The sequence below is a fragment of the Mytilus galloprovincialis genome, chromosome 12, assembly GCF_965363235.1.
Source record: "Mytilus galloprovincialis chromosome 12, xbMytGall1.hap1.1, whole genome shotgun sequence".
Classification (NCBI taxonomy): domain Eukaryota; kingdom Metazoa; phylum Mollusca; class Bivalvia; order Mytilida; family Mytilidae; genus Mytilus; species Mytilus galloprovincialis.
In genome coordinates, this window is record NC_134849.1 from 23,318,420 (window position 1) to 23,462,598 (window position 144,179).

Below are 144,179 nucleotides of genomic sequence, written 5' to 3' on the forward strand. Positions count from 1 at the left end.
GTTACTTTATGAAAATAGAAAAAAAAAATTATGAAACATGTGAAAATACAGTTTTCTCAAATTTTCTAGAGAAATTTCAAAAAATAACGAGACATAGCTGGAAATAGTATCATTTAAAATTGGGATGAATTAATCCTCGAATACTTGTAGACATATATGACCAAAAGCGACCTTAAGATATATCAAAATCATCTTTAGTCCAATTTTGCATGCAAGGGTAGTAACCATATTTTTTTTAATAATTTCTAAATTTATCAATGAATCTAAATTCAGAAAAGTTTGTTATAAATCATGACGATGATGAAGCAAAGGGACATTCAAACTCACAAGTCGAAAATAAACTGACATCGCCATGGCCAAAATAGAAAAAGACAAACAGACAAACAAATGTACACAAAACACAATATAGAAAACTAAAGACTGAGCAACACGAACCCCACCAAAAACTGTGGGTGATCTTAGGTACCTCGAAAGGGTAAGCAGATCCTGCTACACATGTGGCACCCGTCGTGTTGCTTATGTTAGTACAAACCCGTTAAATAATCTAATTCGGTAGATCACATTCGGGGAGAACGGGACGGGATTGTAGTTACAACATTTGGAAAATATCCGCTATCATCTGTGAAACGGATATTCCATAACGGTCAACCAACTCGTGGTGGCGTCCGTAAAATTTACGAAGGGATGATTTCAACTTCACCACTTGGAACTCTTTGTTTAATAGCTTTCTTGTGAGCAGCAACCCTGTATCAAGAAAATCATGAAAGGAAATACAAGCCCTACAATATCGTATCAACTCTTTTGCACTAGCAGTTCATTAACAGCGGTATATGTCCAGTGCTACACTATAAACATATTACTTCTTACATTCGGTGAGTTCGAAGCATACTTTTCTTGATTAATAATAATTTGAAATGCTCAACCCGAGACAATATACTAACTGCATTATATCACTTAACTATAATAAAAAAAAGAAGATGTGGTATGATTGCCAATGAGACAACTGTCCACAAGAGACCAAAATGACCCCGAAATTAACAACTATAGGTCACCGTACGGCCTTCAACAATGAGCAAAGCCCATACCGCATAGTCAGCTATAAAAGGCCCCGAAATGACAATGTAAAACAATTCAAACGAGAAAACTAACGGCCTTATTTATATAAAAAAAAAATGAACGAAAAACAAATATGTAACACATAAACAAACGACAACTACTGCATTACAGGCTCATGGCTTGAAACAGGCTCATACATACATAATGTGGCGGGGTTAAACATGTTAGCCTTTGTTTTAACAAAGCATGACAGATGTGAAACAAATAGAAATGACTGTTGAATGTGAACTTTTATCACATCAAAAACCTATGTTCGGACAAAACACAAATCAGTTATTGTAAAAGAGGGACCAAAGATACCAGAAGGAGAGTCAAACTCATCGATAGAAAATAAACTGACAACGCCTGGCTAAAAATAAAAAGACAAACAGACATTAAATAGTACAGAAGACACAATATAGAAAACGAAAGACTAAGCAACACGAACCCCACCAAACACTGGGCGTGATCTCAGGTGCTCCGGAAGGGTAAGCAGTAATTTGGGCATAAGCTCGTCATCATGCTTCTGAAAAATTAGGTTTTTCCCTAAAGATAAAAATGTAGTAAAATAAACGAACATTTAAACATTTAAGAAAGTCTTGTATAGAAAATAAAATTGTAGACACATAGATGATGCTAACTAGTCTAATTTTGTAGGTCACATTTATGAAAGGGAAGGGGATTGTAGTTACGACGTAAGGAACATATCCGATATCATTTGTGAACCGGTTATTCCATAACGGTAATCAACTCGTGATGGTGTCCGTAAAATTTACGAAGAGATGATTTCAACTTCACCATTTTGAACTCTTGATTTAATAGTTTCCTTGTGAGCAATAACCCTCTATCAAGAAAATCATGATAGGAAATGCAAGCACAGGAATATCGTATCTTTTGGGAGATATATACACCGTATCAGGTGCTGCTGGAATGTTGCTACTTAGAAATGGAAAGTTCGCAATAGGAAGGCTGAAATCAATTAAACCCAGAAAGATGACATTCGAAAGGTCAATTTACAGTGATGGTATTTTTTCAAATGGATTGTAGCCGAGAAATTACATCTTTAAATAAAACTTCGAACATCTATTAATTTTAACAATTTCATTGCAACAACGAATATTGATATACTAAACCGAACATGTGAAGTATTGCATTATTTTTTTCTCGTAATATAGCATTTATTGTGACAAAAATTTCTATACTTACAATTAAAGTGTCCCAAAACGGTTGCGGAGACAACCCAAGGAAATGCTATCAATTTGCTACACTTTCGATTATATATACTTTTGACAAGAAGAACACGTAGGCGCATAATATATTAAAAACATTTTTTTTTAAATCAATAGAAATATGTAAGCAACATATGCAACCAACACGGAAAAGAAAATATATGTTTGTAAAAAAGCACTTTTAGTTACAATAAATTAAACAAATTAACATGTCGAGTAACATTGATCAAGATTGTAAAATTAGTAAGTTAAAAATTGTATTCGTGATTGTATTGTGTAATGAAAGAAAAAAAGTGTCAAACAAATATAACTAAACAGTTATCTAGAATGCATATTGCAACGTGCAATTTACCAACCGGTAAAATTAAAGGTTACTTTATGCCGTTATAAGTATATTATCTTTATATTTTATTCACTAACATGTAAACAGTTACCAAAAGTCAAAGTTAAACTGACAACTTTAACTAAATTATTTCAAAGATACAAAGATTTGAGTAGTAAATCGGCTGTACCTGTAGAAAACTTATTAAAAACGGTATTTCACATTCTTAATTTCACGATAATACTGTACTAAAAGCGCGGAAACCACTATGCGATCATGTAATTTCACTCATCAAACCTTTAAACAAACTTATAAATAAAGGTTATCTTACCAATGTTGTAATTACATCTTTGACTATAACTAACATTGGCACTAATATCGATTTGATCATCAGCAAATTATAACTATTGAAAATTTGTATTCTTTTCAAAGGGGGTGTAAAAAGACACACCCACGTTTATTTTTATATATAAGAGGTTAACTATCCTACAGCCTGTCGAAACATTTATTTTTGGCATTGCACAAGTCATATCTTTTTTGACTGTCCATGACGTTAAAATACTAAATCCCTTTGTTTTAGTTGATTGAGTCACTGATGCATGATTTTTTATTATTTATTGTTTTGGCTTTTAACTAGCTGTCATTAACTACAAGCACTCTCAATCGTACCTTCTTGTTAATTTAACCTGTAGATACTACTTGTAATGGGTTTTTTATTTAATGTTTACTTTTTCTTAAATTGTTTAACATTTCACAGCGGTATAATACTGTACCTTTAATAATCCATCCCTTATTTTATTGATTTTGTATTTACATTGTATCATAGATCAAGTCTATTCGTTCATTGTATGTTCACTTGTGTAAATATGTGTTTTGATTGAGTTAAGCCATTTCAATTGATATTTTATTGTGTGTCTTTCTTTGTTGTGATGTTACACTATTGTTTCAGATAAAGGGTGAAGATTTGGTACCATTAAAATGTTTAAAATGCCGCTATAATTTGCACCTGTCTTAAGTCCGGAACCTGATTGTCAGTAGTGTTCGTTTGTATATTTGGTTCATAAGTGTTTCTCGTTTCTGTTTTTTTTTTCTATAAGACCGTTTTCTATAAGATCGTTGGTTTTCCCATTTGAATGGTTTATCGCAAGTAATTTTACGGTTCCTTTATTACTTGCTGTTAGCTCCGTGTTTAAGACCGTATTTAGACCTATTATGGTTTACTTTTATAAATTGTGACTTGAATGGAGAGCTGTCTAATTGGCACTCATACCACATCTTTTATATTTTTAAATCGTCATCATGCTTCTGAAAAATTAGGTTTTTCCTTAAAGATAAAAATGTAGTAAAATAAACGAACATTTAAACATTTAAGAAAGTCTTGTATAGAAAATAAAATTGTAGACACATAGATGATGCTAACACAGGTATGAAGCATTGCAGAATAATTTGAAAATAACTTGAAATATGTTCCTTGTTACTTATAGCCACTGTTTTGATTTGTTGTTTTGACATGACTGGGTCAATCCCATCGCATACCCTGTTGACGAACCCAACCTCGGTTTCTTTTATTGTTCATTGTTTTACATTGATTTGCAGCTTGTATTTGAATTTTTATATTATGAAAATTGGTAAGCTACTTAATCCACAAATAAGACTTACTAAAGCAACCTGGACGGTCTATAACGACAGTAGGGACAAACTGTAAAGAGAATACATCTATTATGAAAAGAAGGACTAATATTTGATAATAAATTCTAAAATAAAACCAAATGCGTGTGCATTTACAAAGACATGTAACAAACATATGAACGTATGCCTTATAAATGAGTATTTTTTTTATATCATCAATCACAATATTAACTTTGAACAAAACATATAATGTGAAAGGAAAATATGAAGGATGTGCTTAATAAAAAATAATAACGTAACAATAAGGGAAAATTTATTTTGACAATTTCAAATTTGAATTGTTTGAACCTTTATCTAAATATTTTGAAAGAAAACTACCTGTAGTAAAACGTTACAGAGAGGCAGAACATGAGGGGGATAGAACCTTTATCGGGAATCCGGGATCAGGTGTTTTTAAGCTCGGGATTTCGGGTTGGACCCTTTCGGGATCCGGGAATTCTTTTTTCGAATTTCGGGATGTCGGGATTTAAATTTATTTAAATTCGGGACCTCGGGATTTCGTGTTTTTAAGCCCGGGATTTCGAGATCAGGACTCCTCCTACCTCACCCCAACCTCACCCCATCGAACATGTCACAGGGATCTTCCAACTCATAAATTAAAAATCAAACTGACAACGCCATGGCAACAAAAAACGAATTACGACAAAAAGAACAGTCTACCAAACCCAAAATAGGAATATAAAGACTGAGAAACACGTACCCCATAGCAAAAAATGTGATCTCTGGTTTTCTGGAAGAAACTTCATTGTAAAATTATTTTCGGCTTAACTGCATTGCTTAATTTGTGTCATAAAACTAAATAGCTTATCATTAGATGCAATTGATGAAACTAAATGCTGAAAACCAATTCAAAGGAAATACCTGTTTAGTAATAATTCAATTAAATAATACCAGCTAATTCAACATGTTGTTACGTGTTAGTACTAACATACAAGACAAAGCTCTTCAGTTTTTAAAACTGGTTTGCCTTATAACCTTTTTAGACATTCATAGACCTCTTTGTGAATATATTTCATCTGTATTATACTGTCATAATGGTGATGTTACGATGGGTCAAAATAAATGAAAGAACTAGGAAGTTTGAAAGTTGATCGTATCCTTGGTAATACTAAGACTTTTGATAGTAAGACACCAATCTCATCTTTTACTTAAAAAACAAACTATTATGATTGCCTCTTAGGAAAGGTAAAAATACCAAAACAAGTCTATAATGAATTTGCTTTATAAATTGAGACACAATAAGAAAAAAAATACGTGTTTCAGATTCATAACGAAATATCGATTGACGTAAGTAATGCTAAATTTAAGAACCGTGTTGACCATAAAGTGCATTATTTAAACATACGTACCTGCTGCTTTTGAGAAACCAATATAATGTTCATAGTTTGATGTACAAATATTGGCGCGAAGAATGCAATCTAACTCTTTGTATTTCATAATTGAAAGATAAATGTATATTTGCTGTTATAACAAAACTATCCGACAAGCAAATGCAAACAATTCAAGAACAATATCGAAAAAACCATGCGAGGTCAACACCTTTGACGCACGAAAGAAGCAAACTACCATTACAGACAAGACACAAATATTCGGCATGTTCAGAGTTATAGAAATGAAAATAATCACAAAACAGTTCTAATGTGACCTGACAAATAAAAATTTACCAAGCAATAACAAATTGAAATAGAATTAATTTATTATAACACAACGAAAATCTTGTCTTTACTTACATTCAAATCGGTTCCCAACGTGGCTGATTCAAACAATTTGATCTGGTTCATGTAGATACAGATACTTGCAATGCTATACATGTATACATATATACCCTGACAATAATGGAGTTTTTTTTTGTCATATTTGCGTATGAGGAAGAAGGAAGATTTAATTCAAATAATGTCATTGGTTTGCTAAGAAACTTTTTTTCAATCAAGGATGAACGTTAAACAAATAACAAGATAAAAAAATTAGAAATTCTTGAGCAACAGATGGCAAATCCCAATAATCAAGAGAAAAATGTTGTATGTTATATTGTTAGTTGATAAAAGAGGGACGAAAGATACCAGAGGGACAGTCACACTCATAAATCGCAAATAAACTGACAACGCCATAGCTAAAAATGAAAAGGACAAACAGACAAACAATAGGACACATGACACAACATAGAAAACTAAAGAATAAACAACACGAACCCCACCAAAAACTAGGGGTGATCTCAGGAGCTCCGGAAGGGTAATCAGATTCTGCTCCACATGTGGCACCCGTCGTGTTGCTTATGAGATAACAAATCCGGTAAATAGTCTAATTCTGTAGGTCACATTTATGAAAGGGAAGGGGATTGTAGTTACGACGTAAGGAACATATCCGATATCATTTGTGAACCGGTTATTCCATAACGGTAATCAACTCGTGATGGCGTCCGTAAAATTTACGAAGAGATGATTTCAACTTCACCATTTTGAACTCTTGATTTAATAGTTTCCTTGTGAGCAATAACCCTCTATCAAGAAAATCATGATAGGAAATGCAAGCACGGGAATATCGTATCTTTTGGGAGATATATACACCGTATCAGGTGCTGCTGGAATGTTGCTACTTAGAAATGGAAAGTTCACAATAGGAAGGCTGAAATCATCTCTTTTGTTGATAATAAATGATAGATATAATGAATCATTCGCAAAAAATGAGATTGCTGCATCCCATTTATTTCAATTGTGCAGTAATTTCAACTCTTTTGATATGTTATGCTTCACCCTACTATGTCTCATGTACAATTCAAAGTACAACGGTCATGCTCTACTCATAAAAAGTCAGGAGCATTTTTTCACTGGGAAGCACTGTATATGCATTGCGGTCATTATCACTAATTGGTTGAACGATACAATATTTTGTGTCACGATTTCCTGGTGACCAATGTTACAATAAACAAGAGCAGCAGTTTATCGATGTTCAAATCTCAGAAAACAAATGAGGCCCCTCATGGGGGGTCCTAGTAATCACATAGTCACCATCTTTTTGCCAATATAATCACATAATCATTAAATATTTGCTTATCTTTAGTAATCAAATAATCATAAACTAAAAATACAGTCCTAGGTAATCAAATAATCATGAAATATTTGGCTTAATAATCAAATAATCATTAAAAAAACGGCCAAGTAATCACATAATCAAAAACCCCATGAGGGCCCTCACAAATACAGAAGACACAAATAAAGTAAGAAAACAAGAGGGAAACTCATTAAGGTAACTTCCGACACTAAGGGAGACAACAACGTTTTACTGGTATTAGACTGGTTTACGATTTACGTCATTGTATATATCGCCTATATTCCGATGTCACGGTAACAGCTTTGTTGTCGTCTGGTAACGAATAAACAATACTAGTTAGTCAATATAATACTTTTTTTCGTCATGGGTCGCATACGTAGGGGAGGACAGTTCATCAAAAAGGATAAATTAAAGCGCTCTTTGAGAATGAATAATTTAAATAGCCTCAGTCGAGAAGACCACACTTATAGTACTCGCGCTAATAATTCGCAAGATGTAAGTTTTTGTGAGTTGGACGTTGGACAATCGGTGTCCGTTCACAGTGACCCTTCTTTTGACGAAACATGGAAAGAAGGTCGTCGGGTAGTGGAACTGTTCCACCTCGCACAGAATCTCTTCTGCAAAATGTGTAACTGTCCCTTGCAGTTAATTGACACTGTCGGCGAACGGAAGTACGGCCTTGGTAGCATTTTGTTCATACCCTGTAGTAGCTGCAGTGCTTGTAACAGTGTGGAAACGGGAAAAAGAAGTGAGACTGGTGCATTTGTAGTGAATTCAAAAGTTGCATTAGGTAAGAATTTACAAGATTCTCTCTAGATTCTGTATGCTATTTTTTCTGGGTGGAGAAGGTGTATGGTTTCATGTCTTGTATAAATGAACCTGCCCCACACCTCTCCTTTTCTTTCTTGAATTCCCCTCTATTCTGGTCTGGGGTTTGGGATGAAAAAGTGTAATTTTTAGGGGAAGTGCTGCCCAATTTTTTTATGAATCTGGACTTAGTCATTTTTATGCATTTATTTTTCAATTTTTACCCCCTCCCCCTTCTAGTTCAAATTACAGGAAGTAATTCCCATTTGTTGGGTTATAAGCCTAACCGGTTTCAAAAGGTTGTCTTCGTACACATGCAGTTTATGGATATAACATATTTATGTACTATGTATACTTTTATTTAGTGACCATTTTGGTGAACTTTATTTAAAATTTTAACTGCACAATTAAGGTGGATGAATAAAGAAAAATGACATGTTGGTATATAATTTTCTTTAGGGTATACAGTATTATTAGTGAATCATTAGTCATTATAAGAAATTTATATGAGTCTTTGATCTATAAGTATAAATGTAGATATGGATTTACAATCATATAAATAAATTAAATATAAAAAAATATTATATTCCAAAGAAGTCAGAACTTGAAATATTTTATTGTAATATTTAGATTTAGTATTATCTAAATTACCAATATGCAGACTGTTGTTTCACATTAAGCACAATATCAATGTTTTTAGATTAAAAATACTTGATTTTTTAGGAATGATACATGCAGGAATTGGGGCCACACATGTCAACAATTTTCTTGGTGCATTGAATGTTCCTCCTGTGAATTCCTCTATGAGTTCTATTCACTGTTGAAGGACATACAGTGAACTATAGTTGCTAAATTCTACGTCAATATGTGTCACGATGGCAATCATACAACATCTTCTAATTTATTCATTTTGAATGAATATCATGTGTGTAAATAAATACAGTGCTTAAATTATGACTGTGTATGCAACGTGTATTTAGATAGATCTGTTCGGGTTTTGGATTATGTGATCATTACTTGGCCTTTTTTATCGTGATTATTTGATTATCTAACCAAATATTTCATCATTATTTGATTATTTGATTATCTTGTTAAAAAAAGAAAATTAATGATTATGTGACTCTATTGGCAAGCAATTTGTGATTATTGGATAAGATGGACACCCCCAAGAGGGACCTCGTTTAAGACCTCCAACAGGAGCTAACATGAACACACAGATGAAGGCCGTGGATTTCTTTGGTCTGTTTTATAATAATTTTAGATAATATCAAAGATAGAACTAAATTGCCTTATACCATACGCTTATTCCGGTTACTGTTCTATGAAACTAGTAACATGTTTATATCAGCAGCTAAAATAATTTTCTAATAGTCAAACAAAGATTATACATTTTTTTTTGTGTCTGCGATATTCCCGGGCTTGTATTTCCTATCATGATTTTCTTGATAGAGGATTGCTGTTCACAAGGAAGCTATTAAACCAAGAGTTCCAAAATGTGAAGTTGAAATAATCCCTTCGTAAACTTTACGGACGCCATCACGAGTTGGTTGACCGTTATGGATGATATCGGATATGTTCATTATGTCATAACTACAATACCCTTCCCTTTTCACGAATGTGGCCTACCGAATTATACGTCTATTTACCGGATTTGTAATAACATACGCAACACGACGGGTGCTACATGTGGCGCAGGATCTGCTTACCCTTCCGGAACACCTGAGATCATCCCCAGTTTTTGGTGGGGTACGTGTTGCTAAGTCTTTAGTTTTCTATGCTGTGTCTTCTGTACTTTTATTTATCTGTTCGTCTTTTTATTTTTAGCCATGACGTTGTCAGTTTATTTTCAATCTATGAGTTCGATTGTCCCTCTGGTATCATTCGTCCCTCTTTGTTTGCTAACAAAAGTGTGCTTATCATATGCTCAGCGAACTTGGATTTTCTTTTTTTAATGGGTAAAATCTAGTTACTTTCGATCTTCCATTTTTTTATTTATTTGGCATTCCAACTGTTTATGAGTCTTGCGTAGACGATACATGTGTCTGGGGTACAACATTTTACACCTGGTTTATATGATTAGTCTTTCTGTTTTATTTTATTTGCTTTTAAATATTCGTTAGCTTTTTAAAGTTTAAATAAAATGTGTATGTTTCAGGAATTACTGTAGAGTAATATGTTGTGTGTTTATGAAGAAGCAACCTAAAGAATTCGGTGCACACTAATTAACCCACGTGTCGAGTTATTTCAAAGTGTGCACCAAATAGTTTATGTTATTTTGAACGGACATAAACACTATTACAGTCCTTCCTTGTAATTTTACTCCAAATTCCATTTATAAAGTGTAACTCATCATAAAAAAAAAACGTTGGTGACGTCATGGTCGCATGACAAAATGATGTCTATGAGCTGATAGACAAAACACTTTCAGCCAATCAAAAAAAGTAAAAACACAAAAATATTGAATTCCGAGGACAACAACTGTCATATTCCTGACTTGATGCAGGCATTTTCAAATGTAGAAATGTAGGATTGAACCTGGTTTTTTAGCGCTAAACCTCTCACTTGTATGACAGTCGCATCAAATTCCATTGTATTTACAACGATGCGTGAACAAAACAGACATAATATGTTATACTGATAAAATAGGGATACAGCAGTCATCACTGTATCACAATCTCAATTAGAACAAATACAAACAAAAATTTAACAAAGAAGCACTAAAATCATCTATCAAATTTAACAGCCACATTCATTGCGTACTTATATATGTATTTTAAAAAAGACTAGTTACATTAGAGTTTAAATCTTTACACAATATTGGAGGCCGTACTGTGATCCCCACTCTGGTTCTGGTTCATTGCAACCATACAACCAACCTTATTGTTATACTCAACAACAGATATGATTTTTTAAGGCAAGTATTTCCCAACAATTTCATCAGGGTCGGTGTTGGGTTTACAGTAATTAGAATACGCAACAAGTGGAGAATGAAATGCACAAAACAAACCGAAGACAAATAGGCAAAAAAAAGAGAATGATGAGATGCTTAATATAAAGAACAGAGAATAACAGGCACATTTTTTATTTTATGGAAAAAAAAAAGGAAAATACGGCTTAAACAATTAGAGATGACAGATTTGAATGGCCTCAATGACGATCCTATTTCATTAGAATTATTATTCTTCGCGTCCTGATTTGACTATTCAACAAAAATTTATAATTTTTTTTTTTTAGAAGTGAACAAGCTTGAGTAGTCTATATGGTCATTAATAATACAATTAAACCTGACTAAACCGAATCCTGCATAAACCGAATACTTGTCTAAAACAAACATGTTCCTGAGCACTGTCATATCAAATTATGTGCGTTGTGAACCTGACAAAACCGAAAATCAGCCACAACAAAATCTGAACTCCCAAAGAGGTTCGGTTCAAACAGGTTTCACTGTATATCGATATTTTGTTTTCATCTTGAAGTTACCAGGCAAAAAGAGTAGTCTGTACGGTCAATACTAATAAATCAATATTTTGTTTTCATCATGACGTTACCAGGCGTAAAGAGTAGTCTGTATGGTCAATAATAGTATATCAATATTTTGTTTCCATCTTGAAGTTACCAGGCGTAAAGAGTAGTCTGTATTGTCAATACTAATAAATCAATATTTTGTTTTCATCATGAAGTTACCAGGCGTAAAGAGTAGTCTGTATGGTCAATAAAAATCGATCGATTTTTTGTTTCCATCTTGAAGTTACTAGGCGTAAAGAGTAGTCTGTATGGTCAATAATAATATATCGATATTTTGTTTCCATCTTGAAGTTACCAGGCGCAAAGAGTAGTCTGTATGGTCAATAAAAATCGATCGATATTTTTGTTTCCATCATGAAGTTACCAGGCGTAAAGAGTAGTCTGCATGGTCAATAATAGTATATCGATATTTTGTTTTCATCATGAAGTTACCAGGCGCAAAGAGTAGTCTGTATGGTCAATAACAATAAATCGATATTTTGTTTCAATCATGACATTACAAGGCGTAAAGAGTAGTCTGCATGATCAATAATAATATATCGATATTTTTGTTTCCATCATGAAGTTACCAGGCGTAAAGAGTAGTCTGCATGGTCAATAATAGTATATCGATATTTTGTTTCCATCAACAAGTTACCAGGCGTAAAGAGTAGTCTGTATGGTCAATAATAATATATCGATATTTTGTTTCCATCATGAAGTTACCAGGCGTAAAGAGTAGTCTGTATGATCAATAATAATATATCGATATTTTGTTTCAATCATGACATTACAAGGCGTAAAGAGTAGTCTGCTTGGTCAATAATAATATATCGATATTTTTGTTTCCATCATGAAGTTACCAGGAGTAAAGAGTAGTCTGTATGGTCAATAATGATATATCGATATTTTGTTTCCATCATGAAGTTACCAGGCGTAAAGAGTAGTCTGTATGGTCAATAATAATATCAGATTATTACATGGCATTTTTCATATCGCATGTATTATCAGCCCTAGGTTCAATATCAGCCCAAGAGCCGCATGGCTCGAGGGCTGATATTGACCGAGGGCTGATAATACATGCGATATGAAAAATGACATGTTATGATCTTTTTATCATATGCTTCAACAGTAGAGAAAAATAACAGATTCATATATTGATCCTTTTACGTGGTTCCCGAAGTTTAAAGAGTAAAAACATGAGTTCACGGCCGTCGGACCCAAAATTTGATACATTCAATCTGAAATCTTTCTATTATATGCCTCAACAGAGAGAGAAAGAAAAAAAACCATATTAATATGGACGAATCGACAAAAAAATAAGTCAACAATATACATAATGATCATTGTTTGGAAAAGTCAACTTTTTAAAGAAACTTTCTAAATTATGTTTCAGAAAAACTTAAAAAATGCATTTGTTAAATAATTTGTTTGGTTTTTTTTTTTTTTTTTTTTTTTTTTTTTATTATTTTAAACAATATACTTTCCAGTATTCAAGAAATTATTTTGTACACTACTTTGTAATGTTTTTCACTGAAAACGTAACATTAAGGTGTATTTTCCGGAATTGGCCGAGTATTACCGGAATGCCATGTGATAACGTTACGGAAAGGCATGTGATAACAATTGAAGCATGTGATAAACTTTTCATATCAGCCCGCTAAGCACCAATTCGAAAAATATGGAATTTACGTCAATTTAATGCTATTATCATACGGTAAAAATTATATGTTATTTAGTCTAAGTATATGATAATATATCGATATTTTGTTTCCATCAACAAGTTACCAGGCGTAAAGAGTAGTCTGTATGGTCAATAACAATATATCGATATTTTGTTTCCATCATGAAGTTACCAGGCGTAAAGAGTAGTCTGTATGATCAATAATAATATATCGATATTTTGTTTCCAACATGAAGTTATCAGGCGTAAAGAGTAGACTGTATGGTTGATATTTTTGTTGTTGTCATATTTGCGTACGAGGAAGAAGGAAGCTCTTGTCAATTTATTTTCATTGGTTTGTTAAGAAACTGTTTTTTTCCAATCATGGAAGAACGTTTTTAGACAATTTAACACGTTTATCAAACAAAAAATAGATATACTTTAGCAACAGATGGCAAACCCCAATAATCAAGAGAAAAACGTAGTATGTGCTATTGAGAGTTAATAAATGATAGAAATAATCAATCATTCGCAAAACAGGGATTGCTGCTATCAAAGTTAATCATTGACAATTGGATTAAAAATTGATTTGTGTGTCTTACATTGTAATGTTGTGTTTCTGTTGTGTTGTATTTCTCCTCTTATATTTGATACGTTTCCCTTAGTTTGGATTTGTAACCCGCACTTGGGTTTTTTTCTCGATTGATATAAATACCATGCAATAATGCAATGGCTATTTTGATGAACGTTTGTACGTCCATATTAATTTTCGAAGGTTTAGTGTTTACCAAATATTTATCATCACTTACATACAATAAAAGGTTTCGTCCTGCGGAATGAAGCTAGAATGCAAGTGTGTACTTCATTTCTGCAACTTAAGGTTTCAACTCCCTCGGGCAATGTTGGCTTTAGATAATTTTTGCTATTTATTTTAGGTGTTTTTGACATATAGCTCTTCATATAGTTCGGTACTTCTGATTTCAAATGTTTGGCTTTGAGCGGTCCTGATGATGGTAAATCCAGAAAAGCGCGTCGGACGCAAGAAATTATTAAACGTGTTGTTTTCAATATTGTATCAATATTGTACCTGTCTATCAAATCCTTGAGAGGGATCATTATGATTAATGCATAGGTCACTGGTTCACAAAGCTTATTTTGCAATTAAGGAATGACTGTAATATTTTTTCTGTCTATGAAGAAATAACATAAAAAATTTGGTGCACACTGAATAACGCGCGTAGCGGGTTATTTAACAGTGTGCACCAAATTTTTTCTGTTATTTCGAATAGACAGAAAAAATATATCAGTCATTTCTTATAATTTAATTCTAAATTCCATTTTAAACCGTACAAAATCATGAAAAAAACGTTGATGACGTCACGGTCACATGACAAAATTATGTCTATGGGCCCATAACAAAATAACGTCAGCCAATCAGAAAACGCGTTACATCCAAAATTAAATTATTAACTACTTGAACGTTAGATTACTTCAAACTATAAAAATAAAATACCTGAAGATATAACAAGCCTGACAGACATGTACACCATATACATAAGCAACACGACGGGTGCCACATGTGGAGCAGGATCTACTTACACTTCCGGAGCACCTGAGATCACCCCCAGTTTAAGTGAGGTTCGTGTTGCTTAGTCTTTAGTTTTCTATGTGGTGTCTTTTGTACTATTATTTGTCTGTTTGTCTTTTTATTTTTAGCCACGAAGTTGTCAGTTTATTATCTATCTATGAGTTTGACTCTCCCTCTGGTATCTTTCGTCCCTCTTTTGAAAAAATTATAATTAATAAATAAAGTTGACCTATTACTTATAGTAACTAAGAAATGAAAAGGGAGAACTTAACATTGGCTAATTAACCATGAAAATGAAGTCAGGTTCTGATGTTACATGTTGGCAGACATACGTGTACACATTACAGTCCTTCCATACACCAATATAGTTGACCTATTGTTATATTTGAAATACAGACCTAATTTAAAACACAAAAACTTTACATTTAACAATTAACAATATTTATGAAGATGACTTACCCTTCCGGAGCACCTGAGATTCCACTAAGTTTTTGGTGGGGATCATGTTGCTTAGTCTTTAGTTTTCTATGTTGTGTTTTGTGCACTATAATTTGTCTGTTTGTCTCTTTCCTTTTTAGCCATGGCGTTGTCAATTTATTTTCGATTTATGAGTTTGACTGTCCCCTTGGTATCTTTCGCCCCTCTTCAACCCAGTTCTATTGATATACTTCATAGTTTCTATTTCTGAAACAAGTACAAATTGAATATATCTATTGCTACGGATAACAAATAATTTTAACCAAAGGGTGTGACGAGCAGGGTTTCTTGAAAACCAATCTTTTACATACTAGAAAAACAGTCCATTGTTATTCAACACAATGGAATTAATTATTCAATTTGTATATTATTATGTTAAGTGAGCCCGGTCGAGTGGGTGTCTAATACAAACACACTACACCCTCAGTATGTCGGAACATGAATTTTTATTCATTCTCGAGAAAAGGAGGGGACTTTTTGTATATAAAACTGTGACACATAAAATACATGTATGATTTCTTATATTAAATTGATACATGTAAGTACTTTGGGTTCTGATATTGCCTTTATCTTAAGTCTCTTCTACCAAATCCAACACTTGACTCAAAATATCGTCAGTTTTATATATAACCTTCCATATAGACCCTGCATACAAGGAGCATGGTCTTTTGTTTTTGTAATAAGAACACTTCAACCAATCAAACTTGCTTGACCTTCTGATTCATATTAGCATATGGATTCATCAGGAATCTGCAGACATTTGTAAAATCTACACACTAAAATGTGAAAGTTTGAACGAAGATAGCCAAAGTAAGGTTACTAGTTGGGTTTGATGTAAACTAAAATCTTATTAAGGTGGTACCTAACACTACAGGGAGATAACTCTGTAAAGTCAGCTTAACGTTTTGATTATGTTGTGTTGTAAAGGAAACATTAAGCTTCTCAATGATCAAAATTGGTGTTTGTCAAACTGCTATATAACCAGTGTAATTTTTCTGACAAAACGGTTGGTTCAAAATTTTTGAAATTTTATATTTTTGTTAAAGGATCAAAGTAAATACTTGGACAAAATTTTATTAAAATTAAACGAGCCAAATTAAGTGTTGGGTACCACCTTAATCATGGTTTGATTTTGTTAATAAATATCCTATCAGTTATTTTTCATTTAATAATCAATTTTTAAAATATATCGGGTGTAAGTTAGTTATACAACTCAAGATATGGCGCTTCTGGATGAGAAACCTCTCCGACCTCAGGGGTTAATTATCCAGATACATATATCCCTCGGTGTATAACTATTACGTAAAGGTAAGATAAAGCCTGCCAGACTGACGTGAACACATTCCATGCACACATCACATATAATTGAACTACTGTTGATATTACCTGAGAAACAGACACAACTTAAACCTTAAATTACTGATTCATGAAATGAGATTGAGGTCATTTTAATCCTGTCTGACTGTCATCTTTACATTTTAAAGAACCTATAAACCACCTATATACCAAAGTTTAGTTATCCTTAAAAAGATAAGTGAGAAATTCACATAAAAAGATGTTTTGACGCAATCCATGAACTACGCAAATGAGGTAAATTACACTAGACATATGATAGACAGAAATTCAAAAAAGTATGAGGCATAAGGGTATGTTACACTCTGCTGATAACAATTAGTTTATACCTATACCGCCAAAAAAAGATAGTTATCATTGTCTTGTTTTGTTTCTTTTTTTCTTTTATTGCAAGCGAGACATTAAAAACTGTTAAGGAATAGACCAAAAAGAATTTCATTAAAAAAAGACATTATTTTGTAAACATTCTAAAATATCACAAACATTTCTGAAATCACATTGCAAGTTGAAATTATGAATCAGAATTGATAATTACAAACAGAGGAAGAACAAGAATGTGTCCCAAGTACACGGATGCCCCACTCGCACTATCATTTTCTAAGTTAAGTGGACTGTGAAATTGGGGCATTAGAATTAGAAAGATCATATCATAGGGAACATGTGTACTAAGTTTCAAGTTGATTGGACTTCAACATCATCAAAAACTACCTTGACCAAAAACTTTTAACCTGAAGCGGGACGAACAGACTGACGAACAAACGAACGAACAGACCCACAGACCAGAAAACATAATGCCTCTCTACTATCGTAGGTGGGGCATAACAATTACCTGAGAGGTGAGTTTTAGGTGTCAGCTAAATAAATAATTTACTTTGATATGGTCATGTACTCCTATCTCCATATAAAGGAAGGTTAAAATAGTCATCAATCCTTCCATGATATTGCCAAGAATGGTTGTCTCTGATGCATAAGTTTTTAATTACTGTTTTTTGGCTTTTAACTGGCTTTCAGAACATGAGTACTCTCAAATCATACTGTCATGTTAATTTGACATGTTGATAGAATTTGTAATATATTTTTGTCATATGTTTATTTATTTGGTTTTATTTCTCATCCGACTATTTTTAACATAAAACACCTTTGAAAGGTGTTTGGTTTGACGATAAATTCTCATTTCTGTTCTTATACTAGGAACAACAAAATTATTTATTCTTTCTGATATTATGTTACATCTTACCCCCATTTGTTATTAATTTTGTATTTACAGTGTGTCATAGATAAAATTTAATTCATTCAATGTTTGTTAATATGTCATTTGATTGAGTGAAGCCATTTCAATTGATATTTATAGTGTGTCTTTCTATGTTTTGATGTTACACTATTGCCTTTTTTATAATTGTGACTTGGATGTAGAGTTGTCTCATTGGCACTTATACCACATCTTCTAATATCTATTAAATACCAAAAATCTTTCTTTACTCAAAGTGACACACTACAAATACACTACTGAGGTTGGTAAAAGTTTGGCATAATGAAATAAAGTACACAAATGTATTTTATTTATTAAAAATTTCATTAAAATGCTTCCATACAGAAGATAAATATTATGTACACAATATCACAGCCACTTTTTAAATCCTATATCTGTACAACGATTGGAATGTCTATCTCATACTTTTTAAATCGTATAATTGTACAACGATTGGAATGTCTATCTCAATGGATTGGAATGTCTATCTCATTGGATTCATTTCTAACTGTAACACTCTTGTGGGTGGAATCTCCAATTCAGCATTCACCTGCAAATATAAGATTCAAATAATTATTCTAATGCATTTATTTTGTATCAATGGTTTTGAATGGATGTAAAACACAGAATCTCCAACTCATGATCAGCAATCAACTGCAAATATAAGATGTATTTATTTTGTATCAATTGTTTTGATTGGATGAAAAACACAGAATCTCCAACTCTGCATTTGCCTGCAAATATAAGATTCAAATAATTTTTCTAATTTATTTATTTTGTATCAATGGTTCTGATTGGATGACAAACAGCATACAGTTCTTCATCTAACTGTATTTAACGAAGGGAACCCAACATCTTGAATCATGTTGTGTACGAGAAACCAATTCACCATGTGAGATTGATAGGGATATTCCTGAGCTTCATAGTTAGTATGAGGCTTTGTTGTGATTTTGCACAGTCATATGAGTATGACTCTATATAAATACATCAAACTCTGTGAAAACAGCTGCAGGGACTTATTCTTATCATATTTACCTTAGAATTAACATATTGATGTAACAACATCCTGAGTTCTGCATTCTGTTGTTTCAAAGCCTCGGTCTCGTTTATCAAGCTTGATCTGGATGTCAGTGTTTCACTGTAAAAATGAATAACAAGTAAAATTAAAATTAATTTGGTGTACCTGTTTTACATATGTTGTACATTAAATGTTATTTCTGTCTATTTCTAATGCAGAGTTATAATTTCTTCATGATTTTACTACTACTGAACTGTATGCCATAAGATAAGTTTATGTCTTCGATTCTTATTTCTAATAAATGTTGATTGAAACCAGAAAATGTAGTGCTGTCACCTCCCAATAACGAGATTTTCCCTGGGTTATGCAAGGTAAATCATATTCAGGTGATTTTCAATAAATGTATTTCAAGTCTATGAAAAAAAAAAGAAAAAAAATCTTAATGAAAATGTTTTGACCATGAATGCAAAACAAAATAACCAATACCTCATTTGTAACAACACAAAAAACAATAAGAATTAAAAACACAATTTCAATTGTAAATGAATACCAAACAGGTCACTTTTAACTTCTTTACAAATTTGAACCTCTTGTCATTGTTAAATATCTACCAGCAACCCTTAAGATGAATAACAAAATTAAAAGCACTGATTTGTTCTCTCGTATAAATAAATGAAAAAATATGCAAGGTATATTCAATGAGATGGTAAAAACACAGCAATAAAAACAAAAACAAATTCTTACAAAAGACATATTTATGTTTGAATACATTTAAATTTGATTTGAAGTCCATTTTAAAGATTATTGTTTCAATTACAGTATGTGGACATATTAAGTCAATCTTTTTTAATTTCTCCTATGTATTTAAAAATCAATTAATTTTCAAACAAATATTTTGACCTTATTTCTTATCTGATTTTTATGAATTTTTACTTATAATCTCAGAAATATTTGCAGTTTCTAACAAAATTTTAAATTACGAAATCAAGTGTTCATGATTTTATAACAACCTTAAGTTTGGATGTCACAATATTACTGCATATACATTGTGTCTACTGATAACCATACAACCACACTTCTATTTCCCAATCTTTTCCAAATTAAGTTATAATCATTGTTAGTTGTGGAATTACAAACCTATATTTCTCTAGGCCTTCTATCAATGCATCCCATAGTCTTTCTTTTGGTGTATCTATCAGTTTAGCATATTTGGACCAATATTCTGAGTCTTGTGAACTGTCTCTTTCTTCTAAAGCTTGGATCTTGAAATGAGATTGTTTTCCTTTCTCTCTACAAATACAAAATTCATTCACTTGAATTAAATTCCATTTCAAATGTACAGTAAGTCCAAGTCTTAAAGCTTCTTTTGTTCACTGTGAAAGTACTATTATACCAAATAAGTTTCTGTAACATTAGCAATTAATGTGTTAATCAAGGAAAAACAAGAATGTGTCCCAAGTACATGGATGCCCAATCAGCACTATCTTTTTCTATGTTCATTGTACCTTGAAAATGGGATAAAAACTCTAATTTGGCATTAAAATTAGAAAGATCATATCATAGGGAACATTTGTACTAAGGCTATTCCAGAAAAAAATATATGGGGGGGGGGGGGGGGGGTTGGAAGGCACATTATATTAATAATACATGGGTGATGGGAATCAGAGCAACTTTTCACACTATAATGCACTATGATACTCATTTACAATTGTCTGGGTGGTGGGTGCTGACAAAAACTGCCTTCCAACCCCCCCATACATTTTTTTCTGGAATAGCCCTAAGTTTCAAGTTGTTCAGACTTCAACTTTATCAAAAACTACCTCAAACAAAACTTTAACCTGAAGCGGGACAGATGGATGAACGAATGAAAGAACAGACGCACAGACCAGAAAACATAATGCCCATAAATGGGGCATAAAATAGTACTGGACCATCAAAATTCAAGTATTTTTTGAAATTCATATAAAAAAATTAACTGTTATAAATTAACACACAGAATAAGCATTTATGAACTTACTTTGGAGGTTGTTTATTTTCCTCTACAAATGCCCTCAGACCTTTAAGCACCTCGTTTGGATGAATCAATTCTATAGATTCACTATTTGTGGATACATTGTCACCTTCTTTGCCGGTAAGTTTACGAATCTCTTCATCAATATCCTCCATCTGTAAAGATAATCAAGACATTACTGGCACTGATTACACAAATTAAACACCAGTTATTTCCCTTTGCAAAGATAATCAAGACATAACAAACATTGACTTGATTAATCAAGGCATAACAAACATTGACTTGATTAATCAAGACATAACAAAAGAAATAACAATCATTAATTTGATTAATCAAGACATAACAAACATTGATTTCATTAATCTAGACATAACAAACATTGATTTTATTAATTTAGAAGCATTTATACAGAATTGTTTACAAGTGGTAATGTCGCTTTATGTTGTTTCCCTAAAATAGCCTATAACTTGAACAATTGCTTTTCAAAAATTGTGAACAGTGATAAAACAGTTAAAAGGTCAGAATGTTGTGGCATTAAAACTACTTTTAATATATTGATGTGTTTATTTATCAAGTACATAAAAATCAAATTAACAAAAATTATAAAAAGATGATTACCTCCCCTGTCATATCGGTTTGGGTATCAAATTCATCAGTCTCTTTCTGAAAAAAAAATAATTCAGTAATCATCAATGTTTTAATAAGTGTGGGGAATCACTCACAAACTGAATAAAGATAAGAATTTGTCAAAGATTTGGGCATTTTCTTAAACATTATAATGGCTGTTCCATTAAAACAAACATACATTGTGCTCAGGGTCTTCAACAATTTGTAGGCAATTTTAAAGTTTCTCTTACATTTTCATTGTAAAAAATAGTGTTCAATACCAATCCATAGCTAGGATTCGGGAGTGCATGCCTTCCCTGGGTCTCATGTATGTTTTTATGAAACAGCCCTTTTTGAAAATTTTGAACAATTTCAACTATTTTCATGCATTTCTTTCTTCCTCTCTTTTCCCTATAAGTTCTTCATCTATATTGTGATCCAAATGACCCATGAACTCCCCCATTTAAACAAATTTTTTTTCAATATTTCATTATTCCCCCGTCATAATAAATCAATAAGGCCTTTAGTTTTTCTTGTTTGAATTGTTTTACATTGTCATTTTAGAGCTGACTATGCGGTATGGGCTTTGCTCATTGTTGAAGGCCTTACGGTGACCTATAGTTGTTAATAATTTCTGTGTCATTTAGGTCTCTTGTGGAGAGGTGTCTCATTGGAACCATACCACATCTTCTTTATGATATAAATACAAAGTAATTACCTCTTCTGTCTGTTGTGGTTTTCCTCCCTTCACATGCATGAAGTAACTGGACAATAAATGTATGTCTTCTTCTGTTTCTATTCCTAAAGCCTGTAAAAAATTAATATATACGTAAAAAAAACTGTATAATTAATATTTTATGTATATGCTCGGAATAGACTCTTTCATTGGATTCAATATATATATATATTCTAATTTTTATTCATCAAGCACATCAAACGAATGGAATACAACGGTTATATTCCTGACGGTACAGGCTGTTCCTCATGCAGAACATGGTAGAATTATTACTAGCTTACCCTCTCACTTGTATGACTTGGTACAGGCTGTTCCCCATGCAGAAAATGGTAGAATAAACCTGGTTTTATTACTAGCTTAACCTCTCACTTGTATGAAAGTAGCATAAAATTCATAAAATAAATCACAAAGTCATTTTTAATGTTCGGATTGTTTTACATCTTGACATGCTTTCTATAAAGTGTGAGTTTTGTCCATTGTTGTAGGCCTAATGGTAAAAAGTGTCTGGATAAGCATGTTTTCTTAGATAATCCTTTTTAACAATATTAGCTATCCATCTCTGTTAAGATAATTCTAATAACTTAAGGATGTACTTATTGTCAGATGTTCAGACTTCTTGGTTTTTTTCGTATGATTTTCAATTTAGACTTCAATAGCTGATAAAAGGTCTATTACCAAATTTCCAGGAAATTAACAACTTCTTTTTTTTTTTTTTTATTTGAGACCCAAATAATAGCAATGCAAATTTTAGGTAAAAGTCGGAGTCCCCATCATTTTTTTAAACTCAATTATCCCAGAAAGGAGCTTCTTAACCTATTAATATTTTAAGCTTATTCTGTTCCCTAAGATTCTTCTGACTAAGAGTATCAATTTGGAATTCTTGATTTTATAAATTTCACATAAGTACATGTCTAAAGGCACAATTCAAGTAAAACTACTTACCGTAAATATAGCATCTAGTTTCATCAGTGATCGTTCATCTTTTTCTAGAGGTGTTAATAATTTGTTTAATTTCTGTTCCACTAGATATCCCTGTAAAACAGGACAGATGATTAAAAAGTGATTAGATACAAGATAGACAATCAACTGAGAGGGCTACGACAAGTATATCATGCAAAATATGAGGACAATGATCAATCAAATTTTAAATTTCAGATGAATACACTTTTGTACTATATCATATCAATATGGATCTATTCAGATGGTACAATGTGCTTACTACCCAAAACAATACATGAAACCATACTCAAATTAACCATTCTTAAGCAAAGCCATTGGGCTTGTTAGTCAGATTATTACAAAAACTGGTACTTATTATAAATAAATAAAATTAAGACGGGAAATGGGGAATGTTTCAAAGAGACAACAACCCGACCATAGAAAAAACAACAGCAGAAGGTCACCAACAGGTTTTCAATGTAGCGAGACATTCCCGCACCCGGAGGCGTCCCACAGCTGGCCCCATAACAAATATATACTAGTTCAGTGATAATGTTTATTTATAGGTTATTGTTGGTCTTACTTGTTGTGGATCTATGTACCGGTACAATTAATTTTTTGTGGTGTTCCGAGAACTTCCAACATTTTTGGACAATTGTCATGCTTTTAAAAAAGTAAGACCAAAATATAATTGAATTATTTTTTATCTTTGTTGTCTATTAAATTACCCTGAATAAAAATTACGTAATAACTTATCAACAATCTTACTGATTCATCACATAACAGTTCCAGTATTGATTTTATGACATTGGCATTAATTTTGGACAAGAGGGTACTTTTGACTGGTTTCCTGTCTGCTGGTATACTATCAGCATCATCCTCTTCTTTTGCTTCTTCAACCTGACTTCCAGCTGAAATTAAAAAAAAACACTGTAACTATGTGTTATCAGGTTAAACTAATGAATGGTAGGTTTATTTACTAGCAGTAATGAGCTGTGCATGTTCACTAACACAATCTACCAATATATTTATAGTAAGATAGTTTTCTATTGATGTAATTTGCGTATTAGAGTTATTTTCATGTGGGAGGTCAATATGCACAAATTCCTTCTTAAATAAACCAAATCCATTAAGTTATATATGAAATTGGATTCACAGAGAGAACCACAACCTTTGACAGGAAAATTGACAATTAAAGTCATGAAAAGTAATTTAAAAATAATTATAAGTCAGAACATTCATAGATAGCTTTCAATAAATATCATAATTCTAAGTTCTTTCAATTTCATTCTTTTTTTTTCTTTTTTTTCAGGGAGGGGGAGGGAGGGGGAGAGGGCTGCATACTTTCTATAGATCCCTAAATTCCTACCTGTTTGTGACATGATTTCCTGAACAAGCTGATGAGCTGACAGACCACCCTTTTTACTCTCATCAATGTTAAGGGGTCCTACATTTTCCAAGAATGCTCTAAAATAGGGAAAAATATTATCAGACATTGTCAAATATGAAAATCAAGCTAATATATAGTAAAGAAAATTTTATTTACCTCCATTAGTTAAAACTACATTTTTGGTTGATATTGTTATTTTGCTACCATCACTGACAGGACATGGGGCTCTAGATGGTCTAACATGGACAAGAACTTTAGTGGATAGTTGTCTCATTGGCAATCATACCACATCTTCTTATTTTTATATAGACATGATATTTCAGTTCTATCATTATAAGAATTGCAGATACAATACCATCAAATTAGGTTCAGCTTTTGCAATCAAATCAATAGTAAAACAAACTGCCAAGCTTTAATTAAATATAAGGCAAGATTGGGAGGCATATCTAAGACACTTGAAAATGTTAAAACCATCATGTTTAATCCTGCTTCATTTTGTATGTGTCTGTCCCAGTAATTCAATGGTTTTCATTGGTTGCTATTCAAAATATTTGTTATTTGCTTTGTCATTGATCAGTATGTTTGTTTTCTCATCAATAATTGGTTCACATTTGTTATGTCAGTGTCTTTTATAGCTTACTATAAGGTGTTTATTTTGCTCATTGTTAAAGGCTGTAAATTGACCTATAATAGCTGCTTATATCTTATCATTTAGAATCAGAAATTATTGCGATGTTTTAATTATTGCCAAAAATGCAACAGGGTAATAATTGCAATAATCTAAACTCAAATTTTTTTGAATTTTATATATATGAATTGAACAGGGTTTTTTCTGCAAAAATTGAATTAACATTTTATTCTTTAATCACAAAATTGCAATCATAAAAACACGCAATAATTTCTATATTTACAGTGCTTGACTTACACATCAGGAGTCTGGTATTTGAGTCCTAGTTGATGCTCGAATACAATTCTGTCAGCCTCCAACACGCCTTGGGCTAACTCTTTACACTCCTCCTCGTTCATACACCATACATCGTGAAACTTCTTTGCATCAGCTTGCATGAAGTGTCTGGAAAATAAAACAAATCAAGGTGTGAAATAACACGTAAAAAAAACCCAAATAATTAATAGAATATTTTTTTTAAATTTTGAATTTGGATTATTTGATTGGTGATTGTTTTACACAACAGCCCGTGTGGATTTTGCTTTTTCCACCTGCCCACCCATGCCCACTCTAGCTATAATATCTTTTTTTGTAAAAATAATGATTAAAAATGCTTATCTGCTTTTTTCAAGTGATTGTACTTGCAAGTCTTTAGATTAAACAAAAGAAATTACATGCCCACTCCTATGGGTGGGAAAGAGTGGACAAGGTAGAAATTTTGCCCACCCAGTGCCCACTCCCATGGTGGGCCGGTGGACAAAGCAAAATCCACCTGAGCTGTAGTGTATGCTGCAAAAAGGCTATGTAGAATATGGAAAATTGTTACAGACACTGGTATGTATCTTTATTAAATATAAAACAAGAATGTGTTCTTAGTACACAGATGCCCCACCATGCCTACTCTTATTTTCTATGTTCAGGGGACAGTGAAATTGGGGTCAAACTCTAATTTGGCATTAAAGTTTGAAATATCATATCAAAGGGAATATGTGTACTAACTTTCAAATTGATTGGACTACAACTTCATCAAAAACTACTTAGACCAAAAACTTTAACCTGAAGTGTTACAGACAATAACCAAACAAACAAACAGATGCACAGACTGAAAAATCATAATGCTTAAAGTGGGACACAAAAAATGCATATAAAACTGGTTCTTATTTTGAACATTCAAACAGGATGTGCTTAACCAGGCAAAGATATCAACAATCATAATCCATATTAGCAAGGAAAAATACAAGTTGTAGTATCAGAGACAGAAAATTTAGGTTTTAATGCCATTTGAATTTTAACTTTTGTGATATTGAACATAGTAACCTATATATTTGGAGTCACAAAAAATTTAATATAATTCCAAAAATATGCGCTTGACATTGACAATCTAAATGGACTGATTGCTTGTCTCCCTACTGAAAGTCGGTGGTTCTCTGTAGGCACTATGATTGCTTGTCTCCCTACTGAAAGTCGGTGGTTCTCTCTAGGCACTATGATTGCTTGTCTCCCTACTGAAAGTCGGTGGTTCTCTCTAGGCACTATGATTGCTTGTCTCCCTACTGAAAGTCGGTGGTTCTCTCTAGGCACTATGATTGCTTGTCTCCCTACTGAAAGTCGGTGGTTCTCTCTAGGCACTATGATTGCTTGTCTCCCTACTGAAAGTCGGTGGTTCTCTGTAGGCACTATGATTGCTTGTCTCCCTACTGAAAGTCGGTGGTTCTCTGTAGGCACTATGATTGCTTGTCTCCCTACTGAAAGTCGGTGGTTCTCTCTAGGCACTATGATTGCTTGTCTCCCTACTGAAAGTCGGTGGTTCTCTCTAGGCACTATGATTGCTTGTCTCCCTACTGAAAGTCGGTGGTTCTCTCTAGGCACTATGATTGCTTGTCTCCCTACTGAAAGTCGGTGGTTCTCTCTAGGCACTATGATTGCTTGTCTCCCTACTGAAAGTCGGTGGTTCTCTCTAGGCACTATGATTGCTTGTCTCCCTACTGAAAGTCGGTGGTTCTCTCTAGGCACTATGATTGCTTGTCTCCCTACTGAAAGTCGGTGGTTCTCTCTAGGCACTATGATTGCTTGTCTCCCTACTGAAAGTCGGTGGTTCTCTCTAGGCACTATGATTGCTTGTCTCCCTACTGAAAGTCGGTGGTTCTCTCTAGGCACTATGATTGCTTGTCTCCCTACTGAAAGTCGGTGGTTCTCTCTAGGCACTATGATTGCTTGTCTCCCTACTGAAAGTCGGTGGTTCTCTCTAGGCACTATGATTGCTTGTCTCCCTACTGAAAGTCGGTGGTTCTCTCTAGGCACTATGATTGCTTGTCTCCCTACTGAAAGTCGGTGGTTCTCTGTAGGCACTATGATTGCTTGTCTCCCTACTGAAAGTCGGTGGTTCTCTGTAGGCACTATGATTGCTTGTCTCCCTACTGAAAGTCGGTGGTTCTCTGTAGGCACTATGATTGCTTGTCTCCCTACTGAAAGTCGGTGGTTCTCTGTAGGCACTATGATTGCTTGTCTCCCTACTGAAAGTCAGTGGTTCTCTCTAGGCACTATGATTGCTTGTCTCCCTACTGAAAGTCAGTGGTTCTCTCTATGCACTAAGACTCCCTCCATCAATAAGAAACTGACCACCACAAAATAACACAAGATCCTCCATTAATAAGAAACTGACCACCACAAAATAACACAAGATCCTCCATTAATAAGAAACTGACCACCACAAAATAACACAAGATCCTCCATTAATAAGAAACTGACCACCATAAAATAACACAAGATCCTGTTGAACACTAGTCAATCAATCAAAAATAAAATATGTGGTTATCAATTGTCTTATTCCTTCTTTTTTATGGGAATATCATTTACCTTGACTTTCTTTGTAAATCTCTGAATTGTTCTGTAATTCTTTTATAGTCATCACTCAGCTGTGTATTCTCATCTCTGTAAACAGAAGAAATTATTCATGTTAAGATGTTAATTACAAGGAGATATGGCAGTTGATCCACTATAAATTCCATACCTTAACTAAGTCTACTTTCATGTACAAACAAATAAATATATTCTAACCTTCTAATAAAATTGAGAATGGAAATGGGGAATGTGTCAAAGAGACAACAACCCGACCATAGAAAAAATAACAGCAGAAGGTCACTGACAGGTCTTCAATGTAGCGAGAAATTCCCGCACCCGGAGGCCTTGCCAACACTTAAATAAAAGGATAACCATAGAAAGATGCATAACACTTTGTAAATTTCTAATTCAAAAAAGAATAAGAGGCATTAAAACTTCTCAATTGGTATAAAGATTTAGAAAAAAAACTATAAGGCCACTATTTGGTCTTTTAAATTTTAAATCTAAGTCATAGATCACATTTGACAAAATTATTTATTTTAATCTTTTTTTATATAGATATTAAAAATACAATTTTACAAGGAAAAAAGAAATAATACATTCTTTTCAAGCACTCACTTTTATAGAAATGAAAAGCTATACAATATATGAAACAAAATATATACAAAGAAAAGGACAAAACCCAACATGACAAACAGAAAAGAAATAAAACTACTAAAAACAAGTCAAATAAAAATTATTTCACAGAAATCTACTTTTGTGTAACATCAAAAATATAATATATCAGCTGTGTTGGACAGAATTTGACAATATACATATAGATTCTACCACTGCACCGAGTGTAATACGATATTTATCCACTCGAGACAGTTAAATTTTCAAATCTAAAACGCGAGGCTTGCTAACATTATGCAGGAAACTTATTCCGTCTTTTTTCGAATGATCTGTAAAAAGATGTGTTCTTTCTATGTGACATAATCAGGCATGGTCGCCTTTTTTCATGCCGTCACAATAGGAAATTCAGAGGAAAACAAGAAAATTTGATGTCATAATCGGAATTTAACCAATGAAGAACTGAGATCAAATGAACCACATGTTGATTAATTTTTTTTATACCATGGGTGCAGAAAGGGATAAATTAACGAAGAATTAGAGAAAAATGAATATCAATACATCTGTTAACTTATTTCAATTTGAAAAATCCCCATAAAAAGTCTGCAATTGTTTGAAAATTTAGGTGAAATAAGAACCCAACAAAACAGACCAAAATTTGTCTTTTATTTTGTTATTTGAATATTCCAAAAATAATCAAAGTCTTATACATGTACATCTACATGTGTATGTGCACTTGCATAAGGTGGATTTCAATCGGACACATCTCAAATGTTACATTAAATGTATGTAATATTTAGCTTTATAACTTACTTGTACTGTTTTTCCTGTTTTGCTAGTTTTATTTTCAGTCCACTCAATACATCTGAGAGTCTAGTGATCTTTCTCTTTTGTTGTGATCTTGTTATATTATTTTCGTCTTCACGTTTCCTTAAGACTTGATAATTATACTCTAATTTTTCCTGATTGAGTTGGTATGTGGCTTTCATCTGTTGTAGCTGTTGTTCAAGTATCTGGAGAATTAAATAGATTATTGTATTTCAGCAAAGAAAATAGGAAAAAGATTCCAAAATGTACATTTGTTATTGCTTTTTATTAAAAATGGAAAATAGGGGGGAAATCTGAAATTAAATATACTGCAAATTAAGAAATTATTGCGAAGTTTTTATTATTTAGAAAAATGCGACAGGGTTATAATAGCAATAATCTAAATTCAAATTTTGAATTTTTTTTATATGAATTAAAGGATTTTCCTCAATATGGCAAAAATTAAAATTGCATTTTGGTCCGAAATAACAAAATTACAATAATAAATGCACACAATAATTTTTGAACTCACAGTACTCAGAACTTTCATAACTATACTTCAAAAAGCTGTAAGTGACCTTTCAAATTATCCAATTTTCTTAATGTAAAAAAGTAATACACTGTTCTTTGTTAACAGTAAGAAAACCTACAACAAATTACACTAGGAATCAACAAGAATCAATGTGTGCATAGTACACAGATGCCCCACTCGCACTATCATTTTCTATGTTCTGTGGACTGTAAAATTGGGGTCAACACTCTAATTTGGCATTAAAACTAGAAAGACCATATCATAGGGAACATGTGCACTAAGTTTCAAATTGATTGGATTTCAACATCATCAAAGTCTACCTTGACCAAAAACTTTAACCTGAAGCGGGACAGATGGACTAACCAACTGACAGACCAATGGATGAACAAAGAACGGACTCACACTCTGAAAAACATAATGCCTCTAAGTGGGGCATAAAAAATCTCTATCAGAATAGTGATTTATTTTAAGGAGGTATGATTTCACGATTTCCACTGAAAAACAGATTTGTGAGGTTACATTTCATGTTTTTTTAAGACAAATCAGTATTGAAGTAAACTGCAGATTACCAACATAATTAATTTTAAAAGAATAAAATGGACAAAACGTAGTCAAGACATTTTACCGCATCATTAAACCTTGTCTATTAATTCAAAGTTATTTGTAGTTGTGGATTTAAAAGTTAGAAGATTGTATATATACCTGAATATTTGTTTCCAGGCTTATTTTAATATCATTATATTCTTCTGAATCTTTAATTCTGGTTTCATGAATTGAATTTTCAAAATCCTCGACACGTTTTTCACGACCCTTCATGTATTCTATTTCCTTCTGTCTCCTTCCTTCCATCTTATCTTCCCACTTCTTCTTTTGAAGTTCTAACAATTCATTTCTTTCTGCCGTAAACGCGTTCTAAAATATACAAAAATTCAGTTAACTACGAAAAATGGAGAATAAAAATTTAATTCTGTCAGAACTTGAAGACATAATCTTTCAATCAGTTTAATTGAAGTCTGGAGCTGGCATGTCAGTTAACTGCTAGTAGTCTGTTGTTATTTATGTATTATTGTCATTTTGTTTATTTTCTTTGGTTACATCTTCTGACATCAGACTATGACTTCTCTTGAACTGAATTTTAATGGGCGTATTGTTATGTGTTTACTTTTCTGCATTGGCTAGAGGGTTGAGATCTCATAAACATGTTTAACCCCTCCACATTTTTGCGCCTGTCCCAAGTCAGAAGCCTCTGGCCTCTGTCAGCCTTGTATTATTTCTATTTATAGTTTCTTGTGTACAATTTGGAGTTTAGTATGGCGTTCATTATCACTGAACTAGTATATATATTTGTTTAGGGGCCAGCTAAAGGACGCCTCCAGGTGCGGGAATTTCTCGCTGCATTGAAGACCTGTTGGTGACCTTCTGCTGTTTTCTGCTCTATGGTCGGGTTGTTGTCTCTTTGACACATTCCCTATTTCCATTCTCAATTTTATTGATCATAAAAAAGCTCCTGTTCAGGTATTGTTAAATTAAATAAAGGATTGTTATTGATGTCAAAACTAACCTTTAAACACAGGCTGAACCTAAATATTGGAGAAGCTGACGACAGAATGGAGAAAGCAGCTTCTACCACAAAATGTTTAGTTTGACAAAAATGAATATCAATATTAGATTTCAGTACATTCAGACAAAATAAAAACTGAAATTATCTCCCCTTTGAGCTGAAATTATCAGAAATTATTTTTTTCTAATAACATTTTATCATTTGCTTGTAATCTTTACGTGTAATTTAAAAATTTTACAAAGTCTTAAACTTAAATGTAGCAACCCATTCTATTGACTATGCTTTGAAAATGATATAACTGAACAAAATGGAATGAATCAACCTAAAAAAACAGCTATTTCATTTTCAATCAAGCGATTTCAAAAAAATGCTGTCTTGTATATTAAAATCATAAATGAATAACCAAAATATGTTTCTATTTGCAGTGTTATAAAAATTACTGAAATACACTGCATAAAATAATTTGCTTCTGAAAAATAGTCTGACATAACTAGTTTATCTACAAAACTGTCAACAAATAATGGGAGACAACTCTACCTCAATTTCTCTCAACTCTTCTTTATAAGCCTTAGTCAGTGAGGCTATCTGTTCATCCATTCTGGCCGTCATCAGTTCTATATCTTCTGCTTGTTTCTTCAGATCTTTCACATGAGAATCATCTTTTTCTTTAAGGACCTGAAAAATCCAGAGTGTGTTTAAAATGGAAAATCAGAAATTGCTGAGACTGTAATTTTTATTTGGAATGTGTTTATATACATGTATATTCAAAATTAGTTAGTTTTAAAAAAAGAAGACAAATGACACCAAGGAGCTTATAATATATTAGGTCTATATGAAAAACACAGCTAAATAGAAAAATTACGAAAAGACAATTAATGTCCTAAGTCAGGAACAGGTAGCTCAGTGGTTTTGATTTGCTGATGAGATTTTACAAGTGTATACAAGTATAAATTAAACCATTTGTTTTCCTGTTTCAATTGTTTTACACTAGTCATTTGGGACCCTTCATAGCTTGTTGTTTGGTATGAGCCTAAGTCTGTGTTGAAGGCTGTACTTTGATCTATAATTGTTTAATTTCTACAAATTGTGACTTGGATAGAGAGTTGTATCATTGGCATTCATACCCTTTTCTTATTATTTCTAAAAAGTCATCGAAATGCTATAGGGAAAACTTAAGCCTGAGCAACACCAAACCCAGAAAAAACTGTGGGAGTACGTAGATGCTCCAGAAAGGTACTACTGGAACACTTTGTGTTGAATTTGATTTACAGTTGATAACCCTTGTTCTATATTACCTTCTGGTAATCATTGATGATTTTATTTTTGTCTGATACCAATTGGTCACAGGAATCTTTCTGTTGCTTTAATTCCTGAAAAAAATAAGCAGCACATCAATTTTATATGTACCAATTCTCAAACAAATATATTACAATAAAATTTTCCCAACTAAAGCCAAGATTAACAACTCCAAACAATTTTCTTATCTAGACTTTGTTTTGATTTTTTTAGTTTTATAAAATACTTCTTAAAATTCATTGTTATTCACATTTTATCTTTTTTTTTTTTAGTATCCTAAATATATATATATCATTTCATTATGGCCGTTGTATTATAAGTTGAATTTAGCTTTATCATCCATATGTATAACTGTTTGTTTAAAGGATGTTTATATGATGTGATTTATGTTGATCACAATATATAATATCATTTCACATATTCTTTTATTTATATTACATACACACAAAAAAAAGAACGATTTGCCACAAAATAGTTGATAAATGTTTTTTTTGTTATAGACTTACAGCTCTCAATGATTGTGGAATTTCTTTTTGTAGTGCTGATTCCCACTTCTTTGTAATCTGAAAAACAAATAAAACCATATAGTTTAATGTAAATAGGGTGTTTTTCTTACAATATTTATAGATTATCGTTGATCATCTCAACAAGATTGATTTTCTTGCTTCAGCCGGTGTGAAAGTGAGAAAAGCAAATCAAGTTGAAATGACCAATGCAACTGCAATATCTCTGTGTTTAAAGCCGACTACCACAATTTAAAGGTTATAAAAGACTGAAATGTATGTAGAAAGTTTTACTTAATTACTAAAACATACTATAATTGTTAATTTCTGTGTCATTTGGTCTCTCGTGAAGAGTTGTCTCAGTCATTGGTATTCGTACCAAATTTTCTTATTTTTTTTATTTACTATCTAATATATATTAAAATACATAAATAATCATGTTTTCAAGTAATCTAAGATAACTGTTTTTCAAAAAATTGATGAATTTTATTTCACAAAATTTGTTTTAATTGACTGTTATAATCTAACCCGAATAATTCAGTCGTTATATTCCGCTTACTACATTAACGCCTGAATGCATAGACAATGAAAAATCTTCAATCAACCATTCAGAATTAGCTCGGGATTTACCTATCTCGATAAAATTGAGCTAATTGCTGATTGGTCACCTCTTCTACAGGGCACCAATCAAAATCCAGGATTCGTGAAGAGTTTTTATCATGTAAGGAATTCAGGCCCTCACAAGTAGGAGAGATCGATTACGGGGAGGGACTGAATTATTCGGGTTAGTTATAATCTGAAAAATATTCTTGCAGTAAATAAAAATCTTACATTTTCAAATTTTTCAGCCATTGTCTTCCCTTCATGCTTAAGTTTACCATTTCTGAAATTAAAATGTTTCATTATTTTTGACACAATAGAAAATAAATTAAACATAAAATGTGTGAACGTTTTCCTTCCTCTGGTTACAAATCCTATTAACAGAAAATATGAAGATCACTTATTTTTTCTATTAAAGTAATTTTACAAAAATTAATGTATATCATTACTTACATTTTTGTAGGTGATAAATGGGATCATGTCAGTGACATTAACATTTAAAAGGGGCCAGCTGGGGGAATTACTAACTTCCTATTTATAACAAGGTTTGAATGCAAGATGGGTTTTCTAAGCACTCATCTTTTATTTTCACAAGTTATTTAATTTATTCCAGAAAACCTTTAATTAATATCTTCTATGTATGGAGAAAATAAACAATTGGGAATCATGAAGTAACTTTTGATTATTATACAAAATGAGATTTGAACCTGCAAGCACATGCAGTTTATTATTTCTGATTGTTTTTACCTGTCCTGTTTTTTAACCTCCTCGTCTGTTCTCCTGGCTGCCTCCCTGGCATCACAACCAACACGTATATTGGTGACCAGTTCAACACCATCCTCAATTAACTTAGTTAAACGAAGTCGACTAGCTTCAATTTGTTTTCTGCTCTTACTGAGTTCCTCTTTGGCTTCTTTTGCATCATCTAAATCTTCTCCTCTTTCAGCCCTAAAATATAAACAAAAACAATGGAAACTTGTCATACATGTCATAACTTGGTTCTCAGTCAAACATCAATCCCTGACTACAATGGACTAAGCCAAAAAGACGCAATCATTAAAATTATGCACTATTCCCAATCAAACAGAGCTCTAGAATATTTAGTCGTTTTAAAATATTTTGAAATTTTGTATCTGTTTTGAATTTCATGAGAAAAATCCTTTAACAGAAGAGTTTGTTTACATATACTTATTCCAATTCAGTATAAACTTATTCTTTTTATGTGCATTAATATTTAATTTCTATTTTTCTATCATGTTTTCTCTTACAGGGACTGTACATTTTTCTCATAGTGTACATCTAATGTGCAATATTTATTACATATTCTTAACTAATAAATTGTATACAAATTAGAAAATGTTGTTTGCCATACACCTAAATTGTGACCTTATGGTTATTTGGAAATCTGAGAATATCTTCTGCTTGAACTTTTGATGTCATAAATCATACAACAATCACTTTTCTATTGTTGCATCAGATATTTTCTATTAACTTTAAGATGTCAAAATTTTACAGGAACTTTTGTGATGTCCAGTAATGGCGGACAAATAACCATCTTGATCTTAGTTTAAACAATATTTATTAATAAACAATTTCAAGACAAATATTACAATGTTACATAAAGTACAAATATGGGATTCGGAAACAAGTTTGGAAAAACTTTTATAAATCCGTCTTCCTATCTTGATCTTGATAGGTTTACGGTGAATAATCTGTCGGCGATACATCCAAGGATATTAATACACTGTGCGTATGTCAAGTAATTTACTTAAGTGGGCCCTTTAGTGGCCCCTTTACAATTTCACTAAATGTTTTAGCTGGTTCTTTTGCTGTCTGAATTTTGAAGAAGATATCTGGTGGTAGTAGGTTCCAGTCTTTGATGGTAACTTCGAAAATAGTGGAATAAATTACTTTTGGAGTGTCAAGAACTCGTTGGAAGTACTTGATAAATTGCATGCTTATATTGGTGATTTTGAATCTGTTCAGAGTTTTGATTTTTCTACCCTGTATACCACATTGCCTCACATTCTCATTAAGAAAAAATTCACACACCTAATTAAATGGGCATTCAAAAAATCAGAATGTGAATATATATGTTCAAACTCTTTTAGGTCATTTTTTAGTAGCAATAAACAAAAAAACTATGTTAATTGGACATGCTTTGATACTATATATGCCCTTGAATTTTTACTAGATAACATTTTTGTTCGCTTTGGGGATTCCGTATATCGTCAGATTATCGGAATTCCAATGGGGACTAACTGTGCACCACTTATTGCGGACCTGTTTTTCTATTGTTATGAGTTACAATTTATGACAAAAATAAGCAAAGACCCATCGAAACAACATCTGATAAACAAATTTAATAATACTTTTAGATATTTGGATGATATTTTGGCTCTCAATAATGACGACTTCAGTATGTATATTAATGAAATTTATCCTGTTGAACTTACTTTAAATAAAGCTAATACTAACAATGACCACTGCCCTTTTCTCGATCTTGATATCTATATCACTAATGGAAAGCTGAACACTAAAATTTATGATAAAAGGGATGATTTTTCATTTCCTATCGTTAATTATCCGTTTTTAGATGGTGACGTTCCCTTGTCACCATCTTACGGTGTTTATATATCTCAACTTGTACGATTCGCTCGTGTATGTAACAATGTTTTAGATTTTAACGAGAGAAATTTATGTACATGTATTACTGAAAAATTATTACACCAGGGTTTTCGATATAACAAACTAGTCAAAACATTTACTAAATTTTATCATCGGTATAAAGACATCATTCGTAAATATAGCTCAACATGCAGACTTCTAATACGTTCAGGTATTTCACATCCAATTTTTTATGGTAATATTCTTTATAAAGCACAAAGGTGTCAGTATTCACCTCAGAAACTTACAAAACCTTTGAATAGACTTATTAAGAAGGGATATAATTACGATACTGTTGTCAAGTCATTAAAGATTGCATATTTTGGCGTTAATATTGAGTCACTGATAAGGTCTTTGCATCAGAACTAAACACATTTATTCTAAAAACACTTGTTGGCATGACACGGGTTATGTTCTTCTCATATATGTTATGATGGTATGATACTAAACCCCTAACGGGAAGGATTGTGCCTGATGTTCATATGATGAAATCATAATCTTTCAGTCAGTTTAGTTGAAGTCTGGAGCTGGCATGTCAGTTAACTGCTAGTAGTCTGTTGTTATTTATGTATTATTGTCATTTTGTTTATTTTCTTTGGTTACATCTTCTGACATCAGACTCGGATTTACTTGAACTGAATTTTAATGTGCGTATTGTTATGCGTTTACTTTACTACATTGGTAAGAGGTATAGGGGAGGGTTGAGATCTCACAAACATGTTTAACCCCGCCGCATTTTTGCGCCTGTCCCAAGTCAGGAGCCTCTGGCCTTTGTTAGTCTTGTATTATTTTAATTTTAGTTTCTTGTGTACAATTTGTATTAGTATGGCGTTCATTATCACTGGACTAGTATATATTTGTTTAGGGGCCAGCTGAAGGACTCCTCCGGGTGCGGGAATTTCTCGCTACATTGAAGACCTGTTGGTGACCCTCTGCTGTTGTTTTTTATTTGGGCGGGTTGTTGTCTCTTTGACACATTCCCCATTTCCATTCTCAATTTTATTTGATGGTATTTGGAATGAAACTGTGTTTCTGTTTTCGTTTTAAGTCTGAGGAAATGTTGGCTGTGCATGTTCTTGGTTGTCAGGGATGGTTTTTTCAGTTGGTCAGATGGTAAGTTTGCTTGACCGTGTATGCTTTTGCAGAAAAGGATCAATCTGTTTTGTGTACGGCAGTCTTTGATTGATGGTAATTGCAGTTCGTATCAGTCTTTTATATGCCTGGAGTTTAACTTCAAGTGGACATGCGGATAGATTTCTTTTTAGTAAACCTTAAATGTCCTGTAAGATTTATTGCATATCTCCTCTATGTGCTTTCCCAAGTGTAGATCATTTGTGATGTTTACTCGTAGATATTTTATAGATGTTGTAAATTGGAGTTCCATATTTTTTAGGGTATACTTAAATGGCAGATGTAATTTTCTTCTTGCCACTCAATGTCATCAGATCAGTTTGCATTTAAGGGGGTCTCATTGGGAGTTCTGATCCCAGATCCCGCTTACTGTCTTGTCAGTTAGCAACTCTCATTTTTATTGTAATTTCCTGTGTCCCATGGCCACTAGGCACTAGATTTAATTTCCTGTTTTCACGACACAAATTGGAATTTCATGTGTCATGCTTACAAAAAATCAGCAATCCTGTGTCACTCTTAGACCCTAATGAGACCCACATTTAACTGGTTGAAATCTCATACCCCCCCCCCCCCCCCAATTCGTCGCCCAGTTACCAATACATGCAATATAAGGTGTATTCTATTCACTGAATTCACAAAATCGACAATTACCGATAATTTCCATGTATATTTCAAGTTTCATTCTCGTTACAGTTTTTAATAAAACCAGATGCAGGTACTATTAGCTTATGAATATGTCTACACATCCTTGCATGCAAGGTCGTGCAGACACTCAGTCTTCACGATGAACTGCTAAATCTACAGGCCCGGAGCTCAATTTTTGAAATTTTTTAGTTAGATTCTGTTGGCCTGTAGATCTGATTTGCACAGGCCCGTGAGCAATTTTACCAGCCTGGGCTGCCACTCAGTGTGAAGACTGGACACTACCAAAAAATTGCCAACATGCTTTAAGATTGTTGTCACTGTTGAAAAGCAGACAGGAGGTCACAGACAGCACCTGCTGTATATTAAGAAATGTTTGTATAAAATCTTTAACTGATATAATTTGTGTTTATGCCTAAACTTATTAAAAATTAATGAGTTTTGAGAATTATGACAATTTCATAAATTATGTTGACATGTGCTGAAGATTTATAATAACCTCTTTGCAGCTTCTATTCTACGTGTGATTCGCAATCTTCGGGCTGCAACTCTCTCCTCCGGATTTTCAGAATCAACAGTTGGCCCTTCATTATCTGAATCCCCATTTGAACTCATGATTTCGGAACAATTTTTAAGATCTATCGTTTAGTTGTTATTGTTGCTATGAAGGTTCCGGCCATAGATCACGTGTTGTTGTACTTCCGGTATTAATTTATCTATATTTTAATTTATTTTATTACAGAGTTGTATTTTTCTGTATAAAATTAACTTAAAAGTCTTTATTTTACATTATTTTAAAATTATAAATTAATTCTATGAATCGAAAGGGTAAACAGGTCAACTTCCTTTTCCTGTTGTTTTCATCATGGCGGTTAGTCTACGAATTTTACATGTGATGAAATCTTCCGTCATCCTGATTATTTGATTAATAATAAAAGCTAAACACACCTTTTAGTCTCTTGACAAGATATCATAGCTTGATTATAGTTAATTGTCTCATTTATATTTTGTAAAAGAAGGTGTACAAATCCAAAACAGTCGACGGGGGTTAAACTATGGTAAAAATATATGTTTGATGTATTGCCACATGGTAAGGAGTAATAGCAGACTGTTTAAAATGACACTCTCCCATTAGAATGTATTCATTCTTTGCATGCTTATGTTGAATGCTACTCGTATTAAACCGTGAACACAAGCGAATGTGATAAATTATATTAATAGACAACCCCCTTGGCTTGTTCAAAGTACTCGGCATCAGCCATCACTACTATAAGTAAAAGTCTTAATTTACAGGGAACATCGTTAAAATTTTTTAGAGAAAACAACAATTTGTGCACATCAGAGACTGAGTTGTCAGATTGTTGTTTACACCTTAACTATTTGAGAAGAACAGTCTGCACGGTTAGCCACTAGTCCGATGCCCCAGACTAGTAAAATTTCATTCGGACTTGAAAGTTTTTGCCAAATTTTGTTTGGCCCAATAAGAAAAATGTCAGAATATTGGTCTTCGGACTAGTAGTTGAAAAAGTTTTTGGTGCAGACTGTAAGAACTGAGAAATAGAAATACGAACACTTTTGTCTTCTGTCCCATGGTTCAGTAGTTATACACCTTATCGCTAATCCCGGCTGACCCGGCCGCTTGAACTTTTGACGCATACAACAATCACTTTTCCATTGTGGCGTCAGATATTTTGTTTTCAACGACGTCAAAATTTTACGGGAACCTGTGTGATATCCAGCAATGGCGGACAAATAGCGATAAGGTGTATAAAAGAGGGTGGTAATGACCTTTACCGCCAGACTTCTGTTTATTTGCCTCCCTAAACATCAAATTGGGTAACGATTTCCTGTGATTTGTCAACATATTTAATGATGAAAGTCAGAGGTCTCAAATTATAACTAAATACTGGAATTTGCTGTGCAACTATTTGAGTCCATGCAGAAGCTAGTAAAAATTAGCAAATGCACACTAACTTGTAAGATCATATATATTGTAACATTGGAGAAATTAGAATAGCTTTGAAATTTAAGATACTAAGTAAGTTGCATTTATAATTTTCTAGTCACACAAATATTTCTTTGTATAGTTGTGGTGTAAACATATAGTCCCAAAAGGTCAATATAAATATTTTAAAGTGCATGAAAGTGTTCTTGCTATAATTTTATTTATCAAATGTTTTCTATGTTTATCTTTTCAGGATAAAGACAAAAAGAAGAATGTTATGCGAGATCTTAGGATCGTCAAGCTCTGCATTAATATTTGTGTTGGTGAGTCTGGTGATCGACTTACCCGTGCCGCCAAGGTGCTTGAACAGCTAACTGGTCAGACCCCAGTGCTCTCAAAAGGTATTGTATGATTTCTTAACAGTTAATCAATTGTAAATAATTAATGCTTAATTTATAACAAACACGCTTAAAATGTACATAGTCCTATTTATAATCATCTCATTCAGATCTGTATGTCACTATGTGTCTCAAAGTTGCCATATGTTCAACCAGATTCATAATAAACAAAAAATCTGCATTACTAGGTTTTACTCTTGGAAACTTGTTCTTATTGTAAGATTTTGTAACCAGTACAGTGGACAACAATAAAAATATGAACTGAACAATTATATATACAGTTACAGTACCCTTCAAGAGTACCAACTCTCCCACACCCTACACCGAGGAAAATGTCGGAGCCACTCCGAAAAACTCCGATATTCCTCCCAAAATGTTGGGAGGAATTTGGGAGTAATCTCCCAAAATCAGGTAAATGTTTATTGTGATAACGAGCTCACTCTCTACACCGAGGAATTAATTGCCCTTATTCTACTTTGATCTATACCGGCACAAGACTGAATGGGTAATTTGATTACCTGACAGGTAAAGGTTGAAGTAATAAAGAATTATATTTCCGATCTACTGTACCAGTTTAAGTGTCAAACAGGTGTATAATTTTAAATGTCTTTAATACTAATTATATTTCATTTGTGGTAATAAAAACTAAAAGTCAAAATATTTTCGTATTTTTTGTTAGCCCATCTAAAAATATCTTAACCTTAATGTACTTGCTTTAAAAAAAAAACGATTATAAAATATAGCGGAATATGTGAAAAACAAAACATTCTACTTCAAAGTTAGTCTTTATTTAAAAATTATAAGTCTATAAGTTTTATATATGCAAGTAAGAAGGAAAATTTATTCACCATTCATTAGACAAAATAATTGCCCCGTAATAATTGTTTAAATCTACGGCATTTTCTTTTTACGATTATCTAATTGCTGGAATGAATAAAAGATTTAAAAGCAAAATGTTGTTGTTAATTCTTTCAATTGTATTCAAGTTTTATAAAAAATGAAAACTACTTAATTTTGACCTCGATGTCTTCACCAGTAAATTAATATTTTATTGACGAAATGAGCATACTTGTGTAAAAATAACCGGAAACTTTCGCTAAAAGAATTTGAGCAGTTAAATAAAATTACGTGTTTGAAAGTTTTGTATATTCAAGTAAAAGGAAAATATTATTCACCATTCGTTATGCTTAACAATTACGGCATTTTCGTTTTACGATTTGTTGGCAGTACAGCAGAATAATAATACATTTCCGTTACAACAGGAATACTTCCAGCTGCATTAATTCAACTTTGTTTGATATTAACTTTCGCACAATGAATGTAAATTTGTGTATTTTCAACAAGAGATTTTAAAAACAATTATTTGCCGTGCGAAGACAATTCCACGATACACATCTCAGTTATCAACAGTTTGGGTTGAACTTGAACTTGACTTACTTAACAATGTTAAATGCTAAAAATAGTTAACATCAATGTTATCCACAGCACGAGTTTTTCAAAGGGCGGGAAAAAATATCGCGTACTAGTAAACTCAGGTGACCTTTCTGGCCGACCGTGGGAAAGTCCATTCAAGGTTTCTGAAGTTGCAGAACGACATTTTTGTGCAATCGTATTGAGGCTCCAGAAGGTCCTTTTACAATTGATTTATCGGGAAAATATAATTCTTATCCGAATAAACGTGAACACATTTTTAACTATTTGAATTTTAATGTTTTATCTTTCAAAAAAGAAAGTACATTTATAGTTATATGTCCATGGTCAATAATATAGATTTACAGTTGGTGATGTATTAATTGAAATTATGATGGAAATTGTCCGGGGTGATTGATTGTATTCAAATGACAATAATCATGATAATACGATAAAGAAATGCCAATTGTAGGCGGTTGGGAAATTTTGAAAATAAAATGATGACTGATTTAACTGGAATAGAATATTATGATGGGCAATTATGAGGTTTGATAAATTTTATTAATAATTAAAAGATTAGTGACCTATCGGATAGCGATAAGCGGATTACTTATCATCACAACTTTTAACATCTTTTGTAAACATAAAATGATTGAGCGTCATAAACTTGTCAAACACCGGTAGAATTATAGTACATTTATTATGTAATTAATGTGAAAATATTTTTCACTTTCCAAATTTGATATAAATACTTTCGTCAATTTGAAAACCGTTCCGTAAAATGCGAAAATGACGAGCACTATCAATATCACTTGAAATTATTTTCTTTGTCAACAGAGTTGTCATTTAACAGTTTCTGTTCGTAATTTGAATTATTCAAGTCTGTATAAATGTACCGAGGTGGTGAAACATCATATTTTACATTGCTCAATAAATTAAGTTTACTTGATGATCCGATGAATCGGGTTACCGAAAAAACAACATGATTTTATTAGCCAGTTGATTTTTTAATAATGAACAATTAATGCGCTGATATTGCTTATTGAATAAGTTATAAAAGAAACTAATTGTGGCAAAATCGTCCTTGCTGAAAGAACAGTTACACAATGTATGACCTGACCGGACTGTAATAGAAACACAAAATAACAATTTTCTTCATACTTTTTCGTATGTACGTTCTATTTTAAAGATAACGGCATAAGACACAAATATAAAGGATAATAATTATCTTATTCTAAATGATATTGTCACATCTTTATCTGTCAAAGAAAGGAAAACATTTGTTCAATTTATAATACCGTGATTTTAAAGCACACCTGTGCAACCAAGATCGATTAAATGTTCAAAGGTAAATTATCTGGGTAATCCAATTATGTTGTCACGCGTCGTTAATTTGAAGTACATCCGATGGGCAATAAACCAATTAACAGCCACGCGGTGTTGGGAGAGAATCTTTGGAGGATTTTAGGAGTGAAATCCGCGGTACTCGGTGTGATTCCGAGAAACACGGAAATCGGGGAAAAAAAGTTATCGAATCGATATTTTTGAAGAGTACTGTAGCTGCATCAACTTATCCATCCAATATAGCTAGTTCTCTTTAAACATTTTAATAAAATTGAGAATGTAAATGGGGAATGTGTCAAAGAGACAACAACCCGCCCAACTATTAACCAGTTTTATTTCACACTGAATATGCCTATCTATGGCAGAAGGAGCCAAAGATAATCTGCAGACCCCTTGTCTGTTATATTTTTTGCCTCTTTTAGTTTGCTGTTGACATATAATTCTCTATTAGTGCATCTTTAATGTACTTTTAAATCGTTATGTACATATAAATCATGCACATTGGCACGGGTTACAGGATAGTTGCTGTTGCCTGACTAACTTTGTGCAACATCAAAACCATAATTGCAACTCTTGTCTATTCAATATAGTAGATTGGATACTAAATTTATTTGGACATCATACTTTGTAAAAATATTTGAACATGTTATGAAATTGAAATAATGTTTGTTTTAAAAGTAATTGTCTTGTTGCCATAATGGGTACGTGATTTGAACATGAATATTCTCTTTTATATTAAATATTCTGTTGTTCTTTCAGCACGTTATACCGTCAGGTCCTTCGGTATCAGAAGAAATGAAACTATTGCCTGTCACTGTACAGTACGAGGCGCTAAGGCAGAAGAGATCTTAGAAAAAGGTTTGAAGGTACATGTGTTTACTTGTTCGATTATACTAAGACTGTTTTTGATTGTTCCAAGTTTTAAGTTGGGCTAGTTGAGATTTGAGGTGACATTAATATGCACATTGGCACGGGTTACAGGATAGTTCCTGTTGCCTGACTAACTTTGTGCAACATTAAAACCATATTTGCAACTCCTGTCTATTTAATATAGTAGATTGGATACTAACTAAATGGGACAGGATATACTATAGAAGTATTTATTGCTGATAGACAATCATTCTGCTACAGCTTCAAACTGTCTAAGTGATGTACAACTCCATTGAAATATTGATCAAAGGGGACACATTATCCAAGGTCTTCCTGAGTAAGAGTTCTTGATATGTTGTCAACCTTTGACGATTTTGATGGAAAGTCAACTTTTGTTTAAAAAAAATAACTGGTAGTATTTAAATGTATGCCTATAGCTCTGAAACTAAATAAGAACAAGACTTCTGGCATATTTTATAAAGGCAATGTAAATACTCCGTACAGGTGTAATACAACCAAAACCTGGTACATCACATCTGGTCGTATACAAAAATAGTTTGAAAAAAATATTCCCTTGCATTTGACAGTTGTACATAATTAATCCTATATTTTATTGCAGTAAAACATTTCTGTTTCATAAACATGTCTTTGGTATTTTAAAGCACCAATATTTTTTTATTAAGGGTTTCTATGGAAAATTTTGTAAACTTGAGATTACATGGTTACTAAAGCCTGTACACAGATTAAATAAGGGAAGAACTTTGATTGGTTAACTTCCAGTAATGGTTATGTTATTTGAAATATTTTTCTATAGTACTGGACAGGATAAAACTTTACTCATGCCAAGTATTTCTTTGTTTGAAACAAAGATCAATTCTGCACACATTTTTGAAAAGTGCAAATTTAACAAAGACTAATAGGGAAAAATCAATGGTGGTATACACCTACAGTACCGCAGTGTAAATTAAGTACCAAGATGTATTTGAAATTATATAATAGGAGGGGTCACCACAACAGGAAAAGAAAGCGACTATGTCTACCAAAGATTTGATATAGGATTTCCCAAAAGATTGTTGATATCATGACATGACAAATTTGTCAGATGTTCAGGTGTTAAGTATTTTTAATGAAAACAATATGCACACTGGCACGGGTTATAGAAAAGTTTCTGTCGCCTGACTTACTTTGTGCTATATTAAAACCATGTTAACACTCGATTCTGATCTAATTAAGTAGATTTGAATACTCAATTAACTGGTACATTTGTTTCAAGAAGTGTCTTAAAATTTCGAACTGTTGGCCATGTCGAGATAATATTTTTAATCAGCAAAATCTTGAATTCTCCTGGTTTCTGTTCTTGCCATATTATAAATTACAATCTTTGTCAATGAAAGATTTTTGTGGCGTTAAGTCTTAATCTTAATTTAATTTCTACCTGTATTTAATAATGACTTGTATGTGGATACTGATACATTTGTAACTCAAAGACTGTAAAAGATAAGTCCTAATATTGGGGATAAGCTTTGTAAGTCATTTGGTCTGGATGAGTAGTGGACTAGAATTGAACTAGAAAGTAAAAACAACAAAAATGTACAAATAGCAGTTAATGTTTTAAAATAACAAATACCTTAATGACTATGCAGTGTTCACCAGACGACTTTCTTCTATCACTGGAATCGGTATGGAAATAATTTGATTCGAAAGGGTGATAAGTAAATGGGAAAATCAAAATGGACAATATTTCGTATTAACCTGAATCAACTCGCTCACAAACTTATTTGAACTTTCATAGATGTCCTGAACCTGATTCAAATAAGCACACTGGCTCACCAGACGACTTTCTTCTATCACTGGAATCGGTATGGAAATAATTTGATTCGGAAGGGTGATAAGTAAATGGGAAAATCAAAATGGACAATATTTCGTATTAACCTGAATCAACTCGCTCACAAACTTATTTGAACTTTCATAGATGTCCTGAACCTGATTCAAATAAGCACACTGGCACGGGTTACAGAACAGTTTCTGTCGCCTGACTTACTTTGTGCTATATTAAAACCATGTTTGCAACTCAGATCTATTTAAATAAAAGATTTTGATACTAAATTAATGGAACATATTTTCATTATAATTTGAACTGACTTTTTACCTTATTTTTGCAAGAAGTTTTTTTAACAAGGTTTTTATCTAAAAGTCCTATCACCAAATTCGCAAGCAAAAACATGGTTCTCAGTTAGGCCATAGTTATTATATTTTTAGTTTTACGAAATTTTTTGACAAAACCAATGGGTAGGAGGACGAAAAAAAAACAAAAAAAAAACTGCTGCTGCTGCTGATTTTTTTTTTAATACCAACCGTCAATATCAAATTTTTTTTTTTTTATTTCACCAGGAGATTTTTTACTAGTGTAACAACTATTTTTTTTTTCTTGACAAGGTTTGAATTGAAAATCAATGTGCAACAACTTACTAAATCACCAAGAGCATAAATTTAGATTCTTTCATGCAGTTATGAAATAAAATTTATTTTTTTTTGCATGAAAAACACTGGGTCGGAGATTTTTAATTTTTTTTTTTTTTCCTATTTGGCAAAAATTAGGGTAGGAGGGTTCGTAAAACTAAAAATAAAAAAACTACGGCCTTATTTAGATGCTTTGACAGCGGCATGAGGTACTTTTATTTGAATCACCTCATGTTGACAGATAGTCAATTTAAATGTTAATCCATAAACCTGGTTGTAATTTGCCTTGTTTATATTTTCTTGAAATACTCTAGTTAACACAGTTTTGATATAAACTTGTCATTTGTGAGTTCAACCAAATTGACTAGTGTCTTCACTCTTGTGATGCTTGAATAAACTGATTGAAGTATTTAAAAAGCTTTTTGAAGCATAATGCACACTGGCACGGGTTATAGAAAAATTTCTGTCGCCTGACTTACTTTGTGCTATATAAAAACCCTGTTTACACTCGATTCTTATCTTATAAAGTAGATTTGAATACAAAATTTACTGGAACATATATTGGAAAGACTCATATTTTTACTATATTTTTCCAACATAAAAAAAATCAAATTATTTTCAATTAATATTTTTTTCATTCATCATACATGAACTTACACTGGAAATCATCTTTTTATTGCAGGTTAGAGAATACGAGTTGAGGAAAAATAACTTTTCCCAAACTGGCAACTTTGGTTTTGGTATTCAGGAACACATTGATTTAGGAATTAAGTATGATCCTGGAATTGGTATCTATGGTATGGATTTCTACATCGTGCTAGGAAGAGCAGGTATAAATAAACAGAAAAAGACATGTTATATAAAGTTAAGCTTGCAAAACATGCAATATACAGCAAATTTTTTTAAGGTTTTAACTTTTAGATATTTTTTGAAAATTATCAGGAAAACAGAAATTTCCATAAATTTTTACTAGGTTTTGTGCCATTAGCAATTGTCTCCACCTGATTGTTTTCACGTAAGCTTCTTTTGAGCTGAACTTCAACTTGATTCAAAATTTCATCACTCAATATAAATTATCAGAATGCGAGTTTTTATTATTGCAATAATTGCCCATTTGTATTAACATGTCAACCTGAATTAATTTACTAGAAAACTCATAACAACTTTCACATGCTCAAAGTTAACTTTAATATTTTTGTGACCTTTCTTTTTTAAATAATTAGCGCACTGGCACGGTTTACAAAATAGTTTCTGTAGCCTGACTTACTTTGTGCTATATTTAAACCATGTTTGCAACTCGGATTTATATGATGTCATAGATTTGGATACTAAATTAATGGAACACCTTATGTAATTACACATTAAATTAGCTTTTTAGTGCAATCACACTAAAGTCACAATGCAAGTTTTTATTATTGCAATACCCATTTGCATTACCATGAAGAAAAAAAAATTGTAAGGGTTCTGCGGAACCAGTGTCTTGCCTACTTTTGCTGAAAATCACAGGCTCAACAAAAATGAGGAAAAAAATTAATAAAAATATTCCTCTCCATAATTTCTTTCGATTGTACTGTCCAAATTTTGTAAAAATCCAGAATAGTTTATGAATTATTTTTTTTTTTAAATTTAACCACAGAGTGAATGTGTTGTTTCCTGGCAGAAAATCTAAGTCCATTTAAAAGTAAAATACGGAAAAAATGGATTTATTTTTATACAAAATTCACTTTTGTATACTATCTTTTGATCATAAACAAGCTTCTGTCCAAGTTTGGTACAAACCCAGGATAGTTTTAAGAAAGTTATTAAAATTTAAAAAACTTTAACCACAGAGTGGAAGTAATGTTTCAGGCAGAAAAACTAAGTCCATTTATAAGTAAAATACGGAAAAAATGGAATTTTATTTTTACAAAAGGAGTAGGTCCAGTAAGACCTTATTTTGGCCCCAAAATATAGCAGTTTTACAAAATTGTTAAGATGTAAACTTTTAGTCATTTATTGGATAGTAGAAAGGTTCTGCTACATAAATATGGGCTCTTTTTGACAATACAATGCACATATATTGAGAACTAGCACCCTTAATTCATGCTAAATTACTGAAATCTTCACAATTCCAGCATTTTAGTTAAATTTTAGACAGTTTCCGTGTAAAACGAAAGTGGCCGCATTCGTGTTCATCCAAAATATTGAAATGGAAGTTGTATTTGATGATAATACACAACATATATAAAGATTGAGGATGAACACGGATGCGGCCACTTTCGTTTTTGACAAAAACCATCTGAAAAGTGACATTTTTTCGCATATTTGGTAGATTTCTCATATTTGAGCCTGAATCGGATCGTTTTTAATGACTAAATAAGTTTAAATCTTTCACATAAATTAATTGCATCATATGAAATAGACACTTAAGTGTTTAAAAAGTGGTCAAAATCTTGCGTCAGATGAAACTGAAATTTGAGGCCAAAATCGGTACTTACCGGACCTACTCCTTTACTTCTGGATACTATCTTATGATCATAAACGAGCTTCTGTCCATGTTTGGTAGTAATCCAGTACAGTTTAAGAAAGTTATTAAAATTTCAAAAACTTTAACCACAGAGTGAATATTTGAGGACGACGACAGAATGTAGGATCGCTTAGTCTCGCTTTTTCGACAAAAGTCGAAGGCTCTACAACTAGCAATTATTTGAGAATTTACAGTAATATATCAAACTGAATATCATTCTGATTGTTTAAGTTATGAATAATCAAGGAAGGAAACATTCAATTTGTTCAGAATCTGGCCTTAACTGATTGTTAGTATAGACACATCAATGTTACATGTACATTATATCAATATAAAAAAGAAGATGTGGTTTGATTGCGAATGAGACAACTCTCTATACGAGACCAAATGACACAGAAATCAACAACTATAGGTCACCATATTGCCTTCTACAATGAGCAAAACCCACATCACATATTCTGTTTAAAAGGCCCTAGAATGACAAATGTTAAACAATTCAAACGAGAAAAATAACAGGCCAATTTAGGTCCAAGAAAATAAAGTCTGCTAACCGTAATTTCTCATTTTTTAGGCTTCAACATCGCACAGAGACGTAGAAGGAAGAGCAAGATTGGACCAAACCATAAAGTTTATAAAGAAGAATCAATGAAATGGTTCCAACAAAAGGTAAAAGTTCATTTACCAGCTATTGTGGATTCATTTATTTTCGTGGATTGAAGAAAACTTGCATTTTCATGGATATTTGATATTAGGGTTTTCCTAAAGTCTGCATATAATCAGCAAAATTGCAATTTGTTGAACAGTTAAATTTGTGATTTCTTTGTCCAAACAAAATCCGCAGTATTTATAAAGAACTTAAGTCATACAGTACGCCCAGAGAGTATGTGATCGCGAACTCTAATCACCGATTTTCGAGTGTAGCGGTGTGACACTGCGAATCACGGATTATACTCCCAATTTCCTCCAAAGATTCTCTCCCAACACCGCGTGGCTGTTTATTGGTTTATTGCCCATCGGATGTACTGAAAATTAATGACGCGTGACAACATAATCGGATTAGCCAGATTTATTACCTTTGTACATTTAATCGATCTTGATTACACCTGTGTGCTTTAAAATACATAATTTAAATGTCCTTTCATTGTCAGATAAAAGTGACATTTTTATTTAAAATAAGATAATTATTCTTGTATGTATATGCCCATGTCATTGTCATATGACATACAACGTACAACGCATAAAAATACGAATAAAACACTTATTTTGTATTTTCATTATAGTCCGATCAGGTCATAATTTTTGTTTTTTCAACAAAGACGATTTTACCACAATTAGAACCTTTTATGACCTACTCAGTGAGCAATATTCGGTTCATTAATAGTTCAATATTATATAATTAATATCAACTGGCTTAAAACAAAATGATGTTTTTTTACGGTAATTTGTCCAATCTAAATTAAACCCAAGAGTTAATTTATCAGATTAAAAAGTGAACTCTGTTACTTTCAATTTATTTTGAAATGTAAAATATTATGTTTCACTACCTCGGTAGATTACCGACTTGAAATATTTGAATTTAAAAAAGAAACTGTAAAGTGACAAATAGTTTGGATGCAATGTGGCAGCCCTATATTCATAAATACTGAGATACATTCGCCGCCCAGACACAACACAATAATCACAACCTATAAATATTTAATTATATGGAGAAAAAAAAATCATGTGTTTTTTATCCGTTATGATCTGTTATTGATCTTTAATTATTTAAAATAAAATTGGATTGGCGCAATCCGTATTTTACTGCTCATTAAAAGTCCTCGGCGAAATATAAAAAGAAGTATTTCAACAATTATAAAATAGAATATTTAAATGAAATTATATTGTGTTCTACAAGAAAGAAATATGTAAAAAAAATGTGGATCGGATTTTTACGATAGGCAAATTTTCATAAAGGATCTCTACCAACGCCCATCAAGAACTGAACGACATGCATCCTGTTTTCATCTACCATTAATATATGAGCCAGTCCATGCGAAAAGGTACAAAAACGAAAAATTTACGAAATTCTAAAAAGTGTGCATAATTATTGGTAGTAGACTTGTGATTTATAAAACACATTTACTTTCCCTCATATCATCAAGCTGTGAGCTACACGCTCCTGCGAGTGTTGAGACCCCCCCCCTAGTTTTATCAAGATTTTTAGTGAATTATTTCATATATTTCAATCATTTTCAAAGTACAGTTTAAATGGCTTGATTTGCCAATTGATAACGGTAAACCTGGTAGCAGTGGGGATAAGGCTCTCGCTTACGATGCGGATATCAATGCAATCGGGCAACGGTTCGAATCCCGTCCAACTAAGGTTGATTTATATAATATTAAATAACTTAACTTAACTTAAATTTCAATTTCTAAAACACAAGATGTCATAGTTTTTGCATTTTCCCTCATGTTTTAATGTTGTCTTTCTTTCTTTAAACCTGTAGAACTGACGGAAATTATTGACTTTTGTCTCTGTAGTGTCATAATTTTTTGTAGTTTCTGGTCGGTATAGCATTAGTCCGGGGAACAAATGATTTTACACTTGCTCAAATACCAAAAATGCAGATATTTCTACGTCTTTTTCGGTTTTAGTTGACAAATTCGGGATAGAATTGACAATCTTATGAATGTTTACATTAATGTAATTTTTTTTCGGATAAAATCGTTTTTCAAAAATACTATAACAAACTTTGATAACGTGTCCTGTAAAGTTTACCAAAAGGACTTTTTGTACCTTTTCGCATGGACTGGCTCAATTATCATTTTCAAAATCACAAAAAAACAAAAAAAATCGAAATTGCCAAAAAGCAATGAAATATCGAAATACTTATAACACTTCATATCTAACGTTATAATTTAATGCAAATATTGACATATAATTATCCCTAGCAACTAAAATTCTCCCCTTAGCAACCGTACACCAAACGGCAAAAAGTCCATATTCCAAATATTTTAGCAACGATTTGAAGTTTCAAATGGATTCGGCATCTCTCAAAACATCTAGTTTGCAAAAAACACATCTAAAATATGTTGATTTTTTAAAAAGTTAGGGCGAAATCACTCTTTTACTATACATAGGCTTTGCTTGGTACTTTCGCCGATATCACCTATATGAGCCAGTCCATGCGAAAAGGTACAAAAACGAAAAATTTACGAAATTCTAAAAAGTGTGCATAATTATTGGTAGTAGACTTGTGATTTATAAAACACATTTACTTTCCCTCATATCATCAAGCTGTGAGCTACACGCTCCTGCGAGTGTTGAGACCCCCCCCCCCCTAGTTTTATCAAGATTTTTAGTGAATTATTTCATATATTTCAATCATTTTCAAAGTACAGTTTAAATGGCTTGATTTGCCAATTGATAACGGTAAACCTGGTAGCAGTAGGGATAAGGCTCTCGCTTACGATGCGGATATCAATGCAATCGGGCAACGGTTCGAATCCCGTCCAACTAAGGTTGATTTATATAATATTAAATAACTTAACTTAACTTAAATTTCAATTTCTAAAACACAAGATGTCATAGTTTTTGCATTTTCCCTCATGTTTTAATGTTGTCTTTCTTTCTTTAAACCTGTAGAACTGACGGAAATTATTGACTTTTGTCTCTGTAGTGTCATAATTTTTTGTAGTTTCTGGTCGGTATAGCATTAGTCCGGGGAACAAATGATTTTACACTTGCTCAAATACCAAAAATGCAGATATTTCTACGTCTTTTTCGGTTTTAGTTGACAAATTCGGGATAGAATTGACAATCTTATGAATGTTTACATTAATGTAATTTTTTTTCGGATAAAATCGTTTTTCAAAAATACTATAACAAACTTTGATAACGTGTCCTGTAAAGTTTACCAAAAGGACTTTTTGTACCTTTTCGCATGGACTGGCTCATATAGTGTTGACTATGGACGTATAAATAATGTCCGGTTTTATGTCCTCTGTTGACTGAGAAACGTAAAAATAAAAGGCTGATGTTGGTTAATTCAGAAGAGGAATACAAATTAGAATCCGGTTAATCAATTGTAAAAGTACCTTCTAGAGCCTCAATCCTAACGCACACAAATTTATGTCAATCATTACAAAGCAAGACTTAGTTTAAACCTTGAATGAATTTTCCCACGGTTATCCAGAAAGGTCACCTGAGTTTACTGTTACATGATACTATTTCCCGCCAAATAAAAATCTCGTGGACAAAATTGATGTCACTATTTTTAGCATTCAATATTGTGAGCAAAGTCAAGTTCAAGTTCAACTACGCACTGTTGATCACTGAGATGTGTATGTCTTCCCACAGCAATTAATTGCTTTAAAAATATTTAAAGATCACTGTTCTACACAAAAGTTTACATTCATTGTGTGTAAATGAATATTATGCAACGACGAGTTGATGCAGCTATAGAAATATTCCTGTTGTAGCGGAAATGTATTATTTTTCCTAAAGTAATGCTAACAAATCGTGAAGAGAAAATGCCGTAGACTTATTAAGCATAAGGAATGGTGAAAAGTATTTTCTTTTTTTCTTGCAAATACAGGTTTTAAGACACGTAATTTTCTTTCTTTCTCACATTTTATACCTTCAGCGTTAATTTCCGTATATTTCCACGCAAGTATTTCTCTTTTCGAAAGTTATATAAATTACCGATAAAAAAAAACCGAGATCATAATCAAGTATAGATTTTTTTTATATAAAACTTTAATGCAATTGAAAGCATTAACAACAACCTTTTGCTTTTTAAAACTTTTATTTTGTAATCGTAAATTGGAAATGGCGTAGACTTATTAGCATAACAGATAGTGAATTTTCTTTTTTACTTGTATAAAAAACTTTGAGACGTGTCACTTTTCTTTAAACTACCCTAATTTATTCAGCGTTAGTCTCCGTTTATTGTTACACAATTATATCTCTTTTAGTAAATTTAATATTTATTTACTGATAAAAAACGGAAGTCAAAATCAAATGTAGTTGTTTTTAAAAATTGATTTTAATGTACAGAGTAATTAAAAAAATTAACAACAACGTTTTGATTTTTATTTTAATCTTTCATTTGTTTCAAGCAATCAGATATAAACTGATATAAATCAATAGACAGGAAATACGATTGTTTAATTACATTAGAAATCTCGCACTGACTGTCGCGTGCCGGCATAGATCAGAAGGATTAGGGCAATTAATTACCTTGTGTGACACCGCGTCACTCCAGACTGGGAGAGATGTCGCTGATACAATAAACAAAAGGTAACGGATTAACGCGGAAGTCGGAGGGAATACTACCAAATTTCTCCGAGAATTTAGGGAGTGATGTCGGAGTTTCCTGGTGTCACACCAGAAAAAAACTCGGTGTATGGAGTTTGGGATGGCTTTCGCGAAAATTGTACTGTATGCTTTACTGCTAAAAAAAAAAACATAAGTTCTTGACATGATTTGTTACAAAACTTTTTAAACTGTTATTTTAAAGACTAAGTATGAAGCCAAAAAAAAACTGTGTTTGACCCATCTTAATTTATAAAACCTTGCATAACCCCTTTTACACTGAAAATCGTTTAAATGATATTTTTAGTCATTGTGCTTGACAAAGATCTTCCTGTTCATGTTCAACTGCAAGCTGAATGCCAAATGATATTGTTGAGAACCTAGTAAAAGTATGATTGATAGAAACAATTCAAAAAAAAGTTCACTTAAATACTAAAAATTTTGGTTGATGCAATACCAGATATGATTCAATAAACAGCTTATGGCTATTTTTTCCGGTTTGCCTCTCAAATAATATAAATATAAGTTGCTGACCTATGACTTGTGGGGTTTGGAGGGGGGTTGCTTTCCTCAGATGAAAATTCTGATACTATTTGGTATCTTCAACATAAACAATAATCTTTTACTAAAATTTAATAAAATAATATGCCAACAAAATACTGGTGATGTAGTATAAAACGTACTCTTTTCAAATCTAGCAAAGAAATGAACATAATATAATCAATTTGAAAATATACCCCTATCTTTATAAGTAAACTTTTAAGTCAGCTTTCCAATTCAAACTATTGACATGATTGAGTTGCTTTCCATATTTGATTTGTTCTGTATTCATATACAGTAGGCAAAAATGAGAAAACTACTGCCCAAGCTCCTAGTCCTGCAAGATGTTAGATGCTCTGCACACTGGCACGGGTTACAGAACAGTTTCTGTCGCCTGACTTACTTTGTGCTATATCAATACCATGCTTGCAACTCTGAACTATCTTATCTGGTAGTTTTGGATACTAATGAATATGGGACAGTTTATTAAAAAAAAGTTTTTAAAAAAATCTGAATCGTTATTGAAACTTTAGAATAATAATTACAACAGTAGGATTGCTACTAGTGAATAAGTGTATAATTGACTTTGACATTACATTATGTATCCAATGATATATCTAGAAAAAATTTACAAGAAAAATCAACATCTGTAACAAAGTATGTTAATAAACTTAACAGCTAGAAACCTGGTTGTCTCCCTTATTCAGTTATTTTTAATTCTGTAAATTTAGAAAATATTGCATGTATTTATTATTGTGATATTTTGTCATTTTAGATGAAAAATCCTGTTCAATCCATATTAAATAAATCTATCGAAGAATGAAACAATATTCCAATTTGATGAAATACCCCTATCTTTAAATCAGCTTGCCTATCTATTGAATTACTTTACATATTTGATATGTTCTGCTGTCATACAGTAATTAAAAAAAAAGAGTGCAAATAGCTGCCTAAGCTCTAGTCTCAAGTAATGCGAGATTTTAGATGTTCTGCACACTGGCACGGGTTACAGAAGTTTCTGTCGCCTGACTTACTTTGTGCTATATCAATACCATGCTTGCAACTCTGAACTATCTAATTTGTTAGTTTTGGATACTAATGAATATGGCACATTGTATGAAAGTTTTTAAAAATCTTAAATGTTATTGAAGCTATAAAATATATGATTTCTACTAGTGAATAAGTGTATAATTGACTTTGACATTACATTATGTATCCAATGATATATCTAGAAAAAAAATTACCAGAAAAAGAATGTAAACCGAAAATTTATAACAATAGAATTTCAAATATGTATAATAACTTTTACAGCTTAGAGCAAACCTGATTGTCTCAGCTAGTTGCTTTTAATATGTATTATTTTCAATCACATTAGATCTTTACAAACTTGAAAATTTATGTTGTTTTATTTTTCTCTTTTCAGTATGATGGAATTATTCTGCCTGGAAAATAAAGGACTAGAAATTAAAAAAAAATAAAACCTGGCTGTGATCAGGATATTTTTTGTCAGTGCATTGCCTCCTGATTATGCTATTGTTAATGAAAAAAATCAATTGTCAAAAATGCAGCGTGGAAGATAAGTCTGACAGATGCTGTCGTCAACACATGGAGTATTTTTTATGAGCATTATGTTTTCTGGTCTCTGCGTTTGTCTTTCAAATTGGTCAAGGTAGTCCTTGACAAGTTCAATCAACTTGAAACTTAGTACACATGTTCTCTGTGATATAATCTTTCTAATTTTAATGCCAAATTAGAGTTTTGACCCCATTTTTATGGTCCACTGAACATAGAAAATGATAGTGCTGATAGGGCATCCGTGTATTAGGGACACATTCTTGTTTGTTTTGTAGAGGAGGAATAACTTTGCATTTTCTCAGGACTTCATCACTTTTTGCCCATGTCTTCTACAATGTGTTTTATCGTGATCTTTTTGTTCATCCTGAAATTAGTTTCTTTCCTCTAACTAAGTTTATCTCTACCAAATGTTGTGAAACTTGTACATTACATACTGTTTATTACCACCAATCACAGATCAAGTAGGCCACAGACCACAAGCAATTTACCGATTAAATCTTCATTACTCTCTAAAAACCACCTCAAAGAAATTTTAATGCTATGATGTTGTCGTAGTCTGAAGACACATTTAGTTTCTAAACAATAATTTCAGGTATCGTAATAATTCAAATTCAGTTTCAAGCTTGAATATTGTGTCCAAACTTGCCCTAATTGTTCAGGGTTCTACCTCTGCAGTGGAGTCCGACTGTGATTGGTTAAACATTTTATTTCACATTGGGGAAAAAAGATTAACCATGCCAAATCATTGTATGTTTAATGTACAGTACAAGTCTCACATATCCAACTTTTAGGAAAATCCCTTTTGTGCAGGTCATTAAGTTGGTCAAAACCTATCTATACTGGTATGGCCAAGTCTAGCGCAGGTCCCTGTTACCTATTACAACTGGCTTATCATTTATTCACACCACTGGATACTGTAGATTCATTTATTTTCTGTATGAAGGAAAACTTGCTTGTTCCTGGTTTTGCAAGTCAGCATACAAATCTATAGGAAATTGATGATTTGTTGAATATCTTATTTTGTGGTTTACCTACATGTATAACCACCAAATCCTCGAAAATTGGTTTACAAGGAATAAAAATGAATCAACAGTAGTTAAAATAATGCACCTGGAAATTTATTTGACTTTCTGATTCATTTCCACCAAACAAAAATACAGAAAAGAAGACATGTACAAGGAACTATATTTGTGGACAACGCAAAACAGGTCGTTAATTATGATCTGCGGCCAGTACAGATTTTGGTGCAGTTACATTGGATGTTCTCATGTTGTGTCCCTTGGAAAAATTGCTAATTTTGATGTAATTTGTGGGGCATACATTTATTCTAAACAAAATTATAATGCAAATATGTTTATTATTGGCATACTACTACAATTCTTGCCTTGCATGTGACTTCTGTTGCAGAATGCAAAATTTAGGAATTACAATCCTGTGGTGGCATGAATATGAAAAAGATGTGGTATGATTGTCAATGCGACAATTGTTCACAAGAGACCAAAATAACACTAACAACTATAGGTCTATGTACGGCCTTCAACAATGAGCAAAGCCCATACCTCATAGTCCGCTATAAAAGGCCCCGATAAGACAGTTAAACAATTCAAATGAGAAAACTAACTGCCTTATTTATATAAAAAAAAAATATAATGAAAAACAAATATATGTAACGCATAAATAAACAAACAACAACCACTGAAGCTTACATTTCAGAGGGGAGAAGACTGGAAGCTTCAAATCTTGTATACTGATGCCTTATGTTGTGAAGTTTTGGTCTGTTATATGGCCATTGTCCTTACCCTATTATCCATGTGCACTATCTGCACTTCACAAATAGGTACCTCTGAAGCAAAGAAACAACGATGGCCAAAGTATCTATTCTATTTCTTGTACAGTAAATCTGCTTTACAGGAATTTCTCTGAGAAAGCAATAGTTAATTCTGTCAACCTAAAATTAATACTAGTAGATAAAACTGGTACCACCCATACCTGATTCTTACAATCTGAAGGGAAAGTAAACGAAGGATCATATTGGGACTTAATCAGCAGAATGGGGGAGGGGGGGCTTTTCCCGGAAAAAATAGGTTGATTATATAGGGAATCGCATGCATGACTGGAACGGGCCCCCACTTGTGAAAATTTCCGAATCTGCCACTGTAAATGTAGATCCATTACTATACTAAGAATCGGAATCGCAAAACGTAGAACATAACCCAACTTTATCTGATGGTGATACTACACTGGTTAAAAGGATAAATATATGGAAATGGGGAATGTGCCAAAGAGAACAACCCGACCATAGAAAAAAAACAACAGCAGAAGGTCACCAACAGGTCTTCAATGTAGCGAGAAATTCCCGCACCGGAGGCGTCCTTCAGCTGGCCCCTAAACAAATATATACTAGTTGAGTGATAATGAAAGCCATACTAATTTCCAAATTGTACACAAGAAACTAAAATTAAAATAATACAAGACTAACAAAGGCCAGAGGCTCCTGACTTGGGACAGGCGCAAAAAAAATGTAGTATACTCACGGCTGGTAATCTAGTAGTAGGTCTGTTAATAGAACCATTTTAAAATCTAAATGTCACTTTTTTAGGCAAATTCTCGTGCGGCAACTGATTTTTTAGGAGTTCAACTCCACGTACAACAGTAAATGATACATGTATCTCTTCGTTAAAGTAATCACCACAGCATAGCATTCTCCGATGTTCAATATTTTGATCAGTCGAATAAGAAAATTGCGATTTAGAAATGTACATACCTTTTGAAGCGGTGACAATTACTCCACTCAAGCACAACCGGAAAATCCTCTCACGGTTTTCATTGCAGAACCAAATGTTCTGCGTGTGTAGATTACCAGCCGTGATACTAGTATGACATTGTGTTCTTACAAGGTCTGTTTGAAAGTGACATGATCAGTTTCCTGCTATAGATGATGTAAGTAGTAGCCTAGGTCAACTGTATTTAGGGTATGAAATGATAGCCAGGTGCACAAGAGGGTTCATTAGAAGTTTGCATCATTTTCAGCCAGCCAGTATCATATTCTATACATCATTCGCATTGCTGTTTATTATTGTGGTATGATAGCAAATGAGACATCTCTTGCCAAGAGACCAAATTAACAACTATAGTGTTCAGCCTTCAGTAATGAGCAAAGCCTATACTACATTTGTCTGATATAGAAGCCTCGAAATGACATGTAAAACAATTCAATCGAGAAAACAAATGGCCTAATTAGTGAACATAAAACAAATTAACATGGCAACAAAACGACAACCACTGAATATGAGTTTGCACATGGTAGCGGGCGCCTATTGCTAACCCTCTCGTAATATTAGGGCATTGGTGCAACAGAACAATCATCTTCGCTAGCCATGGATTACGATCCAGTCTCCTCATTCTTTAGCGAAGATGCTGAACAAAACGGACAACACCTGTTATCAACAACTTCTCAATTACAGGCTCCTGACTCGGGACCAGCAGGCGGATTTGGATTTTTTTCAGGGTCCCCCCTTTTGGGAAAAAAATTGGTTGTTTATATAGGGAATGTCAGTAGCCCCCCCTCTCTTCTGAAATTTTCTGGATCCAGCACATATAGACTGGCAGGGTTAATCATAGTTAGTGGGCGCCTTACCTTGGATATAAGGGTAACAGTACAACATAAACTTAAAATCAGTTGAAAAAAGGCTCGACTCATCAGATGGAATCCATATAATAAAAACAAGAGTGGACGTGGCCGGATACTTGTACAAACTCAACAACCAAAAGACGCTCGAGTACTGACCGCTAGTTCAAAGCCAATAACAAATAATAAAAACATCTTGCATTTAAGACTAAATTATTAATCAGTATTCATTGGGGAGTGTTGAGATATAAAAAAAAACATGTTTTACCCCTCCGCATTTTTGTGACTGTCCAAAGTGGAGCCTCTGGCCTTTGTTAGTCTTGTATGAATTTAAGTTTCTTGTGTATAATTCGGAGTTTAGTATGACGTCCATTAGCACTGAACAAGTATACATATTTGTTTAGGGGCCAGCTGAAGGACTCTTCCGAGTGCGGAAGTTTTTTCGCTGCATTGGTAGCCCTCGGCTGTTGTCTGTTCGATGATCGGGTTGTTGTCTCTTTGACACATTCCCCATTTCTATTCTCAATTTTATCCAATCGATTTAGTGTAAAGACGTAATCAACAGTCCGATAAAAAAAAACCAGATGCTCCACAGGTCGCAGCTTTATACGACCGCAGAGTTCGAACCCTGAACATTGGGGCAAGTATGGACACAACATTCAAGCTTGATACAGCTCTGAATTTGGATTGTGATTAAATAGTGGACACAACACAGGTTTCTGACACAAAATAAATGTGGTCTAAGAACTTAAACTTAAAAACTTTAAATTTTAAATTGGACATTACCTATTATGGTCCAATATCCAAAATCTAAATACATGGTTAGATTCAGCATATCAAAGAACCCCAAGAATTCAATTTTTGTTGAAATCAAAAAAAGTTCAATGTTGGACTCTTTAGACCTCAATGTGGACTAATCTGATAACTGGGCCAAAACATCAAAAATCTAAATACATAGTGAGATGAAGCATATATCAAAGAACCACATATATACAATTTTTGTTGAAATCAAACAAAAGTTTGATTTTGGACTGCAATTTGGACCAACTTGAAAAATGGGCCTATAATCAAAAATCTAACTACAGGTTTAGACTCAACATATCAAAGAACCCGAAGGATTCAATTTTTGTTGATATCAAACAAAGTTTAATTTTGGACAACGATTTTGACCAACTTGAAAACTGGGCTCATAATAAAAATTATAAGTACATGTTTAGATTCAGCATATCAAAGAACCCCAAGGATTTTATTTTTGTTGAAATCAAACAAAGTTTAATTTTGGACCAACTTGAAAACTGGGCCCATAATAAAAAATCTAAGTACATGTTTAGATTCAGCATATAAAAGAACCCCAAGAATTTTTGTTAAAATCAAACTTAGTTTAATTCTGGACCTTAAATGTAGACCAATTTGAAAATGGGACCAAAAATTAAGAATCTACATACACAGTTAGATTCGGCATATCAAAGAACCCCAATTATTCAATTTTTTATGAATTCAAACAAAGTTTAATTTTGGACCCTTTGGGCCCCTTATTCCGAAACTGTTAAGACCAAAACTCCCAAAATCAATCCCAACCTTCCTTTTATGGTCATAAACCTTGTGTTTAAATTTCATAGATTTCTATTTATTTATACTTAAGTTATGGTGCGAAAACCAAGAAAAATGCTTATTTGGGCCCCTTTTTGGCCCCTAATTCCTAAACTGTTGGGACCTCAACTCCCAAAATCAATCCCAACCTTCCTTTTGTGTTCATAAACCTTGCGTTTAAATTTCATTGATTTCTATTTACTTATACTAAAGTTATTGTTCGAAAACCAAGAATAATGCTTATTTGGGCATTTTTTTTGGCCCCTAATTCCTAAACTTTTGGGACCAAAACTCCCAAAATCAATCCCAAACCTTCCTTTAGTGGTCATAAACCTTGTGTCAAAACTTCATAGATTTCTATCTACTTAAACTAAAGTTATAGTGCGAAAACCAAGAAAATGCTTATTTGGGCCCTTTTTGGCCCCTAATTCCCAAACTGTTGGTACGAAAACTTCCAAAATCAACCCCAACTTTCCTTTTATGGTCATAAATGTTTAAATTTCATAGATTTCTATTCACTCATACTAAAGTTATAGTGCGAAAACCAAAAGTCTTCGGACGACGACGCCAACGTGATACCAATATAGACCAAAAAAATTTCAATTTTTGCGGTCGTATAATAACCTTGTACAATGCAAAGATGCAGATATCAACATATTTTTGAGCCATGAATTTGCATATGTATATAACAATTATATGAAGGGTTGTGACACTTTCTGTAGCCATGTGAATTGCGAAATTTTCATACTGCAATCGCACATCAAAACGGCCACGGTGATGAATTAGGAGAGATGGGTCATTTTGTACATGTACATATACCAAGGGGAAACTTAGTACCAAACGTCATTTATTTTTTCATTGCATTTAATAGAAAAAAGGGATTTTGTGGCAACTGAAACTTAAATTTTTTTAAGATAATTCGTTCAATTTACTGATAGCAATATTAATCATACAAATTAAACAATATTCAAAGATCAAAAGTCAAGTGTTGAATTTGTAACATTTTTCGAATAAGTTTATTTACTGTGCCTTGACTGTAATTAAAGTTGCTCTACACCCAATACAATTAATTCAAAATTCTGACCAAATTGAAGATGCAATGTGAAAAAATAATTCAGTTTGTTTTATCTTGAATAATCATACACAACTTGAATTCTACTTCAATGCTTTTATGAATAAACACCTGTGCCATGAGCGCAAGATACGCTCATTGTTTTTATACGACCGCACAAAAAATGTGCGGTCGTATATTGGTATCACGTCGTCGTCGTCCGAAGACGCTTAGTTTCCGGACAATTACTTTTATTAAAGTGAATGGCTCTCTATGAAATTTGAACACAAGGGTTGAAACCACAAAAGGAAGGTTGGGATAGATTTATGGGGTTATTGTCCCTACAGTTTAGGAATTAAGGGCCTTAAAAGGGGGCATATACACATATTTCTAGTTTCCAGATAATAACTTGTGTATAAGTGTATGGATCTTTCTGAAATGGTACCAAAAGGTTCCATACCAAGAAGGAAGGTTGGGTTTGATTTTGGGGGGTTATTGCCCAGACTGTTTAGGAATTAGAGACCAAAAACAAGACTTTTCTAATACTTTGTATTTTATAAATTGCTTATTTCTTGACCAATTTCAATGCGGTTTTATTCTTGAATTCTTTGGGTTCTTTAATATGCGGATTTTTGGCCCCGTTTTTAAATTGGTCCACATTGAAGTCCAAAGGGTTCCAAATTAAAATTTCTTTGATTCCATCAAAAATTGAATTTTTGGGGTTCTTTGATATGCCGAATCTAACCGTGTATTTAGATTTTTTGTTTTGGTCCTTTTTTAAAATAGGTCTACATTAGGGTCCAAAATTAATCTTAATTGAATTCATGGGGTTCTTTGTTATACTGAATCTAAACATGTATTTAGATTTTTGATTATAGGCCCAGTTTTCAGGTGGTCCAAATCGGGGTACAAAATTAAACTCTGTTTGATATCAACAAAAATTGAATTATTGGGGTTCTTTGATATGCCGAATCTAACCGTGTATTTAGATTTTCAATTTTTGGTCCCGTTTTTAAATTGGTCTACATTTAGGTCCAAAAGGTCCAAAATTAAACTTTGTTTAATAACGTAAAAAAATGAATTATTTGTGTTCTTTGATATTCCGAATCAAACAAAGTGTCAAAAATAAACCTTAGTTTGATTTTAACAAAAATTAAATTCGTGTGGTTCTTTGGTATGCTGTCCAGTTTGTCAAACAGTAGAATCTAATAGCTTTAAATACTTATCTACAGTTTCTTCTGATGATACTGCAACTCAAGATCTCTGTAGGAAATTTAAATTGGGTGTCCTTAAGGATAATTTGTCTCATTGGCAAGCATTTTTTTTGCGCAGCCGAAAATATCGCTATAAGTAAACATTGCATAAACAAAACGTTTTAAACCCCATTGCAAAATACTCGACAAAAAGCTTCATCATTTTGACTCGCAGCTGATATTTTACATTGTATAAATACGCACACAACCTGATAATCGGTACATATTTGGCGGAGGAAATAATTACATGGCTGACCCGTGTTAAGAGAGAACAATACATCTTGCACTTCGAAAAAGAGCAGGCTAACACCCGTGACCGCTACAAGGCAGCACTTGCACCAGCAACGTGGAAAGGGATTGCTATAAGTTGTAATAACTTTTTCCCTATCTACAATAACTAAATATGTTTAAATCAATTGTTAAGTATGCATGAGGGGCTGGATTGGGTTTTCAGAATAGAATTATAGGCAAAATGTGCCGAATAAAAATGGGAGGAAAATACAGAATGGACTAAAAATTACCTAAAGAATACGGGCACAGGACGTTTGCGCTTTTTCGCCTGTAAAACGATAGGACATTTGCGCTTCAAATACTATGGACATTTGCGCTTTTTTGAATCACCTGTATTAAATTGACCGGACATTTGCGCTTTTTACCTATAGTCGTCCACCTGGCATTTTAATGAGAAGTAATATTACGTAGATGAATTTAACTTATATTATGGTGCAGAATCCTTTCATGTCCATTTTAATGAACAGTTCTACTCACTCATTTCGCAAAAAAAAAAATCTTTTTGAAGAGTATCAATTAACAACAGTCGGTGAATTACATTACGATTTGCTACATTGATGAACAGGCACCCCAGAATTGAGAAACATTATTATTTACTTGAAATATACGCGAAATACCAGTCAGAACAGATAACAAGAGCTATTTTTTTCAGTCCTTGCATGGGCTTCAGATATCAAGCGTGTTTTCATGTCTTTAGAATGTTTTCTTTTACTAGTTTTAGCTGTATATAAACTTTTTAACATATATCAATGTGCTAAGAAATGTGCTATGCAATGAATTTTAAACTTTTAACTCTGCCAGCTGGTCAAAACTGCCGGTCCCAAGCCCGGATAAAAGAGGAGGATAGTCATAAAAATCAAATATTGCAAAAGCGCAAATATCCTATGTAAAAAGCGCAAATGTCCATTTTTAAAAAGCGCAACTGTCCTATGATTTGAAGCGCAAGTGTCCAAAAATGAAAGCGCAAACGTCCCGCGCCGAAAAGTACAGACACACGAAGGACCCCTTCCATACCCTCAAGCATGTCTGTCATCTGATACTGACATTATTTTCATAGTGCATTGGTAAGTGTTGAGTTTTTGTGGTGAGGTCTGTTTCTTAAATACTGTAAACAATATGTCAGCTGTATTTGGTTATGATATAATTTTCATGTGTACAGGTCTGTCTGGCCGATTTCATCTGACCTTGACATTTTGTTAATGGTTCATTGAACAATGTTAACTTATTTGTGATTTGGTTTATTTAGAAGATACCACAAGCAACAGGACCACTTATTTGGTTTAAAAGATTGTTCCATTTGAATCGAGTGCTGATTTCATAGTGTTGTTCAATGGAATATCCAATTTATTCATTTATTTTTATAAGACTCCAGACGAATAATAATTTAGTATATTTTTGGACAACTTTTTTATTGTTAAACATTGAAATGTTGCCCTTTAGTGATCTCTTAGTCATTTGGCTAGTTTTGTTGCTAGGTTACTGTTTCATTGCTACTTTCTCTAGATCTCCATTATTCATACATGTAATATAGATTAAGGTTACTTTATTCTAAAGAGGCAATAAACAATTGAAATAATTGAAAACGCATTTGGATAATTTATTATTATCATTCAACCTGATGAACACCTATAAATTATAGTTTTGCTATGAAAATAATGCTGTGACATGTATAAAAATATCACACGAAATATTACACACAAAACGGTAAACACCTCATTTTTTATACATTCAACAATTTTTTATCACGATTATGGTGTGCTTCAACTGAAAGGTTTTAACCACAATATGTTCGAAACGCAATTACATATCGACCTTTGACTTACTTTGTTGCACAGCGTCTTAAAATACAATTGAAAGTACAATACCTTTCGACAATCTTTCTATACGAAAACACTGGATGAGTTTGCAAATGTAATTGATGGATATTCTATCGAGTCTCGTAACAATAAACAATAGAAACTCCCACGTATACAATGAGTTTATCTACATACTAGTATGAAGATTATAAATCCATTTTAATGGTATTTTTATACTTGTTGTAGTTTTGGATTGAGATATGACTTTTTGTAGCATGTGTAGCATGCAAAAAACAAAGACCTTCAAATGGTAACTCATACCCTTACATATAATAAATTTGTGTACAATTACGAGTAGTTACAAAGGTATTTCAGCAACATATAAATTAGCTGTCCAGCAAAAATTAAAATTACAAAGTTCAATGGAGCAACATCTGCGCATAATCCTGCAAATGTTATACCGGAAATAAGTAAACAAAACAACATTAAATTTAGAGTGTACACATGTTCACAATTATTTGTTGAATTGTTGCTTAACACATTTTTCGTTGCTGATAAAGGCCTCTGAGGTGATGATGCTTGTTTCGACATAAGTGGACGTTTTTGAGACGACGATACAGACGACGACATTGTGTCACGTGCTGACGAGCATGCGCTTTTTGACTTATTTGAACTGCAGTTGGAATGATTTTGATTATCGTTAATCGACTCAGTTTTCTCTGTTCCAGATCCTTTTGAACTTCCGTTTGATAAATCTGTTTTGATCTGTTTATTATTTTTTGAAATCTCTGTAAGTTTGACAGAGCATTTTAACTTTGACGTATGCCCATTATCAAGAAAACCTAATTCTGAGTCGGTACCTATATTCCCTTGATTATCGTTCGAGTGTTGATCGCTTGACTCGCAGACGACCAATAACCGATGGTTTGCATTTTCATCTTTGACTAATCCTTCACACAATTTAATAGAACTGTTCAAATTTTTATCTGCTTTCATGTTTGTCAAATTTTTATTTTCGAAAACCAGATTCGGAATTGGGGAATTTTTAAGATCATTTCCGAAAACATTTTCCTTGTCGGAATCCATTTCCATGCCGCAGTTGTAAATGTCGTTGTCTGAATTTTCTACCAGTCCAGGTAAAAATACGTCTTCATCGTCGATGTAATCCAAGTTGTCGTATATATTGCTGGTATCTATAAATAAAATTGTACAATGATCAAGGTACAAGTTACAAAACATGAACAATGAAAATCTTGATCAAATAGAACGGTCTTTTATATATATATATATATATGTACAACAATTTAAAATTTTAAGGGTACCATAGATTCATTGATTTAAAAGAACGGCAAGAGCACATCTCAGCAACTGAAACAATCATTACGTGGCGTTTAAAAATCCCACTGAAACTTAATTGTGACGTTATGTCAAAGTGAGATATGCGAAGTATATTTTCTTTTGCAAGTACTAGTAACTAATTGAATTGATAATTGGTACTAGGAAGTAAATTTCTGTTTTTTCTTCTTCTTTGTACGACTTTTTATTGCACAATAGTACCAAATACAATATAACTGCTTTGTTCATTTGCGTATTTGATACTACATCAGAAAGAACTGATTAAATCTGTTTGAACTGATCAAAGTTATAAAAGGTATTGGACAATAATAGCAAAAGCACAAAAAAGTATTTTTAAGGCGAAGGGTACGGAATTGAACCACTCTATTGACAGGTAAAAGCTTGGCGAGTGATCTTCCTTACTAGAGGATATTGCCATGAACAGGTAAACGAAAAATTACTTCGGGTTGTTTATCAAAATTGTCCATACTTAACCAGTGTTACAACAGGCGAGGTATTGAAACTGATGTTCAGCCTATGAATGCATTCATTTGCTATTTCAACAGAAACTTATAGTTTAGACAGCCTTTTGTCTCACATACTTGTATTTAAAAACAGATTATGAAATTTGTAAAAATAATACGTATGAAGACCTATTTCATTTGGGTGTCATATTTAATGACTTTATTCCCAGACATTTGTTTCATGCAAATACGTTTTAGAAAAAAAGCAAGTAAAAGAAGTTATGGATGAAGATTACTTAAGTCATTTTGCGACTCCTTGTGGTCATAGGTTGGAGCAATCGGAGATAGCCTCAATATAATGAATAGAATTATTCGGATAAAATGTAATCGAGATTCTGCTCAATATCTTAAAATCTATGCTTCATGCAAATAAGCAACTTGCTTTCGATTACATTATTTGTAAGGCCAATTGTCGATTTCTTTTAGTGTATATATTTCATTTTAAAGATAATTCGTAGAAATTGGTTTGTATAAAATTTATATTTTCTATTAATTGAATACTAGTTCTCTTGAAATTGTGTAATAATTAAAGTCACACACACACACACCCACACCCCACTCATCCTACTCCCTTTTATCGCACCTCTATTTTGTTACTTTTCTGGTTTATTTTTAAAATCACTATTCATACATGGAATTTAAAAGGCTGTGGAGCTATTTATTTCGAACACTTCGCCTTAAAGCTGTCAAACTTTAACACCATGCAAACCTGGCAATAATAGTCAAGCCCTTATCAATAACAAACTTCAACAGTCGAAACATTAACATAAGGTTACAAGAGCGCAAATATTTGCTTACATTTTACAGGCAACTGCTACTGAGAATAAAATCATGTGCGATTCCTGAATGATACAGAGATTGAAATATGCCAAGTTCAAAGCTTATACATGAAAATTCGGAAAAGTGAATTCATATTAAACCAAGTGCAGAAAAAATATTTATTCAAAGCATTTACCAAGCAGACTTTAATAAATTGCCTTTCCCAATAATTTATTTTAACTGCATTTAAAGTTAACTGTTTCCCAATGATCTCAGTTTTACTTTATTGGCTGCAATACATCCCTTACAACTAAAGTAAACAGAACTGCAACCGATTTTTTCTACTTTTTTTATTTTTCAATAAATAAAACATGAAACACCACTGGTACCCTATGGAAAATGCATTTCAAATAATTGCGCTCCTGTTACTACATATAAGCAGTGAAACATGTCTTGTTTGTCTCCCCTTGCATGTAGATTATTTAACTATGCAGAACTGATAGATCCCAACAGCTCCAGCAAGTTCGAAAAAGACCCGTCAGATGTCCGAGCAACCTCGAACTATCCTCTATATAGCTCAGAATAATCTACAGTATAAATGTATAGAGCTTTATTTTTACAATAGCTAATTATTTTGTAACAATAAACAATGATGTCCTAATTAACAATCATATCTATTTCTGAAAAGTTGGACATCTTAGTATCTTTAACTTACTAAACTAATAGCAAGACAACAGGTTTCACTGAGCAAAGAATCATACCGAGGCGATCTGCAAATGCTGCGAGTTTAAAACTAATAGGTTAGAGTTCAAAATTCACAAGTAGCATTTAACAAAACCAGGCTCAGACCTTACGAAAGAGTATAGATGAATTCAATCTTCATAGAGTGTCTACTGTGTTTCTAAAAGTGAAAGTTCAGAAAAGTGCATAACGTTGTTAATATTTAGGAAAGTAAGAAAAGGTGAAATCTTCATGCCAGATTTAGATTTCAGATCATTCAAGGTATTACATGATACAATATACAGGGAGATAACCCAGTTAAAATCAACTGAACGTTTTAATCTCATTCTATTTTTTAGAATTAGTGTTTGTCAAACTTTATATCAAATGAAATTTTATTTTTATTTAGAAAGAATGTGGTTCAATTTTCTTTTTAATTTTATGAAAATCAAACGAACGAAATTAATTTTAGTCAGGGTGTTTGGTACCACCTTAAGATAAAGTCACTTAATTATATTAAGATTCAAAATGTGCATGTTTTCAAATAAATATTTCACCCAACCACACCGTTTTCACGTTTTCTAGAATTTTTATTAATGATTAAATGTAATCTGACTGATGCAAAACAGCCCACAAAATTGGCCATAAAAAATTTTGCTAGGTATATACTAAAAACTACGTAGGGAAAACTAAATTAACACAAATATTTCTTACGTTTCATTTCTATATCATTTAACTAATACGATTACCTGATGCTAGGAAAGCCCAGTTGCCAAGAAAATCCGGCCATGATTGTGCCTTGATGGTGACCCCATCATATAAGTATGTGAGTGGTGACTTTGGTTGTTTTCTGATTTCCTCTGCCTCTCTCTCCTCTTCGTCTATCCTCTCTGGGATAGGGTTAAAGGTTGACTTGAAAGTGACCCGCTCTTGTGACCTCTTAGGTGAGTTAGGTTTTGCTGTAATGTAAATTTATACGTAAGTTTTATTTTTGTTTTTCTGTACAGTTGATGTGTCTCTATCTTTTGAAGAGACATTTATTGCTGAAATGCAAATCTTGTGCTTTAAATTAAAATGGGTGCTTTTGAAATTATTCATTCTTAATTTTCTAGTATTTTCTGTATTTGGACAGATTTCATTTTAAAAATGCATTATTTTGAGTATAGCATTTCCTTTCCTGATAGTTGGTACAAATGTATAGTTAATGGTCAGTAGTATTTCCACTTAAGTAAATAGGTTAACACAAAAGTCAGTATAACAGTGTTAATAGTCAACATGCAGCATGTACAAATATATTGATAGTGTTTTTATACGCCCGTTTACGGGACGTATTATGATATATATCGTTCTTCGTCTGTCGGTCAGTTTGTCTGTCTGTCTGTTCGTCGTCAACATGTCGGACATTAACTAAAAAAGGCTTTAACCAAGTTGCATAAAACTTTGGTGAAACGTTTTAGAGTTTACGTTTCCGAGTTATGGGGTTTTATTCATTAAAACAAAAAATTTTTGGACAAAAACTCAAGAATTTGTTCACCAACTTGCAAGACATTTTGGTGAATTATTTGACATAAGCTCCCTTTCGATTTTTATATATAAATTTTTAGATTTTACATTTCCGAGTTACAGGGTTTTATTCATAACAGGGGGATTTTTCAGGTTTCGAACAAAAATGCTTTCGGCAATTCTCATGAAACTTTGGTGAATTGTTAATATCTATTGATGTAAGCTACCTATAGAATTTCATAAATTTTAAATATGACATTAAGAATAATGTAATTGAACTTTATTCTTTGAAAATGTGACGGGCGTATCATGCGCTCATGGCGCAGCTGTTTATTTTCTTTGTAAAAGTCAAATTAAAAAAGGAAAATGCTACGAGTAAATTATGAAATGAAGTCACCTGCTTACAGAATTTATTATTCTGTCAAATTATACACACAATCATTAATTGGTGCTTCAATTCTATTGTGAGAGCTCTGAATGTCGAGGACTTAATTCTGTTCTATAAACTTTCACTTTGCCCAAATCTCTACCATTTAATTACCATTGTGAATATTTATTTAGAAACAAATTAAGGTAAATTCTGCGTATGTTTTTTTCAAATGCAAGTTAAAAAAAAACAAAGAATAATTGGAGTAATCAATAGTGGTTATTAACCCTGAACCACATAGATTTTCTGTAGTTTGTACATATTGTATGCCTCTTGAACAAAATCTTCTCTTTTAAGAGAACCATGCAGTAAATGTGCACTATATACATAATTTTGTACCTGCACGTTATACTATCCTTAAGATTTAATAATTATCATTTAAATTAGTACACTTGTTAGCATGTTTGCCTGCAATGTGGAATAATTAATATAATTTATTTTAGTGGACATATTTGAACAATGTCAGTAAAGTGTACTAAAGGAGACTTTAAATATGTCAAATGTAAAACAATTCAAACGAGAAAACTGATGTATGTACAAAATAATGAACGAAAAACAAATATGTAACACAGTAACAAATTACTGAAATGCAGGCTCCTGACTTGGGACAGACACATACAGAATGTAAAGCGGGGTTAAACATGTACGCAGGCGCCTAACAAAAACACATGTATGATCAACAGCAACAAATAACCACATAATCTGAATTCTTAGAGTCTCAATTACACAGGCTCCTGACTTGGAACCGGCATATACATAGACCCGGATTTTACGATTCACTGAACACACAAATGTCAAAATACGAGTGCGGAATGATGTCCTGAGTTTGTTACTCCCTTGGTAAGAAAAGTACTTTATGTTTAAACATCCTTTATGGGCTTGCTAAATGTTGCATATGTAAAGAAAATAATTTAACCACCTTGAACATGCATACAATTCCAAGGTCTTTCTCTTCGACACATGGCTGATGCACGCGTCTTACTAAAATCGATGAAGTCACATTAGCAATACTATTTCAATACCATACCGATCTAATATCCTTGTTACTTAGTAGCGTATGTAATTCTATCTTACCAGCATGTGATTTTACTTATCTGTCTAAATCAGAACATCAATCAATCCATTTAATGTTTATCAGCTTACCGTCTTGAACACTTTATTGTTTACTTAAAAACCAATCACAGAAAACCGCAATCAAAATGTAGGGAGAGGAAAATAGAAATTTTGTACATAAAACCGCAATGAAAATGTAGAGAGAGGAAACCAGAAATTTTGTTTTATTTCGAATACTGATTGATGGAAAAATAAAAGAATTCAAATTTTACGGACAACAATTAGGTTCGACTATCGTAGACCTATACTTGTTAACTTTAACTTCTAAGTTATTAGGTTTTTGGTGGATAGTTGTCTCATTGACAATCGTACCAAATCTCCTTATTTCAATAGATTAACAAACCAGCATCAGGTCTTAGACACTGGGTGACACATATTTCGTATATAACCTAATTGGGAGTAACTATTTACCGTTTTAGAATCTATACTCTAATGCATTCTTAGTAATATTTTCATAAACGTAAACCAAAACGTTGCGATTGGTTAAAAACGCTTTAAATAATGAAAATCCATCCAATGACGTAACGCTACTTTCATTTTGGTGTACGAACAATGAGCTAGATTACCCACTGTCCTTTAGATGTCGTTTGCTTACCCGTTTCGCTTTGAAGGCTTGAAAATTAAGGTGAAGACATTTTAAATGGTACAAAGTTACAAATATCTTTGCCTTAATTTGTGTTACATTCTTCCGGGAAGGGGGCATACTAGTATGCGAATCTAGGGCCCTAGGGCGCCCGGTATCCTCCTTTCGTGGAAAAAAACCATTGATTATATAGGAAATCACTGAACCATGACTGGAACACCCCCCCCCCCCCACACACACACACACCCCTTTTTAGGTCAGTCAGCGGCCCCCTTATGAAAAATTCTGGATCTGCCACTGGAAAGGGGGGGGGGGGTCCCTGCAATCATCTTGTGGTATGGATGATCAGCTAAGCCAGCCAGTACACAACCATTTGCATATAGTTTGAATAGTCGAAAATGCATATAGCCTTTAAAATATTTGTTGACAAACATTGACTTTTAGAAAGACTTTTTTTTCTGACATTATCACCTCCCGGTTTGTTCTAAGATTACAAAATTGTTTACGCCTAAGCTATTGTCAAGCAAGGCTGAAATGTGAAATTCCGAAAAGAACAAGTTAAATTATTTCAGATGCGATATTTATATCGCACTAAGCAAGGTATTGTGTAATACAGCAGTATATATTGTCAAGTAACAATTATTTGCAGAATTAAAGTATAGACCTTTTGACATATATCTTTCTTCGTGAATACAAAATATGTTATATAACAGAAGCTGCATGATAAAGAACCGCATCTGAAATAACATCTACAGTCATTGCTAGTATTATCTTAAATAGTAACAACAAGTACGGGTTCTTTCAAATTTAAGTACAATATAAACATTGATATCTATTGCAATAAATCTGAATTTAGCAAGTAAAATATTTGTTATGCGCAGAAGCGTTGATGTATTTGCAAAAAAGGCAGAAAAGAACATAGAGAAGCTGTACATTCAATTGGACGAAAAGAAAACTAGTCGATTAATAAAATAAAAGAGCCAACTAGGATGCAGTAAATATAAAACACAACTCGCAAATAATAAAGCACACCAGCAAACAACACATCTACATACAACGAGGGATACCTTTGATCGAGATATATATTGAAGACGAGGCTGAACCTTCGGCATTTTCCGCTTTACATCGGTAACTACCTTCTTCCGATTTTTTAATCTTCTGTATCTCTATAGATGCCTCACCTAATTCTCCATATTGGAATGTAATTCTTGGATTATCTGGTAATATTTCTAAATCTTTAGTCCAGTTTAACGTAGGTTTAGGAAAGCCAACTGCTTTACATTCAAACTTTACTGTTGAACCTTCCTCGACTGTCTCCTCTTTTGGTAACTTTTTGACGAATTCAGGAGCTGCAATGAAAAACGCCAGAAATTAGTTAAGATTGACCACAGTTAAGTTATCTCGTTATAAAACTTTATGATTTTAACTACATTTTAATGAAGACTTTACACAAACAGGTGTTACACAGTTGTAACTATAATATATATTAAAAATGTGTGTATATATGTGGTATGATGGCAATTGCCGACTCTCCACAATAGACCAACTGTATGTCACCGTACGGCCTTCAAAATGAGCAAAGCCCATACCGTATAATCGGCAATAAAAGGCCCCAAAATGACAAATTTAAAATAATTCAAATGAGAAAATTAACGGCCTAATTTACTATAAATATTTTGATATGAGCGTCACTGATGAGTCTTGTGTAGACGAAACGCGAGTCTGGCGTACTAAATTATAATCCTGGTACCTTAGATAACTATTCACACCACTGGATTGATGCCACTGTTGGTGGACGTATCGTCCCCGAGGGTATCACCAGCCCAATAGTCAACACTTCGGTGTTGACATAAATATCAATAATGTGGTCATTTTTATAAATTCCTGTTTACAAAACTTTAAATATTTCGAAAAACTAAGGATTTTCTTATCCAAGACAAAGATTACCTTAGCCGTATTTGGCACAACTTTTGGGAATTTTGGATCCTCAATGCTCTTCAACTTTGTACTTGTTTGGCTTTATCAATATTTTGATATGAGCGTCACTGATGAGTGATAACATTACAACATAAGAACGAACCATAAAAATCTGTTGGAAAGGCTTTACTAATCATATTGATAGACATAGAAATACCTCTTACAAAAACACAGAGTGGACGTGGCCGGGTACTTGTATATCCCAATAACAAAAAAAAACCCACTTAGTACTGATCTGAGCGTACTCGCAGTTATACATATTTGTTGATAATCTTTGACCATTGCAAATTATCAGGGTGGTCAATTAACTGCAGCAGTAGCCAAAACACTTTGATAATGTGTCGATGTTGGTTTTTGTTGTTGTTTTATCTGGTATAGAAATAAAGATGAATGTTTTGTAAGGATAATATATTTTTAGATTTTTTTTCTTAATTAAGTATAGTGAACAGCATAAAAACTACACGATATTATAAAACAATTTATTTTTCTTCTGAAAATTTAGATCCTGGTGGAATTCATGGTTTATTTACGAATTTAAAACCACAGGTTAGAGGAGATTACAAGAAAAACTTCTCTGTGATCATTTTCATGCAACGCTAAGTTATGGTATTAAGGTTCATCATAACCTTTTGGCTAATATGGCCGTCTTTACACAACAACGTTTACTCTGAGTGCAGACAAACCTATGCACCTGCAAAAGTTTTAAGGGATGGCAGGAACTAGATATATAAATTTTAAATGCATTTTATGTTTTAGAATATTATAAACTTTACTAGTTTTTGCTTTTCAGTTTTTTTCGTTCCCCTCATATAATACATATTGTGAGTAGTATTGATTTAAATGGACAATAGATGGACAAAAGACATCTGCAGACAATAGGTGATTTAAACTGTGTAACTGACTGGACCGTATCAAATAAAACCACTACATATAACTTTTATATATCTAGTTCCTGTCATGCCTTAAAGCTTTCCTAAATGTACCAGAAAAAAAGCCTTTATTAACAAAACGTTGTATTTTTTTAACATCTGATAACACAAAATGAAATTCGCTTGTACACATTTTGTGTAGGAGTGTGAGATTTACCTACGGTCATCGGGATGATCTTATACGGGCACATCGCGTCCTCATGGGATAACTTTTACTTATTGACCACAGTGTATTGATCGCTAACTCTCTCTTGGTGGCTTATCCACTCTGCGTCACTTAAAAGGGTTAAATACAGGTTTTTAATCTTACGGAAATGTATATAAGGAATCGTTGTAAGAAATGAATAACACCGCAATCTACATAAAGTAAACAGACACTCGCCCAGAAACTGCGCCAACAAACAAAACAAGAAAATACTTTAACCAATAATATGAACAGCCATTCTCGGTTATGACAGGTTTGATTTTGTAGTGCAGATTGTACCTGTATCTTTCTTTGTACAAAATAGAAGCAATAGTTATTCGAAAGCTTTTTTGAGATAATAGGCTAAAACACAAAAAATTGTCAAAGTCATTATTTTAAAGACAATCACTCCTGAAAGAGTCATCTGATAATGTTGTTGAACTCAGGAAGTATAGGTAGTCATTAACATTTTGATTATTTTCCCAGTCTAATTTTTCTCTCAATCTAATTGAAATATAGAACTCGGATTTCGTTAAACTTCATACGAGGTGAAGTATAAAGAAATACGAGTTCTATATTTTAATTAGAGTGTCTCTATATCTTTTATAGTTTCTAAGACGATGGATGCATTTGACCTTCATGTTTTGTTTGTTGCCATGGCGGTCATGTTTCTTAACGTACAAGAAACACACAATGTGTACATGATAGCATAAGGTTCATTCACCCTACGTTTGTAATAAGTATTGTCTTTTCAAAGGAGAGTTTCGGACGACGGATGACGACAGGGGGCAAGTGATAACAATAGCTTGCATGCATGGTTTATGAAGACTTTGGTGCACTAAAAGTAGTAAAACTTCGAATGTTTGTTTTCAATGTGTACATAAGTTATTAAACCTTATCTAAGGTAAACATAGTGTAATTTAGAAGACGAAGAAGCAAAAAGCAAAAACATGACTCTCTTTGATATAGAAAAAAATAAGGGTAGCCAAGGTTGTGGTTAATACTTAAACCAGACAGTCATTCTCTAGGGTACTGACATTTTGGCAAACCTGTTAAAGCAACATTGTTTACATCGCTAATTACCGTCAGTTTGTTTTATAAAACATACGTTACTATGACAACGCATACAGCACATAGTTTGGTATGTTTGAAGGTGAAAATAGAATAACAGGTTGTTTGACAACTTAATTTATTTCTCACTCCTTCCTGTAGAAGCAATTACATATTACATCGTACAGGAAATTATCTGTTTCGTGAAATAATAAACTATTTAGATTTTATTGAAGAAGTTGGCTCCTATTTACCGATTTTAAGTATTATATAATAATCTGTTTGTTGCTGCCATTGTTCATGAGTTGCCAGCTAGTTAATTAGAAATTGTCATTTTCTTCTAAGAGATACAAATAATGCCACCATGACATCTCGCGTGTTAAAGTTACATTAGCATCAAGTACCATGTATACATATGGAAAACGGTACTATTAATTCTGCCATATACATAGGCAACAATACTAACATTTTCTAAATTTACCACTTTTTAAATCAAAAACCTAGACAAAACAGTTATGTGTGGTGTTAGTACTTTATTATTATGTTTTAACAATTGAAGCCAAATAGTATCATGACCAACTTCCAACGGAGCTTGTTTAAGTTTTTCATGCCAACCGTCATTTTAAACCACATTTATGATTTTTTCGAATAAGTCTCTAGAAATAAGTCTCCATAAAATATTTTTAATGGGTTAAACAATGTATATTGTAAGTATACACAATGCAGTTATTCATAGATAAATAATATGTTTGTGGCATAACATCTTGGCCACAAGTTTATCGTTTTCTGTTTAGTATTAAAATTATATTAAGATCAAATTTGTTACATCTCGTGATCAATTTTATATGGCAAGCGCCAATAGCAGTCAGCAGGGTTTAAGAACATCAGTTGTTCGACCTGTTAGTCAAATGCGTTTTGTTTAAATATACTTTTTCACTTTTTTGGTCTTTTTGGAAAATGTTGTTTGTGCTGTCTTTAGACCCTTCTACAACGAAATTTGTTTTACATGCACACGTATACAAATTGCGGTTTTTATCCAACGCAATCATAGGTTTGAACGTAGTTTTCAATTTAGACTCGTTTATATTTTTTCGTTTGGGCTTGTATCATATTTTCCCACCGGTTTATATGATCCGTTCATCCTATTTTGACTCTTAAAATTCAAGAGTCTATCTGAAATTGAGGGTAAATTATATGGTCTTCCAAATACCGTTTCGAAGAGACATAAATTGTCGAAATCTAGATCTGGTGTACAAAAAAAAATATTGACACCTTGTGTTTGAGGCATAACATCTTGGCCACAAGTTTATCGTTTTCTGTTTAGTATTACATTTATATTAAGATCCATTTTGTTACATCTCGTGATCAATTTTATTTGGCAATCGCCAATGGCAGTCAGCAGGGTTTAAGAACATCATATGTTCGACCTGTTAGTCAAATGCGTTTTGTTTAAATATACTTTTTCACTTTTTTTGGTTTTTTTGAAAATGTTGTTTGTGCTGTATTTAGACCCTTCTACAACGAAATAAGTTTTACATGCACACGTTTAAAAGTTGCGGTTTTTATCCAACGCAATCATAGGTTTGAACGTAGTTTTCAATTTAGACTCGTATATATATAATATATATATATTGTACCCTTACATCCAATCACAGCGCTCCTAAGTTGACTTCCTTCTGTTCACCTGTATTGGTTAAACAAAATGCTAACCTAATACTGGGAAAATATAATTTAGTACTATTTTCCCTATACGTACGTCCGATTGCATAGATGGGACATACAAATTCTCCGTGTTGGGATGCTGCAGAGTTTGAACTTAAAAGAACAGTTCTATCGACTCTGTCGTGGGTTTCATGATGAAAGGCTACATGATTAACGTTACTCCTGAGGGTCTGAATGGGGTTTACAGAATAAAGAGTATGGGTAAAAGGTGCAAAATAAAGGACCCAAATAATAAAGAATACAGAAAACTAGGCAAACAAAATTTAAGATAAGGGAATTATGGTGTGCTAAGATAAAAATAATAGAAATTATTGCCGGACACAGAATATAGAGAAGGACCCCAATCAATACCCTCACTCACGCAATATATAAAGTAACATTTTATACCAACCCTAATTGTCAATCGCTTTGCGCATGATGCAGAACTTGAAATATTTGATTCATCCATTAATTTGATATTGTTCTGAAAATGCTTGTCACTGGACATTGTTGGGCATGGTTAAGAAAATAAAAAAATCATTGTAGATCGAGTTCAAAACTCAATGCTTAAGGATGTACTTAGGTGAGGTTAGACGAAAATTGATAAATCAAGAATTTAAAATTGATACTATAAGCAGGTAGCGCATTCTTTCAGGATAAAAATAAGCTAAAAATATTGATAGGTCATGGCCCTCCTTTTCGAGATATTTGAGATTTAAAATATGGCGGGAAAAGGCTGACTCGGACTTTGACCTTATGTTTGTATTGGTATTATTTGGGTCCCAAAACAAAAGAAAGAAAATTAAGAATCGTCTTAAATTTTGGTAAATGACCTTTCATGAGCTATTTAGTCTTATATGAAAAAATAAATGGGTGTTATGGGGCAAAATATTTTACCTTGTTTTGTATGGAAAAACACCAAGGAGTCCGAAAATTTGACACAAATTCCAAAACCTCACCGCTATTAAAGTACATCCTTAATTAGCAAAAGTAATAATAATGTTTGTCATTGTCACTGACGTACTAGATTTATAAAAGTGCTGTTATTATTTTCTTATTCTTTAATTTCGTAACAGGAAATGCAACAACAGGAAAAGAATGACAGAATATCAATACATTGCCATCAATGCAGTTCGAAAACGTGTTTGAGTCTTTAACGTATAAAAAAAATCTACATGTTGTTTTGGTGAAGCTTGGCAAACCACAGCGAGTAAACTCTGATCCCGAACGTAACCTTGACATACATCTATACAAAAGTACGGCAGGTATATCATGGCGTGTTGCATAGAAATTGAAGATCATTGACTGACAGTTAGCATGGAATAGCTTTCATTATGTTTTGGTGATGTTATCTGTATCAGGTTTCCTCTCATTAGAAACCAATTATTTAGTATTGATAAAGTTGTTGTTACGAACTTTTTGTATGCCAATCAATGTTTCGGTTGTCTTGTGTTATCAACAAGGGAGATAAGCTTGTCAGAACTAATATGTATACATTGTGGTAAATAAGATGGAATATATTCCGTTTCTTCTGGGAATATTCAGAGTGTTTTCTGTTTGACTTCGTAATCAAAACCTACGATCTCACATTGACAAAATGCAATTAAAGTACAGGTCTTCATGATGGAAATCAACAAGGCTATCCTTCGAGAAATGTACAACGCAATCAAAACGTAAATTAGATGTTTACAGTGACCAACCATTTTTATTCAAATGGGACAAATAAATTGCTATAGGGAAATGCTCCAAATTCTATGCACTCCAATTTACTACGCTTGACAACATTTCTAAATATGTCGCAAAAAAGAAAGAATACATTTAATGTTATCTAGTATTTTATGAGTCTTTTAAGCAAGGAACATGGTTTACGACTGTCGTTTCCACATAATATGAACAGAAATGGCTAAGTCCAATTTTTGGTATGGGAAATTCAGAAATGAACAACTTGATGCCTTGTGCAAGTTTAATTTAGACCGTTGCTGTTAAAGGACACAAACATACTTAAACTATATATATATTATATATAAATATCACTAAAAATGTCAAAACAGTTCCCCTTTTTTCTCATTACATAATAAACCGTTGTCATGGTTAACCAGTAACTTGAAAAAAATAACAGAAGTAATCGCAAAATCGCAAAAAAGACGACTGCCATTGTCGCAATAATTAATAAGAACTGCTGATTAGAACAACAACACATAAAACTGAATTTCAAGAAAAAGGGCAAAATCAAAAGCACAAAAAAATCGAATGAATTGACATCAGCTGTCATATTCTTGACTTGGTACAGTATTTACTTCAGTCAAGTCTGTATACTGATCTGTTTTATATCATTTTTGAATCATAATTTCATAAACTTAATTGTGATTGGTTTACTCAGTAATAGACACGCCCTTTTTATTGTCTATTAAGGCTGACACGATAATGCTAAATTCTTTAAAGAAATAGTCCGACTTATACATAGCCACATGGGAGCTTGGTTATTGTACAAACAGAATGCCCGAGTTTTACAGAATGAGGAGGTAATAAACTCATTGCAATTTTACAAAGTTTTCTGTTTGATGTAAGTCAAGGCTCCATGTTGAAGGCTGTACTTTGACCTGTATAATGGTTTACAAATTTTGATTTGGGTGGAGAGTTGTCTCATTGGCATTCATACCACATCTTATATATAATAAATGTGACTTTATATATACATGTATATGCGGTATTAGCTTTGCTCATTGTCGAAGACCGTACTCTGACCTATAATGGTTTGCTTTTTATGAATTGTGACTTGGATGGAGAGATATAAAACAAGGGAAGGCAATATAGGGGGTTGGTAGGTGGTAAGTTGGACTGTTCCCGCTGTGGAGGATAAAAATGTTCCAGACGGGACAGGAATTTTTGGCTGGTAACTTTAAAACTAAAATAGTAATCTAATTTAATGTACCGATTTGTGTTTATATCATGATTGTTCAATTGACTTTTTTGTTAGATATCTCATAAACCTTCCAGGCTAGACGATGTTGTATTTGAACAAGTGATAATATATTTACATTCATGTATCTCGTCCAAGAGACTTCTTGTTGGGTGAGTTAATTAAGATAGTTCAAAATCTATACCGATGTCAATATCATAAATATTATTCCCATACCTCTTCAATCTGTCACTGTTGCATAGTCACGTGATTTGTGAGTCTCAGAGGCGGATTTAGAGGGGGGGGGGGGCTTTTCTGGGATAAATTTGGTTGATTTTATAGGGAATCACTGAAGCATGACCGAAGCGGGCCCCCTGTTAGGCGTCAGTGGGCCACCACTTATGAGAATTTGTATGATTGTACTAATTCATATCTAAACCCTCTCAGGCAAAGCTGACCTCAGAGAAATTAGATTGTTCTGTTTACACATGTTATAATTTCGTAGCATTCTAAACTTTGAGTCTTCACGTAGCAGATGAGGTGAAATAATTAAAGAATCGAAATCATATCAAAATATCCAGTGTGCGAAAAATTCGTTTTGCGGTTCACTTCTGTATACATGGTATACGATATAAATTATATTATCCTTGCCTGAAAAACATACTTCTGATAATCCGTGCAGTATAATACTGTTACTTTAATCATTCCCCTCTTATTTTATTGATTTTGTATTAACACTGTATCATAGATCTAATTTATTCGTTCAGTGTATGTTAAATTGTGTTAATATAACTTTCGATTGAGTGAAGCCATTTCAATTGATATTTTATACTGTCTCTTTCTATTATGTGATGTAACACTACTGGTCCGAGACCACAATTGTCGTCCCTTGATTTTCGTTGTTCTTTATAGTCCCTAGTGTTGACAGTGGGTTACTTGCCATTAATTTTTATACCCCTTCGAAATTTATTTCGCCATGTGTAATGCCTCAAATTGCAAGTAGGGGGGTGAAATTACACTGTAAAAAAATTTGGGTCCAGAATTTTAAAGGAAAGTAGTGATTTGGTCCAGCTGAAAAAGGTTAACCAGATGCTCCGCAGGGCGTAGCTTTATACGACCGCAGAGGTTGAACCCTGAACGGTTGGGGCAAGTATGGACACAACATTCAAGCTGGATTCAGCTCTAAATTTGGATTGTGATTAAATAGTTGACACAGCATAGGTTTCTGACACAGAATGAATGTGTTCTAATGAACTTAAAATTTTTGTTTTCTCTTAGAGCAATTCACTATGCTGTTGAATATTAATCCTCTCAAAAAAATGTTTGAAGAAATTTTCTTTTTTATTTATGAAATTTCAAATGAGAAAAATTGAACGCAATTTTTTTAATCACATCCCCCTTTCCCTTATTCCAAAACTAATCTCAATTAAAATTTCTAATGGAGTTTGCAACAATAACTACTCATTTAAATACATCATAAAATATTAAGATGTAAAAAAACTGCTTGTTATCACTGAATGGTAAAGATTATTTTAATTTATCAGTTGGTAGTAAAAAGTGAATGTACATTGTATATTGTATATAACAAAGATTTAAGTTGATTCTGGACAAAGAAAGATAACTCCAATTAAAAAAAAATCTTGCTATTGCACAATATTTTGCAATTAGATATTTCTTGCCTACTATTCTGGACAAAGAAAGATAACTCTAATTAAATTTTTTTTTGCTATTTCACAATATTGTGCAATTAGATATTTCTTGCCATTGCGCAATACTGTGCAATCGAAAAGACTTGCTATTGCACAATACTTAATATAATAATTTTAGATCCTGATTTGGACCAACTTGAAAACTGGGCCCATAATAAAAAATCTAAGTACATTTTTGGATTCAGCATATCAAAGAACCCCAAGATTTCATTTTTTGTTAAAATCAGACTAAGTTTAATTTTGGACCCTTTGGACTTTAGTGTAGACCAATTTGAAAACAGGACCAAAAATGAAGAATCTACATACACAGTTAGATTTGGTATATCAAAGAACCCCATTTATTCAATTTTTGATGAAATCAAACAAAGTTTAATTTTGGACCCCGATTTGGACCAACTTGAAAACTGGGCCAATAATCAAGAATCTAAGTACATTTTTAGATTCAGCATATCAAAGAACCTAACTGATTCATTTTTTGTCAAAATCAAACTAAGTTTAATTTTGGACCCTTTGGACCTTAATGTAGACCAATTTGAAAACGGGACCAAAAGATAAGAATCTACATACACAGTCATGACAGTTAGATTCGGCATATCAAAGAACCCCAATTATTCAATTTTGATGAAATCAAACAAAGTTTAATTTTGGACCCTTTGGGCCCCTAATTCTGTTGGGACCAAAACTCCCAAAATCAATACCAACCTTTCTTTTATGGTCATAAACCTTGTGTTTAAATTTCATAGATTTCTATTTACTTATACTAAAGTTATGGTGCGAAAACCAAGAAAAATGCTTATTTGGGTCCCTTTTTGGCCCCTAATTCCTAAAATGTTGGGACATCAATACCAACCTTCCCTTTGTAGTCATTAACATTGTGTTTAAATTTCATTGATTTCTATTTACTTAAACTAAAGTTATTGTGCGAAAACCAAGAATAATGCTTATTTGGGCCCTTTTTTGGCCCCTAATTCCTAAACTGTTGAAACCAAAACTCCCAAAATCAATCCCAACCGTTCTTTTGTGGTCATAAACCTTGTGTCAAAATTTCATAGATTTCTATTAACTTAAACTAAAGTTATAGTGCGAAAACCAAGAAAATGCTTATTTGGGCCCTTTTTGGCCCCTAATTCCTAAAATGTTGGGAGCAAAACTCCCAAAATCAATACAAACCTTCCTTTTGTGGTCATAAACCTTGTGTTAAAATTTCATAGATTTCCATTCACTTTTACTAAAGTTAGAGTGCGAAAACTAAAAGTATTCGGACGACGACGACGACGACGCAGACGACGACGCCAACGTGATAGCAATATACGACGAAAATTTTTTCAAATTTTGCGGTCGTATAAAAATTAGCACTTCGGAAGCTGTCAAAAGATTTCAAGACGCCCTAAACATAGAATTGTCCATATTTTGAGTTAGAGCCGATGAAGTTTTCTATAATTTTGATATAATTTGTCCCAAAAGTAGTACAACACACTGTAAAAATTTCTTTGAGAAAGCGCAGGTGGGATTTTTTTTATTTTCATTTATGTTCTAAAAGAAATGCACTACGAAATAATTGTGTTCTCGGACCTACTGTTTCAGATAAGTGTGAAGGTTGGTACCTTTTATAACGTTTAGACCCATTGCAATTATTTGCACCTGTGCTAAGTCAGGAAACTGATATTGATGTGGTTCTCGTTTTTCGGTTTCTGTATAGATTATACCATTGGTATTCGCGTTTGAATGGTTTTACACTTGTCATTTATAGCTATATAGCTTGCTGTCCGGTGTGAGCCAAGGCTCCGTGTTGAAAATCGTACTTTGACCTATAATGATTTACTTTTATATATTGTGACTTGGATGGAGAGTTGTCTCATTTGCATTCATACCACATCTTCTTATATCTATTTAACTTGTATGCAAACGAAAACCCCTCGGACTTTAACCTTGATATAATGTGTTTTGAATATCTTTTTAAGCATCTTGAGGATATATTTGAATAAAACTCAAAATGCATTTCCTTATAAAAAAATGTATACAACTAAATTGGGAATGTCCATGGGACACAAATGATGCTCCAGCTTGCATATCATAGAAAGTTATAAAGGGACATAACTGAAGAACAGTGAAATTGAAGTTAACCAAATTTGTACTTGATCTGAGTTTTGTGGTAATAAGTATTGTGTATAAGTCTCATATTGCATGGTGGTGGCTAACTTAAGTTAGAGAACAGAAACAAAAAAAAAGACAGTACATTTTCCATTTGTAAACAGGCATAACTCAAGAAAAGTTTAACAGGCAAAAAAGGTAAAAGTGACAATACAAAAAAATGATAATTATTGTGTATAAGTTTCATAACATTAATTTGGTAGATACAAACTAAAGTTAATAGCCTGAGAACGGAAACTAAGATTCAACAATTTTTATGTTTATGAAGGGGCATACCTCAAGAACGGTAAATTGACACGACCCAATTTTAAACTTGATCTGTATTACGTGGTAATAAGCATTGTGTATACGTTTTATAACATTTGGTTGAGGCAAAGTAAAGTTAGAGAACGGAAACCAATTTTGGGACGAACTTAAAACTGTTAGCCCTTAAAGTGGCATAAAAACATATCAAGTGCAATAGAATAATTTTTTTCAAAAGATGATAGGCGTAAAATAGATATTAAGTATTAACACAGGGTAAAAGCCCGAGGGCTTTAGTAAATTACACCTAGTCGGATAACAGAGGTTAATTAATCGGGGTCAAATGATTGGTTAGTAAATTGCTGTATATGTTTCCCCCTCAAACTAGTGACTTCGCTCTTCACCAATTTCTAAGCCTAATAAAGGCGTTATTTTTTTTCTGAAATTTATTCTAATAAACAAGATCTAGTTTACATTTGTAGTTAAATGAGCCTCAATTAATGTAGTTATATATATTTTGATCATTACGGAAAATCAGTTTCTTAAACACGGAAGTATGATGAAGTGACGTCTTTTACTGCAGATAATAAAAAATCGATATTACGTGTGTTATTTAATTAAAAACATATGCACAATATTCTTCATAAAGAGATCAAGAAATGTCAGTTCTTTAGTAATCCGAAACTTCACGTGGATTCGATCATAACCATATGATTGATTGACACGAAAGAAACTTTATCCGAGGCCACACCATAGTTATTTCCTGTTTCATCCTGTTCAGAGCTTAAACTTTAATGCTGAAAGGGGATCGAGGTTTGACAACCATCTGGTCCATGAAAAAAACCAAAACAATGGTAAATCTTTGTAAAACTATGGATTTTTGATATAAATGTATGTGTTTTTTTATATTAAAGTGTGAAATGGACAAAAGGATAAAATAGGGACCGATAAGTACAGAAATGTCCGTTTTGCTGACACGGTTGCGTTATATCATGTTGCAATTTACATATTTAAGATAAATTTGCCATTTTCACAATGTTTTGCTAACATTTCCATAATGGCACCCCTAAAAAATCATCCACCAATGACTTTTCCGTATTTTGTAGGGTTACTTATAAAATAACTAAATAAGACAAAGAACAGAGTTCTTACAGACTGGCGCCTGGTGTTTCAAAGTCTCTAGTTGACAATAAAAGTTACTCATCATTCTCAAAATGAAAAAAAAAGAGAAAACAATACCTATGGCCTAGCACTGTCTTGAACACAGTAGTTCACAAAACAACTAATGTGTTTAAGGTGGCCTTATCCAATAGATATGCGTACAGTATAGAGTTTTACGTAATCATTATCAATTAACTTTGAATAATAGTAATTTGTATGATGTAAGACTACATTCTCGCGAAACAATTTTATCTAGCTATCGGTACTACTTTGAAACTTGCTATAAAAACGACTATTTTCAAGGAAAACATGTCTTGTCAGGGTATCATTTATATAGAAAATAAAATGATGGGGCGTTATAAAATATATAAAAAAAGTATATAATAACAAGTCAAAAAGGGTATAACATCACCATTAAATAACTATAAAATGAACAAATATTAGATATTTCGGATAACAGATATCCTTCTTCAATAATAGCACGATGATAAATGAATCATGTCAAAATATTCAAACTGAGAAACTTTTTCTAAATCTCCAAATTTATACAATTTAAGCAAACACCACAGACGCTGATACAATTTTAAAATTTCCAAACACGGCGCAAAGATTACTGATTTTTTTGTTTGAGGACTGCCCTCAATGCAGTTATAACATCTAAACTGTCACAACCTTTGGACATTTAGAGTTGTGCCAGTTCACATCGAAAATAACTATTTTCATTTGGCATATCTTTGTAATCTTTGCGCCGTGACGTGTTTGGAAATTTTAAAATTGTATCAGCGTCTGTGGTGTTTGCTTAAATTGTATAAATTTCGAGATTTAGAAAAAGTTTCTCAGTTTGAATATTTTGACATGATTCATTTGACATCGTGCTATTATTGAAGAAGGATATCTGTTATCCGAAATATCTAATATTTGTTCATTTTATAGTTATTTAATGGTGATGTTGTACCCTTTTTGACTTGTTATATATTATATTTTGTAGTGTACAGAATCATATTACATGATCCATCGCCCTGTAAGATTGATCGTTGACTATTTATTCAGTCATTTTATATATATATAATAGGGCATGACGAGCTTTGCTTTTTATTCTGTTTCTGTCACTGAGGTAATGTTAATGTCACCGTTTTTAAATAACTTTACATGAAGCAGACTATGATTTGCTGCAGTAAGACTTTAAAACTCACCCCTTTTTCTCAACCATATATACAATGAGAAAAAAAGACTGTTCAGGTAATGTTGTACATGATTACTTATCATATCATATGATAATCATGATTATGTTTATGTAACCTGGAAAATGATTTGGCTTTTATATAATGTTTATTCACCACTTGTGTTGGTCTATTCTTTGTGGTTTATTTTTAATTGTTATGACACCTGCCTATTGTTGAAGAATCCATGTTTATTTTGGTATCTCGTGTCTTTAGGTTTCTGTCTTATTGACGTATACCTAACATCTATCACTTATATTCTAGAACAGACAAAAGTACAACAAACATGCCATTTCTGACTGAATAGGTGTGTATCTTGTATACATGGCAAATGCTTCCATCATGAAACATACATGTACAGAAATAGATATATATATATAGATAGATAGATATAAGTTATTTACCAATATCGCCTGCATCAGAGATCATCTAAGAGTCAATTATTTACAGAAAGTTAATATCTTTTTATAAGTAGTTATACATTAACACTTAAGGTATATTATCAAGACGATATGTTTCTTTATTATTCGCCAATACTGTTTTAAGAAATTAGAAAGTTTCTGGCATGAATTGAGCAAATTCCTAACAAATTCTTTATAAGACAGACATTTGAGTTTATTGCATTGGATGTATACAAAGCAGATAAAGGGTGGAGTTAGGCCTTCCTTTGAATAGCTACATATTGATTCAAGCAAATACTTTTGTAATGTCCTTTCCCAAACGTTATCTAGTTTGACCCCCCTTTTTTCAAATTATAGATCAGCATCTGGTATACTTTATACATTTATTGTGTACATGACCAATTCAGGATACAGTTCTTTAAAAATAGATCTGATGTGTTTGAATTAAGATACAAAATCACAATTTCCACACAAATTAACTATTTAAGCTGGTATATTAACTCACCTCGGTATAAGCATCGCTTCCTAGTAAAGGTCAAAGGTCCTCGTCTTTCTACCCTTGCTAAAATACTCTCAAGGTCAACGTCATCAAAACGACTGTCTTTTGGTTCTTCAACGTCAGCCATGTCAACAAAAATTAAACACACAAAATAATGCTCTGAAAACAATAATTATATCCCATTCATAACTCCATATATTTAAATTACTAAATTCCAATAAAAAATCCTAAGAGGTCACGAAAAGCAGCGGGTCAAACACATCTAACTCTCGAAATGATTCCGAAAAAAAAATCACTATCGTATGTCCCTCTTATGACCAATAATTAGATCTCATAAATCCCAAACCTTGAAATAATTAACGTATATATTAGCACAGTATGTATACACGCGTTGGCACTGCAACAGGTTTAATTTGCCTATAACCTTTATCTACGGCTGTTCAGTAATGCACTGTACAGATCAGATTACCACGGAATTACTTTTTCTGTAGAACGGTATATAAACATATTGATAAATCATTGGCGATGTTTATCTGTAAAATAACCATCAGTGTAATTTTCTGTATTTTGTTTCATACGTGTGTATTTTATTAGATTATTTTGTTTCATACGTATGTGTTTTATAAGATTACAACTAAATGTATTAATCAAGCGAGACACTAACATCTATTACATTTAGTTTTCCGTGTTCTATTAACATATTATAGTTTATAAGGTTGTTCTTTGTATGTAATTACAATATCAAAATCCACACAAAATCACAGAATAAGAAGGACGGAACTATATTTTTTCATACACTATTTATTTTGCTTAAAAAATAAGGCAACAAACATTCATCTTAAAAATTTTGTATGTGTTTGTTTTAATTGTGTGTGCATTAATGGGGTGCATTGTGGTTTTTTTCCTTGGGAACACATTTTTTCTTAAGTTAATTTTATTTTTTTGAATACCATTATATTTAAGGTCATACATAATAAAACTAAATTTGTTGTTTTTAAATCAACTTTATTCTGTAAAATCATTTTGTAAATAAGAAAAATAGTATCATAACATTTGTTTACTATCTGGGTTGAGTTTAATATCGTAGCAGCTACGTAGTTGCTATCAATATTTATGTAGCAACTAGTCTATAGCTACACGTTCAATAGTCAAAATCTACGTAGCACTACGTATATAAAGCCGCTACGATATTGAACGCAACCCAGTTCTCAGTATTGGACTCTTATGAGCTAAAACATAATAAAGCAAATATCGACGAATCGCTAAGTATCACGAAAGTTATTAGTGCGTCCTGTCTATCAAATCTCTGTCGCGCAATAATTGATGTACTTTCTATGTACTTTATGAGTTGTGGCACCGTTAAAGTCCACAGATGCTCTTAAGTACACAGCGGACTTTAGCGGTGTTGTGGACTTATGATGAATTGTAGACTTTAACGGTGCCACAATAGGTCAGTTTGTTGTTATTTGTTTATAATGATACATATATCTCAGTATGTGTTTCCTAAATTATAATACCGAGGAATAACAGATTTAATATTTTAACGAAATTGTTTGAAAGGACAATTACCCGTTAATAGTAACACAAACTTTTTACTGGAAGCAACATTTTCCAATACTTTCGGTGAATTAAAAAACTACTTTACTCGGTTTTTTTTCAACAGGCATTTCCCCCTAGTTTCTGGGGGGCGCACGAATTTAAACTAAACTGACTTCAAACATTACTAGACGAAATTTTAGCGCTGACAATCTACGTTAACTCCAGAATAATCCGTTCACTTTTTATTTAATAGCTCCATAAAATAAGCTCATTTAAAGAAAACTCACCAAGATAAAATTGTTACAAATAACATGGTGATGAAGGAAATAAACCAATGAAAAAAAAGAGCAATATTTGATGGAATCAGTTATCTGTTAATCAAAGTACAAAAAGGTCAAGAAATCCAGACTAATTAAAATTATTGCAATTCCTACCATCCATGTTGTCGATGGCGATATGAATTATCGAGACATCACTAGAATATAAATTCCCAGCTGGAACGGATTAGTAACATTTCAGTTTAAAAACGGATACTTTAGATAAGATCATCGGTTTGATTGTGCTTTTAGAGCTGCATTGTAATAAATATGACATTTCAATATCTAACCGTTTTGACATTAAAAAAAATCATTCAATTACATTGCAAACGTGTAAAAAATATGTGTATATAAAAAAGAAGATGTGGTATGATTGCCAATGAGACAACTATCCACAAAAGACCAAAATGACACAGACATTAACAACTATAGCTAACCGTACGGCCTTCAACAATGAGCAAAGCCCATACCGCATAGTCAGCTATAAAAGGCCCCGATAAGACAATGTAAAACAATTCAAACGAGAAAACTAACTGCCTTATTTATGTAAAAAAAAAATGAACTAAAAACAAATATGTAACATATAAACAAACGACAACCACTGAATTAAAGGCTCCTGACTTGGGACAGGCACATACATAAATAATGTGGCGGGGTTAAACATGTTAGCGGGATGTCTATATAGGTATTTGCACATTGTGTATCAGAATCGCCACATGAAATTGGGTACCAGGGGGCAGGGGGCCCGGGCTCCCCTTTTTTGGGAAAAATGTGGTTGCTTATGTTGGGAATCACTGAAGCGTGACTAGAGCGGCCCCCCTCTTAGGTCAGTCAGTGGGCCCCCACTTATGAAAATTGCTGGATCCGCCTCTGCCAACGAAGCGGAGTGAAAGGAAAAAATAAATAAACAAGTTAAGAATTCCATAAACCATTTCTACCGTGTTGATGGGATTGTCGCTTTTGAAACGAATTACTGATATGTAGCAGGGTTTATAATTAAGAACATCATTTGTTCGACCTGTTAGTCAAATGCGTTTTGTTAAAATATGTTTATTCACTCTTTTGGTCTAGTTTGGAAAATGTTGTTTGTGCTGTATTATGACCCCTCTACACCTCATGACGCAAGTTTATTGTTTTTTTCTTGGTATAAAATTGATATAGAGATCCATTTTGTTACACCTTGTGATCAATTTATTTGGCAGTGGCCAATGGAAGTCAGCAGGGTTAAATTAAGAACATCAGCTGTTCGCCTGTTAGTCAAATGCGTTGTGTTAAAATATGTATTTTCACTCTTTTGTTCTTTTGGAAAATGTTGTTTGTCCTGTTTTATGACCACTCTACAACGGAATTTGTTAGATGCACACGTATAAAAATTGCGGTTTTTATCCAACGCAATCCTATATTTGAATGTTGCTATAAATTCAACCTTTAAAATAGATAATTCAGCTGATCTGTAACAATACCATTTTCTGATACAGTCAGTGCAGGCGATTTGGTGTCACGATATCTCAGTAGCATGAGTTCGAATCACGGTGAGGGAAGAACAAAAAAATTACACATTTAACATTGTTGGGCTGATTTTTAGACGAGTTGTATATATAGAATGTACACAGCCATGTATCACCATCACTGGTGTTGGTCCGATGGATAAATCAGTTTTAGAGGTGTCAATGGTTCAGCCGTATAAAATTGCTTATACCAACAAGTAGATAACAGATAAGATTTTATGTTATACTCCAAAACTGTGCACCAGAAAATTTCGAGAAGATTCGCACTTCGTCGCCCCGTTTGCCTGATACTCGTAAGAAAGCAACTGGCGAAGACCTTACAGTGATCGACCTATAGTCATTAACTCTACGCCATTTGGTCTTTGTTGAGATTTGTTTAATTGACAATCATACCGCATCCTCTTATTTTTATTTGTTTACGTGATACTTTTGTTTAGCATCAATGGATATAACCTCATTTAATTTATATCTCAGTATAACGTGCTATATCGGTTTGATAAATTATCCTCAGTCGAAAAGCTACTGTTATGATAAATATTATTACAGTTATTGAAATTCACACTATAGGTTACTCTTTGTAAACTCCACTAATTCTCGAACCACGCCTCTTTTGGGGTGACAATTTATTTTGTTAATGTACTGGTTCCCAGTTATGATCTCTATGTTTCATCTCGTAGAGACATAACTTCGGAATGTTACAAATAAACATGCATAAGATAAGATAACACATAAGTCATAAGGTAGGGGGAGTACAACATGTAAGTGTAAGATTAAACTCCTTGAAGTTTTTGACATATACACTTTGTAAAATATGCCGCACAGCTCTATATTTTGACATTTAAAAAAATAGTACTAGTGCATTTGAAGCCTCCATTCTAGCTATGTTTCTTTTCAAAAGTTTATAGTAAACGTGGTACAGTTTTAGCCGTAAAAGAAGTTCCTATGTGGGTATTTACAGAAATGCAACCTATATGGTGATGTGATGTTCAAGGAGGTACCATTTCTGAACAACTGAGGGGTTGAAGCGTGGGAAGGGGGGGACAAATCCAACAATGGGCTTTATTGTTTAAAATTTTGATCTATTTCTAATTTTCCTGTATTTGCTAAAGATATATAAGTGTTCCTAGTTGATATTCTTGTTATATACTAAAAACTGCTTTGGAAATTTGTAAAGTTATATACAAATTTTAAAAACCTGAAACACACTCTTTATTGGAAAAAATCATTTGATATAAAGCAGTTTTACAAGTATTAATTTAGATCGTTGGGACCCTTAATATTATCTTAACAATAAGACATGATTAAAACATTCAAACTGACTTTACCAGAGTTATCTCCCTGTAGTTTTATGCACCTGCTTAATATACGACCTAGGACATTCTTTCGAGATCAATACTAGTGTTCTTGAGTAAAACACATGATTGTAGTCATGTTGGTTAAGTTTACACAGGAAAATTATTTGTTATTGAAAATGAAACTTTATAATATTTTGTGTCGAACATTTAGATTTTAAGAATCAAATGTTTACATTATACAAAACATGTTAAGTTCGTGAAACGTATCAAAACGGTTTTTAATAACAAAGTATAGCACTGAACACCACCTGAGTCCTCTATTTTATGGATAACATAATTTTTATTTATATAATTTCGATTCTATAATGCCAGATATTCTCAGCAATTTTCTATTTTACACTGTAAGTGTATGAAATTTAGCGAAATTATCGATACCTTTTTAATAAACTAGTTCTGATTATTTCTAAAACATATATTAACAATTTTAAAATCAAACACATTTTTGCTAGAATACTAAAATTTAATGCAATGTACTAAATATATATGGTGTGGGGAACAAACGTGAATACATATCCCTTCTTTGTCCCTCCAAATTACACTGAAAAAATAACATTGAAGTAGCCTGATTTAATGAAAACGTTTTATTGTATTTAAAACCAACATTTAACTTTCCCTTTCGAATGGTAACTTTAGTTTTTTGTAGATCTCAATAAGAAATGTCAGACTTATAATTCCCTTTTTGAAATGTATTTTGACAGCAATTTGACCATCAATAGTGAACTGAAATTGTGGTATGGGTCTTCTTTTTACTAGAATTAACAAAAAAATGGTAATTTGTCTTTCAAGTAATTATAATTTTCGGAATAGCAAATTCGTCCTTCACAGTGTTAATATATATAATTGTTAAAGCCTTAGTGGTATTGTGATCGATGCCTAAAGCACTTCCTTCGTAGCGTGGGTCCTATTTGGCATTACAAATAGCAGATATCAACAAAAGCTTTGCTGTGACAAACAGAAGTCTGCAGTACTCAAACTTTATTGATAGAACGAACAACATAAAAACTAGTATCCAATCCCGAACCCAATAACCGTTACACTATTCCCTTTTTATTTATAAAAAGAAGGTTCTCAATAAAAATATCTCTAATTTTTGCACAATGTGTAATGTCCATCTTTGAAACGTAACGGTTGGTTTATTTTTGCATCCATATCTACTGATTTAAGGTGGGTGCTCTTCCCTTATCGTGTGATTCCCATATGAGCATGGAGCCTGTGTCCTCGACTCACTTAAATCTGAACAGTTATCTGTCTTAGTTGAAACCTTTGGATTTAATGCATCATTGGGAGACTCCGTCTTCTTGGTTACGTTTACATTTGTCTTACTACCACTTGAGACTGGACTTAGTCCCCCCGAATCAAGTGATATAATCTCCTTTTGTTCTGTTTCAACATCTTGTATTGTTGAATCGTTGATTGTATTTTCGGTTATGTTGACTCCTGAATCCAAACGCTGTATAGTCTGTTTAAATGAAACGATGGTTTGATCTTCTAATCCTGAATTATCTTTCCTTCAACTGTCAGATTCATCGTCGGTAAACGCATCCTACTTATCAGAAATTACGGCAACCAACTCCTGTGATTGCCTATCGTAATCATTCACAGTCCCACAGTATGGATCCTGTGTCCTCGGCCCAAGTGGACCATTTGAATCATTCACGCTTACCTCATCAAGGTCTGATACTTTATCTTCAAGAATTTCGAGTAGGCAAGTTTCTACTTCGGGGATATTAAGCACATCTGCTTTAATGTTTTTAAGTTATCCAAAGAGGTACTGAATACATCATAGCTGGATTAAGTCTAGCATGGTGCAACACAGTTGTAGTCTTTTGATTACCGATTTCATATAAAACTTTATCTAAACGTTTGCTCACCACATAAGGTTCTTTCCATTGAGCTCGGAGCTTTATTTTCTTTGCTGTATCCATAGCGTAGACAAGATCTCCTGTTTCAAACGTATGCTCATGTTTACATGCTTCATATAGTCGTTTTCGATGTTCTCTTTAAGGACTTTCTTGCAAATTCGTGCCATTTCTGTAAAGAAGAGGACAATCTATCAACATAGTATTCATAGTCACCATTTGATTTCTCTTGTATTCCAAAAATAAGTTCTTGCGGGAGGTGTACCTCACGGCCCAACGTAAGTCTGTTAGGTGTCAGTCCAGTGCTTGTGTGAGATGTACTCCGATATGCACTGTTAATAGATGTTCATCCCAATTATCTTTACTCTGACTGACAAAACATCTCATCATTTGTAACAAGGTCCTGTTAAATCTCTCAACTAGCCCATTTGAACTAGGGTGGTAAGGTGTTTTTCTTGTTTTTGTCCATCCAAGTAGTTGGCCTGGTCGTCGCATTAAGCCACAATCGAAATTTTTACCTTGATCCGTGTGGAACTCTAACGTTATTCCAAAACGAGAAAAAATTCTCTGACCACTGTTTCTGCAACGGTTTTGGCTGTTTGGTCTGCTAACGGATAGGCTTCTGTCCGCTTGCGAACTAGTCCACAAGAGCCAAGACATATTTACTTCCTCGGCGGGATTTTAGGAATGGTCCGAGAATATCTAGCTGTATGCGGTCCAGTGGTACTCCAGTCTGATAAGTTTGCATTGGTGCATGGCTAACTTTCGTGCTTTTCTTGTTAACTGCACACTGCTGACTGCAAGATATAAAAGAAGCTACGTCATTTCTCATGCCATACCAATAAAACGGTAGAGCCAAGTTAGGGAGCTATGGTCTGTCCTCAAAAGGAATCTTTGTCCAAGTAAATAATGATTGAATTTCTCTGTAAAAGATACCACGGCAAGAAGCTCCTTACGAGTCACACAATCTTTCTCCTGAGCAGAACTAAGACGTCGGCTGGTGTAGTCTATAACTTTTCCCACACCTTCCTGTATCTGTGACAGAACAGCTCCAATTTAAGTGTTTGATTGGTCTTTGTCAAGAATAAATGTCTGTACCGGGGGTTGATAATCTGAAATAGGCTTTGACGTTAGGAGAGTCTTTAGCGAGTCGAATACCAGCTGTTGGTCTGTCCTCCATGTAAACGTACATTCTTTGGGTAGTAAACGGTACAAGGGATCCGCAATATCGGCATATTTTGAAATAAACCGCCAGTAGTAGTTGGTCAATCATAAAAATGTATGAAGCTCCTTAACATTGGAGGGAACTGACTAATCTTTAAAAGTATCGGTAAGTCCATAATTGGTCTCTATAACCCTTGCACTGATATAATGTCTCAGAAACAGTTTACATTTGATGGGTTTGATTTTGAGACCATGATCACTAACTCTTTCAAATACATGAGTAAGGTGACTTATGTGAGATCACAAATCTGGCTATTATTACATCGTCAAGGAATATAAGAACCATTTCCCACTGCAGACCTCGCAGGACTAATTACTACACGTTGAAAGGTTCCTGGTGCTCCACATAGCTCAAACAGCATTCGAGTGTATTCAAACAGTTCGAAACGAGTTGTGAATGCTGTTAGGCATCGATCCTGGGTGCAACTACTATTTGATGCTACCCACTCTGGAGGTCCAGTGTCGAAAATACACTCGCTCCTGCTAAGGTGTCTAAACCTTCTATTCGGAAGAGGATACGAGTCTTTGCTAGTTACTGCGTTGATTTTCATATAGTCAATGCACCATCTTATACCTCCATCTTTTTTCCTATCAAGAACAACTGGTGCTGACCATTCAGAGTGAGACGGTACAACTGTTTTACTTTGAAGTAGATTACCGAGGTGTGCTTTTTCTTCACTTTGGAATACTTACGCGTTTGAGGGGCTGACGAATTTGCCTAGCTTCGCCAGTCTTTATTTCATGTTGAATACCAGAAAAGCAACCAAGATCTTTATCGTTCTTTTCAAATATGTTTTTGAATTCCATTGATTGTCTTGCAACCTCTTTTTTTCTTTTCAGATAAAAGGTTGTCTCCTGTTGAATCCATAATAGGTCCTAAATATTCTGGCAAACTGTCTGTATAATCAGGTATGTCTCTGTTGTCGGTATCAGGATCCCCACTGTCAATGTCCAAGCTTTCTGTTGAGTTGGATATATAACACTAATTGGTATTTTTTTTTCATTTCCAGTAAAAGAATCCAGTGTGGCAACCGTTTTGTAAAGATGCCTGGTCCAAAACACCAACAGCACTTTCTTTTAAACCGTCGCCCTTCCAATCACATCTGTCTCTGCCATGGGCTACAAAGTGGTTTCCATTGCAACCGTAACTCTAGATATTTGGTATTGAGTTTCTTTTCGATACCGTCCTAGAATAAGCTCATCTTTTATCAGCAGATTACCTTGTCTGGTCATTATTATACTATCTACTTCTTTCAATAAGTCCAGTCCAATTAAGATATCGTTTCTCATCGGCGCAGTGCATACTTGCCAAATGATCTTTGTCTTTCCTAGTCTTAGCTTTGGAACCACATTCATGTCAGCCTCCATGCCATTTCTTACCCGTTTTCTGCATTCAACAACCAAGCTTTCATACGCGTAGTACCGCTCAACCCTAAATAACTTGAAAGTACCGTTACGTTTGCTCAACACAAGCATCGACCTTATTGTCATTGACTTGAATAGGAATGAATAAACCTTATCCCCTGCCGATCTTATAAATAGGTCTCCTTTCACGATCAGTGCCAGTCTCTTGTCTGTTGATAGGGTTTGGGGAGCGTGGTCGTTTAAGACAATCACGTTTATAATGGCCTTTGTCACCACAAGAATAATATCCCGTTGGTTGTGTTGTCGTGGAAGTTGGTTTTGAATCTTTCAACATGGACCTTTCTAAAAATCTTTCAGTGCTTTGATTTTATTCTGTAAACTTTGATTATCTGGTTTCCGAAATGAAGTTGCCAACCGTCTAACTGTTTCCATCTCTTCATATTGGTATTAACTGTTCTCATCTACGTCATTCTCGTCTTTCTAGGTAACGCGTCTGGACCGTTGTTTTGTATTCAAATCAACATCTTATCCAAACGTAGCATGGTTATTGTGTTGTAGTTGTACTACAATATCTAGTGCTGAAGATACAGTCTTAGGTCGACGATTTAAAGCTTTATATGCTATTTTGGGGTTCTTCTGGTCCTTCAAAAAGTGTCCCGCTGCTAGTTCCTCTTGTAGCTAGATACTACTTGTTAAGTATGCTCTAGAAACTAATCGCCTTACTACTTCAGCAAATTATTCATTCGTTAATTCGCAGTTGGCCTGGGACTGTTCCCGCGACCAAACTGTAAACTCCTGGTCTGTCTGTCATCATCTAAATTGAATGAAGGTGGTCTGGGACTGTCCCTTCGACTGAACTGTAAATCTAATGTCGGCTTGCTATCTTGATCGGACAGAGATGGTCTGGGACTGTTCCCTTGATCATTCTGGAAACTGTCAACTGGTTTGTTTTCACATAATTTAGGGTCTAAGTGTTCATCATTGGCATCAGATAATCTATACTTTGCACAAATAGAAGATCCAGAGAAATCATCGTCTGTTAAACTGGAAGTGCTTGTTCCTGTGCTCTTATGATCCTATTTTAATGTCTCCCAGTTCTGCAAAAAGGTATTGACTTTTTTTATTTAACTCTTCTAAAGTTCTACTTTGTTGGTAGACTAGTTGTATTGTATTGGCAGAAACCACATCCTGTTTTCTAAACCTATTAGTTATGATGTCAGCCAAGGTTCCCTTGTCATTATCCATTCTTTCTTACACGTTAAGCATTTTTATGCCTAACTGATCACCATTGAACTAGTAATCTTCGCTGACTCTTCTATCATTACCCGTCTCGATTACTGTATCGCATTCATGTCTGTTATTTAATTACAATTTGTAATTCCTGTGGATCGACGTGTACTGAAAATGATTCCCTATCTGACCAACACTCTTGACATACGGCAAGTTGTAACCTTCCCAACCACTTTTGTGTCAATATTCTTTAAGGATATAGCCCGTCTCTTAGGTGAAAATTAATATGGTGTCTATTGTGTGGTCTTGTTTTAAAAATACTAGTGTCTGTCTGAAATTTAAGCGTATTCCTCCAAAGAGATGTGTTTAACTGTTCAATTTGTGTGTTCAAAAGCTTCCTGTTTGATGAACTCGTCTGTTTCCAAAAAAGTATCTGTATTTATGACCTCTTTCTTGATTATAGATTGAAGCAGAATATGGGGGAATGCAAATAAATTTTATAGTTCCTTGTTTTTGAAAAACCAAAGTCTTTAATTCCATTGAACTGGATTAATATTTTGTCAGTAGCTTTTCCTAACTTTTTGTACCTCTTGTCGATGTACCCTTTGGACTGTGAAATTCTTTATACTTTAAGAACAAGTATCACATGAAACAGTTCAATACTATGCAAATTATTATGATATAAAATGCAAATTTTTACTAAATATTTTTTTTTTAAATGTTAAAATTTTTTGTATGTCCGGTAATTTGGTGACGAGGTCGGAGCAACCGGAACTATATTTTTTTCAAATGCAAAATTTCGTCAGCTAAATTTTTTGTAAAATTTAAAGAATTTTTAGTATTCAAAGTATAAAAATCATACAATATTTATGTTTGGGTTGTGTTTGACGGGGATCCGCTTCTGGATTTCTCAATCGTCGACTCACGTGGTTTTCCGACTTGGCAACTTTCAGATGAATTTTCAAGCTTCTCAGTCAAATAAATTCACAATAATCACTACTTTTAATACCAGTGTGATGCCTAAAGCACTTCCTTCGTCACCACAAATAGCAGATATCAACAAAAGCTTGGCTGTGAAAAATGACGTCTGCAATTCTCAAACTTTATTGATAGTACGAACACCATAAAAACTAGTATAAAATCCCGAACCAATAACCGTTACACTATGATTGCCAATTAGATAATTCTCCAACAGTGAACAAGTGACGCAGAATAACTATTTACTTTTATATAGTATATATATAAACATATGTACGTTTATGGTAAATTCAAAGTGCAATAATCAATACATGTATCTTTATCAGTAAAAATCCACAAAATAGTTGACATTTACATAGAAATAAAAGAATTTTAAACCGACAAGGAAGTTTACATTACTATTTTTAACACAGATATCAGTTCATTAAAGAACAGAAACGATAATGAAAGGTTTTAAATCACTTGTGTTTTTTGCTTTGGTGTTTGACTTTTCTTGTTCTTTTTTGTTGAATGATAAAACAACGAGACCTGGGACTAACAATGGAGCCTTTTTAACCGACAGTCACTACAATACATTAATGGATATGATATACCAAGAACGACAATCCAGGTTACGTTTAGAACAGTACGTTACGAAGGTACATGAGCGAATGTTTGCTGTCGAACAGGAAAACGAAATTATGAAGGCAAAAATCAATTTATTAGAGAACAAAACATACGCCTGTTCTGACATAATCCTTCAAAACTTACAAAATGAAACCGATTTGTTGGCTGTCAATTATCAAGTTGTTTTAAAGGAACAAATTAACATATCAAAAAGGACACTTGCAGTAGAAAGAGATATAAACGCAATAAAAAATGTAAACAGTTTTTCGGAATTTAAGCAAATCAATAATTCAACCTCGGATTGTTCTCAGTTAACACATGAGCTTCACATTTTGAAGGGTGACGTAAATGACTTGAAGTTAGATAGTATCGCTCGGAATCAGGACTTTATCGCACTTCTTAGGAAAAGTAACGCTAATGAACAAAATGTGAACCAAAGCTTTAGGCGTATTAACATGACACAGGAATCCCTGCAACAGAAGGTCAAAACAGTGTCATCTAAGGGTAAGTTGTTTGATCGAGTTTATCTATATATATATAAAAAATAGATTTTTAAATTACCAATGTTTACTTTTCAATTGGCCGTCTCAAAGCAAAAGTTTATATCGTGCCGTTATCCCAAATTAACCACATATTTTCCAATTATTTATTATACATGTTATATGTGAAACGATAGACAAAGGTAATCAAAGTACTAATGTACTGTAAACTCAGATAAACATATAAGAGCTGATGGCTGACGAATAAGTCATACGGGTACCCATCCCCTGAAACTTGCAGTTTCTTTCTTATGTCGAGTGCATGAAGATGCGTGATATGATGAACATTTTATTAATCGGTTAGGTTCTGTCGTCCCAGAGGACCAAAAGGCCGTGCCAACGGAAAACAATTGGTATTCAGCAATTTGAACTTATATGCTGTATCGATCGCATAGGAAATACCTCAAAATAAACTGGCTGCTCAAGCTGCAAGCCGCAAAGTGGCAACATCTTGCAAATAAGTTTATATTTGTACCTTTTGCGTACAGTAAAGTAACGTATTTCACAGTGCACGAATTATAATATACGGTTCGCCATTGTAATCCAGTGTACGGGCATTCACAGTGGTATTGAATCAGAAACACGTCCGAAATTGATAGTTACTTAATTTAACATATATGTTCTTTCAATTTCTTTTTTTTTATTACAGTTGCATTGACAGCTTGTACTTCAGCGACTGAATTTCCATTAATGAACAAATCTGATGTTATCAAGTTTCCACGTGTTTTTTCCCATGATGGAATACAGAACTTGTCAGCTTTTACCACTGCGGGAGTTTTCACATGCAGAGACAGTGGACTATATATTGTACATATGACTTTAATAACTGATACGGATTCATCTTATGTTCAAATTTTCAGAAACTCCAGAGTGATTGCCAGTTTATTCACGAGTAGTAGCACACGGTACCATCCAACTTCTGGATCTGGAATGGGATCTGTGGAACTGGTAGCAGGCGACACCATTGTAGTAAAAGCAGAAAGCAATAACATTTTACTTAATTCTGCATGTTGTTTAACAATCGTGAAAATTAAATAACCTCACAATATGTGAAGACACGAGTCCGAAAACGATAATTATAAAAAACTTTTGGTTAGTCTGAGAGCCCACAAACTTGTTTAACCCCGCCACATTATGTATGTTCCTGTGCAAAGACCGTATCTTGCATTTCGATGGTTGTCGTTTGTTGCTGTATATTATATTTGTTTTTCGTTTATTGTTTTGTACATAAATAAATTATCTCGTTTGAATTGTTTTCATTCGTCATTTCGGGGCCTTCTTTTAGATTACTATACGCAGTATGGGTGTTGTTCATTTATGATGGCCGCATGTTAACCTTCAGTTGCCAACCTTCTACGTCTTTGATGGAAAGTGGAAAGTTTTCTCATTGGCAATTATGCCACATCATATTGATATAGACATTTGAAGCTCAGAGTTGAATAAAAATACTTTTTAAGTCCACTGCTACTTTGCAAATCCAGGTCCCTATGTATAAGAGTGAGCTTGAAGCCTATACCAGCGTACTGTATCTCTTTTTAAATTCTTGAAAACGAGTTTTCTCGTTTGAATTGTTTTACATTGTCATTTCGGAGCCTTTTATAGCTGACAATGCGGTATGGGCTTTGCTCATTGTTGAAGGCCGTACAGTGACCTACATGTATATAGTTGTTAGTTTCTATGTCATTTTGGTCTCTTGTAGAGAGTTGTCTTATTGGCAATCATACCACATCTTCTTTTTTATATTAGTTGTTTCACATGGCTTGGACATATATCCAAGCAGCTATTACATTTACGGTTCAATGCATTGATTTCGTTTTGTAGATGTTGAATTTCAAATCTAAAAAGTCTTTTTACGAAACAGAATTTTATATATGATGTCTGATATCTGATAAATGCATTTCTTGAAATTCTATTCTTCAAGTTTGTTTTGCTTTTACATGATGGATACCACGCCATTGTGTACAAAACTCCAGTTCCAAAACGGTTTAGGACACTTTCGTCAAGTTTTAAAACATTGTGAATTGAATAATTTTAAAACGTTTTCACTGTATGACAAGCAATCTGTATTGTTTCTTCATTGTTTTAAAATAAAAATATTGAATAATACGCTTTTAACCAACCTCCAATTTCTCTATATGGTTATACACTCCTCTCCATTTTGCAGTAAAAGTAAAAATCAAATTGTAATAGCACATTTATTCAATATACAACTTAACAATAACATTGCACAATACCATAAATTACGCACACAAAATTAAAAAAATAAAACTTAACAATAAATACTACCAGTAATTTGTTTTTGAGGCTGAAAAATATTAAATTGTTGTTTGAAACATGAGAGCCCAATATTCACTAAGCAAAGAAGTTATTCAACTTCTTATAACTTATATGAAAGACTGTATATCAATTTGTACTTTTATGTCACGATATGTCCATGGATTTCATATTCTATACAACTTTTACTGAATAAATAAAATGATCAAGATAAGAATCACTCTTTCTTTTTTTACGACAACATGTACATATTTAAATAATGAATGATACAACTTCATAGCTGTTAAATTGGTTCTCTTATGCTGACAAGTCACTTCAGAGCAATATATAGTGAAACCTGTTTAAACCAAACCTCTTCAGGACTTAAGATTTTGTTTGGTTTTGGTCGATGTTCGGTTTTGTCAGGTTCAGAACGCATGCCATTTGATATGACGGTGCTTAAGAACATGTTTGGTTTAGACAGGTTTTCGGTTTATGCAGGATTCGGTTTAGTTATGTTTCACTGTACTACATAAAACTTTAAGAAAACACAACATTTTATCTGGTCGCTGTTTTCCATGCTATGTATGTTTTTGACTGTGAATAATGCATCAATAGTCCATTAGTCTGTTGAGGACTCGCATCTTCTGAAACTAATTTACAATTGGTCCCAGAAATCTATTCAGGTACCGGCATCTGTTCTGTATGTATTCGTCGATGTGCATTGAGGGTACTGATTAAAGTGAACCCTTTACCGCAGATATCGCATCTATGTGGTCTTTCACCTACAATAGACAAACACAAACTAATAAGAAATTATAACAAACATTAAGAACAAACAAATAACACACAAGAAACAAAACATTCATAACTCTGGTGATCATGCAAGTGGCCACTTATATTTCCAAAAGATGTGGCATGCATAATCCTTTCTCGTCAAAATTTGCTGATAAAGATCAGCAAGAAAAGCATAATATTTCTTTGTGGAAGTCTGACAACTAAACCGCTCGGAACGAACTTTATACTTATTGGAAAAATTTTACTGGACAAACTGGTTTCATACAATATAACAGAAAAGATATAAATAAATATGAACCTACCAGTATGGGTGTAGCAATGAATTTTCATGTCAATCTTTTGATGAAAACCTTTTCCACAATACGGACAGGTAAATGGTTTAAAGTTGGTATGAGTGCGCATATGCGTATGTAAATTAGATGCTCTGTTGAAAGCTTTGTTGCATGTTGGGCAGACATATGGTTTGACTGTCGTATGAGTCAGACGATGTCTCGTGAGATTTCCCGGTTGTCTGAAAGCTCGTCCACATACTTCACACTTGAATGGTTTGTCTCCTGTATGGATTCGCTGTAAAAAAAAAGAATTGGGTTAAGATTCGATTATAATAACTGTTTTGGACAGGTCACTATGTTCTACCATTGAAATCTTCCTCGATTCTTCATAAAAAAATTTGATTTGGTCTTGTTCATTATCAATTGTGATCATGAGATGCCTTGAATATGAATACGGTTTTGTGCTTATTTGAATATACATATAATAGTTATTTATTCTTTCCGGTAAGGTTGGATTTTTTTTTTGTTCGGGGGTTTCTTTTATCTTTTAGCTTTTGTGTTGCCTTATAATATATTCATGAAAACTACTTTTCTTTGTCTTTTAAAATTATTTCAAAAGTCAACATTTCAAAAGTTTTCGATGTGAAAACTAATTTGTAATCTGATCTAATTATTTACTTTAATAAATAATTTCTTATTTATTTATTTATTTCTTATTTTTTAATTTTAGCATTTCATCGACTATTAAAGATATTGTTTGAAGTCAATTAGTTAACTTTATTTTAGTATTATAGGACTAGTCAATATTATAAATTTATGTTTCAATGAGTATTTATACTCTTCTGAAATAATTTCGGACAATTTGTCTTGTGTTTGCCCTCACAATTGTTGTAACAAAAACTGTCCCAGTACCGCATATGGCGACAATAATTTTTAATCCTTGTATAATTGATATAAATTTGATTTTATTGAATGATCGAAAGATGGCTGTGAAAAGCAGGTGTATTCTAATGTGATTTAAATTGTTCAACACAATATTGATATAAAACAGTGATAATATTGACACTAAATTAGATTTGTTAACAAAGGTCGCGTGTCCGGAACTAGCAAGTGTTTCGAATGGTCCGATATTGGTTTGACAATTATCTTTGTCAACAATTTGAAGAGGTGAAAATCTTTTAGAATAATAAAAAGGTATCTAAACTTTGTGACAATTATTGGAAGTACAGCGCATTTAATTGTAAAAGGGATGTGATCTGAATTTACAAATTTAATTTGTATTTCAGTACATTTTGAAACTAATTCTAAAATAAATATTTGAATTAATTGCTTAACTGTTATAGAATTTATGAGTAAATATGCAGGGTTAAAACGTTAAAGGGGTTCAAAAACTGTAAACTGTATATCAGGACCGTGATATCTTAAGGAAAAAGGGTCGGACGGTTCTAAAAATCATAAAGTTGGGTATAGCACTGTGGACGGTATTGAAATTTCAAATATTCAAAATTTGAAAGTAATGTCTTCCAAATTGTTTAAGAACATTTTACTGAGGTAACACGAAAGAATAGCATCATTTATACCATTACAAGCGTATGAAATTTCGCTATGAACAGTCATGCAAATAAACAAAAAAGAGTTGTCTGACTCTTTCTGTGAATCTTTTTTTTTTCAAAATAAGACACAATTTTTTTCAAGTTATCAAATACTGAAGACGATTTAGTTTTTACAGATCTTTTAATAAACACTATCTGTTTAATTTTAAAATGTATTTATTCTCGTATACTAGTATATGTATGACATTAATGGGAAAATAATGCTGAAAAAAACAACATTTTTTTTATTATCCTCCCTTCCTTTCTTTTAAGCTAGACGGATAAAACGTTAGCGTACACTGGTAACAATATTCGCAGAAAATTATAATAATAAAAAAAAAGGAAACCGGTTTGGTCATATTCAACAAAAATTAGAATGCTGCTTGTCAGAACTTGGAAATAAAATCAGTCTCGGTTATAAACACAAACTGTCAAAAATGACAACTCGGGAACAAAACGTTAAACATTTTAAAAAGTAGACTTATAAAGTATCAAGATTTTCTAAATTATTAATTGAATTAAATATAAGCCGATCATCTCATTAGTTCACGTTAAACCAGATTAATCTAAAGATGTTTTCTCATGGTATTCTAAAAAATCTTTCAATTTATAATTAATCATTTTCAAAATCCAGATTAAAATTACATATAGACCCATAATATTTTATTTTATTATCCTTCATAAAAATACATATTTCTACTACTAGTTCGGAATTCTTTATTTATTTTTCTATACATCTAACAGAAACAAATGCTATAGGTAGCGACAGTATTTGAATGTTAGCTAATGGCAAAAAAAATCTCCCAAAGTTTCTTTTTTTTTTGGTCAAGTTATGTTTTCAACGGTTTCGTTTTTCGAAATATTTGCTAATATTCAAAAGTGTTTCAATATTAAGCAATACAATGCAAAAAAAAGTAAAATAACAAAAATACTGAACTCCGAGGAAATTCAAAAATGAAAGTCACTATTCAAAGAACAATATTAAAAGCTCAAACACAAAACCCGCATCAGCATTTCAAAAAAGTATTATACTATTTCATTCAAGTATCCTTTAGATAAAAACTAAAAAGCAAGATAATTCTAGACAATAAGGGGGGGGGGGGGGGGGGGGTGGAATGGTTTCAGGTATAATTTCAATGTTTGCAAATATTTGTTTGCCTTCTGAAATTTCAAATGTCTTGGCCTAAAGAATAGTACACGTGTGACTTGGATGGAGAGGTTTCTCATTGGCACTCATACTACATCTTCTTATATCTATGTAATTGCGCACTCGGTGCAAATAACTGTGCTGATATGTGTCATTCACAGAGAACTTAAAAATGCAGCCTGTCCTTAATCGAAATAAAATATATTTTTATGTCAAAAATAAATATTTGATGAAATGATATTGTATTAATAGTATATTTACTGGTTGGTAAACATATTTGCAATGGTTGAGAGTCTATAAATGAGACTAACAATATAGAGAATAACAGGCAAAAAAATAGAGATACGTGGGCGACAAACAAAACCCTAAATAAATAAGAATAATGGTGTTATAAAATGAAAGTGGGGAAATCAAAGAATTATCTGAAATAATGTTTTTACCACCTATACTTGACCAACAATATAAAATTAAGAGATTTGATATGATTGTCAATAAGACAGCTATCCACCAAACTTCAAATAAATTGGATGTAAGCAATTATAGGCAACAGTACGGCCTTCAATATTGAGAGAAACGTATACCATATTGTCTGATATAAAAAAGAATTCGACATGAAAAATTTTACAATTCAATTGAGAAAAATAACGACCTAATTTTTAACAAAACAATTTACAAAAAACAAATATGAAAAACAATGAACCAACGACAAACACTGAACTTCAGGTTCCTGACTTATGACAGTCACGTACAGAATGTGGCTGGGTAAAGCATGTTTGTGAGCGATCAACCCTCCCTAACCTGGAACATAAGAAGGATAAAAGTTATTAAAAAAACAAGACTCTTACCTTGTGTGTTACTAAAGTATTGCTTCTAGAAAATGCTTTTCCACATACATCACATTTGTACTTTTTGATTGGTGGAGGTTTCTCTGCATTGATCCGTCTACTTCTTAGCCCCGCCATGTGGAGTAATGCTGGGTGAAGTAAACCGGAATGAGGCTGAATACCCCCGAAATACTGCATCATCTGTGCGTTTGGTGATAATTGCGGAACTTGTGTTGCAGGTGTTGGTAAATACGGAGAAGAACCGAGTAGATGAGACATTGCTAAAACTTGTCCATTCGGGAAAAATGGTGCCGGTGGAATAGCAATGTTAGTGTTATTTGGTGTTTCATTTTTATTGCAATCTTCTGTGTAATGTCTGCTTGAGGAAAGTGTTTCTTTGTATAACTCTGATCTGTTCGATTTGTTTCTGTGCGTTATTTCACCAGGTTCATTGTTAACTTCGTCATTTTCGTGTCGGGTTTCTGTACTCTCAGTCTTTTTAAAAAGCCTTGTTAAGTTCTGGAAATAATTTGTAAAAGGTATGGACGTGTTCACTTCAGTAAACGCGTTCGTTGTGAGTTCACTGTCTTTTTGGTCTTCAGTAGTCAAATTTGATTTGCTTTGAGCCAAGAGAGCTTGGTAATCGGTTGTTTCAGTTGTCCATGGTGGTATGAATAAGCCTGGAAAGTATCCAAACGGAGGGGGTGCACCAAAGGGTATAGTTGGAAACGCTGCTGAATGTTGAGTCGAACTTGCTAATTTACTTATCTTACTAAATGCTGAACTTTCGGAAGGTGTTATGATTTGAGGTCGGAATGGTATGAAGGATTTCGGAAGGTCCATTTCGTATGATGATGTTGGTGAAGTTGTTCCGTTCGAAGAAACATTTGATATCGGACTTGTTCCACACTCCTCCATGCCAGAATCTTAAAAAATGAAATTAAAAAATTTACAAATATATGGTGCTTTATTTTTGACTACTATCATATTTCAAAAGTGTTGAACTCGATATGCTTATTATTCGTTTCCATTTCTGTATTCAATTTCTTTGCATTTATTATTTGTTCCAAATTTGTATGATATTTTTTTACGCATTTACAAGCTCACAAAATGTAACTGTATATTTCTGACTTTTCTATTTTGTTTTATGATATCATTTATTTTTTTATTTATTTATTTTCTTTATTTTTTCCTTTCAAACTTTTCTTTAACAGAATAAGACTTTTATTTCATTTCATTTTCAAATATCTTTTTTTTAGACGAGACCACAAATACGTGTACATATTTTATGTAGAAGAGGCTAAAACTAAAAATATACAATTAAAATATGATAAAACTAATTAATACCTGAGCTGCATGAATTTTCCGAATCTTCCTGTAACATTTTGTCATCCATTGGATATTCTGCCGTGTCCGACATTTCCTCACCAAAAAACTGTGATTAAAATAATAAGTAGCTTTTAAGTTCTACCTTTATGTAAAGATAAATATTACAATAGGATAAATTGGATTATTTTATTGTATTTTTCAATTGGCGAATCACCTGGAACTTAGGTAAAAGGTCATTCGATTGGTGAGCTTTGATTGGCTATTAGAAATTCGTTTACATGTACAAGGAAAAGGCCTTACTTTCTGCCAAGTCAAGATATTAATATTTTCATTCAATATAACACAAAATAATATACAAAAAAATAATAATATGTTTTTACTTTACAACTTGTATTTTAGACGATTCAATCAAACTTATTTCTTACTCTCCATTTTTTTTATAATGATAATATTATACATCGATTTGAGAAAAAGAAATAACTTAACTATGAACATTATTTGAAAACTATAAAATCTGTGAATGATACAACCTAATAGATGTAGAATTAACAGTGTCATTTTAAGAAAAAAATGTAAAACATCCAAACCGAAAAAACACAGGAATTGCAGAAAACGACCTATCTCGAGAAAGAAAAGGGATATTTTCATGCCAAAGAAAATGCAAAGAAAAATCAGACTTCTGAAAACAATTATTTCAAAGATACAAGGTTTGAAATCCACGAATTAGTAGTGGCTGTGTAGTAAAAGGGATAAACAATTGTTTTAAAAATACTAGCAAACTGATTTCAATTAACAATATTTCAATGCAACAAAAATACTAAAAAACTGACAAATGAATGCTACCAAAGAACAGTGTACATGTATTCATAAGTTAGAAGAAAAGTCATCATTTTATATGTTTACTGTTTGTTTTTTTTTTGTTTTTTTTTTTAAATTATGCAATTTAGAAATAACACATTTATTTTTTTAATTTCCCCTTTTTAATTAAATTACATCCACAGTGTTATACACTTATACCTATAAGTTTTTTTTCTTTTTAGTAGTTTTTACACGATATTTATTTGTGATCAACAATTTGCAACGAAAGTGTTTAAAGTTTGGTTTCTTGAGAAATTAAAACATAAAATACAAAAAGACCCCGTTGTGAGATCAATCGTTGTCTTGTGACTCATGTGGCGTTTCTAACTATGAAATCGTATGGGGACAAATAAGGTGCTGATCCGGAATATTGAGGCGTTACCGAGCACAGGTGAGATTTTCACACTTATTTGTGAACATACTGTCCGCCACACGACTGACCATAATAGATTTACACAATAATGTGATTTGTCAACAAGCAACTTAATCACATGTATACCAAAACAGATTGATAATTAAACATATATTATTATTTAATAATTTACATTAATTGATTAATAAACTTCTAGAAGGTTACCGCGTTTCGGAAGTTTTCAGCAGTTTAAAACAGATTGATAATTAAACATATATTATTATTTGATAATTTACATTAATTGATTAATAAACTTCTAAAACGTAACCGCGTTTAGGAAGTTTTAAGCAGTTCAATTTTTAATATTTATCCTCTTGAACTATGTGTAATGCAATTTACTTGTATTGAGAGTTGACCAGACTGGTGCCGCATTGAAAAAAATAACTTTGATTTTATAAATTCGTCAAAATCGAAGATTACAGTAAATAAACTTTCAAATTTGTTTTAAGACTATTCCTTTTTTTAATTTAGTAAAAAAGGGGCTAAAAATCCTTAAAAAAAACGATTTAATTACCACAGAAACACAGAAAGATGCTTTAACGTTAACTTAAAAAAGACCATTGTGCTTTGATTTAAAGTAAATTATCGTCGTTTTATTTTTATTTTCATAAAATCGGATTTTATTTAATTTGATTCGCATGGGACGACTTTTTTTTGACAAACATAAAACAACAGGACACAAAATTTCAAAGGGACATTAACAAACAATATTTCAAATAACCACAGACCACCCATTACACACCCCCACCCCTCCCCTTAATAACGACGTCTCGACTAACATGCATCAACACAAACATTTCGAAGAAACTACTTTAAAAGATGATCGAACTAAAACCCAATAAAAGGGTGCGCAGACGTCTACAAAGGGTAGCAAATAAAGCTATATTTTGAACAATACAAATATTGCCCACATATTTAACTGAAAGCCTAAATTATGTCTAACTTTTTTGGAACTAGGTAACATTTTGTATCCTTTCTTACAGATTTGCAAATAATCATTAAATGATGTTGATATATGTTTGACGCTCTTTCTTTAAGACAATGTTTCTAAATAATACAATACAATACAATACAGGTAAAAAAAAAAAAAATTGTATTGAAAAATGTTTGTGCTCTTGTATGACAAAGAGAACTTACAGCAGCTTTCAAATGAACGCTTATTTGTCCTTATAAAAGGAAAACTTTTAAAAATATACAAAAAAATACTAAAAAAACCAAATTCAGTCAGAGCCGAAACATCTTTATTGGCAGATTCAACTTGCTTTATTTCAAATTCGTTCGTGTCAATAACTTGTCCAAGTAATCTTCAACTAGACGCAAGTCATAGATAAAATGAATGACCGACAACATTGTAATATTTTAAATGATAAAACAACCGTACGATAATTTATGATATTCAGGACAGTATATTAAATGTTCAAAAACTAAATCTGAGCTTTAAAAAAGGTCATAACACAGCTATGAAAATTCTAAAAATATTCGGCAATCAATTCCTTCTGTTTCATAAAACATTTTGTTTAATTTATACTTGATAATTATCATATTTACCTTCTGAAAGATCCTCTCATGGTCATTCAACTTCCAAATCATGTTTCTCTCTTTCTGTTGATACTAGCTGCCAAAGTTTACAATTTTAAAATGGTGTAACTTTTACATTTACTAACATTTAAATATTAGAATATAACCGCAATGATTCATTGTAAGTCACTTTAACCAGAGGTGTATTGCAGTTTTAGTTTAGATTATCCCTTAATAATTTAAAGTCAACTTCAGAGGAAGGCCGCCATGACAAAAAACTTTGACAATTATGAGTACTGAAAGTTGTATATAGTACCGAACAGTCATATCCCCTCCAGAACTGTTGTATTTTATTTTTAAATCTTAAATGAGAGAAAATAATCAGTTTAATCTGTCGGTTACTGTTCCTTTCTCATGAATTTGTTGTCAAGCCCGAATAAATGCTTTGCTTCATTGAATGATTTGAAATCATGATTGATTAATTGAATCTTGATTGATTGATTAATTGAATCTTGATTGATTGATTAATTGAGACATCAAACACTGGATAAGAGTGACGATATCAAATCGTTTAAAAGAAAAACAAAGGTTCCATATTTGTTTTAAAAAGTGCTCATCTCCATTTTTCTGAAATCCACCTCTTAGATTGACAAGTACAATTTTGGAGAATTCTGAACAACTAATCAAAGAACTGTATTTAAGACATTTAAGGAAGTGTTACAAACACACTGCTGTTGAACAAAATGACATCAGACCCTAGGTATATAAAACGTTGCAAGTAGGATCATACTTATCGTCACTTACATCAATAATGCAACTTTACATATATAGAAAATAATAGTGCATTGACTTGACATATCAACGATATAAGGATGAGACTTGGAAACGGGTAAATGCGAGGCTATGCCGCGAGCTTTTTCCCCGTTTCGGGCCGAATCCTTATATCGTTGATGTGTCAAGTCAATGCACTATTATTGTCTTTATACTGCAATCTGAAAAAAACAAAACATTTTTATAAAATTAATTGTTGTTTAATGTGTTAATGTTATCATTTGATCTAAATATTGGGAAATTTCACCCTTTTATAAAAAGGCCTCATAGCATGCAGGCGGAGAAATATACAACACGATGAAATGTACATTACCTGTTGAAATTCACAATCGATGGTGAACGAATTTGTTTAAGAATTTAACTAAGATATCAACAATTAGCATAAAACATAATGATTTATAGTTTGCAGACCAAAATATTAACAAGTGAAATATGTTTTTTTGATAAGAAAATGCAAAAGAAATAAGTTTGAGTCGTTGTATACATTGAAAACAAGAACAGGTTGCATAGGGCGTATGAATAATTGGTTATAATTTCGGCAATTTCTTAGTAAATATTCATGAGGAAAAGTAATATCAATTCAGTGACTGTATATCACATAGAAATATACGGTCAACGCATTTTGACTGCTTAAATAGAACAAGTGCAGTATAAATAGGGTTATTAAATGGTTATTTTAAGAATTTGGCACATGTTTATGGATGCCTTTGCAGTTAGGTTGCTGTCACATTAAGAGCCAGTCTGCCATAAAACCATGCAAAATCTCAAATTTCGTCCAAATTGGTAGTTATAACTGGGCAACATTATATATATTTCCAAAATCTTTGGGTATTTAGGAGTTAAGATAAAAATTTTTTTTTTGTAAATTCACACTATTTTTCATTTAACAGCCTTATTTGCATATTTGTGAATTATTAAAAAAAAATGCAAAAAAAATCACCATATTTAGGTACTTTTTAAAGGTCTGGATAATTGATATATCTCTTAAATATAGCATTATCTTGTTATATTTTGCAAAGAACATTATAAAAAAAAAAGAAAAAATGCATTTTGACATTTTTTTTACCTTTTGGCAGGTTGCCAGAGAGGTTCGTGCAACAGATGTATTAGATAACTTGCATGTAGTACATGTACTCAGTAGGTGTTTTCTCTGAAGATCATTTTTATTTTTTTCAACTTTTAGGATTTTTTTAAAGGTGCATATCAGTTCTAAGACAAGTAAAAAAATTTAGCCTGGCAAATTTTGGGAAATTGGTAAAAAAATGCTCCCAAATATCTATAAAATGCACTAATTGTAATAGTTTTTGCCCCTTAATATTTTAACTAAAACTGATCAAAGTAGACTTATATTCCGGACAATAACTTTAGTTTAAGTGTATAGATCTTTATGATTTTTTTTCAGAAGGTTCAATACCACAAAAGGAAGGTTTGGATCGATGTTGGGGATGATGGTCCCAACCGTTTAGGAATTAAGGGCCAAGAAGGGGCCCAAAACAAGCATTTTATAGTTTAAGGATAATAACTTGTTTATAAGTATTTCAATTGCTCTGATATTGTATCACAATGTTTAAAACCACACGTAGAAGGTTTGGATTCATTTAAATGGGTCATGGGTTCAAAGCTAGGAATTAAGGGCCAAAAAGGGGCCAAAAAACAAGCATTTTTCTAGTTTCAAGACAATAACTTGTGTGTAATTGTATGGATCTCTCTCAAATTGTACCACAATGCTCCATATAACAAAGGGGAGGCTGGAATTTAGTTTTGGAATAATTGTCCAAAATATGTAGGAATAAGGGGCCAAAAAGGGCCAAAAAGAAGCATGTTTCTAGTTTCCAAAGAATAACTTGGGTTTAAGTATATGGATCTGTCTGTAATTGTACTACAAGGTTCTATACTTCAAAGGAAAGGATGGGATTGTGTTAAAGGGTTATTCCTTAAAGGGGGTTTCAATAAAGGGGGGGGGGATTTGTAAACAATTTTTTAAGGGATTTCTTTTTTTTCCAAAATTTTTCAAATTTCAAATTTTGAAAATTTTCAAGAAGAAATCTTCAATTGCACAGTATTGTGCAATAGATTTGTTGATCTTTGACCACATTTATTTTGTAACAAAAACCTTTATTTTGTCAAAAATGCAATCACAATCCAAATTCAGACAGCATCAAGCTTGAACATTGTGACCAACTTTAATTTGCCCCAACTGTTCAGGGTCCAACCACTGCGGTTGTATAAAGCTGCGCCCTGCGGAGCACCTGATTTTCACATACTTTCAATTGTTGACAGTCTTTTAAAAAGCTTGTTATATGAAACAGAGTTGTGAACATACTTATACTTCAAAAAATCTTCCTCTTTGAAACTTTTGATTGGAATGCAACCAATTATAGGGGCAATCACTCATTGAGTGTCTAGATTCGAAATAGAGCGTTTGTAAAAAATGTGGCCATTTTTTTTTTCATCTACGAAAAAAGTTTATATGTGCATATATAATGTGCCATATAAAAGTTTTTGATTTACATCTCAGATTAAATAAAGATAAAAGAAAGACATTTGAGGTGACCCTACTTCTTCAAAAATCGAAAGCTTTTCCAAAATTATCTTGAATGTTCCCTCTCCAAAGAACATCTCTTTCCTGTTTGTTGATACTTTGAGATTTTGATTTTAAGTCCCCTAACGGCTAACGTCTAAGTGGACTTAGGTTTGCACTGCGTTTGTCTGTCTGTCAGTCTGTCTATCTGTCATTTCGGCAAATCAAGACTTTTTGTGCTTGTAGATTTTGATTTGATATTTGGTTTATTGATTTATCATGACAAGTTACAGGTCGAATTCATTATTCACGCTTTAAGCTTTTCTCTTTGTTCAGTTGAAGCCCTTTCTCTAGAATTAAATTTTTGATGAAATACTTATTCATTAGAAGATTTCTGTTCAACGGAAATAACTCATTTTTTTTAAAGACAAAATGACATTTTGAATGTTTTTCCTTTTCTTTGGTATTTAGTGATTGAGTTTTGTTCCAGTCTGATATTTGTGTGCAGAGTTGTGGTCTTTGGACATAGGAAATTCACTTAGATAGTCAGAATTCAACAAGTTTTTTTTTTTTTTGCTTGAAGATTTTGTCTCGATATTTTTATGTAGTTTACACCATGACAAATTATAGATCAAGTTAAAATTTTGTTCCATTACAATGAATTTGTAACGGGTTGGGGACTATGTATTGTCATGTATTACTCACAGAATGCTTGTTTTTATCCAAAAAAATTCTGATGCTGCAAAATTGTTTAATATTTAGTTAAAATAGATATTGATGACTTTATTATGTTAAATTTTTTCAGATCTATCAAACTTTTACTTTTTTTGCTAATACCTTCATCATGTTCATTCATGACTAAAAACTTGTATTTAGACCATTTTGCACGTTATTCTTTACGATAGACAACCATAATATTACATGTATATAAACAGTAAAATCTTACCATTTTAATGACAATATAAAAAGAAGATGTGGTATGATTGCCAATGAGACAACTGTCCACATGAGACCAAAATGACACAGACATTAACAACTAAAGGTCACCATACGGCCTTAAACAATGAGCAAAGCCCATACCGCATAGTCAGCTATAAAAGGCCCCGATAAGACAAGGTAAAACAATTCAAATGAGAAAACTAAAGGCCTTATGTATATAAAAAATGAATGAAAAACAAATATGTTACACATAAGCAAACGACTACCACTGAATTACAGGCTCCTGACTTGGGACAGGCACATACATAAATAATGTAGCGTGGTTAAACATGTTAGCGGGGGATCCCAACCCTCCCCTAACCTAGGACAGTGGTATAACAGTAAAACATAAGAACGAATTATAAAAATCAGTTGAAAAAGGCTTAACTCATCAGATGGACAAAAATACAAGTGGACGTGGCCGGGTAATTGTATGTCTGCTCAACAGTTTAACCATTAATCTGTGTATATTTGTTTTTATACAACCGCAAAAAATGAAAAATTTTGGTCGTATATTGGTATGACGTTGCCGTTGACATCGTCGTCGTCATCCAAAGATATTTGATAACTTTAGTATAAGTAAATAGAAATCTATGAAATTTAAACACAAGGTTTATCACCATAAAAGAAAGGTTGGGATTGATTTTGGGAGTTTTGGTCCCAACAGTTTAGGAATTAGGGGCCAAAAAGGGTCCAAAATTAAACTATTTGATTTCATCAAAAAATGAATTATTGGGGTTCTTTGATATGCCAAATCTAACAGTGAATAGATTCTTAATTTTTGGTCCTGTTTTCAAATTGGTTTACATTAAGGTCCAAAGGACTTATTTTGATTTTAACAAAAATTTAATTCTTGGGGTTCTTTGATAATGCTGAATCTAAAAATGTACTAAGATTTTTTATTATGGGCCCAGTTTTCAAGTTGGTCCAAATCGGGGTCCAAAATTAAACTTTGTTTGATTTCAACAAAATTGAATAAATGGGGTTCTTCAATATGCTGAATCAAACCATGTATTTAGATTTTTAATATTTGGGCCCGGTTATCAAATTGGTCCACATTGAAGTCTAATGGGGTCTAAAATTGAACATTATTTGATTGCATCAAAAATTGAATTCTTGGGGTTCTATGATATGATGAATCTAACCATGACTGTATTTAGATTTTGGATATTGGACCATAATAGGTAAATGTCAAATTAAATTTTTTAAAGTTTTTAGGTTTAAGTTCTTAGACCACACTCATTCTGTTGTGTCAACTATTTAATCACAATCCAAATTCAGAGCTATATCAAGCTTAAATGTCGGTCGTATAAAGCTGCACCCTGCGGAGTATCTGGTTATTACATGTGGTTATGAAATAAATTTTATTGCAATTTGAAATATTTGTGTTTGTCTCAGCTGGTAGTAATAGGCCATCTGTATTTTACATGTCTTATTCCCAAGCCTCAAATTGCTAGAGATTACATTCCAGGAGGAAACTTAACATTACTGTTATGTCCACTGTTCTCCCAGAATTGACATAGGGATAACGAACTGGTTCATGTCAGCGTCACAAAATTTTAGTTCCAGTTTTATCAGGAACTAATAGGAGTAGTCTCTTTATATTTGACATAAAGCTTTATTACAATATACAAAATATAGCACTTTTCTATGTAAGAGGCACAATTCTATGAAATTCACAAAACTATTAAATCTTCCTCTTTTCTGGAAATAGATAACATGGATGTACAAGGCTGCGCAGTTTGTACAATTTTGTCTACATTTTCATACTATTTTAGAAAAGAAAATACCCCGATTTCATCTGAAGGAGACGTGCTTAGAATTTTTAGTACTTTTATGATAGTATTTTTGTCTAAATTGCAAGGGGTTGCATTCATGCTGAGTCTCTATCTCTTATATGTTAAACAGTTTTATGAATCATTATCAAATACAACATGTTTTAAAAATTTAAGACTGAACTCAATTGTGACCACTTTGAATTTAGACATAAAAGCGTCTAAAAACTAGACTATTATAAAATGCTAAAATTGTGAAGAACTCATGATGATATTACCTGATGAGTGTGCATAGTATTGTAAATAAAACAGCCCATTTTAAGTTACTAAAGTAATTTACTCTTGAATAAGTTAAGATATTAAACATATGGTAAAAAAATGCTCAGTTTAGGGGCAAAAAATACAAAAAAGCGGTTTTCCCAGGTTTACTCCTTTGGTATATTCTATAATTTAAACTAAGTTAAACTTTGTTTATTTAATAATATAACCAGTAAACATTAGTTCAGTCATTATTTTTCTTATATTTTGACTATTACATACTTTTAAAAAGTTTCTAATGAAACAGATAAAAAAATCAAAAAATCGGCAAAATGGCCATCATGCCTATCTTTAATTATTATTTTCTCGTAAGAAAGTATCATTTGCCGAGCACCATTTTCTTGCATTTTGTAGATAAATATATAAGCTTCATGAAATATTACATTTTATTGAAAATAAAACATGATCTTACAAGATTCAGGCCTTTAAAAATATACAAATTTTGCTGAATCGGCACTTTTTCAAAACCATGCAATTTCAACCTGTTAGTAGGGGTATTGAGAAATCTCACAACTTTTTGAATTATCATAATTTCCTTTCATTTTAAGTTGTTAGTTAAGATATTTGTTATCATTAAGCTGTATTTTTTCTATAAAACAAAAAAAATCAGGTCAAAATACCCTAAAATAGGCTTGAAATGGCCATTTGTCAGTACAGAAATAGACAATTATCGAATATTCGGCATACACAAATAATGGCTGAATATTTTTTCAAAATATTTTGCACAAATAGTTATTACATATAAGGCATCTAAAATACAAAATATCAGTCTGATTGGAATATTTTGGATTTGGACCATTTTGCATGGTTTTATCACAGACTGGCTCTTAAGTTATAAACTATTCTTGAGTATATACGGTCCTTTTACCATGTTTGTCTTGTCATTTCGTCGTCAAGCCTGTTGATATTGTAGATTTTCGGTTCGTTGTCGCATGCTGGTGTTTACATTTTCATATTGCTTATTCCTAAAGTGACTTCTTTTTTTAAAATTATAAAACCCAAAGGGTAGACTATGTTTTGTGAACTATAATAAACATTGACCTTGACCTTTCCCATTCGACAGTAAAACCATTGTTCAGGACATAAAGTTACGCAGCTCAACCGGTCGGGTCCGATCCACTCAGGTCCGTAAGTGGTAGGTCGTCAGACAATTATAATATATATATTATATATGTTCCTATCAAATATTCCTTCTTTTTCTACACGTAGTCTAAATTTTCTCTTATTGTACCCAGTCGATCAACTTTGCAGACCATCTTTGATTTATCGTTAAATGCCTTGAATATCATTAAATATCAATTAGAGAAAAGAGGGGAAACTTCTAAAGGGACATAAATCGAAAGATAGCAGACAATGCCATGTCAGAAAGACATTGGAACAGGTTCACACAATAACATTGAAAATGGAAACGGGGAATGTGTCAAAGAGACGACAACCCAACCAAATAGCAGAAAAGAGCCGAATTCCCCAATGTGTCTTCAACACAGCGAGATAATCCTGCATCTGGAGGCGGGCTTTAATAAAAATATGAACTGCATTTTATTTTTTTGTTTTGAACCAAATCAAGATTGTGATTTGAATGTATCAATCAAAAAGTATATCTTATATATTTGTATTATTAACTCTTTGTCAAGTGTATTTCTATTTTTATTTTATTGTGTATTGTCTTTTGCAATTGTGTGATAACAAACCAATGTACTGATTATGCCTATAAAAGAGGGACGAAAGCTGCCAGAGGGACAGTCAAACTCATAAATCGAAAATAAACTGACAACGCCATGGCTAAAAATGAAAAAGTCAAACAATAGTACACATGACACAACATAGAAAACTAAAAAATAAACAACACGAACCCCGCCAAAAACTAGGGGTGATCGCAGGTGCTCCGAAAGGATATATAATGGAATAATGGATCCACTATTGGAAATAAAATTTATCTATCTATATATTGCAATTTTATTTTCAAGCTTCCCAAATAGAAAATCTTTACCAACAATTCAGCTCCATACAAGCTTTCCAATACACTTTTAAAATCCTTAATATGATACCGTCATTATATTAAAACGACATATTGAAGTATTTTAATATAATAAAATAAAAGATGAGGTATGATTGCAAATGAGACAAATCTCAATAAAAGTCTAAAAATGACACAAAAATTATCAACTATAGGTCACCGTATGGCCTTCAACAAGGAGTAAATCTAGGACCAAATATTATAGTCAGCTATAAAAGGCCCCAATATATAAAAAAAAATTAAGCCTGATATCATCAAAGAGTTCTTATTCTTTTGAGAATCTAATACGTCCATGTTTCACATCGATTTTTAAATAATTTGAAATCAAACTTCGAAATTAAAGGATCAAGAATTAAATCTCTTTAAATTTTGGCACTTCAAAGAAAGCTTGTTGTACCACAAATATTCTAAGGGATATGTAAGTTAAGTTTCAAAACGACCGCGTAACAAGATTTGGATTACTGCAGCGATTAAGCTGGATTAACGGGCGAATACACTAAAGAGATGCAGAAAATAAACTCATAATCTAATACATAGGTCACATTTCTAATCCGGGTCTTTTGTGTATTCGTGGGAAAATCTAAATTGTCCGGGCACAGCTAAATTAGCTTAAAACCAGAAGTTCACTTTCCCAAATAAGCTTATAAAGTATATTCTATATCGTCAGCTCTATCGACAGATTAAGATTTTATAATAATACTTTTCGAAAAACAAATAATTTCAAATAATAATTGGAAAACAAATAAGCTCAAACAATAATCGTAATTAATTTTATTTATTTTGAAATGTACACTTCATTTATATCACTGGACAATTATATATTTGTTTAGGGGCCAGCTGAAGGACGCCCCCGGGTGCGGGAATTTCTCGCTACATTGAAGACCTGTTGGTGACCCTCTGCTGTTGTTTTTTATTTGGTCGGGTTGTTGTCTCTTTGACACATTCCCCATTTCCATTCTCAATTTTACAGTTTATGGTTTTCTCTTACTAATTTTGAGAACAAAAATTGGATGTCACGGAAGTGAATTTCAAAAGCTAATTTACCAAGGAAAAAATACACAAACTAAACCCACCATAAAAAAAAGTAACAAACAAACAAACAAACAAAATCCAAACTATGTCTATATACCACGATAACAAAATATCTTTGGGAACGAAAAAGAATAATAATAATTTTGCATGATTGTTTATACCAAAATATGGATATTTTAGGTTCATAACGCCATAGATTTTGCTAAAGACACGAAGGCTACGTCAATAGGCTAATAAGACAAGAAACGAGTCAGAACAAGTGTTACATAATTTTAACAGGTACAAGGTCTTGGTTCCTTTATAAAAACGGACAATGAACCTGAGGACAAGGGTCTTTTGATAATTTTAATTTATAAATTTGGTTAATACATGTATATTGTGTGTCGTAATTTCTGTATGTTTTACGGTAATTAATATTATTATTTGCTTCAGGCCCACATACAACTATCATACTCATATTGTGTTGTATGAATTATTCAAAGAATTACTGTCATAGTTTTTCTGTCTATTAAGAAAAAACATTAAAACATGTAGTGCACACTGAAAACCGGCGAACTATAACGGAGAGGGTTATTTTAAAGTGTGCGCCACATTTGTTTTAAGGTTATTTCGAAGTGATAGAAAAAAATTACAGTCATTCCTTATAATTTAATTTTAAATTCAGTTAAAAGGAGTATATGATGACAAAAAGTATATGACGTCACGACCACATGACAAAATTATGTCTATGAAATGATAGACAAAATCCTTTCGGCCATTCAGAAGACGTTTTGTATCAAAAATGATTTAAACAATTATAGGCAAGTAACACATATCACATAGTTATACTGATAAACAGTATAACCAATACACTTATACTTGGTATTCTACAGTACCAGAAGTTGAATTAGTCAATTGGTTGGTTAACGTCCAGTGGCAAATATCACATAATTGTTTAGGACAATGAAATGATCATTCCCTGCTCAGTACTATACAAGAGTACAGAGTGTCACAAATATTTTGATAACATTTTGTGTTTTGTTTAGGTGTTTTTATCTCTGTAATGTTAATATTTCTTTTCTACGAAAATTCGAATATGAAAAAAATTGCTAAGACACACCAACTACGAGTTTGTTTAAAGCGCATTCCAAAACATTTTCCAAATGTAATAGCTAATGGTCATCCATGCCTTTCGATAAAAAAACAAGTTTCGAATGATTATCCCATATTTTTCTTTATCAATTTAAAATTCGTTAGGGTAATATTTCACATTCGTTCCAGCAGGATTAATCACTAATGTGAAAAACAAGGATATACGTTATACATCTACATAACGACCGAAGGAATCCATGTAATATTTTGAATTACAGGAGAATGTTAAGGAGACGTCGGGGTGACCGTTACTCGTAAATCCTCGCGCCTTATTGAAGTTTACCGAGTCTATACAAAGTTAATTAATTTGTTAATGTACTTATGTCTTTTGGAATTTCATAAACAGCTTAGTCCTTTCAATTTTTAATAAATCTCTTCATAACTTATTATGTGTTACTTAAACATCTTTTATTTCGGATAATCTGAAATCTAACGGTTTATTAAGAAGGGATACATAAAAAAAAATACATATCGCATTGTCAATTCAGACAAATACATTCTTCACCTTTATTCTTTCTTTTTTCCTAAATTATTATGAAATAGAAAAAAAATCTTATACTCCTACTTTACATATTTCAGAACAATTATATTCAATAGCTAAAACCCTGTTTGTGGCCTCATAAAGTTTGAAGATTAAAAGAAAGATTTAAATTTGCAGGTGATGCTTGGGATATTTAGTTTTAACTTTCTCCCACAAACGTTCCACTGCTGTGCATGTGATTTTTTTCAAATCTAATTTAATTAATACCAAATAAACGAATAGTTATTGAGTAAACAACGTATATACACAGCAGGATTATGTTGTGCCTTGCTTTTGCGCCAATTGCCTTTTCATTTTGCGCCAAATTATTTTTTTCATTTGCGTCAAAAACCGTATTTCATTAGCGCCGAAAAAAATCATTTCATAGCGCCAATAATACAGCTTATCAGGAAAGAAGTATGCAAATAGTTTTATCCAAAAGCGACTTTTAATAACTTTAAAACACAGTGTTTGATTGCACTATAAAACATCCGTCATTGTAACCATACTGAAAGCATTATACACTGAAACATTGTAAATAGAAATAGACTTGTTTAATAATGTTAAAACAGTTCTGTTATAAAGTAGTTAGATCATATAAAACTATATAATTTTTTTTATAAACAAGAATGTGTCCAAAGTACACGGATGCCCCACTCCCACTATCATTTTCCATGTTCAATGGACCGTGAAATTGGATAAAAAATATAATTAGGCATTAAAATTAGAAAGATAATATCATAGGGAACATTTGTACTAAGTTTCAAGTTGATTGGACTTCAACTTCATCAAAAACTACCTTGACCAAAAACTTTAACCTGAAACATGCACTTTCATTTTCTATGTTCAGTGGACCGTGAAATTGGGGTCAAAAGTTTAATTTGGCTTTAAAATTAGAAAGATCATATCATAAGGAACATGTGTACTAAGTTTCAAGTTGATTGGACTTCAACTTCATCAAAAACTACCTTGACCAAAAACTTTAACCTGAAGCGGGACAGACGGACGAACGAACGAACGGACGAACGAACGAACGAACGAACGGACGCACAGACCAGAAAACATAATGCCCCTCTACTATCGTAGGTGGGGCATAAAAAGGACGTTACACTTGAGTAAAATCATCTCGACACTTGTGAACACAATATACTTTTAAACCTAAGTGACTCGCAGTTTTATATAAAACAATCATTTAATTTTTTTTTTAAACAAGACTAAGTTACCCAGGGGAACACTTTGAAGAAGTCATCTTATGTACACGTATAGCAATGATTTTATGAGTGTGACAATTTAGAAGTGATATAAAGGAAAATTCACATAAATTTGATAATGGGAACGGAGAATGTGTCGAAGAGACAAAAACCCGACTAAGACCGGAAATCAGTCGAAAGCCACCAATGGGTCTTTAATACAGCAAGAAAATCTCACACCTGCAGGAGGAGTGCTGGGCCGTATATACGAATAGGCTCATTTTATTTACTTAATTGTTTTTTGACATCCAGTGGATGATCCAGAACTTTTCCTAAGGGGGGCCCGCTCCAGTCATGCTTCAGTGATTCCCTATATAATCAACCAAATTTTTTCCACGACCCCTCCCCCCCCCGATCCGCCTATGACGTCTTTTATTTATTAGATGGGTTAAAAGTTCACATTTCAAATAATTTTTGTTATAAAATTACTTATGTAATCAATAGATTGTCTATTACACTTTAAAAACCATTATTTACAGAGTTGTTAGTATTCAAATATAAAAGATTGGTATAAAATGATTTCGAAGTGCTGTTAGCCATTCCATGTATTAAAGTAAATCTCCACCATAAATATTTGTCTGCAGACGATAGCCCACATCTGCCGGTCCATCTAACGTTCAGGAAGTCCGGACATTTGTCCGGTAGGTAAAACAATTACAGAAGGTTTGTAAATTGAATTACTTGTTTACTTAAAATCTTTGATTCAATCAGCGCCATTATCCCTTACAATCCATTATTAACAAGATCACACTTTTATGTTTGGCCGTGTTATGTTTATCGATTCGACCCATTGAACTGTTATCCCAAAACACCATTCAGTAATGCGTCTCATTGTAGATGTTTGCTGTCGAATAAAAGGTGTTGAATACAAGCAAGAGTTTAATTCAATAGGGAGCAGTTTCAGAAGCAAAAATCGAAGAGCTATGAAAATACAGGCTGTTAGCCTTGGGAAAAGTTCACTATATCATTTGTAGCTCTTTTGTGGTTTTACAATATACCATAAATGAACCACGAAACATGCCCGCAGAGATGTTTTCTGAATAGGTAATTAGCTGCCGTAATTCTCGTTATTGTTCTTATAAGTCATTGTTAAGACATAAACTTGATAAAATTAGTTTCTAATAATTCGTAAACGGTAATGGCATTATACAGCAGTTGTTTAATTTTTCAGCTTTCTTTTGTAGATGCATTTTTCATCAATACTTGTATAGACTTCGATTTATTTGAATCCCCGATAATAATTAGCTGTTATAAATAGCTCAGTATACAAAAGTTTATGTGAAAACTTGTAGTCCTAGCATGTTTGTCAATTAAATGTAGCTATCGACAAAAAAAACAAAAGACACGGTACTTAACACTTTAAGATCACCGTAGGAACTTCAACAATGAGCTTAGCCCATACCGCAAAGCAAACAAAATAGCCCGAGAAAATTTCGAAGAAAAAAAACGAAAAAAACCGAAATGAACGACCGGATTATGATTGAAAATTACATTCCGCTAGGAAGTTGATAAATCAAACTGCTTGTGAAAACCTTATAATAGAGGGGCGAAAGATATCAGAGGGATAGTCAAACTCATAGATATAAAATAAACTGACAACGCCATGGCTAAAGATGAAAAAGACCAACAGACAAATAATAGTACAAAAGACACAACATATATATGAGGGGGGGGGGGGGGGGGGGGGCAAGGGGTTTAACTGTTATGCTGTTATGGGGCAATTTAATTCTTTGTTATCTGTTATTCTGAAATTATATTTGCTGTTAGCTGTTATTGTCTTATTCATTGTTAGCTGTTATTGGGCTTTTAGTTTTTTTGTTATCTGTTATTGTGATAATGAATTTGCTGTTAACTGTTATTGGAAAATTGGAATGTTAGCATTTTTTTGACAATCAATATTCGGTAGAAATTAAAGATCATTGGACATTGGGGTCTACCACTAGTAATATGTTGGTCATGTATTCGGAGAAGAATTCCATTAACATATACCCATTACAGAAGTGAGGTCCAGGACAATTGCAGTATATCTTATGATTATCCTTTGTAATAAATTCCATTTTTTTTGGAACATGTATTTAGAATTTATCATATATTTTTGTATGAGGATAATGTTCCTTGTTTCCCGTACCAACATATTAAATCAGAACAATTATTAATATGACAAAAAGGAAAACATATGGCCAGGAATATCTGACAAGAATCTCAATTAAGGACTAGGTCCTTACAACCAGTTAACCTTTTATATAATATGGTACATTGACTCAGCTCTGTGATTCTTTTCAAAGCAGAACCAAACACATTGTACAATGAAAGTTCCAACCATGTACTGGGTCCCGAAGCATCACATAGCTCATTACAAACAAAGATTTATTTCGTCTTCAAGCCATTGCTCCCCTACTAAACTATGTATTCTACTTACTAGTACACTTGGTCCAATCAATAGCCTGATAAAAAAATGTTCAAATTGAGCCTTTGAAAAATAATGGAATAAATTACTTTTGGACATCGTTTGACCAAATTAGATAAATACGTTCTGGAATTCGTGTCACCAAATTAGATGGATATTTTCTGGAATTCGTGTGACCAAATTAGATAAAGATTTTCTGGAATTCCTGTGACCAAATTAGATAAAGATTTTCTGGAATTCCTGTGACCAAATAAGTTGAAGATTTTCTGGAATTCGTGTGACCAAATTTGATAACGATTTTATGGGAATTCGTGCGACCAAAGAAGATAAAGATTTTCTGGAATTCGTGTGATCAAATTAGATAGAAATTTTCTGGAATTCGTGTGACCAAAATAGATCAAGATTTTCTGGAATTCGTGTGACCAAATTAGATAAATATTTTCTGGAAATCGTTTGACCAAATTAGATGAATCCTTTCTGGAATTCGTGTCACCAAATTATATAAAGATTTTCTGGAATTCGTGTGACCAAATATGTTAAAGATTTTATGAAATTCGTGTGACCAAATTAGATAACGATTTTATGGAATTTGTGTTTCCAAATTAGATAATGATTTTATGGAATTCGTGTAACCAAAGAAGATAAAGATTTTCTGGAATTCGTGTGACCAAATTAGATAGATATTTTCTGGAATTCCTGTGACCAAATTAGATAAAGATTTTCTGGAATTCGTATGACCAAATTAGATAGATATTTTCTGGAATGCATATGACCAAATTAACTAAAGATTATAATAGAAAAAATGACCGATAACTCTGCATGGGAGATTGTAAAGTAGTATTGACAGATTTTATGGAATTCGTGTAACCAAATTAGATAAGGATCTTCTGGAATTCGTGTGACCAAATTAGATAAAGATCTTCTGGAATTCGTGTGATCAAATAAGATAAAGATTTTCTGGAATTCCTGTGACCAAATAAGTTGAAGATTTTATTAAATTCGTGTGACCAAATTAGATAACGATTTTATGGACTTTTTGTGACCAAATAAGATAATGATTTTATGGAATTCGTGTAACCAAAGAAGATAAAGATTTTCTCGAATTCGTGTGACCAAATTAGATAGATATTTTCTGGAATTCCTGTGACCAAATTAGATAAAGATTTTCTGAAATTCGTGTGACCAAATTAGATAGATATTTTCTGGAATTCGTGTAACCAAATTAGACAAAGATTTTCTGGAATGCATGTGACCAAATTTACAAAAGATTATAATAGAGAAATGACCGATAACTCTGCACGGGAGATTGTAAAGTAGTATTGACAGATTTTATGGAATTCGTGTGACCAAATTAGATTAAGATTTTTTGGAATTCGTGTGACCAAATTAGATAAGGATCTTCTGGAATTCTTGTGATCAAATAAGATAAGGATCTCTTGGAATTCGTGTGATCAAATTAGAAAAAGATCTTCTGGAATTCGTGTGAGCAAATTAGATAAAGATTTTCCGGAATTCTTGTGATCAAATTAGATAAAGATCTTCTGGAATTCGTGTGATCAAATTAGATAAAGATTTTCTGGAATTCCTGTGACCAAATAAGTTGTAGATTTTATGAAATTCGTGTGTCCAAATTAGATAACGATTTTATGGAATTTGTGTGCCCAAATTAGATAATGATTTTCTGGAATTCGTGTAACCAAAGAAGATAAAGATTTTCTGGAATTCGTGTGACCAAATTAGATAGATATTTTCTGGAATTCCTGTGACCAAATTAGATAAAGATTTTCTGTAATTCGTGTGATCAAATTAGATAGATATTTTCTGGAATTCGTGTAACCAAATTAGATTAAGATTTTCTGGAATGCATTTGACCAAATTAACTAAAGTTATAATAGAGAAATGACCGATAACTCTGCACGGGAGATTGTAAAGTAGTATTGACAGATTTTATGAAATTCGTTTGACCAAATTAGATAAAGATTTTCTGGAATTCGTGTGACCAAATTAGATGACGATCTTCTGGAATTCCTGTGACCAAATAAGTTGAAGATTTTCTGGAATTCCTGTGACCAAATTAGATAAATATTTTCTGGAAACCGTTTGACCAAATTAGATGAATCCTTTCTGGAATTCGTGTCACCAAATTATATAAAGATTTTCTGGAATTCGTGTGACCAAATAAGTTAAGGATTTTATGAAATTCGTGTGACCAAATTAGATAACGATTTTATGAAATTTGTGTGACCAAATTAGATAATGATTTTATGGAATTCGTGTGACCAAAGAAGATAAAGATTTTCTGGAATTCGTGTGACCAAATTAGATGGATATTTTCTGGAATTCCTGTGACCAAATTAGATAAAGATTTTCTGGAATTCGTGTGACCAAATTAGATAGATATTTTCAGGAATTCGTGTAACCAAATTAGATAAAGATTTCCTGGAATGCATATGACCAAATTAACTAAAGATTATAATAGAAAAAATGACCGATAACTCTGCACGGGAGATTGTAAAGTAGTATTGACAGATTTTATGGAATTCGTGTGACCAAATTAGATAAAGATTTTCTGGAATTCGTGTGACCAAATTAGATAAGGATCTTCTGGAATTCGTGTGACCAAATTAGATAAAGATCTTCTGGAATTCGTGTGATCAAATTAGATAAAGATTTTCTAGAATTCCTGTGACCAAATAAGTTGAAGATTTTATGAAATTCGTGTGACCAAATTAGATAACGATTTTATGGAATTTGTGTGACCAAATTAGATAATGATTTTATAGAATTCGTGTAACCAAAGAAGATAAAGATTTTCTGGAATTCGTGTGACCAAATTAGATAGATATTTTCTGGAATTCGTTTGACCAAATTAGATAAAGATTTTCTGAAATTCGTGTGACCAAATTAGATAGATATTTTCTGGAATTCGTGTAACCAAATTAGATAAAGATTTTCTGGAATGCATGTGACCAAATTTACTACAGATTATAATAGAGAAATGACCGATAACTCTGCACGGGAGATTGTAAAGTAGTATTGACAGATTTTATGGAATTCGTTTGACCAAATTAGATAAAGATTTTTTGGAATTCGTGTGACCAAATTAGATAAGGATCTTCTTGAATTCGTGTGATCAAATAAGATAAGGATCTCTTGGAATTCGTATGATCAAATTAGATAAAGATCTTCTGGAATTCGTGAGAGCAAATTAGATAAAGATTTTCCGGAATTCTTGTGATCAAATTAGATAAAGATCTTCTGGAATTCGTGTGATCAAATTAGATAAAGGTTTTCTGGAATTCCTGTGACCAAATAAGTTGTAGATTTTATGAAATTCGTGTAACCAAATTAGATAACGATATTATGGAATTTGTGTGACCAAATTAGATAATGATTTTATGGAATTCGTGTAACCAAATTAGATAGATATTTTCTGGAATTCGTGTGACCAAATTAGATAGATATTTTCTGGAATTCCTGTGACCAAATTAGATAAAGATTTTCAGTAATTCGTGTGATCAAATTAGATAGATATTTTCTGGAATTGGTGTAACCAAATTAGATAAAGATTTTCATTTGACCAAATTAACTAAAGTTATAATAGAGAAATGACCGATAACTCTGCACGGGAGATTGTAAAGTAGTATTGACAGATTTTATGAAATTCGTTTGACCAAATTAGATAAAGATTTTCTGGAATTCGTGTGACCAAATTAGATAAAGATCTTCGGGAATTCGTGTGATCAAATAAGATAAAGATTTTCTGGAATTCGTGTGATCAAATTTGCTAAAAATCTTCTGGAATCGTGTGATCAAATTAGAAAAAGATTTTGTTTTAAATATTAAATGTTCTTATTGTTTTAATCCTGCCTGTTTAGCTCGTTTTAGAGTATATTAGTTCACCCGTTGTTTTTTGGTTTTTTTTTTGGGGGGGGGGGGGTCGGTACTCCTTATGTCTTTTTTGTTGAAATTATAGTATTTTTTAAGTATTGTTTTGATTTTGTACTTTAGCATGTATGTTTTCCTTTCACAGTGTATTAATTGATATTTCAACCTGGGAAAATATAATTTATTCGTTAGCTGTATTCAGCTATGAACTACTCCTGAGTTTTTTTTTATTGTAATCATTGTCTGTTTTAAATCTTTTTTTGGTTTAGTACTTTAGCATGTATGTTGTATTATACTAAATCCTTTGGAAGTGTTTTGATTGATATTCTAACCTGTGAAAATAGAATTTATTCGTTGACTGTATTCAGTTATAAATGAAGTACTCCTTAGTTTTTTAAATGTAATTATCGTCTTTTCTTAAGTCTTTTTTTGTTTGTGTTTGGTACCGGATCTGATGAGTAAACCCATTCCCGACTGCTTTTTCAGTTTGTTCTTATGCTGTACTATACATGACATCTTATTAAGGTTGGGAGGATTTAGATTTATTATGTGGATGTCCCAAGGAAGAGGCCTGTGATTCATTTGGTAACAACCTTTGTTATATTTTTTTTGCATTCGTTCATAATTCTTGTTGTTTTAGCGGCCTCAGTGGCCGAGTGGTATAAGTAGTCGAACTACTGTATCACTAGCCAGTCAACATTGAATTGAAGTTCGCATTAAGCACGTGGTAGGTGCACTCGACTCCAATTTATTGACCAATCAGACTGTCAGCTTTCCTACTGAAAGTCGGTGGTTCTCTCCGCCGGACACTCTGACTTCCCCCATAGGCCAACAGTATAAGCTTACCACCATGAAATAGCACAATAACTTGAAGTGTTAAAAGTGGTGTTTAATCAATCAATCAATCTTTTATTTACAGTCGGAAACCAGGTTGAAATAGAACAAAAGAATCGAAGCTCTTTATTAGAGAAGGCGATAAATTTTTACTGTATTGTTTACGATAGTGACAAAATTTTTAAAAGTTAATAGAAACAAACAAAATTGCAATTTTCTTCTCAATTACGAGGTGTTTTATTTTAAAAACACCATTTGCATAAGTTTTCAATTTATCTAGTACATAGTTAAGCAGAACAATAAGATATCAAGTCGACGACATGGGTATCTTTCAAGTTGGATGAAGAAAATAAGAAAAAATTCAAAAAAATGGGTAACAATTGTATCGAAAAGAGAAAATCGAGTGCACCTTTTTATGTTAGGGCGTGTTTGAGTTGAGTATTTTGTCTTGATCTCGTACAAAGTCAGAATATTTTATGCATCGTCTCGCTTCAGATTCTATTATTTTTATATATTAAAGCTACAGGTTGACTTTACAACACAAAAAAATCACAGTACTAAAAGATGAAATATATGGGTCAAGTGAAATACCTATCTAATGAGTCACAAAAACAGAGAAGGTGTGTTCGAATAGCTATTTTTTTACTGAAAGTACTTGACGACAGTCTTTCAAGTTGGATGATGAAAATGCATATCTTCGAAAAATTCTAATTTTTTGTGTGTGATTACTAGGGTTTATAGTCTTCATACACTTAAAAAATCTAGTCTGCCCTTCCACGAAATATTTAATTAGAATTTTTCTAAATGTTTATGAATTTTCGAAAATTCCACCTGACAACCGATCAGACAATAGTTTTAAGTTAAATCAATGCAGCCAAGATTATTAACTGATGCTCATTAGCTAGTTGATACATTTGTCTTTTAAAATACAACTGACATATAAGGATCGTAATGGTGGAATGTGGTTAAATTAATCGGTTTCCAAGAGCAATATTGGTAGCACGTCATCCCTACAATGGCTTCCATTTCTACGATTTTGAAAATGAACTGGCGTAATGGGGAGATAATTTTGACGAAGTAGACTCCTGACTGTTTAGCTTAAAAAAAAAACCCGAACTCCAAGGAAAATTCAAAACGGAAAGTCCCTAATTAAATGGTAAAATCAAAAGCTCAAACACATCAAACGAATGGATAACGACTGTTGTGAGGCCTTTCACAGCTGAATATATGGTATATGGATTTGCTCATTGTAGAAGTCCTTACGGTGACCTAATATAAAAAAGACTATGTGGTATGATTGCCAATAATACAACTCTCTACAAGAGACCAAATGACACAGAACTTAAAAAGTATAGGTCATCGTACGGCCTTCAACAATGAGCAAAGCCCATACCGCATAGTTGCTTCCATACATGCCTTTGAACTCTGGTGGATAGTGCTTCATTTCCAGTCTTACTTCATCTCTTTAATTTTAGATTAAATGATGCGCAAAGCAGTAAGGTTTATGAAAACATGGCCATGACTAGGACAGTATGATAATGACTCTCTATCCAACACATGGTTTAAGTTTCTGATTTACAACTCTCTTCTATTAGTAATACCGATTCTAAGATAAGAGAATGCTCCTGCAGGTATGGTCTACTTCAGATAAATCTGCCGATTCTAAGATAAGAGAATGCTCCTGCAGGTATGGTCTACTTCAGATAAATCTGCCGATTCTATGATAAGAGAATGCTCCTGCAGGTATGGGCTACTTCAGATAAACCTGCCGATACTAAGATAAGAGAATGATCCAGCAGGTATGGGCTACCTCAGATAGTCTACTGCTGGAAGTTTTTTTCCATTACGTAGCTTTTGTCTATGCTGGAATAAGACCGAGAACCTGAGAGAATGTATTTGTGTTAGGAGTTGACCTAACTATGCAGTAATAAAAGATCATAAAATGCCCACGGTCAGAACTATAGTTCAGGCAAAAACCACAAGTTGAACATGATGAGTTTAAACCGAATTTTGAAAGAAATTTCTGTTTTCAAACTCAGTTACAGAACGAGAATTTCGATCCGTCCCAATTAAAAAAAAAAAAGAAAACAAGAAAAATGAGACTGACGTTTTGTCACTCACATTAATACAAAAATCCTTGAGTATCAACAAAAATTTCAGCACTCAATTAAAAGGTTTCCGAAAATTACGACAGCCGGATGTTTGTCTAAAGACCTAAAATAAACAGTTATAATAAAAACCGTTATTTTTAAACTTTAATGTTACTTTTCTTTGTGCACTTACACTCAATGTTCCTTAGGAAATGTCGTCATGAAATAGTTCGAGTTACTTCCCTTAGAATGCAAAATCTCATTTGTGCCGGCACTTTAATATCATCAAAGTTGTATGTAAATATACCACGCTGTATACATGAATATAAATGTGAGATATAAGCCAATGAGATAGGACTGATTCAGTATGCAGCCCTTTCAGATTTTTATCTTGGACGAAGTTTATCGCGAAAATTAGGCTGTTAAAATATACGCTCCCAAGGTGTAAAAAATTATACGATGAAATATAAATTCTAAGTTTTCGAAACACCAACATATGCTTATCTGTATGACTACCTCAACTTATTTTACCGAGTTTTATGGCAAGATATATAACGTTTGAAGATACTGTTGAAAGTTTACAATCTGATTACACATGATCAATTTCCCTTTCGCAATCCCAACGATAATTAGTAAAATGCATCCTCAAGACCAACATAGTAATTATGACCAACACAATTCTGCCAATTCAGCTTGACCACACAATTTTAATGGGACCTCAGACAAAAACGAGGGCATGTTGGATACAATTGTCGCCTTTCAACAGACCATCAATAAATTAAGTTGTATAAAGTGTTGGCACAAGGGATTTTAAACTTACAGACAGCATGGTACTCTACCTATTGCAGATATTGGATTAACATTCAATGCCAGCCACTTAATTGTCCTTCATCCTTATCAGTACTTATGTGGCATTGTACAAGTTCGAACTTTTTTAAATTGTAAGCCCAACGGGGCCCGAAGGGCCTTATGTGAGCTTATGCCATCTCTTGACGTCCGTCAGTCGTCCGTCGTCTGTCGTCTGTCGTAAACTATTTCAAAAATCTTCTTCTCTGAAACTGCTTGGCCAAATACCTTCAAACTATAACCAAATGTTCCTTAGGGTATCTAGTTTATAAATTGTATCCGTAGTTTTGATCCATTGACAAACATGGCCGTCATGGCTAAAAATAGAACATAGAGATCAAATGCAGTTTTTGGCTAATATCTCAAAAAACGAAAGCTTTTAGAACAAATCTGACTCAGGTAAAATTGTTCAATTGGTCCAGATATATCAGCCCTCAAACTTTCAGACAAATCGAACAACCATTGATGTGTTGCTACCACTAAATTGGTAGTTTTAAGGAAATTTTGTATTTTTTTGTTATTATTTTGAATTTTATTATAGATAGATATAAACTGTAGATAGCAAAAATGTTGAGCAAAGTAAGATCTACAAAAAAAAAAATTAATACTAGTATGACCAAAATTGTCAATTGACCCCTTAAGGAAGTTTTTACCCTTTAAAAGCAATTTTACACAATTTGTTCATCAAGTTTGCTAAAATTTAAAAATCTTCTATTTTGCCTAATACTTCTTAACTTTTAAAGAATGCTTCTTTAGGAATCTAGTTCATGAACTGTATCCGAATTTTTGATCCATCAACAAACATGACCGCCATGGCTAAAAATAGAACATAGGGGTAAAATGCAGTTTTTGACTTATATCTCAGAAACTACAGCATTTAGAGCAAATCTGACATGGTATATAAATGTTCAACAGGTCAATAGCTATCAGCCCTGAAATTTCAGACAAACCGAACAACCCATTGTTGGGTTGCTGCCACTAATTTGGTTATTTTGTTGTTATTACGATCTTAAATATTGTTGAAGATAAAGATTAAACTGTAAACAGCAAAAATGTTCACCAAAGTAAGATCTTCAAAAAAGTCCAATATGACCAAAATTGTCAATTTACTCTGTAAGGAGTTATTTCCCTTTAAGGAAAATGTTACACAAGGTGTTTTTGTTTTTTTACTTTATAAAAATCTTCTCAAATGAATCTAGTATAACTTTTGTATTTTATTTCCTTGTACGTTAAGAAACATAGCACTATGGCTACAATGGAACAAATGGGTAAAATTCCTTCATTTGCTTTTGAAGAAAATATGACATTTAAATGGCATTTTTAAGCCTCTCATTAATATGTATTGAAAAGCAAAAATATTCATTGATGAAAGATGTAAACAAACAAATAACAGGTGAGCAATTTAGGCTCTTTAGAGCCTCTTGATTATGATGTCGTTACAGTAACTCTGTTGGAAGTGAGCCAACAGAAGTAAAATCACAAAAATACCGAAATCTGAGGGAATTTCAAAACGGAAAACGCTAATTAGACGGCAAAATTAAAAGCTCAAACACATCAAACGAATGGATAACAATTGCCTTGTACATATTTTAGTCTTGCACGGCAAACACTTTTTCCAATTACTTAAAATTTCGCTCTGTACTAGCTAATAGTAACTGCCAGTATGCTCATCATGGTAATTTGGGCCTTATTTACTAGTATATATTTTAGTTGCGTGTTTTGTGTTTAAACGAATCTGATGTGTAATGCCAGATAAAACAGATTTTAACAGTTTGTTGTAATGTTGTGTTGTCTCACATATAGATATAGGAGGGAGAATATTTAGTTTTCTCCAATATTTAACACGACGGATGCCACATGTGGAGCAGCATCTGCTTACCCTTCCGGAGAACCTGAGATCACCCCCAGTTTTGGTGGGGCTCGTGTTGCTTAGTCTTTAGTTTTCTATGTTGTGTCTTCTGTACTATTGTTTGTCTGTTTGTCTTTTTATTTTTAGTCATGGCGTTATCAGTTTATTTTCTATCTATGAGTTTGACTTCCCCTCAGATATCTTTCGTCCCTCTTTTATCTATTCCTGAGGTAGAAAAGCATGCCCGATCAAACGGATTTTCCCAGTTTACTGTAATGATGTGTTGTCCCACATTTAGATAAGGGGGAGAGAGTATTTAGTGTTCTCCAATACGTTTAATTTCGCCACCTTTATGAACCTGTAACAAAAGAAACCTGTAATCCAGTGGTTTTCATGTGCTACTCACTGCCTTAATATGTTCCGTTTACGTCTTTTGTATTAACCATTACGCTGGTTTTTTTTCTTAAATTGTTTCACATTGTGTGAACAGTGTATTAATTGTTATTGTTTTCATACTCTGTTGAAAGTCATTTCTTTATTTTTATGCATACACAATTAAAGGAAGCAACCATTTATCTCCAGAAAGGAACTTGGTATACTTTTTTTCTTAATCAGAGAATTTCGAAGCGACCAAGCAGATTATTTAAAAAAAAAAAAATAACACTACATGTATGAGGTTTGTGGGGAATTTTCATTCTGCTTGACCAGAATATATTTTTCCTCAAATTTGTGATCAGAACATTTTTTTCGGAAAAAAAAACAACATAACGCCCCCACCGGAAGTTAAATAGTTGTTGCCTTAGTAAGATGGCGAAATTACATGCTAAGCAAATTTGAATGCTAAATTGTTAGATGGACAGCAACATTGCTAGTTATCACAGTCAAAGTCGCTGGACCATGACCTAGCGGGCATGGATTCAAAATAGTCGTCAAATTGTTATGTATCGATGTAACGCATCTTTTTAGAACATATCATTCATTTATTACTTTCAATAAAACTGATTATAATAGAAATTTTTTAACAATTGTTGACGAATCCTCCGTATCGATACTAAAGCCACCGATAAAGCAACATTTATTATGTTGAGACATTGTCCCGCCAGTTAACGATACCCAGAAAAGAACGATTCGTACAAGTATAATTCGTCTTTGAGTTTAATCATGGATCGTCTATTCAATCAATATAAAATGAAATAAATATTAATTGCCGTTATTGAGTTTACTTCAATTTTTACAAATTTTCGAACATTTGACGGTTTGTCCTCGGTGACTCTATATATCAACTCTTTTGTGAAAATCGTGATTTTTAAACCTACCAGTTGGTCTATTTGAGAATAATTGAGATTGAATTTCATACCGGTTCTTTATAAATGAACAAAAGAGAAATAATAGTAAAAATATAAATTCTTTAAACCGTAAATATAATCATATAACCCCATTAAAGGTCAACATTTGATAGCTAAGGGAGCTACCATTTGATTTTTATGGGGGGGCTAGGATGACAAATTTTGTCCTGCATTTTTTTGTTAGCTGTAATCTCTGTCCTGCCTTTTTATTTTTCACTCTGTTCGGTCCTGCTTTTTTTTATTAGTTTATCCTGACTTTTTTTACCTAAATTGTCATCCTGCTTTTTTTTTGCAAAGTGTCTCATCCTGCCTTTTTTTTTACTCAAAACTCCTGTCCTGCCTATTTTTTTCAAATTTCATCCTAGCCCCCCCCCCCCCCCCATAAAAATCAAATGGTAGCTCCTTAACTTTCAGATCATATCATTGTATTGCGTCTCTTTTTGTTTCATATTTTTAGTCAATCTATTTCAACGGATCAGTGGCGAAACAAAACACATGTCTATTTCAACGGATCAGTGGCAAAACAAAACACATGTCTATTTCAACGGATCAGTGGCAAAACAAAACACATGTCTATTTCAACGGATCAGTGGCAAAACAAAACACATGTCTATTTCAACGGATCAGTGGCAAAACAAAACACATGTCTATTTCAACGGATCAATGGCGAAACAAAACACATGTCTATTTCAACGGATCAGTGGCAAAACAAAACACATGTCTATTTCAACGGATCAGTGGCAAAACAAAACACATGTCTATTTCAACGGATCAGTGGCGAAACAAAACACATGTCTATTTCAACGGATCAGTGGCAAAACAAAACACATGTCTATTTCAACGGATCAGTGGCAAAACATGTCTATTTCAACGGATCAGTGGCAAAACAAAACACATGTCTATTTCAACGGATCAGTGGCGAAACAAAACACATGTCTATTTCAACGGATCAGTGGCAAAACAAAACACATGTCTATTTCAACGGATCAGTGGCAAAACAAAACACATGTCTATTTCAACTGATCAGTGGCAAAACAAAACACATGTCTATTTCAACGGATCAGTGGCGAAACATGATCAGTGGCAAAACAAAACACATGTCCATTTCAACGGATCAGTGGCAAAACAAAACACATGTCTATTTCAACGGATCAGTGGCAAAACAAAACACATGTCTATATCAACGGATCAGTGGCAAAACAAAACACATGTCTATATCAACGGATCAGAAAACACATGTCTATTTCAACGGATCAGTGGTAAAACAAAACACATGTCTATATCAACGGATCAGAAAACACATGTCTATTTCAACGGATCAGTGGCAAAACAAAACACATGTCTATTTCAACGGACCAGTGGCAAAACAAAACACACGTCTATTTCAACGGATCAGTGGCAAAACAAAACACATGTCTATTTCAACGGATCAGTAACAAAACAAAAGACATGTTGCAAACCCTGCACATTAGAATTCAACGTTTTTAACGTTCTCCTCGATGACCAAACGGAATATATAAGTTTGCAAGAATTTTTTTTTTGTAAAAAGTAAACACAAATTCGAAAAAAAACCCATCCCAAAACTTATCTTAGAAATTTTATAGTTTTTATAGCAGTCCATACAACTTTTAGATCATATGACCCTGTGCATTTGATCAAATCTATAATAACGAGTTAGAGGCGAAGAATTACCACCCTGCAAACCCTACAAGATTGAACTATTACGTTCTCCGAGACTCCGAGAACGCTCCTTATTACCTTCACAAGAACACCTTCTGGTAAATAAGAAAATGGAAAAAAATACTACCATATAAAATAATAAAAGTTTAAAAACAACTAGCAATCATTTTCAAGATCATAAAGGAATAGTGGTAAAAAAATTACCACCCTTATATAAACTATAATTCAACTCTTTTTCTACGTTCTCCGCCAGAACATTTCTGAAATACGTTCACAAGAAAACGTTCTGGGTAAAACTATCTATAATACTAAAATTACGAGGTCCAATTTGTCAGCCGTCATCACGTAGAAACGACGAATCAAAGAATTCAACTTTATATATAACTAATATATGACAAAGGTGTAGATTGAAAATTACACCACTCCAGGCCCCTTTGTTTTCCACGTAATTAATATTGCCAATAATTAAGAAGTTCCAGGTCGAGTTCGATGACGATACAAATAGTATATTCACCTGTTACCTATTACCTTATCTGTACGTTCCGCATCTGACAGGCGCACCACCAAACGGTGTATTCAGGATTAATATGCTATATACACGGGTCATAATCACAGGGTTGACACTACTAAATTGTCAAATTGTTACCTATTGTAGTATTTTAATCAGTAAGACTTTCTAAGAATAATACGAATACTAAAAATCTGTGACTAAAAAAAGGCGTATAGGTACAGTTTTCAATTTGTTAGCGGGCATGACGAATCAAAGAATTAGGACAATGCTGTTGATTAAAAAAAAACTCCATTCCAGGACCTTTTGTTTTCCACATAATTAATGTTACCAATAATTGATAAGTTCCAGTTCGACGGGTTCAAACAGAAAGATTTGAAAGCAGAGAAAACTGTGTATCTTATAATCGGCATGACTTTATCAGATGACAATAATACTTAAATAAGGCTTGCGCTTAGTTATATACTTTAATTCAGTCACGGACCCGCGATATCACTCACGGGTGTGTTCTAGTAGTGAATAAAATAAACGATAAAGAAAGACAAAAACAAAGCTAGCATATAATATTATATTTTATCCATAATCATGATAATGTAGCACCCAATTAAGATAGTAGGGTATCTGTTTTGTGTAAAATTGTTTTTAAATGTTGCTATGATAGTAATTTTTTGACGAACAGACACAAATTTATTTTTCTCGAATGGTTATATATACGTCACTGGAGAATACAAAAAAATCACATCCAGAGCCTGGCAGATGGTCACAGGGTAAGTTCAACATATCAACACAGTCAGTTGTTATACAGAAAAGATAACATGTCTTTTATGTCAACGGACTTTATTCAGATATGAACATTTCTCTAATTCTATGGAAATTTATCCCTTTCCGAACACATTGAATAAAACAAATTTAATCAACGTGTGGTTGCCGGTGATCCCAAAAGATCGTTGGATGACTGTAAGGGTCATAACCTCTTTATCTTAACCCAGGGTTGAGTTCAATATCGTAGAATCTACGTAGCGGCTACGTAGCTGCTATCAATATCTATGTAACAACTAGTCTATAGCTACACGTTTAATAGTCAAAATCTACATAGCACTACGTAACTGCTACGATATTGAACGCAGCCCTGGATGAATCAAAATATGCTAACAGGGTTGCGTTCAATAACCCGGGTGTTAATGGAATTGACAACTTCGTGAAATGTGAAAGGCACTCGAAGGGGATTTTCGTTTAACAAAACAGAAAATTTATTTTGTTAATCATTAGAAAAACAGATTCTTACATAGATACTCGAAGATTATCGGATTTATCCAATCTCGATAGTTAAATTATAAATTTTAAAGTCCTCGCCGATAAGCCACTCGTATCAATGTAAGGATCTATATTTAATTTGAATAAGCAGAGAAGACGGTGCATGTACGGAAAGAAATATTGAAAGTAGAAACTTGGTGTGTTAATTCTCTGTAAATTTTAGAAGACATTCACTTACATTTTGAAAAAAAAATAACCGTAATAGGGAAATAAATAACAAACCTTCTTTTTTGTGTCCTTACTATTTACATAGATAGACGACTTCACACTAAAACCTATGACAAACGTTTTGATTTCAACTTCCAAATGATCGATTTCCTGTTTCTCAGCAGTAAATAAAGGCAACAGAAGTTTACCGGTTTTCAAAAGTCATAAATCGATTGAGAGATTACAAACTAAAACCGAGGAAACACAACTACTTTAAAAAGAAAACAAAGGGACAACAGGAACACTGAAGTGCAACAAAAAGAAACGCCAACATTCACAGAAAAGAACTATTTGATAACAACTGCCATGCTACTGAATTGGTAAAGGACATTGTAAGAAAAAATGGTGGGTAAACATGGTTAAATACTATCCAAACAGCTTGATGCAAATATTAAAATAAATCGCAAAAATGCCAACACTACATGATAGAAATGCTCCACAAACACATGTACACAAGTACATTCATCAAAGACAAAACTTTTGCAAACAGCTCATTTATTATTACGACCATATCAATGATAATTCATGTCAACACATGAGTGCTGGCTACTGTGCTGGTGATACCCTCTGTGCAAAGTCCTCAATCAGGAGTGGCATCGACCCAGTCGTTGTAAACAAACTAATCATACATACCAGGATTGAAATTTTGTATTTTCGCTAATTGCGTAAGACATAAAACATAATCAACCGAAACCATAGCAGAAATATCGAAAATAAATACATAAATGTTGGATGTACAAAATACCGAGACACGTCATATTACAATGCACATTCACAATCGATATCAAAGTCATAACGGTATTCGAGAATAGGTCACGTTCGGTACTAAGAAGACAGACGACATAGATGTTTAACCATAATTAAAGACGTGGTAAAATGTCATTAGTTATTTTAGACACAGACACATCGTATATATCAACCAATTAGTGATGGTGTCCATCAAATTCATATTACTGAGTGTAATTTTTAATCTTTCCTCTGTTGGAGCACTTTCTGTGCAAGCAGCACACTGATGTATATGAAGTCAGTATAGCACGAGAATAACGTATCAATTGAGATATGTAAACACTATGCGATGGAGCAGAGCGTGTGTTATATATAACAAAATGCATTAAGTCAGGCATATTGTAGTTGTTAACCATTCGTTTGATGTGTTTGAGCTTTAGATTTTGCAATTTGACTATGGACTTTCCGTATTGAATATTACAAGGAGTTCGTTATTTTTGTTATTTTACTTTTTGAAGCTGACAAATGGGACATTGATAATTGGGAAGTTGAATTCATCCCGTTTGTTATAGATTTAAGTGTGCAGTCGTCCATCTGTGTCAATATTGAGGTATGCAGCAGTTCTTCTTGTATAAGTAGTTTCCTTAATTTCAAGTTAACTGGTATATATGAGATGCAAGTACTGACTGCATTCAGTGATAGGACATCATCAATATACCTTGACAGTAAAATTAAAGAAGTTAAAGATGCTTTTTATTTGTATCTTTTTGAACGTTCTCTATAAGTTCTGCTTCATACGAGTACAAAAACAGGTCGCCAAAAGGGTGCACAATTATTACCCATTGGAATACCAACTGTCTGTTGAAATATCAATCCTCAAAACTCAACAAATATATTGTCGAAAAAGTCCATAATTTATGAATTGCAAGATTACATTTGATAATTTCGTCAAAAAACTTTTATG

The 144,179-nt window shown here is 32.8% G+C and overlaps 4 protein-coding genes across 9 annotated transcripts; 1 reads left to right on the forward strand and 3 right to left on the reverse strand.

The window, feature by feature from the left end:
• Nucleotides 1-18,321: 18,321 nt before the first annotated feature.
• LOC143054477 (dynein regulatory complex protein 1-like) lies at nt 18,322-39,278 on the reverse strand. Of its 2 annotated transcripts, XM_076227496.1 has the most exons (20): nt 39,083-39,278; nt 34,891-35,091; nt 34,375-34,426; nt 33,547-33,603; nt 33,040-33,114; nt 32,282-32,419; nt 30,886-31,095; nt 29,658-29,857; nt 28,248-28,322; nt 25,650-25,796; nt 24,704-24,801; nt 24,103-24,245; nt 23,338-23,427; nt 22,378-22,467; nt 21,672-21,716; nt 21,060-21,208; nt 20,180-20,332; nt 19,060-19,162; nt 18,498-18,574; nt 18,322-18,428 (listed from the first exon to the last, which is right to left on the reverse strand). In XM_076227496.1, exons 1-19 carry the CDS (start codon nt 39,196-39,198, stop codon nt 18,509-18,511), a joined length of 2,208 nt encoding a protein of 735 aa, XP_076083611.1. In that variant the 5' UTR covers nt 39,199-39,278; the 3' UTR covers nt 18,322-18,428; nt 18,498-18,508. The 2 variants fall into 2 exon arrangements, with proteins under 2 accessions (XP_076083611.1, XP_076083610.1); XM_076227495.1 differs by having other exon boundaries at nt 18,322-18,574.
• Nucleotides 39,279-39,430: 152 nt separating this feature from the next.
• On the forward strand, nt 39,431-56,864 carry LOC143054478 (large ribosomal subunit protein uL5-like). 4 transcript variants are annotated; one of them, XM_076227499.1, is made up of 6 exons: nt 39,431-39,454; nt 40,782-40,929; nt 44,440-44,546; nt 47,693-47,840; nt 50,088-50,182; nt 56,776-56,864. In XM_076227499.1, the coding sequence occupies exons 1-6, from the start codon at nt 39,449-39,451 to the stop codon at nt 56,803-56,805; spliced, it is 534 nt and encodes a 177-aa protein (XP_076083614.1). In that variant the 5' UTR covers nt 39,431-39,448; the 3' UTR covers nt 56,806-56,864. The 4 variants fall into 4 exon arrangements, with proteins under 4 accessions (XP_076083614.1, XP_076083612.1, XP_076083615.1 ...); XM_076227497.1 differs by having other exon boundaries at nt 39,448-39,475; XM_076227500.1 differs by lacking the exon at nt 39,431-39,454 and adding an exon at nt 39,623-39,641.
• Nucleotides 56,865-66,322: 9,458 nt separating this feature from the next.
• On the reverse strand, nt 66,323-90,156 carry LOC143054506 (uncharacterized). 2 transcript variants are annotated; one of them, XM_076227534.1, is made up of 4 exons: nt 89,631-90,156; nt 74,682-74,849; nt 70,624-70,833; nt 66,323-67,729 (listed from the first exon to the last, which is right to left on the reverse strand). In XM_076227534.1, the coding sequence occupies exons 1-4, from the start codon at nt 89,749-89,751 to the stop codon at nt 66,885-66,887; spliced, it is 1,344 nt and encodes a 447-aa protein (XP_076083649.1). In that variant the 5' UTR covers nt 89,752-90,156; the 3' UTR covers nt 66,323-66,884. The 2 variants fall into 2 exon arrangements, with proteins under 2 accessions (XP_076083649.1, XP_076083648.1); XM_076227533.1 differs by having other exon boundaries at nt 74,568-74,849; nt 89,631-90,153.
• Nucleotides 90,157-104,320: 14,164 nt separating this feature from the next.
• LOC143054513 (uncharacterized) lies at nt 104,321-113,234 on the reverse strand. Its single transcript, XM_076227541.1, has 5 exons — nt 113,178-113,234; nt 110,378-110,465; nt 109,052-109,956; nt 105,498-105,762; nt 104,321-105,182 (listed from the first exon to the last, which is right to left on the reverse strand). The coding sequence occupies exons 1-5, from the start codon at nt 113,217-113,219 to the stop codon at nt 105,076-105,078; spliced, it is 1,407 nt and encodes a 468-aa protein (XP_076083656.1). The 5' UTR covers nt 113,220-113,234; the 3' UTR covers nt 104,321-105,075.
• Between the last annotated feature and the right edge of the window lie 30,945 nt (nt 113,235-144,179).

Excerpts from the sequence above, each read along its gene's own strand:
- LOC143054477 (XM_076227496.1), bottom strand. The coding sequence starts at position 39,198 with ATGAGTTCAAATGGGGATTCAGATAATGAAGGGCCAACTGTTGATTCT. Across the intron at positions 33,604-34,374 it reads TGGCTGAAAAATTTGAAAAT|ATTACAAAGAAGTGGGAATC; the intron begins GTAAGATTTTTA and ends TTTGTTTTTCAG. Across the intron at positions 32,420-33,039 it reads TCATCAATGATTACCAGAAG|GTCCTTAAAGAAAAAGATGA; the intron begins GTAATATAGAAC and ends TGGATTTTTCAG.
- LOC143054478 (XM_076227497.1), top strand. The coding sequence starts at position 39,449 with ATGGCGGTTAGTCTACGAATTTTACAT. Across the intron at positions 39,476-40,781 it reads TTAGTCTACGAATTTTACAT|GATAAAGACAAAAAGAAGAA; the intron begins GTGATGAAATCT and ends TTATCTTTTCAG. Across the intron at positions 44,547-47,692 it reads TCTTAGAAAAAGGTTTGAAG|GTTAGAGAATACGAGTTGAG; the intron begins GTACATGTGTTT and ends TTTTTATTGCAG.
- LOC143054506 (XM_076227533.1), bottom strand. The coding sequence starts at position 89,751 with ATGGCTGACGTTGAAGAACCAAAAGACAGTCGTTTTGATGACGTTGAC. Across the intron at positions 70,834-74,567 it reads AATATATATCTCGATCAAAG|CAAAACCTAACTCACCTAAG; the intron begins GTATCCCTCGTT and ends TTTACATTACAG. Across the intron at positions 67,730-70,623 it reads CTGGGCTTTCCTAGCATCAG|ATACCAGCAATATATACGAC; the intron begins GTAATCGTATTA and ends TTTTATTTATAG.
- LOC143054513 (XM_076227541.1), bottom strand. The coding sequence starts at position 113,219 with ATGATTTGGAAGTTGAATGACCATGAGAGGATCTTTCAGAAG. Across the intron at positions 110,466-113,177 it reads ATGAGAGGATCTTTCAGAAG|TTTTTTGGTGAGGAAATGTC; the intron begins GTAAATATGATA and ends TTTTAATCACAG. Across the intron at positions 105,763-109,051 it reads ATACTTTAGTAACACACAAG|CGAATCCATACAGGAGACAA; the intron begins GTAAGAGTCTTG and ends TTTTTTTTACAG.